We start from the raw sequence: 144179 nt of genomic DNA, 5'->3' as shown, positions 1-144179 counted from the left end.
ACACTTAGCCTGAAATCAGACTGAATTGTCAACTTGTCAACACTTCATTTCCTTCTTCAGTCTGACTGACATTGCCTCCACTATAACCGATTTCCGTGGGGGAAATCCCTGAGGAGGGTTTGATTTTCCATAACCAATCACATAGAGACCAACAACGTGTCCTAACCAATCACATAGAGACCAACAACGTGTCCTAACCAATCACATAGAGACCAACAACGCGTCCTAACCAATCACATAGAGACCAACAACGTGTCCAAACCAATCACATAGAGACCAACAACGTGTCCTAACCAATCACATAGAGACCAACAACGTGTCCTAACCAATCACATAGAGACCAACAACGTGTCCTAACCAATCACATAGAGACCAACAACGTGTCCTAACCAATCACATAGAGACCAACAACGTGTCCTAACCAATCACATAGAGACCAACAACGTGTCCTAACCAATCACATAGAGACCAACAACGTGTCCTAAGTACCAATCACATAGAGGCCAACAACATATACGCCTGAATGTAATCCAATGGGGAGAACGCAAATAAACATTCCCCCTTTGAATAAATGCCTTCATAGCAGAGTGATGCTCAGATTTCAAAGTGATTGGTACTTTTAATCGATTTAGAACACCCTCGATAGCAGCGTCTTTCTCATCTATAGCGGTCGCGATTGTTGTTAGGTCTGGCGCAATCTGGCGTACTTGACAACAGCTTGAAAACAGTGTTAGTCCCGCCCGTTGCGCTGCTTATTGGCCCTGATTGGCCAATCGAACATTTTTACAACACGAGAAGCCGCTGTTGCATGTCACAATGCCAGACCAGAACCAACTCGGTGGAGTGGGCAGATTCGAAGCTCTTGATCTGGGCAATCATACGTTCTCAGAACCCTCCAGTCTAACATTTCCTCCTCACGTTAACGGCATTTCTCCCTGCTGTGTTCCCCCCCTGATAAAAACCCACATTGCTCTGAGCAGTGGTGATTCTAGAGTCTGTTGGGGCCCTAGGAAAAAAATCCAAGGGGCCCCTTCCAACCAGCGTTCTTTCACTTTCAATTCAAGAGAAAGTACATGAATCATGCAAGTTTGACAGGAATGATTCACATATGTGACCGTGAACCATTCCCGTCAAACATGCACAATTTACATAAATTCTCTTGAATGTATGTTTCACTTTCAATTCAAGAGAATGTACATGAAACATACGAGTATGACGGGAATGACATGGGGCCTCTTTAGGGAGGTTTCAATGTCATTGCAAATCGTCCATTGGTTGTTTATGGGGAGGGAGTTGTGGTCACTGCTGTGGAGTAAAGTTCCTCAGCCATCGGGGGCCCCCTAATGGCCTGGGGCCTCAAGCAATTGCCTGCATTGCCTGTTCACAAGCTGCGCCTCTGGCTCGCTCTGAGCGCCTTGTCCCTTCTCTGTCCTCAGCGCCTAAACAGTGCACGAACAGCGAGTTCCGCTGCACGAGCAGCGCGTGCGTGTCAAAATCCTTCGTGTGCGACGACGAGTCCGACTGCGATGACGGCAGCGACGAGGCGGCCTGCCCGCCCACCACCTGCGGCTCCTCCTCCTTCCAGTGCAACAACGCCGTGTGCGTGCCCTCCCTGTGGGCCTGCGACGGCGACGCCGACTGTGCCGACGGCTCCGACGAGTGGCCCCAGAACTGCGGCGCCAAGAAGCCCGCCGGGCCCCCCGCTCACCCCTGCTCAGCCCTGGAGTTCCACTGCGGCAGCGGAGAGTGCATCCACAGCAGCTGGAAGTGTGACGGAGGAGCTGACTGCCACGACCGCTCGGACGAGGCTGACTGCAGTAAGTGGTTGTCTACTACATGTGTATTATTACCTGATTACCTACAGGCCGGTGTTACACTGAAATATGCCACCGCATTGCTTCTTATGGAGAAAGACTCAATTATTTCACCTTTTCTGACAGCACCCATCAGAATATGCAATGACCACATGACTACAGTAGCATGCAACAAGCACCCTCTGCGGTCACACATTTCTGTAGTCACAGATTTTTGTGCAACTGTATTTGGTGTTCTATCAGATTCTGTGCCCTGCCCTGATATTCTTACCCTGATCCCAACCATCTCACTCCTCATGCCTAAACCTAAACCAATTAAAAAGACTGCAGGTCACAGAATCTGAGTGATGGGTCACCAAATACAGTGTAACACCTGCTTCCGCTCGCTGTCAGTGGGACTCATTTGTGTGTGTACCCTCTCTCCAGCTCAGCCCACCTGTCGCCCTGATGAGTTTGAGTGCAACGACGGCACCTGCATCCACGGCAGCCGGCAGTGCAACCAACAGTACGACTGCCGGGACATGAGTGACGAAATGGGCTGCGTCAACGGTACGGAGCTCTCCCTCCTCCTCTCTGCTCACTTAACCATCTTCCACCACTGAATCCAACATCTACTCTCTAGTCTGCGTACAAAATAAAACAGACGATCCAGATCCACTTTCTATAATTAGAATGTCCAAAGTATGAAAATACGCAAAAAAAAAAAATACTTCCCGAAATTTGGAACTGCATTCCCCAATTTGTGTTTCCTCCCTAACTCACTCAAACCTCCAGTGTTTTCACCAGGAGAAAACAAACTTGTTGTTGACTTGTTGTCAGATATCCTGCATTGTATTTTTATCTCAGGGATTTCTAATTTGTGAAATTGTATAGATAGGATGCATCGCATATGTCATATGCCATATGAGTATTGTCAATAGCATTGCATATAATCATAGAGCAATTTAAAATTAAAATAGGAATTCCTATTTTTAATTCATAATGCATAGAATTCCTATATCCATCTATATTGCTCATTATTTTATCCTGTACTATTGTAAAAATGCTTTGGCAGCACTCAATACTGTTTGAAGAACTCTTACAATCTCATACTCACTAATACGCTGGTTCTGGTCCGTCTCGTGCACAGCGACCCACTGCGAAGGCCCGACCCGGTTTAAGTGCCGCACTGGGGAGTGCATTAGCATGGAGAAGGTGTGTGACAAGCAGCGTGATTGCAGGGACTGGTCAGATGAGCCTCTTAGAGAATGTGGTGAGTACTGGTCATGACTGTTCAGCTAATTGGTAGTTTCACACATTTAATGAGGGCTTAAAATGCTACTTATGACCTGTGAAAAAAAGATTGACCGTATGCGGTACGCCTTTTCTTCTTCTCCTCCTCCTCCTCCTGCGGCACGCCTTTTCTTCTTCTCCTCCTCCTCCTCCTGCGGCGGCAGGCTCCAATGAGTGCATGTACAACAACGGCGGCTGCTCGCATACCTGCAATGACCTCAAGATTGGTTACGAGTGCCTGTGTCCTGCTGGATACTACCTTGTTGACAAAAAACACTGTGAAGGTACAACATCTCGAGCATACATGCATACTCATCATCTACATACAGTAGTTAGGCTAAGTCATACATGCATACTCATCATCTACATACAGTAGTTAGGCTAAGTCATACATGCATACTCATCATCTACATACAGTAGTTAGGCTAAGTCATACATGCATACTCATCATCTACATACAGTAGTTAGGCTAAGTCATACATGCATACTCATCATCTACATACAGTAGTTAGGCTAAGTCATACATGCATACTCATCATCTACATACAGTAGTTAGGCTAAGTCATACATGCATACTCATCATCTACATACAGTAGTTAGGCTAAGTCATACATGCACACTCATCATCTACATACAGTAGTTAGGCTAAGTCATACATGCATACTCATCATCTACATACAGTAGTTAGGCTAAGTCGGAAATAGGCAAACATCCACTCCTAATCACAAGTCAATCTGTGGCCACTCTTTAAATAAGTGATATGTTATGCAATGTCCATGCTAACATGAACTTCAGTCAGATTAAGGAAATAATGCCCAGTAATCTATTTACTTTGGCACAAAGCTTTACCCGTAGTCAGAATAGGGTAGATGGGGTGATCGCCGATGTAACGAATGACTCAGCACTGTTCCTGTTTTGTAAATATCACCCTGTTCCCTATTTACCGCGTATCCGTTTCATGTGCCTAAAACGGAGACACCGTGTCTTTTCTCTCCTCTGGGAATTTGCCTCAGATATTGATGAGTGTCGAGCTAACCCCGACACCTGCAGCCAGATCTGCGTCAACCAGATGGGCAGTTACAAATGCGAGTGTTTGGAGGGCTACCAAGTTGACCCAGCAACCAAAGCCTGCAAGGCCATCGGTAAATATTTTTGGTACAGTGTGGAAGAGTTCGATACTCCAAGACCTGCTCTGCTTTAGTGTGTGGGTAAAGAATTAATCATGTGTCCTGCTCTGATTCTGTAGGTACTATCGCCTACCTTTTCTTCACCAACCGCCATGAGGTCAGAAAGATGACTTTGGACAGGAGTGAGTACACGCGTGTGATGACCCGTCTGAAGAACGTCGTGGCTCTAGACATGAACATGGCCACCAAGGAGATCTACTGGTCAGACCTCTCTCAAAAGAAGATCCTCAGGTGAGCAAGTTTTCACTGGCCAGAATGGACAGAAACAATTTATTATCCCATTTATGGAGATGTAATTATACTCTAATACTAATTTCCTTTGGTCCTACTTGATGCCCCCTTCCCTGTCAACCCAGAGCCCCCATGGACGCGGCTGACGACTCCACCCAACACACCGTAGTGATTGATAGTGGCACTGACGCTCCGGAGGGAATTGCCTTCGATTGGGTCCATGGAAACCTGTACTGGACCGACAGCATCCGCAGCACTATCAGCGTGGTGACCGCTGACGGGAGCCGCCGCAAAACTCTCTTCCACCAAGACCTGGCTAAACCCCGCGCTATTGTGGTCGACCCCCACAGCAAGTGAGCCCAACACTGGTGTTACTGCGAAATATAATGCCTTACACCTCCTTGGTGTCTTTTCATGTGCACGATCCACAACAATTCACTGATTTCACTATTTCCATTTACGTTTAGTCCCAAAATGTGTTTTGAGTTGCATTTTGTCAGAACACATCATATCATCTTTATATGGTCTTTTCCTGAACAGCTTCATTTACTGGACTGACTGGGGCACTCCAGCCAAGATTGAGAAGGCAGGACTCAATGGAGGAGACCGCAGCGCTCTGGTCACCGACAATATCGAGTGGCCTAATGGAATCACACTCGGTGAGCTCTCTGCCATTCACATTTGTGTCATCAAGTGACTCTGCTCTCATCGAGCCCACTTGTGTGAGTGGTCACTCTGGACTGACCTGTTGGTTCCCCTTCCCTTGCCCCCCCCCCCCCCCCCCCCCATCCCCTCCCCAGACCTGTTGAACCAGCGGCTCTACTGGGTGGACTCCAAGCTGCACACCCTCTCCAGTATCGACGTGCAGGGCGGCGGTCGACGCACTCTCATCATTGACGAGCACAAGCTGGCTCACCCACTGGGACTAGCTGTGTTTGAGGTAGATATTCGCCTGATAAACTCTGTTACACGTAAACCCAGTATTTACCACATGCAACACGCTATAAACTTCTCGGTGTAGTTGCAAACAGTAATCTACCAATAATACCCCTTTTGAAAACATACAATCATAATTATGAATCATATAAAATACACTGTTTCTGTTTGGTTCGATTTGATTCTGTACTTCTATCTACAATGTGAAACCATGTTGTGTTGTGTGCTTCTAGGAAAGAGTGTTCTGGACAGATGTCAGCAACAATGCCATCCTGAGTGCCAACAGGCTGACGGGCAGTGACATCAGGCCCCTAGCGGAGCACCTGTCATCTCCAGAGGACATTGTTCTCTACCACAACCTCAAGCAGCCTGCAGGTGAGCAGGCTCTCAGACAATTGTTTCATAATTATTCACAATAAATTATTTCTACACGTAAACACAGTCATGTATGCTAGAGTTTCCATTAGCATTAGATAGCTGGTGTGGCTTATCATGCTGTTTCAGAGTCTTTCCACCCTGCCTAGTATAAAAGTATCCATCTAAGCCCAGTACTGACCTTCACCCCTGCATTGCAGGCATGGACTGGTGCAAGATGGCCAACGGCGGCTGTGAGTTCTTGTGCCTGGCAGCTCCCCAAGTGGGCAGACATCCCCCCAAATTCACCTGTGCTTGCCCTGATAACATGATGCTCGCCAGGGACATGAGGAGATGTGTTCCAGGTATGTATATTATTGAATAGAAAGGCTTCAAATGTACTAGAATTTGAAGGACAAAATAACAATTCACTACCAGTCAAAAGTTTGCACTATGATGTGCATCTTAGTGTTATCTTCAAGTATAAGTGATTCTAGAGGAAGGATTGAGTCAACACGGTTCTCATTCCCAAGTAGTTACTGAAAATTACGGTTGATCCGGTCCAGAACACCAACCCAAAGCGTCAGTTTTTTACTCCGAGGGCAGCTACTTTAAATAATCCTTTGTTTACCACTTTGTTTTTGGTCACTGCATAACTCTGTATAAAAAAAGAATAAAAAAATAAAAAGAAAGAAAGAAAAAAATATGTAATAAACACGCACACAAACTTTTTCTGACTTCGTCCTCTTCGTTTCCTGTGCAAACAGCTGTGCCGACGCCTGCAGCTCCCGTTCGGCCTCAAACTCCGGCTACCACCACCCCTCCTCCTCCTCCTCCTCCAGCAGCTCCAGACAGTACCACTGCCGCTCCCGTCGTCATCACCAGCGCCACAGCCAGGCCAGCGCCGCGCACCACCAAGCCTCTGGTTAGGACCACCACACCTGTACCGAGGACTGCCTCGACCCAGCCGCAGAAGACCGAGGTCCCCCCGACCACGAAGGAGACCCAGAGCACCGGAGAGACTCCAGTCACCTCTAAAGGTAAGAGAAGACTTCAGTTTTGTTACTCTCAAAACGGCATCTTTGGCACAGACATAGCACCGTTGCAATTTAGTTACTGATACATAGTGTTCATGTCTTTGCCTTTCTTCCAGACATCATATATGCTATACCCAAGACGGCTCCCACCACCCCCACAGTTCTGTATATTGTCTTACCTCTGGGTGAGTTCCATTGGCAGCAGATAGAAAATCATCATCCATGGAGAAACTACATACAGTATTTGTTGAAATAGTAACAGTGCCGACTATAAAGTTTAATTCCACTCTCTGTATTCCTTTTTCTCTCTTTGCTTCCTCTGTCTCTGTCCCTCTCTCCACCTCATGCAGTGATTGTATGTATTACGGCCTTTGGCGCCGTCCTGCTATGGAGGAACTACAGGCTGAAGAACACCAACACCATTCACTTTGACAACCCCGTCTACCAGAAAACCACCGAGGACCAAGTGCATATATGCAGGAGCCACAGCCCCGACGGCTACTCCTACCCTCCGGTGAGTCTAAGGACTTTAATTGGTTAATTTCTTCTGAGATCATGTAGAATAGAACAATATTAATGTACAAGTGCCAGTTTTTGCCTGCCAGCCATCCTAGTACTGTTTCATCCTAGCATTTTACATGACACAGCATGGTTATTCCATCTTCCTCACTTTCTGTTTTTCTGACTTGGAAGTTTCAAGTTTCACCCATGAAGTCAGCTGATTATTAATGTAACTTCTTCTTCTTCTTCTTCTTCTTTTACTATTTGTCCCATCAGAGACAAATTGTGAGCTTGGACGAGGAGGCAGACAACCCAGCCTTCACAGAAAACTGAAAAAAAAGACATGGCAGAGAAGTCAGAAGAGCCTTGACAATACGTTTCCTTGGAAGTCGTCTTTTCTTTTCTTTACCTCGCACAGCACAGAGATAAGGAAGAAGAAGCGAGCAACAGTATCATACAAGCTTGAACCACTATTTCCTCACAGACAGATCAGCGCTGTACCAGGGAAAACCAGGGTGAGAAGAAGAGGGTTTTACGTCTTCACTGCACATTTGTTTTCCATCCGTGTCCAGATGAGCGTCCGTCATCCCCGCACCAAATCATCAAACTGGGGGTTCCTCAGTAGTGTCTATTTTTCCTCACAGACTTTTTGTGATGCCTTACAAATTAGGGACTATCTTAGCGTTAAAGCCACATCACGTCTTGTTTTTCATACATCCATTCATCTACGCTCATCCAACACTAAACTTACAGTATTATCTCTCTCACACTCAGAATTCAGTGTTGTACATATTGTCGTCGGGTTTTTTTTGTCCTCCTATAGAAAGTGGCAAGTTGTTGATGGGAAGTGATCATATCTTGCACTATTTCCAGATTGTCTTTTTGTTCTGTGGAAACAAGGAAACGTTAACCTGAGGATTCGTCCCAAGACGAACACGAACAGTGGAGCCGTTTGTTGTTGAGAATAGGTGAATGTAATTGCTAAATGCTAATTAGAATTCTGTATGTGCCAATTTAAAAAACTGTGACCTCAGTATCTTCATCCACCTCATAAGGATGTAGGATGTAAAGGTGTGAACTGTAGATGCTAACCACACAGGAAACACACCACCACTGTGTATGTGCCTTGGTTGTACTGTGGCTACTCTGAGATAGCCTTTAGACTTGACATATCAGCAAATGGCACTGGCTAATCGGTCACAATGTCCGTCAGCAGCCCAGCCCTGTACTCCTTCTCAGTTGATCAGGAGGTATTTTCAGCTTATCTCTCGATAAAACCCCTGGGTTGCCACGGTCATGGAAAACCTGTGAAAGTCAGTGACTTTCAAAATCTCGTTTTTGAGGCCTGGAAAAGTCATGGAATTAGTAAGATCCTTGAAAGTTATGGTCATGGAATTTTCTTCTGTGTAATGAAATTAATTGTTACAGTAATCTTCCGTGGATAACCTTCCACGCAATGTAACATAACAGCAAATTTATTTTCTGTAGCTCTAATATGTGTCAAGGCGTGACAGTGTTTTGTTTACTATCACGTACATTTCTTCAATTCATGTTTGTGCAGGGCGGCGAACATGAATTTGGATTTCACTGCTTTTTTATGAATATTATTATGGAAAATTCATGATTTTCTTTCAGTAGCTTCTATGTAATGTGACCCACTGACTCCAAATCACTACCATAAATTATCACTACACTAGACACATAGGACACACCTCTTTATATTGGATTTGAGTGTTTCTTGTATTTTGTATTTATATTCATATTCTTTATGGAAAATTCCTGTTTTATTTCAATAGCTTCCATGTAATGTTGATGGGATGTGTCCTATTTGTCTAGTGTAGTGATAATTTATGGTATTGATTCAGAGTCACCACCTCACATTACATAGAAATTCTATTAAGATTCTTGAAAAGTGGAAAAGTTTTTAAAATTTTTCCATGAAAATGCGTGAGAACCCTGGAAACCGTCCCTCAGTTTTTCCCCTCCTGTGCCCCACTGCGGAGAACTGTATATAATCGAAAAAATTCCTCCACAAGAGAAGAGAACAAGGTGAAGCCATGTGACCAATGGAGTCAGTGTCTAGCCAGTGCCCTGCATCGCACTGACAAGTGTCTTCCCTAAGGACTAGGAACTTAACCTGCCTCTTTGCCGGATTCCTGATCCTGACTGACGAGAGCTATGTGGCCTTTTTGAGGTTTTTGAAGCAGATTCTTCGACAGTTCTCTGTTGGGTGTTGGGTGTGATTTCGTATCGATGACACGTGTGTGCCTTTTAACAATGTGTTTTGTACGCCTGTTCATGTTGGTGCTATTGAACTCCAAGGATTTGTGTGAAATCAGTGTTTACAATGAAGTGTTAAGTGGAGGTTGAGCCTTATTACATAGTTGTAATGTGTGTTAATGACTGTAAGACTGAGAAAACCTGATTCATTAGTGCTAGCGAAGCTGTACAGAAGGAGGACGTAATTTTAATTTTACATTTGTCAACTAACACTGCAGATTAAGTGTATGTAAATATGATGTTCATAAATGTAAATATTTGTTCTTTACTTTTTGGGGGGCCTTGATGTTATTGTGTAGAGTTTGTTGTATACTTTGAAACATTTGTTGTACATAAATAAATGCTTTTATTTATTCTAGAATCACCATTCAGCCGCGTTCAGTTTTTGCAGCTTCATGTGCCTGAATTTAGTTTCATTCAATTAATGAGTTGCTAACATCAATCAACATCTTTAAAATTTGTGAGTGGATTCTAAAGTTATTTTGAATACAATCCTAACTGTATTTACTCTTGGACAAAAGCTTGGGAGATAGGCTTGCTTGCAAAATTGTATAAGGAAAAAGAAAAGATTTGTAAATGTGCAAATTCACAGTGTTTTGTCTAGACTAGAGCCATGAAAATCTCAGTCATCTCTTTCCCACATCCTCTGTTTTTTCCTTCATGAGTATACATTTTTATGTTTCAGTGTATCTTAATGGGCCATATAGCAGCAGCAAATTGTAACAGGATACAGCAAAGACAAATAGAAAATAAACAGCAGTGGAGCAGAAAACATGCTCAACTGCCCACTTCAATACTACAGTATGTTGAGTAGAAAAACATTTGTGTGAGAATATATCAGAAATATGAAATATGTTACAAAAATATGAATATATACATGTAGCAGGATGGCTCAGTGTGACTTTGAGCCTGGAGGGTATGTTTTCCTCTAGTTCACATGCGTTTCCTCCCACATTCCAAAAACATGCGAGTCAGGTGCATGTGATTGATGGCCCTCTCTGTGCCGGGACAGGCTCCAGACCTGAATAGGAATCCGAATGAATGAATGCAATATACATTGTAACAAATGAAAGGAGATACTGTAAAGTATGTAGATGTAGATGTGCATTGTAAGAAATGTGTGAACCATTTCATTTGGACTGAACAAACCATACTACATGAACAATGACCCTGCTTTATTTTGATACTTTTCAGAATTATGAAGTCACTAGTTTACTATTCAGGGTGTTTTATTTTCATACATTTGGCAGTCATGTGTCTCACTGGGTGAGTCAGTCTTCCCTCTATATGGCAGGATCATAAGTCTAGATGAGGCAATTGAAGCTGTGGTTAAGGTAGCCTATGTATATGGCAGATGAAAGGCTGCAAATAATGGACAGCAGTGTATCCCACTGTTTAATAGGTTCAGTATGCAGGCATGGCTCTACCGCTGTGGAGAAATATAGGTTCAGTATGCAGGCATGGCTCTACCGCTGTGGAGAAATATAGGTTCAGTACGCAGGCATGGCTCTACTGCTGTGGAGAAATATAGGTTCAGTATGCAGGCATGGCTCTACCACTGTGGAGAAATATAGGTTCAGTATGCAGGCATGGCTCTACCACTGTGGAGAAATATAGGTTCAGTATGTAGGCATGGCTCTACCACTGTGGAGAAATATAGGTTCAGTATGCTGGCATGGCTCTACCGCTGTGGAGAAATATAGGTTCAGTATGCAGGCATGGCTCTACCACTGAGGAGAAATATAGGTTCAGTATGTAGGCATGGCTCTACCACTGTGGAGAAATATAGGTTCAGTATGTAGGCATGGCTCTACCACTGTGGAGAAATATAGGTTCAGTATGCAGGCATGGCTCTACCACTGTGGAGAAATATAGGTTCAGTATGCAGGCATGGCTCTACCACTGTGGAGAAATATAGGTTCAGTATGCAGGCATGGCTCTACCACTGTGGAGAAATATAGGTTCAGTATGCAGGCGTGGCTCTACCACTGTGGAGAAATATAGGTTCAGTATGCAGGCGTGGCTCTACCACTGTGGAGAAATATAGTTTCAGTATGCAGGCATGGCTCTACCACTGAGGAGAAAACGTGATGAGGATGTTTTCCCCCCCGCTGGAGCCTCGTGCTTTTGTAGTTTTTCTATGGAGAACAAGAGCCGATTCTTAGAAAGCCTCAAACATGGTGACGTGCCAAGTGGAGGCCGACACAGTAAATCATCATCACTCAACATGGCTCATCAGATGCTATGCACATCTGTTTTTTAGCTTTGCATTTCAGAGCAGAACAGCTTCCTTAGAAAGTAAAGAAATTCCCAAACACGATGACGTCACAACAAGGAGGAATAACCTTAATCATAATAATCATAATAATCACAATCTCATTACTAGTGACTTGTGAGGTAACATGCTCTTTATAAACCAACAACTCTCTTTATGAGAGGTTATTGAATGTTTTTGTATATATCGCCTACAAGCTCATAGTAGAGAGAAAACCTAAACTTTCACAAACATGTCTGTCAAGTTGCAATCCTACAATCACAACTTTGATCTACTATCAGCTTGTATACAACTCTTTTTGAGGGGTTATTGAACCTTTTTGTATAGCCTATGTACAAGCGCATAATAGGGGGGAAATAGGAATGTAGTCACAGCTTGACAGACATGTTTGTGTTTTGTTTTGTGTAAACTAATGTCTCTACAACATAAACTCAAATAAATGGTTAAATAAGATGTTGTTGTACCCACTAACATATTTCTCAAACATTTTAACTCAGTAACTGCTCAGGGATTTAATTGCTGATTCATTTAGTTTAATGAGGTTTTAGTTATCTCTTAAGATTTAGGAAAATTTGATTCTGTGACATCACTGAATTCCGTTGTCTGAGATTATTGAAAGAAACCTTCATAGCATTCATTCATAACATAAAAACACAAGAAAAAAATACTCTCAACCATCCCAATACAGTATGATGATGTCATACAGTAGGATTGCATTTTCCCTTGCTCTTCACTTCACTATGTGGTACTGGAAAAACGACTGGGGAAAAAAACATAAACATCTTTGAAAGGGAATCTCTCTGCAACATGTGGTTCGATCAGATGTGGTCCAAACTCACATTTCCTGGAAGCTGTGGGAGCGCACCACGTCAGCAGAGGAGCGGGGGAGCACAAACAGCTCTCTGACCCTGTGGATCTGCACCAACATCATGTCGAGGCTCTCTGACTGCAGGCAAAGTTCAAGGCTGTGGGCAGGCGGAAGTGTAAGTTGATAATAACATAGGTTTGGAAAAGATAGTGAGTGACACATCTACGTAGATAGGCTACACATGTGACATGTGTAGGTAAACATGTAGATTAGAACATGGTTGACCTTATTATGCTATATTTTTGTTTTTGGCATGAGACAGCAGAAAAGCCCTGCTTTTCAAAGAAATCTTTGATGATGTATCATTAATCATTGATATCAACAAAGGGTCACCCCCAGCTGGGCCATTCCAGTTACTTCCAGGGAGGACTGGAAGTAACTGGAATGATGGCAGCACAGTTTTGAGTGAAATATTTTCTTTTCACTTGTTTATTGATTGAAATTGACTGTGCATTTGCATGAAGACAATCGGGCACCGACACGTTTTTTCAGACAAAGGAACAGTTAACCCAAAAATGAAAATTCTGTCATCATCTACTCACCCTCATGCCATTTGAAACACAGGTGAAGGTTACCAGCACAACTCGAAAGAAAACCAGTCACCATTGACTTTGTACTGGCAACCTGTGTGTTATATGGACAAACTTCACGTGTGTTTTCAACTTGCATGAGGGTGAGTAGATGATGACAAAATTTTCATTTTTGGGTGAACTGTCCCTTTAATATGGTATTTCGTTTCGAGTGTTTGATTTTGCATAACCGGCTATAATAACAATATGGCACACAGCATACACACACAACAGGGAATCCCATTTTGTACAATCATTTGCCCCATTTATGAGCATTTCTGAGAAAGTTCCATAGATTTCAACCTGTTTATGATATACAGGTAGAGGGCCAAGATAAGAGCCTGCTGTGAGCTGTGTTACACCTGAGCCTGCATAAACAAAGACTACCAGTTGGGTCCATGGTCCATCACTGACCTCTCCCCAGAGTGATGATATTTTGTTGGAAATGTGGAGAGAGACAGGCCCCGCTGTGGGAAGCACAGTCACCACACACCAGCCAGCAGTTTGACTCATGTGTGTTTCCACTGGGAGGGCTATTAGATCAGGGTTGTTTGAGGATACAGTCAAATTTATATGGTCAAAACTTGTTCTAATGGTCTGATTTTACAAGGCTTACATTCTCAAAAAACCATTCATTTGTGCAGTTTCAGATAATCTCCTGTTAGTGCATCACAAGTTCACAACTGGGTTATGGTTTTGTTTGTTGACACTCTGCTGAAACAATTGTTTAAATCCAATTGCAATCAGTGAGTTTGAAGTAGCCTATTTGAATTGACACACCCTCTGAAAAGCCTCCACTCTGCAGCTTTGAATGATTTATATTGAAACTGTCTGCAAAGTGGGTCCGGAATATTGTCTGAAGTTACTCTGAATTCATTCAAGAAATGATTATTATATTTACAAAACATGTTACCCCTATCCTCAGGCATAATCCTTCATTTGAAAGCAAATGCATGTACAGTAAGATGGGCCCTTTAAGAGCTATAAATCCAGCAACAGTTTAAGTCAAATATTGGCCTACAGTATATTTGCACACTATTTGTTGTAGGCATCAGCTTAGAAATAAACAGCCTCATAATATGAACTGAATGTTTACAGTGTGGAGGACGTTAACACCTATGCATATATTTTCAGCTATCACTTTTACATAAGTTTCTACATTTTAAGTAATGAGCTCACCAACATTGCCTAAAAAACTGCCTATTTTTTTTAACAGAATATTAAACAATGAATGGGCCAAAAGGATGTAGAAAGAGAAAAATTGTACAAGTGCGCCCCCTAAAGGAGAAATGGTATAATATTTGAACTGAGCACAGGAAACCACGTGGTTCATGCTTGTTGCTAGCTGAGACTGGGGTACTAGGCTAGCAACAAGCTAGATAGAACTTCTCTTGGTTTGTGTGTAGTTTTCAGTTTAATTAAAGCGAACTATTTTAATGAAGCCATGTCAGGCAAATCGGAATGGAAAATCAACTCCAAGTTTGCAGAGAAATATGACAAATACCGACAAAAAGAAGAGTTACAAAGGCGTAAGTGTGTACTTGCAAGCTAACGCAGCTAGCTAATAACCTGTGTGTGCTGCCTCATATAGGAGGTGACACAACACGTGTTTTCCCACGTAGCTAACATTAGCTGTCTCATGTGAGTATAATTTGAAGAGTTTTCTCGTTGCACAAACAACAGGAAGTTAACAATGCGGTGTGCTGTTTTACTGTACAGTGAAGGATCGTTATGGAGACGAGAGTGAATCTGGCTCTTCTGATTCCAGCTCTGATGACAGTGAAGTGGTGAGCATCTTTCACATCCCACTATCTCTCGCTAACCTTACAGTTTAACTATAAAAGCCACCCCCAATATCAGCCAATAACGCTACCATTATGATGTACAGTTACGCTTGTAGTTAGTTGTCTGACTGTTCTCTTTATTTTCTCTTAGGAACTCGACCCTAAACTGGAAAAGGACTTCTACAGAACACTGTCACTGCTCAAGAAGAAAGACCCTAAAATTTATCAGACAGATGCCAAGTTCTACTCTGAAGAAGGTATGGTCAAGCATAACCATTGTTGTTGCTTTTGACAACTTATTTCTTTTGAGGTATAGCTACCTGTTTTTTCTAAATATACATCATCTCAATCTGTTGCATCCAGATGCGTCCACCAGTGACGCCAAGCCCTCCACCTCAAAGAGAGCAGTTAAGCCCATGTATCTGAAGGACTATGAGCGTAAAGTCATCTTGGAGAGGGAAGGGTGAGTGAACTGCTCTCATGCACGCTTTTACAATAGTTGACTGCACCACCACAGCAAGTAGTCTGATCATTTCTTATTAACAGTAAATATGAAGATGATGACGAGGACAGTGATGATGAAGAGGCTGCCAGGAGAAGAGAGGTATGCTTTGTTACAAAATGTAATTTCTTTAGGAATTTGTAGATGCTATATAATGACATTTTATTTATCATCATTGTTTTCTTTTAAAGAGAGCTGCATCTCCTAGTTACATTCAGGAGCAGAGGGAGCTGAAAGCAAGGTAAGGCCCAAACAATCTTTGGTGGTATACAAAATTCAAGGCTCCCATCACCCTTGAAAGTTTGTGGATGTGATAAAAATATATATATATATATATATATATATATATATATATATATATATATATATATATATATATATAATATGTATATATACATAATATATACATATATATATATATATATATATATATATATATATATATATACATAATATGTATATATATATGTGTATATTACCCTTTATGTGTTTTTGAAAAGTACTTATTTTATTCAAATATAGCTACCAAATTCATCAGTATGCCTCGGCTATCTGGATCACCACTTCCGAGGTTTAACATGAACACTATGAGGCTGTTATGAGTCTAATTCTGACCAGTGTCATCTTTTAGCCAAAAACATGACCATTTGGAGTCCTTGAATTTCACCAAACAAGTCTTTGAATTGCTGTATGAAGTGAGTGTGGGATCCCTGAATGTTATTAGCAGGCTATTTGCCACTTACAAAAACAAAACATTTCTCCAGCTTCCATAAGTTCGTCCAGGACAGTGACGAGGAAGGCAGTGAGGCAGAGGGAGAGGCCCAGCTGCTGACCAGGAGGACCAAAACACAGGAGGAGAAGGTCAGAACCAATGGACAACATGCCAGAGCTTTAACGAATGGCTCATCATCTTGAAATTGCGATTTAAATTGTGTATAGTTGCTTTACTACAGACACACTTGTCACTGTGTACGGTAATTTACATCTGTCTGTAGGATAAAGAAGATGAGGATTATGTGGAGTGGCTGAAAGGCCAGGCGGAGCTGGAGGATCCGGAGGAGGTGCAGGACATGGTGAGTGTGTTATAGTACCACAGGAATGAGTCCGGAATACCTGTAATTGCAGCTCTTAGGTATAAAAGTCAATGGGGTTTTTGTATGAAGATTTTGATTAAATGCTTGAAATAGGTTCTGTGGTTAATAGAAGTGATATGAAACTGCAAAGTTTGAGTTCAGCAAGATAATCTCCACAAATAATGATCACTTTCATGATTTTCAAATCGTTATTTTTTTATATACACACACGATTTTCAGAAAATGCTTCAAAAGCCATAAAAGTGGTCCTCATTTGTGACAATTATCTTGGTGAACACAAGCTTCACTGTTTCATAAAATTGTATTAACCACAGACCTTATTTCATGCATTTAACTTCCCATATGAAAATCCCATTGACTTTTCATGTAAGAACCAGGAAGTGCAGGGACTTCTGGGTAAGCCTACAAAAATACATCATCCCTGTGGTACTCTATTAGGTGAGAAACAAAGGGTAGAGATTTGGGAATCTATATAAAAAGAGGCTGAAAATGGAGCCTTTGTTTTGCCTAATGACATCCTGCTAATGGAAGCTGTTTGTGTTGAGGCAGAAGTACCTGAGGGACTACTGGAATGACCCACAGCTGGATGAGAAGGAGCGTTTTCTGAGGGACTTTGTCCTTAACAAGGCCTACCTGGAGGAAGATGAGGATGATGACCGGTAAGTTGCCTACCTGTCTGGATTTTCACTAGTTTTTATATTTATGTCAGTGAGAGCTGTGAAGCAATAGAATTGTCGACCGTATACAGCCATATAGAGATATGCAGCTCGGTTGTACACTAATTGTTCCTGACTGCCGATGATTCAAGGATCCCTACGTATGACGAAGTAGTCCAGGATGATGTGGAGGATTCGGAAGAGGAAGGCGAATCTTTCTTGCAGCGCCAGGAGGCCTTTGAGAGAAGCTACAACTTCCGCTTCGAAGAGCCGGATGCTCAGCAGATCAAGACCTATCCCCGCAACATCGCCACCTCTGTCCGCTCAAAAGATGAACGGAGAAAACGAAAAAGAGAGGAAGTGAAGGATAGGAAGCAAAAGGTCTGTGTGTCCCTTGACAATCTGTTTCCCTCTTGCCATGCCCTTAAAACTCCTTCAAGTTTTACTATTACACCTCTCAGGTTTTCATTGTCAAATATGCAGTTTATTCAGTAGCTAACATAACCTTCTCTCTACGCTCTCTTCTTCACCTGCTCACTTTCCGCGAACAATTTCAGGAGAAAGAGCAGAAACAAGAGCAGCTGAAGCAGCTTAAGAACCTGAAGCGGAACGAAATCATGGAGAAGCTGAAGCAGCTTCAGGAGCTGACCGGCAACGAGCAGCTGGCCTTCAGTCAGGCCGACCTGGAGGGAGACTTTGACCCACAGCAACACGAGCAGCTTATGCAGGTGCGTGGGTTTACACACACACACACACACAAATAATGAAGTACAAGTGGATCTTGGTTTTTCAGCATCTTTTCTTTAATTTGCAGAAGTTCTTTGGAGATGAGTACTATGGAGAAGAAGGAGGAGAGAAGCCTCAGTTTGATGACGACGAGGAACTTGAGGGTAAGCACCTGTTAATATCTACATGTTACTGTTTCTATCTAAATGTTACTAGGGCTGGTCGACAAATCGATTTTTGATCAATTAATTTGAATTTGTGGCGGAGGCATACATCTGCCATGCGGTATTCCTAGTTTGAACGAAGCTGTAAACATGTTTATTTACGCTGTAAAGTCAAGTCCCACCGCTTCCCTGAACGTCCGCAGTTGATGACAGCACTCATGAGTTCCCCTCAGACACAAACACAGGCTGCGTTCAAATTGTAAAAAAACAACATTGTAACTCCTATTCCTGAAAAATAAAGAGCCCTTAATTACATATACTTGATGTTTGCAAGGAATCAAAAAAACTGAAACTTAATGGACTTATTTGTACTCCAAACCCTTTGCTGTCTCAATAAAATGTGTTGCTAAAATATTAGAGGTGTTGTCTATGTCTATGTGACTCATTTTAGAAAATAGTTTTTTATTTGCCAATTTGCTCATGGCTGAAAAGCATGTAACTAGCACTACACTCAATTATTTTAATCATCATGATGTATCATGCACTTTAACAAGATATGACTACTGGCTTCTTATGTGTTCAACAGAGCATTGGAACTGGGACAAATACACAGGAGAGGGAGGAGAGGAGGATGGTGGTGGTGGTGGAGGTGGTGGTGAGGAAGAAGAATATGATGGACAAGAGTATGACAGCCAGGAGCCCAACTGTGAAGACGCAAACTTCATTGTGAGTTGAACTCAGTTTTACAAAACACATAATTTCATCCTGGTTTATTCAGAGGTGGTCAGCTCAGCTACAGTATATGTTGCTATAACAGGCTGGACAACCTCCTCTGTTGATATGTTGGTGGGGTTAACGGGAAAGTTGGTTACCAGAGTTCATCCTGTTGAAACAGATGGATGCAGACTACGACCCCAGCCAGCAGACTGCCTCCAAGAAGAAGAAGAAAAAGGAGAGGAAGAAGATGAAGAAGGAGGATATCCCACAAATGGGAAAGAAGAGAAAGAAGTCTCACTTTGCTGAGGTCATCACACAAAACAAGCCTGTGTTTGATCCTCGTAAGTGTCTAGAATCCTCTCGTCGTCCATTCGAGGTTGTCAGAGCAATATCAGAGCATTCTCTTTCACTTTCCATATAGCGTTTAAATGTAGATATTTAGCATCATTGAAGTGTTGAAGGTGACCGATTTAACATTGATTATATATTAATATAACTGAAGGCTGTTTGCATTTCAGAGGAGAAAAGCTTTGAGCAGTACTTGGACGAGTACTACAAGCTGGACTTTGAGGACATCATCGACGACCTCCCTTGCAGGTTCCGCTACAGGCAGGTCCTGGCCAACGACTTCGGCCTGACCACTGATGAGGTGGGAATGCTGGTTGTGCGTAGCATGGCACAGCCGCTGGCTTGATGTGAAAGTTAGTGCACCATAATTCAGCAGATGGTTAGAAGGAATTGACTGGACCTTTTAGGCTTAGTTGATTGTTGGTTAAAATGCTGCAGTTCCCAAGTCCTGCACTGATGAGTCTTGAAGTGTCTGAGCTGGTATTGCTGCCCTCCGGGGACGGCTCTGACCAGTGAATGATCTCTAATGAATCTTCTCTCTGAGCAGACCAGGGAGCGACGAGATAACGCAGCAGGAAATACAAAACATCTTAATGAATTGACTGTGTTCAGTATACATAGTGATTTATAGTTGCTGATTTTTGCTAAATATTCCGAAAGTCCGCTTGGTTGTTCCAGGAATGTGCTGAAACTGTTGCAGAACGACCGGTTTTATTTGGTTTGATCTAATGGTAGACATTGTTTCTCTCCTAAGATTCTAAATGCTGATGAGAACGAACTGAACCGATGGTGTTCTCTGAAGAAGACCTGCATGTTCAGGTACTGATTCTGTCCCGCATGTAAAGTAGTAAACCGTACTGATAACATGAACTCACATTCTGTTTCGTTCACGCGATCAGTACCAGACTACTGGTCTGTGGTAGGTGATTACATTTTCAGCATGCTCTCCTGTTCTTTCAGGTCCGACAAGGAAGAGATGAGTGATTTGAAGAACTATAAAATTAAGGCACAGAATCAAAAGAAGAAGCAAGAAGTTCTAAGCTCCGTATATTCTGAGTGAGTATCAGCTAAAGCACATACTGACCAATCATACCCGTCTTATTAAATCCAGCAACACTAAGGTTAATTATTCGATGCATTTTGCACTACAGGGAGGCCAAAGAGGCAATGGAGGCCAAGAACAAGGTGGGGAAGAAGAGAAGAGATCGTCTGAAGAATGCTGAGAAGCAAGGCACAGAAGCAGAAGAGGGCGAGGCGGCCTCCAGTATGGTCTCCACAGAAGATGCACCAGCCCAAGAGCTTAGAGAGGCAGGGGGCAGTGCAGAAGAGGAGGAAGCATTCCTGATGCCCAAGAAAAAGAAGATGAAACCTGAAGAGGAAACTCAGACGGTTGTGGCTGCAGAGGAGACGGCAGATAAAGCTGAGGTGGGCAAGAGCAGGACTGAAAGGCCAAAATGGCCCAAGAAGAAACACAGGCATCCAGGCGGACGCCTCTTATCAGGACCCATCAGGGTTAAAATGGGAGGTAGAGAGTTCAGCAGACAGAGACTCAAGGCCTATGGACTGAACCCCAAGAGACTGTACTTCAGACAGCTTGGCAGACAGAAGCGAAAAATGCAGGAGAAGATTGAAAAGCAGAAGGCCAAGGAGTGATGGATTGGACAACTGACGCATTACTCTATGCATATATACCTGGAAAATAATTTTTCATTTTCAATCTTTAAATTTTCTACTGTTGTATGATCCAGTGTTGGCTCGTTAAAACCACAGAGATTTCAACATAAACTAGGAAAGTGTACTCGGTAAAGTGTAGATCAGGCACTGCTATGCCTAACCATGGCCAAACCACTACCCAACTGTGAAGGGAACTGCTACGGGAAACACCAGCCAGACTGTAACACTCACGCACACGCGACCGAAAACATGATCCCCTCCACTCCAGGCATTCACCTAGCGGAGATAAGACAGTGGCATAGCTACATCCATAAAGTCTGAATGGTGCTGAAGCGCTGTAGAAATAGATCTTCTGGACTTGAACAACTTTGGGTATCAGTATCTAAGAGCCAGCACCCCAAATAATATACGCTACCGCCCTGCCCCCAAAGTGTTATGGAGGCCAAAACCAGGGCCAAGGTATATGTATTAAGCCTAGGGCTGTGCAATTAATCAAATTTTAATTTCAATTTCAATTTTGGCTTCCCACAATTATGAAAACAAGATAATCGAGATAAAACATTTTTTTTTTTATATATATTTATTGTTTATCTTTTTTTCTTTGTTTTTCAGTTAAATTGTATTTAAATTGAAAAGAAAATCACTCAGTATAAAAAAGAAGTGTTTTCAAGTTCAATGAATGCACGATTTTGCCAAAGTCAATTAGTAATCAAGTTAAATAATGATCTCTATCTAATATGAATCAACTTATTTTCACTAGTGTTCAATGCTGAAAATGGAAAATTCTCTTACCAGGTCTCCTGTGATTTTTTTTAAATCTTTGTGTTGCTGCATTCTTGCATACACTTGAATTTCACAAATTATCCACAATAAACATTCATTTGGTTGTAATTTGGTTTCATGATTCAAGTAACGTTTTCATTTTGATGATGGTCCACAAAACGGAGCAGTTAAGGAAGTGATGCTATCTACTTTGGGAGCATAGTTCCTTGGACCAATTTCCTCTGTAAGTTAAAGTACTCTCAATCAGGGCCGTAACCAGGGTTCCGAAATAGGGGAGGTCCAGCAAGGGGAGGCCCAGCAAGGGGAGGCGGATTCGGCGGCGCCCGAAAAAAATTTGAGTTTTTTCCCCCCCCTTTTTTAGCCATATTTAGAGTAATATATCATTTTAAATCAACATTAGGATTATACTGTTGTGATGTCATTATTCAGTATATTCTCTTTCATGTCACCACCTGCTCAGCTCTCCTGTCAACATAATTGTAACTAACAAACACAAACTGTTTTAGCCAAATTCATATCAAAATGACACCTACAAACACAGGTACACAACCCAAGCCGTACACAACACACAAAGTCATCATCGATAATAAAAAAAACATACAGAGGGACATTTATTTATTCCTGATAGGAACGATTGAAAAATAAAATAAAATATATTATGTTGTTTTTAACTTTACACCACCTCTTTTTGTTACTTATTGGGTCATGAAACTGAAACCATGCATATAGCCACCTGCATACCTGACTTCGGGAGCTTGGCAATTGGCATCATGCATGATTACAATGAGATGCACCCACTTTAAACCTGAATAAAGTAATAAAACCACTAGTAAACCAGTAGGCGGCGCCTGGCCTGCTGTTCAGTGAGTGGCCTGGCCTGGCCTGGCCTGCAAATTTTTTTTTTTTTTTTTTTTTTTTTTGCAGGCTGAAATATTAGGGGAGGTCCGGACCTCCCCGTCCTCAGCTAGTTACGGCCATGCTCTCAATTGATGTTTAACCTTTGAACCCACATCTGAAAGCATGTTTATTGCCATCTTTCCATGCCAGAGAGGCATGATATCAGCCAAGAAATAAACCAGTGGAGTACATCTCCTGAGGGAGTTGTGTGGGCTCACTGAAAGTAGTTGGAATGGCTTGCTTCAACATGAAAGTTGATCTGTATGCTACTTTAAAGTTGAACCTCTAGATATCTGTTCTCACTGTGCCAGCCCATTCATTTCTATGACCAAAATATTACATTATTGCATATAAAGTTTATCACTTCTGCAGGTCCTATTATGTACCTGCGCATTTCAAAGTTGACCCCCCCGCCCCCAGCTATAGTCCAAAAGGTTTAGAAAAAAATCGAATGAATGAATAATAAAATAAAATCACAATGCATGGGTTATTCTCAGAGGTCAATGCTAGAATGGATCGGCCTGAGGCACATGAGGCGTGATGATTGGTTGGGTTTAGGCTTTGGGAGTGATGATTGGTTAGGGTTCGGGTAAAATATCAGGGTGAGCCAATCCGAGGCAGAGTAGTGCGGGACTTGTCGCACCTGTTGTTACTGGCAACGACACAACCAGATAAATGTGCCTCTCGCGAATCGTCACGGACACGGATAATAATAAACAAGCGATTTAAACTTTATTAAATAAGTTTAAATAGTGGAGAGCGGACACACCGACTTAGCTAGCTAGCAATATAGCTATAGCTACGCTAAGTAAGTGCATCAACATGGACAAGGACAAGGTAAGTTCTGACCAGTTGTGTGTCTATAATATAATGGCTCTGGGTTAACCTATCTATATGATAAACCTACTGAACGTTCAGTAGTAGCCTCCTGGCATTCATGGATGCGACACTTCAAAATAACAAAAGATTCCTGAAAAGCGGGGTTCCTCTGCCTTTCCGACATGCTGCCACTCCGAACGTTAACTTCCATTATTCGGACTGGCGGTCGTTCACCTTAGAAGCCGCAATGCCGACCTTAGGTTTAGGCGTGGGGGTGGGAGAGGTTAGGTTTTGGGTTAGGGTCTGGGGGAGGTTAGGTTTAGGCATGGGGGGAGGTTAGGTTTGGCGTGGGGGCTGGGAGAGGTTAGTGAAAAACGGGGAATATAGACCCCCTTTCTGAGTGCCGATATTTCGGAGTGGCAGAACGTCGGAGTGGCAGCACGTCGGAGTGGCAGGCATCATGCATCCTCCCACAACCTCCACAGGTGTGCTAACGTTAGAAGATAAACACCATCCAGGCAGCCAAATGGTAAACTTTTGACTTTTAAAAAACATATAGCAGTCCAAATACTGAACTAACAGACTTTTGGAATTCGGCAGCCACTCGGATGAAAAAGCTTGTTTCCAGCCAGGATTAACTTTAGCTATGCCTTGGCATTTTGTAAGACCAACAAAGTTACATAAAAAACATAGCCTATACATTTGTAGATGATTGATAAGTGCTGTGTTAACATATCACAAATGTGTAAGTTAACTAAAAAACTAAATGAAGTGTTCCTAACCTGTTATAAATTATGTGTAAATCATATAAAATTCATTTACAAGCGTTTCTGCATCTTCTAATCTAAAGTATAAGCAATTCATCACACATAAATGTGTGACATAGGCTACAAGGGGGTAGCTCCGTTTGTGAAAATGTAAGCCAATGCGGAAGTGTCTTAACCTGCATTCTTTCGAACGACCTGCAGGGTGCGACCAAGCCCCCAGGAATAGCGCTGGGCTTTGAAGCCAATTGAACATGCTGGCGCAGCTCTGTATTGCAAGTCACGTGACGCCATGCAGCCCAGAAAGGAACATTCCCATCCACTTGCATGGGGACGCCGGCAGCTGTTAAACCCAGGGGAAATTTTTCCGGGTGTCACTCAAAGTATAAAACGACTCTTTTAATTATCAAATATTTTTTTATGCGGCATTTTTTCTTCAGAAGCCACTAAAAGCCGCATACGGGTGTATTTTCTGGGGCTTCATGAACGCGCATTTCATGAATGCGCATTTGGCCACGGGAACGCGGATCATCAGAGCGAAGCGTCATCACTTCCTTGTTGTGAGGTGAGCTCGAGCTCCAGTCGTCATATGGTCATATCCAGTCCGATTTTGCCTTTTATTAAGATAATAAAGTAGTTATTTTACACGAGTAGCCCGCCGGAACATGTGTACAGATAACTACTGTTAACCGAAAACGTAGGTTTGGGATTATGTGTGTTTTCTGTGCTCTTTATGACATGGACAGCAAGCTAACACTGCCTTGGTTAATGTAAGGAGGTATCGTTACGTTAGCCTACCCCGTTATAAATGAACATGTTCTGTTGTGATTGTCTATTGTCTAATAAATGATTTTTAAATGGCTTGCCCTGTGCATGATTCCAATTCAGTTCCGTTGACAGTATTGTAGCGTCCAAGGTGTCGAGCTGTATTAGTGTATAGATTATAATTTTCATTTAGACAAGACCATGACTCAGTACTCATATCAGTACTTGCCAGTGATAACTGATTGCTGTTATAACAGTGAGTATGATATGACGTCTTGACAAAGTCAAAGTGCTGTAAAATTTTTTTACTAACAAGGTCCTTGTTAGGCAGTCATTCAATTATTGCTTTTATAATATTGGTTGTGATCAAGTCAAGAGAACTGGCATCCATGTTCGGAAGTAGGCTAAATACATTTTTCCATAAACCTTGATGTACATCCTATTCACCTTTTTCATCTCAAGGACCCCTCACTTTTATGGCACCAACAACATCAAAGCAAACCAGTCAGTTGAACTATGCTGCACTGTATCTAATCAGAATCAGAAAGACTTTAATGATCCCCTGGGGGAAATTGGGACAAGTTACAGCTGCTCGCACTCAGAACACACATAGCACAACACAGTATCACACAGTATCTCCCTAAACGTAAACAGTCAATACAATAAGTAAAATGCAATAGAGTAAACTAAAATAAAGTAGAGTAAGTAGAATAAAGTATAATGTACAGTACGTGTCAAATTGCAGTTATTGCACACTGGAATTATATTAATCTGTTAGTTCTGCCTCCATTGGCTGTTAAACATATCAGTTTAATTATAGGACCGATATGGATTGATTTGATTTGATTAATTCATGCTTGCAGTGGTACCAAAAGGCTCACTGAAAAACTGCAGAATTTTCTCTTTTTTTTTAGTAAGTTATCTGGTCAAAGTTTAAACTGTCTCATTGTACAGCCTAACTGCAGTGTGTAAGTTCCTCAGCCTGTTGGTTCTGGCCTTCATTTCACCCAGCTTGCTGAGTGTCCTGGCAGTACAGGTGCCTCGTGTTGATGGTAACAGGTCATGCAGAGGATGTTGTGCTTTCTGCATGTCCCTTATCAAGTTCACAGCAGCCTCCTCCCTCCTGATCTGGAGTGAGGGTAGAGCTTGTGAGATGTTGATGTAGGAGACTCTTGAAATCACTATATTTCAGTTTAACTCAAAGATAATACTAATATTTAGTTACATTTAATTAATAAAACAATAGTCACATAATGCCATTAGCAATAAGTGGGTATAGCCTACTTGATGACTGAAAAATAAGTATTAACATCTTGGAAATGAATAACTTAAGATTGAATAAATGTATTTCCATGCCAACATAGTTGATAGGAATTTGTCTTGGTTCACTCTCAGACAAAGACAGTGCAGCAGCACACAATATACAAACAATAAACATAAAACACAAGAAAAAAACATTGAAGAATAGTACTCAGCAGCATCATATTCAGCAGAAAGTGCATAGTTTATAGGTCAAACATAATGATTCAATGCAAGTTCAGATGTCTTATGGCTTGGAGGTAGGTGCTATCTCTGAAGCATGATGTTTTGCCCTTGATGCTTCTGTATCTCCTGCCTGATGGGAGGAGGTGAAAGAGGTAGTGTGCCGGATGAAAGCAGTCTGCTCTGATTTGATTAGCCTTCATGATTCTTGTGGAATAAAGTGAAAATTACATCACAAATTCATAGATTATATTCATAGATTTGGGGGAAAAGAAATGTCAAAATGATCTTTTGAGTCACTACATGACAGATAGAAAATATTAATCAGACAGAGGCAGGTAAGGCATATAGAGTATTGTAGGGATTCCTGTCCAGCAAAGTCACGGCATGAACTCACACCAGTTATCTCACAACTTCAATACTTAGGCTAGTTAATTATATTATCACTGATTGGTGGCTGTGCAACAGTTGCATGCTACTTTCTGTGGTTAACACACACACCGTTTGTATTTTAACTGTAAGATGCTGCCAATAGGTGTTATTGTAAGTTTTGATAACACTAGCCCTCTGGTGACAGAACTAAACAAGTCAACTTGATACAGTGTGACACTGCACGTTTTTAAACTCATTTATTTAGCGAATGCAAGGTCCTTGAGCCAAGCAGTTGCCTCCTGATCTGCTGTAGGCCTATGGAGGGTGAATATTCCTCCTTCAAGTCTTTGTAGAGGGCTTGGGCTGCTGCCCCACTTGTGAAGGCTGGCCAAGCAGGGGCCATGTCCAGTCCTGAATCTATTGAGGGTTGACCACTTGTTGACCAGTGGGGTCTGACACCAGGTGTTTGTTTGGGACGTCCTTGGACTATCATTGACATTGCATCAATCTCAATCACAATAAAACTGGCATCTAACGATTAAAAAGCACTGGGTAAAAACAATTAGCACATTATCAAGTTTTAGTCAGCTCACTATATTAATGTGATGTCAACAACTCAATCAATCTATATTTATATAGCACCAAATCATAATGACCACTCAACAGGTAGACGCTACTATGGACTCAAATAATATATCGGCTGTTTTACCACACAGGTCATGTGTCAATTAAACAATTTTGAGATTAGAGAAAAGACAACATGAGAGCGATGGTGATGAGACACAGATTTGAAAGCTATATCTTTCAAGTTTATTTATGACAATAAACAACAAAATCCTCCGATCAATCCTGACCCATAGGCTGTGGCCGTCTACTCACATTAACGTAAACGAGCTCATTGTAGCCTATTATGCTAACGTTAAATTTCCATGCAGACCTGTTAGCCGTTTGACATACAATTCCAACAGCAATAAAGATGTGTTCATTATGCATATAAACCCCTAATACTGTCAAATTAAAATCTGCAACCGCACGGCTAAACCACCTCTAAGCTGCTCTAAAGTTGTCCGAAGTGAATTTCAACAATGGCTGCTCTTTCAACTTGGCTGTCTCTCTGGCTGTCACATGAACGCGCATCTTCGGTGGGAGACGTCATGGAAAACGTCATGGCACACATGCGCACTTCGCCTTGGGCTGCACGGTCAGGAAGTAAATCCCGGAAGAAAAACCCCCCATGTTGGCATCATGCGCCAATGAGTAACCTCCGTCCGAATGCATGGGTGGGCGTGGCACGTCCCTTATCCAGTTATTATAATACATCCATGGGTGCGACCCATTGGTTTGTGGACTTTTGTTTTGAAGCCTCGAGTATGTCATTTTGGTTGTTGCCATCTTGGTTCTCACGTGGCTTGAGACCAGGGGTTTCGAACACAGCTGCAATTGAAGCCCCACCAAACTAGATCATCTAATGACAGACAGACAGACAGACACACGCATGCACTCGCTTGCGCACGCACGCACACGCACACACACACACACACACACACACACACACACACACACACACACACACACACACACACACACACACACACACACACAATGATTGTGATCTCCCCCCCCCCTTTTTTTTGATGGGTCCAAAATGAATGTTTTGTTTATGGGAGGGAGGGCGAGTCAACGACATCTAGAATGTTATCAATGTTGAATGTTATCAGTAGCACCTTTAATGAAAACAGTGCCTTACAAAACTAATGGTGACATTTGAATCTCAAGGAACACAGCAAAAAGCCTCCGTGGCTGGACACACAATCTACATTTAGGCTGCATTCCCACATCAAATGGAGGCCAAAGGGATTTGGAGCAGCAGTGAAAAGTGAGTTTAATGTTCCATGTTGTCATCATGCATATTTGACACATATACATACCATAAAAACAATGGTTTCCTCTTTGAACTTAATCCCTGTGTGCACTGCAGGAGAATTGCTGTGTGGAGGGTCAGGTGGTAGACCAGTAAGTGACAGTCAGGGCAGATGTCTGGAGGCGTCCCAGAGCAGAGAGGCAGGGCAGTCCAAGCTCCGCAGCAGCACCCACACAAAGCCCAAGAAAGACCGCCAGGAGTTCCGCAGGGCGCTGGTCAGCATCATCCTGTGAGTTACCGTGTTTCATACATTACCCGGTCTATCTGCAAAAAGAAATTCATCCATCTGCCTGCAATTTCCATCCATCGATCATGCGTACATTAGTGTTTCTACTTTATTTATTAAACAGTGGTTTGGCAACTCAGCAAGAAAATTACCACCAGACGCAAGAGATTATGTGAAATAACAATATAATTTTGCCTGATTTCCTTCTTAAACATAACATAGTCCTAATTTTTTGAATCATGTTATTGTGATAAAGTATCCAGAGAAACATGTTTCACTCTAACCATAACTGGGACCAAAACTAAAAACATCCTCACCACACTGCTACATTAAACTCCTAAGTAAACATTGCACATACATATATCTTTCCAGTCACAAATACTATTCCTTGGGACTCTCGTTTGGCTAACTTTTCTGAACTTTTTAGGCAGCAGAAGCAGAATGCTGACAACGGCATTGTTGAGGACAGTGACTCTCCTACATATTGTACCCCTGAAGCTACAGAAAAGGATATCCTGGTGAAATGCAATATACAATTCTATTATGTTATATGTATATTCTATATTATATGTATATTATATTATTTCCCAGACCCTCTCTTGTTAGTTTTATGTTCTAATGACAATTATTATATTCTATCCAGTGAAGGTTATCTACAAATCATTCCTTGACATATTGTGTTAAAGACACTTGATATGCCAGTCTTTTTTAAACATTGTTTTGTTTTGTTGGTCTCCAGTAGTTGCAGTTGCTAAGTATGTTTCTAGTACAACGCAATAAGTTTCTTCCATAATCAGCGATTTAAAAGTCTTGTCTCTGTACTATGGCCTAACAAGAAAACGGCTACATGTATATGCAGTTGAACAATTGACACACAGAACAGACTCCCCAAATATAACTTTATCTCAAGTACAGGATAGAAACCGAAGCCAACAATGAACAAAGGAAAAGAGTATCTGTACACTGAATTCAGCTCAGGCATTATAGGCCAATGTCTGTGTAAAATGGTGTTATCACTCAGTGCTGAGAGTAATGTTGTACTATTCTGTCCTGTCAGAAATATTCCTACTACATCCGTAATGGCGTTGACACGGAGCATGTGGCCCCTATGGAGGACTCGTGTGTGGAGAATGTTCTGAAACTGGTTGCCTCCCACCTGAAGAAGAACCAGGCCAGGACAATCGAGCTGCTGACTGATGAGATGAAGGAGGACTACATGTTCAGTGTCAAGAAGTCTATTGGTGTTTATTTATTCACTTTGGCTTACAGACCGCTTTCATCACATGTAGGTGTATGACCTACATGCATGTGTATGGCCTAGTCAGTGGCTACATTTTTAACTTATCAAACACCTAAAGTGACAGGTGAACACAAACACACACCTTCACACACATCCCCCCCCCCCCCCGATTTTTTATCCCCCCGATTTTTTATCCCATTTTATCCCCCATTAGTGCTCACTTGATTTCTCAATCCTGGTTGCTACTCCATCCTCTGCCGATCTGGGGAGGGCCGAGACTGGCTCCATGCTTCCTCCGAGACATGGGCAGTCAGCCAGCCGCTTCTTTTTCACCTGACAACGGAAGCTTCACCGGTAGGACATAGCACGTGGGAGGTTCACGAGGCACGGGGAGAACATGCAAACTCCACACAGAAAGGCCCTTTTTTGCCGACCCCACCCGGGTGGTGGGCACTCGAGGACATGCGGACGGGCACGCATTCCTTCAGCGTTCACCTCGTCCCCAGGTGGGAATCGAACCCACGACCTTCGAGCTGTGAGGCGATAGTGCTTACCACTACACCACCGTACCTCCCTCACACACACACACACACACACTTGACCTCCATGCCAAATTTCAGCCTTCTAGGGCGAAAACTGCCCGCTAAAGGGCGGTGAACTTTTTGTGGACCAAACGACAGAACTGCTGGTCGCAGCTAAAGTGCTTGCTCTGAAATCTAATAACAGTGTAACAGTAAAAAGTATTTCTACTGGCTGTTTCTGTGCAAATAGCTAATTGAGACTCAGGTCATATTAATCTAATCCGAAGACTATTAAACTTAAAAGATCTCCTCCAAACATGTTTTAAGATGTATAAAGGCTATAATTTGGTTAATAATTTGTGTGATATGGTTTTTCCACAAAAAAGGTGCACATAATACGTGAACGCTGAGAGAGTACGAGACAAGAGAGACAAACAACGTTACATGGTTTTGTCTTTCGTGCATTAAAACTAAAGTAACTAACCTGTTTTGAAAATGTAAGGAGTAGGTAGAACGTATAGATATTTGTGTTAAAATGTAGAGTAAAAGTAAAAAGTTGTCGGAAAAATAAATACTTGTTGAAGTACAGATACCTGAAAATCCTAGTATTTGTACTTAGTTACTTCCCATCTTTGGTATTTTTTTATGGAATTCACAACAAACCATTCTTGACCTAGATAATTGGTAATAATAGGAAGAAGCAATCAAGTGACACACACCTTTCTGTGTTTGCAGTGGATTTTGTGTTCAGAGACCCCAGAGAAAGTGACAAAGGCAAGGTGAAAGATCTGCCGCCTCATAGAACTGAGTAAGTCGATGGGATATGAATTTAGAGAATTTAGAAATTAGAACTGAGAGACAGAGAGCATTTGTTTCTTTATACATTTAAAATAGCATTTTTGTTATTATTTTACGACTTTTTTTTGCCTTAGTTCAAAGTGGAGAGAGACAGGAAGAATTGAGAGAAAAAGCTTTATACCTTTATCATTATGGACCAATATCTTTCACTGTCAGAATGGAGGTGGTACCAAAACCATGGCACAAGTCCTTTGTCCATGCCCGGAGGAGGATGAGCGAGAACCTTCACGCTATCAATCCCACTATGCTGCAGGTTCTGGACCTCTGGCATCATGAAAGAGATATGCCGCATGTCTCCTTCAAGTAAGTAGTATGCCACAATATATTGATGCTTTTGGTAGAGAAAACAACATGTAACTACAACTTTGGTATGATGACAATTATTGTAGACCCAGATCTGCATGTCATCTCACCCTACTGGATGATCTCTCTGCAGGAAGCTACGTCTGATAAATGTGGAGGAGTTCCACAGCAGAGAGGAATCCATGGAGCTCTCTGTTTTCCAGGAAATTGTCACCAGACATATCAATAGTGCCAAAGACATCCTCCTCAAAGAGTAAGTCCAGGATATCAGGTAAAGGGTGATTCCGATTATTTTCAACCTGCACCACATCTTCCTCATTTTTGCCTTTGTGATGTTTGATTGTATTCAAAGTTTTGACACTTACGTTATTGTAGCTTTATCATTTAATTTCACCTTGAGTGCTGCTCTCCAATACACACTGAAGGGCCAAAGCAAGCTCCAACACTGGCAGGTAGTGTCACCTCATGGAAGTTTGTGGTATCTCAGTGCCATTGGCTAGTCAGTGACAGTGACTAGTGACTAGCCAGTGGCTAGTCAATGACGAGTCAGTGGCTATCCACTGACTTTAGCTCCTCTCTTCCCCAGATGGTTTCCTGAGGTGCAAAACATTTACTATGAGGGTAACAGGCGTAAGCTGGTGCCCAGCAACAGCCACATGACCAAGCTGCAGTCCTTCTTCAACTGTGTGGCCGTCCTGATGACCTCACAGCTGCAGAGCCTGGCACTGGACTCCATGAGGGACTACACACACCTCATCTCCCAAGATCCTGTAGGAAAAGCACATTTGAGATACTTAATACTTGTTTTTTTACGCTGTCTGTGCACCAGCTCACCTTTGCAACCTTGAAACATACATGAAAACATACATACATGAAACAAAAACAAACAAAATAATTGGATTAATACATTTTGGATTTTGATGGGCTGGTGGACCTGGATTTGAAGTTGCACTCTTCTCACCGCCTTGTTTTGGCTTGTACCTCACCACCCTAGCTGTCTGTACGAGCCTATGAGCACCCAGGCTTTGTGTTGCATCTGATCCTGGAAGGCAGGGAGATCAAGTTTGAGCCTGACTTCAAGTCGGTCGAGAACACCCTCCTTAACGCCTACGACTTCATGCTCAGGCCTATCAGCGTCGTCCCTCGTGTGGAAACCAAACTCTACTCTGAATGGGTAAGAACAGAAACGTGTGTGTGTGTGTGCGTGTGTGTGTGTGTGTGTGTGTGTATGTGTGTGTGTGCATGCGTGCGTGCGTGCGTGCGTCATGTGTGTACTTATGTCACAATTGGTTAAACTAGGTAAACGCTACTCATCTGAGCGCAGATCCATTGCTTTTTATAGATGGTATCACTGGAATTCTGTTGCTAGGGAACAGTTTGGAAACACTGCAACAGGAAATAAACTTCGGCCCATTTAGGAAATATTTATGTTGTTTGAAACTGTCTACAGAAGACTTAGGCTACAATTACTTTGAGGTCATACTACTACAAGGGTTGAAATATAATTCTTAATTTTCACTGCAAGGATGTTATCTCTTCATATGTGTGAGAATGGAGAAAATCAGATTGCTTTGTTTTTATTTCTGACATGTTTGTATCAGTTTTTATCTGATACTTAAACTGTCTTTTAGCGTGGTATTATCCCTATATCTGATACTGTACCATTATTGGTTTGTGTTGCTATTTGTTAAACGCATTCTCTTCCATCTAAATGTTGGCTGATGTGGTTGGTTTCTCTACCAGTAATGTTGTTTGAAGGTCCTATTCTATTTAAAAATCCTACTCGTAAATCATGGAATCCAGCAAACACAAAATGTCGTATCCTGCACATCTCTACCCTATTTCACACCTCCCCAGCTGGGCACCCAGTTTGGGGCCACCCTGAAGCCCATGATCATGCCAGAGATCCTGCAGACCCAGCAGGAGGAGGTGCGCAGGGTGGTCTGGGCCGAGAGTGTCAGGCCCACGGAGCATGTGCGCGTGTACGATAAGTACGCCACACTGGTGTCCAAGCAAGCGGAGGAAGATGTGGATCAGTTTCTCCATGAGCAACACTCCTTCCAGGAGATCATGGTCGAGGTGATTCGCTACCAGCAGCTGGCTGACCAGATCCAGCACACCTCATGCAAGGTACTTGATCAGTATGGTGGAACTATTGATTGTATAGGTCAGTGGGTGGAACTCACTGGTTCATTTTTTTTTATAATGTTTTAATAATAATTCAAGTTATTTTCTCTGTTTCTGCAACTGTCCACTGTTACAAATAAAGTGTTGATCATAAAAATAAAATAATAATGGATGTAACTGGATGTTAATGGTCAAGCGAAACAATATTCTGGGCTTCAGGTGGTGCGTCTTGGCATGTTTGAGGTCCACTCCCATGAGCTGATCTGCTCTCTCGCCAAGCGTGCCGAGGGCCTACGTCAAAGGCTGGTCACACGAATGCTGCAGGACCATCAGGAAATCAACAAGAAGTGAGTCGGTTTACTATTTTTCCAATATCCAGTATATCCACCATCCAACCACCCCCCTCCAGTTGCGTGCAACTTAATTTCAAAGTTTATCTTCTTCAGAAATTCAGGGATAAACACCTTCTTCTTCATACATTCCCCTCAGCTGTGCATGGGAAGCTTCTTCACTTTCGACCCATATCAAATTGCACTTACAGTAGGCCTTAGTTGACCTCACTCTGTAGTCTGAAAAGAAACATTCTGCAGGCCACAGGAAATGCAACACTGCCTTTTCTGTTTTAAATCCAACATTAGCTGCAGTACTGACTTAGATCCCAAAACTGTTTCTTAGTTCCCTGTTGTGCAATAATAAGAACATGAGTCCAAGTCCTTCTCAAGCCGTCACACCCTTTGACCATGACGCTGAATTCTGATGTTCTCTCCCTCGCAGGCTCTCGGCTGAATTTGAATGTATTGCTGAGAAGGCACTGCGCATGCCGCCCGACACGCAGAAACTGATGGAGCTGAAGGTACCAACTCAACTTCTCGTCATGCTGGCCGGCTTGGTGTGACGTGCTCTGTATAACCCTCAAAACATAAGCAACGAACAGTTTAGAATCCATGACATCATTTGTTTTCCTTTATCAATGGTGGCACTTTTCTCACTGCCGTGGTGCTACAACTGCTGAATGATTCAAAAGGAAGCACTACATCTGTCTATCTTTCCCCCCTCCACGCCCATCCAGACCTATGTGAACAAGGTTGAGACAACGGAGATACCTCTGCTGGAGCAGAGATTGGCCGAGTCCATCAGACTTCTGTGTTTCCTGATCGAGTACGTCACCCTGTCACCCACGCACATGGAGCTCAACAGGCAGACCTACCAGTGGCAACCGCGTATGCCCTCCATCTTTGAGGAACACAGACAGATCATCAAGGACAAGACAGAGCAGTACCAGGATGGCCTCAAGGTCTGTCTCTCTGTCTGTCTGTCTGTCTGTCTGTCTGTCTGTCTGTCTGTCTGTCTGTCTGTCTGTCTATCTATCTATCTATGGATATTTTATATTAAACGGAAAACAAAACAAAACAAAATAGCTATGTCAGGTTGAAGTGAAGGGAGATACTAACACAGTTTGTTAAAAAACAATGTGTGTGCGTGTGTGTGTGTGTGTGTGTGTGTGTGTGTGTGTGTGTGCTGTGCGTGCGTGCGTGCGTGCGTGCGTGTGTGTGTGTCCATTTCAGTTGCGCTGCGCACGCTTTGTGGAGGAGCTGGAGAGCTGCAGCGTACAGGTGGAGGAGTTTAACACCTTTGGAGAGCTGACAGATCTCAACAAGTACCGGAAGAAAGCCCAGGCCCTCAGCGCCAGGCTGGATTTAGCCATGGAGAAGGTACAGCAGAACTTAACTTCTAGGGTTAGCTGTGTGTGTGTGTGTGTGTGTGTGTGTGTGTGTGTGTGTGTGTGTGTGTGTGTGTGTGTGTGTGTGTGTGTGTGTGTGTGTGTGTGTGTGTGTGTGTGTGTGTGTGTGTGTGTGTGTGTGTGTGTGTGTGTGTGTGTGTGTGTGTGTGTGTGTGTGTGTGTGTGTGTGTGTGTGTGTGTGTGTGTGTTGGGGTTTCTAGCATTTTGGAGCCTAGTTAGTCAAATTCTCAGGATTCAACCAACCAACCAACCAACTCTGATCATTCATTGGTTCATTCATTCAAATGCATTCTCTGTTAATTATGTCAAATGTCTGGGCGGCTGTGGCTCAGGAGGTAGAGCAATGAATCAAACGGTTGGTGGTTCGATCCCCGGCTCCTCCAGTCCGCATGTCGAAGTGTCCTTGAGCAATACACTGAACCCCAAATTGCTCCCGATGGCTGTGCCAGCACCCTGCGGGGCAGCTGGCCGCCTTCGGTGTGTGAATGGGTGAATGTAGGCACATTGTAAAGTGCTTTGGATAAAAGCGCTATATAAATGCAGTCCATTTACCATTTACCATTCAAATATGTAACCTTTAGAGGTCAGTATAGGCTGTAACTCAATTGGCTACTAGTGTAATAATAGACACTAATGTGGCATTGGTAGGTTATCCTTGTCTATTCTTGGTGTTCTGTTTGCCTCAGATATGTTCACTCTTTCTCTCTTTCTTCTTCTCTTTCATTCTCTCCTTTGTTCTTCCATTGAATCTTTTCTTTATTTCTTGTTTCCCTTCACCCCTTTCCTCCATCTGGAAAGATTGATGGCTTTAACCAAGAGGAGGACTCCTTCGGCTGGCCCGTGTCCCAGTACCCGCAGCGCAAGAAGGTCCAGGATAAGCTCACGCCCTTCCTACGCCTCTACGAGACAGCGTCTGACTTCCACAACCAGCACCAGCAGTGGCTCCATGGGCCGCTGTCTGATGTCAACCCAGACACGGTACCAGTAGCAAGCCATAACTTTGTTACATGCTGATACAGGAGGGTAGACAGAGATAACACAAACACCAAACAGTATATGAATATCTAGCATCTCATAATGAGGACAAGGATAGATTCAGTCCTCCTTGGAATCTTGTAATTTAAGACCTGAACTGTGAGTAGTGGGATGTTGTTTGGATGTGGATGTTGATTCTTTGGACTCTGTGCTATTTTAAGAGTACCTGGGCACAGACAAAAACCTCAGCACGAGTGATACCCCGAAAAAGTGATACCCATTCAATTAAAACCACTGAGTTTTACAGCTGCTGCTTTCCCAATGTAAGTGCATGGAGAAAACGGTTTCTGGACTGCAGGGCGTCACGTGAATTGCAATTTTTCTCTTTTCTTTTTTTCCGCCTCCCTGCTGCTTCTGATGCATACTGTATGTATGGCAAATTGAGTCTGAGAACTTCACATTTTGCCTAAATGAAAGCATAAGTTTTAGAACATTATTTCTGGCCTCTCTGTAATGCATCTCTGTAGGTAGAGGGGGATGTTGGGAACTACTGGCGCACTCTCTACAAGCTGGAGAAAGGCTTCGCAGACATGCCGCACGCCCTGAACATAGCCACCAGCGTGAAGGCTGAGGTGGAGGCCTTCAAAGAGAACATCCCTCTAGTGCAGGTAAGACTCGCAAGCTGATCAGCCAAACTGGATAGGCAGAACATTCACATTTTATTCACAGTTTGGATATCATTGTGTTATTGTCTTCAATAATTTGGATCAGGTCAAACATTTTTGGGAACCAATTTGAAAAGTCAAAATCACTAGTCAGTCACTTTGTTATTTTGCGCTACTAAACCATCATTATTTCAGTCAGGCGAGAGCCTGGAGGGCATTATGTGTTCATGGTGAGTGTATCTATCTGTCTGTCTTGTCTGTCTGTCTGTCTCTCTGTCTGTCTGTCTGTCGGTCTCTGCCCTTCTGTTCGCAGCTGATCTTGAACTTGGATCAGACCTGTGCATAAAGGCGCACAGTGTTCCGCCATATAAACAAACCACATATCTATCAGCTGTGCACTCGAGTTCAGACAGGAGACGTAATCACCGTTAATATTTTGTGTGGTTAGGCGTAGCGGAGCCTGCCGGAGATCTACACTCTACTGACTGCACTTTTCTAGTTTAAATTGAAATGCCTTTCACCAACTTAATTTTAGAATCTTATTATCTCTTATAGGTGCTGTGTAACCCGGGCCTGCGCGACAGACACTGGGAGTCCATGTCGACAGTAGCCGGCTTCTCCCTGCAGCCGGCTGATGAGCGGGCCTGCGTGGCTCACTTCCTGCCCCTGCAGCTGGAACAGCACCTGGGCAGCTTTGAGGGCATCAGTGAGGCAGCCAGCAAGGAGTACTCCCTGGAGAAGGCCATAGGGAAAATGGCCGGCGAATGGGGCGACATGGAGTTTATCCTGTTGCCCTACCGCGAGACGGGAACCTCCATCCTGTCGTCTGTGGATGAGGTGCAGATGCTGCTGGATGATCACATCATCAAGACGCAAACCATGAGGGGCTCACCTTTCATTAAGCCTTTTGAGGTGGAAATACGGTAAGAGATCTAGACAAACAACAACAAAATAAATAACTGCTTGAGCATAGTTGTAGCTTGTTTCTATGTGCCATGTTTGCTGCTTGTAAGTACACTTTTTACAGCTACTTTTAGCTGTTTGAGTTTGACATGGATGCTTTTATTCAAGATAATTTGAACTACGCAGCATATATTTGTCAGAGAAAGAAGAAACAAATTCCATGTGTTGTCATCTTCTCCTCCAGGGAGTGGGAGGGCAAGTTGCTGCTCCTCCAAGACATCCTGGATGAGTGGCTGAAGGTGCAGTCCACCTGGCTGTACTTAGAGCCCATCTTCAGCTCTCCAGACATTATGAATCAGATGCCCGAGGAGGGACGCCGATTCACCACTGTCGACAAGACCTGGAGGGACACCATGAAGCAAGTCACCCTGGTAAGTTTATTTTCTTTTATTAAATTTAAGCTAAGTTCACACTATATGATACGAGCCCTGATTTTCCACTCCATGACAGTTTGTGGAGCCCGCCGACAAAAGTCCCCATATCAGAGCCAAATCGGTGTTGGCTCGGTGCTCGATCGCTATGTGTGAACTGTTCAAACAAATATTTCAGAAGCGAAACTTTTAATTCTGTTTCCACTGGAGTTTCCCCTGTCCTGTTTATAATTACAGTTTTTAGTTTTGCTGTTTTCCCTGATAATTATTATAACCCTTTGAATTGTGTTATTTAGACTGGATTCTATGCCCTCGCACCGGGCAAGATGTCTGAGGAGCAAAGACTGAGAAAGTATTTATGTTGTGCCTCCTCTGGTCAGTCTGTCAGCCTGTTCGGGGGGGAGGGGAACTGGGGGTAATAGCGTGATCTTCCCGTGCGCTACGTCCTGCTGGTGAAACCCCTCGCTGTCAGGTGAAAAGAAGCGGATGGCGACTGCGCATGTATTGGAGGAAGCATGTGCTAGTCTATGCCTCTCCCCATGTGGGAACAGGGGGTGGAGGCGCAATGACTGGGACAGCAGGGGGAATTGGCCAAGTACAACTGGGGAGAAAAAAGGGAGAAAAACAGGGGGGGGAAGCATAATGTATTTCAGCAATGTGAAGTTTAACTCTAAACACCATTCTCTCCTGTCTGTGGCAGGACAAGCATGTGTTGGCAGTGGTAGCCATCGACAAGATGCTGGAGAAGCTAAAAAAGGCCAATGAGTTTCTGGAGATGATCCTCAAAGGTCTCAATAACTACCTAGAAAAGAAGCGCCTCTACTTTCCGCGGTTCTTCTTCCTGTCGAATGATGAGCTGCTGGAAATCCTCTCTGAGACCAAAGACCCCACCAGGTAAACGGCTAAATAACCAAATAGGGATGCACTGTCGGGGCTGGTAAATAGGATTGGCAAGAAACGCAAATACATAGTATATATGGGGGTGTTGGGGATGTTGGGGGCACGGTGGCACAGTGGTAGCGCGGTCATCTCACAGCTAGAAGGTCCTGGGTTCGATTCCCGCCTGGGATGCTGTGGGCGCTGAGGGTGTGTCCCCGACATGTCTTCAGTGTCTACGGCCTTTCTGTGGAGTTTGCATGTTCTCCCCGTGCTCCCCTGAGGTTCCTCCATACAACATCGGTATGGAGCCCCATTAAAACGTGCAGAAGATCGTCATCTGACCAGTGATGACAACATTTGAAGATGGTCCCCAGGCGCTGTAGACAAGAAAGCTTCCCACTGCTCCTGGCCTGGGGAAGGAGGAAGTTTAACCCCTGGATTGATTAAAAAGCAGAGACAATATCTCACCGTCAACATGTGTGTGGTTGGCAGCATGTGTGTGTTGGGTTGTTGTGTGATAATAAAGACGGGTTTGTCCGTCCGACTTTGACTTTATATATAGGCGTAGACCAATAGAGCACCCTCTCTCACCCACACAAAAAACAATAAATGTACAGACATACTGACAACTTTCAGTTTCATCAGACACATGCCAGATGATACAGTACAGAGGGTCACTGGAACACATGGACACTAGACTAACACTCTATGGACATTTGTTTGATAGACATATACATTTTACACTCAGTGTGCTTTGTCTTTCTTGCCTCTCTGTCCTCCAGGGTGCAGCCCCATCTGAAGAAGTGCTTTGAAGGTATTGCTAGCGTGGTTTTCACTGACGTGCTGGACATCACCCACATGAAGAGCAGTGAGAGCGAGGAGGTGCAGTTGCTGAACATCATCTCCACCTCCAAAGCCAGAGGCCAGGTGGAGAAGTGGCTTCTGGAGCTGGAGAACGGCATGACCACTTCCCTGCATAAGGTGCTGCTTTCTTTTCTTTAACTATTTGTTTCCAAAAATCTTACTTTTATATCCATCTTTGTCACTGGTGCATTGCAAGAATTAAAAAAAAGTTCAGAGCCCACACAGCATTACTGCTTCCCAAAATTTGTAATTTTACTTGTCCACAAAAAAAGATTTTGGCACAGACAAAGAAGGTTTTGACAACTATAGGTTGAGGCGATGTCTTGTCATAGACGCTGGGTTAGCTGGCTCAGCCTCGCTGGGGGCGTGGTCAGGGTGGGGTAAATCCCCCGTTCTATCCATTCAGCAAAGTTAGAATTCAGCTGATAGCCCAGCCCAGGCAGACACGATCGGGGATTTGACCACCGCAGCAAACGCACATCTGAACAGACGTCTTGTGTTCTGCTCTAGAACCCCCAAACCTGTAGTTTAGAGTCGCAGCACCGTCCTTTGGTGAGTCAGCCCATTGAGATATATCGGCGGTTTTACCCCACTCGCGCGCCAGCCGTATAACATTTTGTGGGCCCACATTTTGTGGGCGCCTAAAAGTAATTTGCTTGTGTTGCTCCCTTCAAAGTTGAGATGCAGACCTATTTGAAGTAGAGAGTATATAGGCCCATTTTCTTGATGTTTTGGTTCTTTGGTGTTGAATTAAAACCACCATGTGTCAGCATATTTTCAGCCAAACTTTATCTGTCCAAATACATGGATGAAGGGAACATGTAGAAAAATGTATGTTTCTGTAAGCCATACTACTGGTAGTCTATACTACTCTATATACTACTACAGTATGATAGTATAATAGTGTGTCTATATATATATATTTATTAATATGGTAATTTCTATATAATTGTATATGCTTTTGTTTATTTTGAGTGTTGAGTTGCAGGGTTTAAAATGGTTGGAAGTGAGCTCTGATGTTAGCGTTGCGCTTGTAGCTGATTGAGGTTAAAGCAAAGCCCTTGTCCCTCATATGGTCCATTTCAGGTCATTGGGGAGGCAATCGAGGCATACCCCAAGGAGCAGAGGATCAACTGGGTGCGTGCCTGGCCAGGCCAGACCGTGCTGTGTGTCTCACAGGTCTACTGGACCAAGAACATTCACAAAGCCATCACCTCAGGAAAAAAGGTGTGTAAAGCCAAACCATGCGCGTGGAGTGCTTCGCTTCACCAGCCAATCAAGTTGGCATATGTGAGATATGAGTTCTGGTCAGGGTAACATGAGATGTGACCCACAAGTGAAAATGCATTGCTACATATTACTCATTGAACCGGGGTTATACTGTATTCATAACCATACTTTTTGGCTGTTTTGGAAGAGGGAAATGGAGTTGACAGTTCAGTCTGATATCAGGCTACTTTGGCCTTGCTCTCTTACATTTTAAATTAATTTTTTAACTTTATTGTTGCTCATAATGATACTGCTTTGCACTGTATTGTAGCACCTACTGTATTCACTGTTAGTGTATAGTAACCCATTAAATAATGTTTTACTTAGTTTACAAAAGATATTAAATCTGTCAGATCAAATGAAGAGCTCAACTCTGTGGTTGTGAGCTGACAGGTCTGCTAATTAGTCACTGAATCTAAATACAGTTTTATGAAGCAGGATCAAGCATCTTCATATTACATATTTTTTGCATATCCTTCTGAGACACACAAATGTATGTGATTCACCACATAGGGAAGAACTCATAGATTCATGGACATGTTAGCAGTGATGGACTTATTTTTAGTTTGTTTTAGTTGTAGGGATCAAACCTGTTACCTTCCAGTTATAGGAGGAGGGGTCTTGATACCTGTAGCTACGCTGCCTACTGCTTAATCACATGACTCTGCCTCTTCCTCTCCTCCAGGCCCTAGATGCATACCTGCAGCAGAACAACAGGCAGATTGACGACATTGTGACGCTTGTGCGCGGCAAGCTGTCCAAACAGAACCGGGTCACCCTGGGCGCTCTGGTCGTGCTGGACGTCCACGCCAGGGATGTGCTGGCCTCGCTGGTCCAAAAGGGCATTAGTGATGAGAATGACTTTGAGTGGCTCAGTCAGCTGCGCTACTATTGGGTGGTATGTGAGATGGGTTACTTGTGTGTGGCGGGGCAATAGGTGTATAGTGGGACTTGACTGTTGTTTAAGTAAGTAAGTAAGTAAATAATTTATTTCGGTCAGTTTGTCAATTTCACATGAATGCATTACAGTAATAATGTGCGTTTACATATAGGAGACCGAAAAGGTGTAGGCTGAAGCCGCAGCTTATGAATGCCTACCCTTTTTTACATTTTATTACATCAAAAATCAAAAACAAAAAATAAGATAGTTGCAAGAATCAGTTGACAGCGAAAAGGAAAGTTTTCAATAGATCTAACAAAAGGTGATCTAGACTTGAGCTCGCACGGGAAAATCAGATTGAATGTGCATGGGTATATAGGATATAGGATTAATAACCCTCTGAAATACTTCTCATCAGTAAGGATTTTTAACTTCCTTAAAAAAGATAATGAAGATTTTCATCTTATTGGTATTTGGCCTCTCTCTAATTTGCAAGATCAATTTTCTGTTTAGATACTTTTGAAATAGAAATACCTTTCCAACACAATGCCCTCTCCTCTGGGTAGATACGAATGGCGTGGCATTTCAGACAGGCCACGCCCACAACGTGTGGCACAAGTGGTATCCAGAAAGTAGTTTTTTGTTTTGCCCATAATATTGACCTCTGACCCCTGTCTTACCTGTGCAGGAGAACCACCTCCAGACAAAGATGATCAATGCTGGTTTGGCCTATGGTTATGAGTACTTGGGGAACACCCCACGGCTGGTTATCACCCCACTCACTGACCGCTGCTACCGGTAAAACAACTACACAGACATGCTTCACAAACCTAGCAACAGTAGTTCAGTCTTTCTTTTTCAGAGGTTTATTATTTATATTTATATCTAAAATTAAAACTATGCTCAACTAAAAGGGATAGAAACAGTTACAATATAATTATAAGTAGCTGCTTATATTAATGGTGAGTTTAGGGACTGGGGACAGCTTGATGTAAAAAATATCAGAAAGTAAAATGTCTAGCAGAGTACAGATTTGGGGCTAATTAATCACAGACTCACTTCAGTTATGTCTTCAAAAAGGTGTGGGATAGGGGAGTTTTTATATCATTAAGAACAAAACTGTACCAGCAGTCAATTATCCACTGGACAGAGTTATCAATTCACTACACCACTAAAGGTACTGTATGCCACATTGACTGCCTTGTTAGATTCAATTTGATCCTTCTCCCCCAGCACTCTGTTTGGAGCTCTCGCCCTGCATTTGGGAGGGGCTCCCGAGGGCCCGGCAGGCACAGGGAAGACAGAGACAACCAAGGATTTGGCCAAGGCCGTGGCAAAGCAGTGTGTGGTCTTCAACTGCTCTGACGGGCTGGACTACATCGCTCTGGGCAAGTTCTTTAAGGTGAGCACAGCATATATACTCTCTGAACTCATTCATCAGGGGGGAAATCATTTCATTTATGCAATATGCTCTGTGCTAATAAGCTCCTGAAGTGTCATCAACAGTGATTGGCTGAAAAAGAGACATGATGGTTGTAACTTTGAAGCAGGATAATGTTATTGAAAATTAATTCTACAGCCAAGTTCGGGGTCTATGGCCAAGTTCTTCTCACAATGGGAGTCTTCATTCTCATATTTTGACATGATCTCACCTTATGAGATAGCCCTGTAGAGATGCAACACCTCCCAGGTTAAGTGATGACTTTTCAGTGAGAATTAATGATAATTTATATTATGAAATCTGCATTGTGCTATCAATTAAACATACTGTACATGAGCTACAGTATCACCAAGGACATAAAAAAATGTTCTGTGACCAACTCTGACCGTGTGTGTGTTTGCGCGTGCGTGCATGTGTGCGTGTGTGACCGTGTGTGACCAGGGTCTTTTGTCCTGTGGAGCCTGGGCCTGCTTTGATGAGTTCAACCGCATTGACCTGGAGGTGCTCTCTGTGGTGGCTCAACAGATTCTCACCATACAGAGAGGTGTGTGCGTGCGTGCGTGCGTGCGTGTGCCAGAGCTTCACTGCAGTCTGGACCTCAATCTGGAATATTCCTTAACAAACCCAATCTGAGCCAGAGGGTAGCTCTAGATAGCTCTAGATTTTTGCTAGCTCAAACTAAGCCTTGACATTGATAATCCTTTCTGATGATGAATTGCTGATAGTACCAGCCTGACCCAAACCCCAGTAATAAAGGTTTCTCTGCAGCGACAGTATTAAGGGATTATGAAAATGGATCTGTATTTCCAGGTATCGCTGCCCATGTTGAGATGCTGATGTTTGAAGGCACAGAGCTAAAGCTGGACCCCTCCTGTGCTGTCTTCATCACCATGAATCCTGGCTATGCTGGACGCTCAGAGCTACCCGACAATCTCAAGGCAACAATCCGTCTGCCTGTCTGTCTGTCTGTCTGTCTGTCTGTCTGTCTCTCTTTCTCTCTCACTCACTCACACTTTTTTGGTCTACCTCTCTCTCTCTCTCCACCAGAGAAAATCAGAATTGTCTTCTTTCATGTCCTGCTGTAGAGCTAGTCTGTTTTTGCACATGCAGGCACAGCTACTGTACATGTGCACACACATCAACAAGCATACACATACACATACACGTACATGTACATACATACACCCAAAATCGCCATGTCGGCACCATATTTCCATCTGAGCACAAGCACAGCCTAAATTCTAGAGGCCTTGAAATGAACTGCCTGCATCCATTCAGCAGAACTGTCTCTCCACACCAGGCTCTATTCAGGACTGTGGCTATGATGGTTCCGGACTACGCTATGATCGCAGAGATCGTGCTCTACTCGTGTGGCTTTGTGACGGCACGCCCCCTGTCTGTGAAGATCGTGGCTACCTACCGACTGTGTTCCGAGCAGCTGTCCTCGCAGCCTCACTACGACTATGGCATGCGGGCCGTCAAGTCTGTGCTGACCGCCGCCGGAAACCTCAAGGTAGCTTAGTAACCTTACAATAGACTAGCTGTCATAGGATGGGATCCTTTGTCATTTATCAGGAATTCCCTTACCCCCCCGCACCACGAAATACCTAATAGACCCTTTTCACGGGGGCCATTTTGTGTTGAAAAGGCAGGATAAACACAGGTGCAAGCAAAACACTAATGAGGGTTTTCCAAATTCCAATCATGGAAGTTTGAAACCCTCATTAGTGTGTGTTGTGTGTGTGTGTGTGTGTGTGTGTGTGTGTGTGTGTGTGTGTGTGTGTTCATACCAATTGGCTAAAAGCAAAATGCAGGGTTGCAGAGGCAGAGTAGGGTGGGCTGCCCCTGCCACCCTGCATTAAAGTAATCCACATTATGTTGTTGCAGCTATTGCGAATTTGCGCTTGTTCTTCACATTTCTCTCTTTTTTCCTTTTCTCTTCTCTCCCCGCCTCCGCCTCGTCCTCCTCCTCCTCCTCTCCCTGCCTGGGTGGTTTGTTGTGGTTCAGCTGAGTTTTCCAGAGGAGAATGAAGACGTCCTGTTGCTGAGGTCCATTATCGATGTCAATCTGCCCAAGTTCCTGGCACACGATCTGCCGCTCTTTGAGGTGAGATGGCTTGGAGCGCTTCCTCTCATCACATCAAATGAACCAATGTCAGCCCCTGTTCAATCCAGTCAATTCATGTGGGATCACGACACACAAGGACAATTCAAGTCTGTTTGAATCAGATCAGTTGATTGGTCTCTGTGTGTGTGTGTGTGTGTGTGTGTGTGTGTGTGTGTGTGTGTGTGTGTGTGTGTGTGTGTGTGTGTGTAAATCTAAAAGTAAATGTGAGTGTTTGCATGTTTGTGTCTGGTCTGTGTGTGTGTGTGTGTGTGTGTGTGTGTATGTGTGTGTGTGTGTGTGTGTGTGTGTGTGTGTGTGTGTGTGTGTGTGCGCGCGTGTGCGTGCGTGCCTGCAGAAGATTCCTCTCTCACTCTCTTCCACCTCCCCCTCCATCCCAGGGCATCACCTCTGACCTCTTCCCGGGGGTGAAGCTGCCCAAACCAGATTACCGCATCCTGCTGGATGCCATCAAGGAGAACAGCCAGCGCATGAACCTGCAGGTGACGGACTTCTTCGCAGAGAAGATCCTGCAGATCTTTGAGATGATGACTGTGAGGCATGGCTTCATGCTGGTGGGTGAGCCCTTTGGAGGCAAGACCTGTGCCTACCGTGTGCTGGCAGCGGCCCTGCACGACATCTATAAAAAGGTACGGTACCAGATCAAGTCTACCCATTGGGCTGTAGAGAATGATGGAGACTGCACTTAAAAGCTGTCGACAATTGGTAATACCAAGTAAATGTTACAGAACGTGACAGTGATGGATTTAGAAGTTGAGAAAGAATTTTGATAGAAGTTAAGTGATCTGTGAACAAGACTAAGCACTCCATCAGTTGGTAATGGAAGTAGTGGAGAAATTACAAAAGAATAACCCTTACATAAAAAGGCATGTTAGGCCAAATGTTTGAGTCATCACACTTTATTCCTTGCTTCCTGAAGTGGCACATGGTCCTGCTCTGTAGGCACATTGTCCTGCTCTGTAGGCACATTGTCCTGCTCTGTAGGCACATTGTCCTGCTCTGTATGCACATTGTCCTGCTCTGTAGGCACATTGTCCTGCTCTGTATGCACATTGTCCTGCTCTGTAGGCACATTGTCCTGCTCTGTAGGCACATTGTCCTGCTCTGTAGGCATTGCAAACCAATTTGTGTTCTTGGTTGCATTCCATTAGTTGTCCTTTACGTCCAGCTGTTGCTCTCACATACATTTATTTACCTGGTCACTCTTTCTCAAGAATTTAGAACAGCCTGATTTCAGTTTGATTACCCTGCATTTATGAAAATGTATATTTTTATAAGTTTCGAACTGGCTTTCTATTCTTTTCGGACATGAAACTTGCTCAATGTATAAAGAACCATAAGCCTTCATTCACATCAAGTAAAAAAATATAGTTTCATTGATGATCCAAAGCTTATCTGAGCTACATGCTTGGCCCAGGGAAACGCATCCATCCAGCTGGTCAGAACTGTATTCTTTGTTTAGCGGTCATCAATCTCCCACTGAGGAGCAGGACTGGCTTGTTGTATTTACAGTACATGGCTGAGAGGGCTGCGAGGCAAAACCACCAAGGAGACAGATGAAGAACGCACGCTAACGCCACATTCATCATCGTCATCCTCGTCGTCGCTGCACGTCTGCCCATCATGTCCGCCCTCCCTCCTCTCTCTCTATTTCCCCCCTGCAGCCCTCCTTCCAATCCCTTTTAACTTGAGGTGACGCCTCGTCTCTGAAATGCCGTTTGTTGCGGTTTTGGCTTTTCCTGCTCAGTTAGCAGAGGCTCTTTATCACAGCGACAGTGATCTGTCTGCCAGGCCATTTATGAGACTTGGTAGTGGAAATATGGTCAAATGAGTGGCTCCTCACACTATGATCCAGATGCTAATTACCCTTTGTTTTCACCGTCTTTTCAAGATGGCTCCCTTATCGAATATAGGAGTGTGTAGCCATGTGCGTGTGTGTGTGTGTGTGTGTGTGTGTGTGTGTGTGTGTGTGTGTGTGTGTGTGTGTTGTGTGTGAAAATGTGTGAGAATTTGGGCTCTATTTTCATGGCAGCGGATGGTGGGGGCTTTGCATTTTGGTGTTTTGGTGACTCAATGTGAACTTCACTGGACCAAAGTGGGAGGAGAGATGCTGTGTGTGTGTGTGTGTGTGTGTGTGTGTGTGTGTGTGTGTGTGTGTGTGTGTGTGTGTGTGTGTGTGTGTGTGTGTGTGTGTGTGTGTGTGTGTGTGTGTGTGTGTGTGTGCGTGCGTGCGTGCGTGCGTGCGTGCGTGCGTGCGTGCGTGCGGGTGGGTGGGGGGTGGGTGTGTGTGTGCAGGGGGGGTGTCAGTAACAATCAAGCAGCACAGAGCAATTTTGGTCTCAAAGATGAGACCAAAATTGCACCCCCTGCCCCCCAGGCAGTTGTGGATGTTACTGTATGTTGGCCAGTTTGACTTGACTAAATGTAAATTCTTCAAGGCAAGCAGAAAAAAACCAAGTGCATTTTTTTATAACTATACATGTGGCTGTGGTGTGAATGATGTCATCCAACAAAGAATTGTCAGTATGTGCCATGATGATGCATGGAGAGGAGATTGTGGGGGCCGCAAGCTCCCCACCATCTACTACTGTACAAGTCTTCGTCCAATCATCATTGAACAGTTTCCTACATAACATTTGGAAACACAGTAACCAAATGTGTTATCTCCTCCCAAGCTAATCCTACTACTATAATAGGGCAGCGATTCCACAACGCACTCCCACAATCCATCAACTGAGCATGCTCAGAAGTAAACACATCACTGGTGACATCATCACAAATGACATCACAATTGCTAGAGTGACATAACTGATGATCATCGAGTGACATCACTGGGGACAAATCAGTGATTTATGATACACACTGATGGTGTCCTTCCCAGAGGCTATAAGCAGGACTGGTGCAACTCGAGACCCCATTCAACCTGCTCCACCTGTAGGCTTCAACATGGGCTCCCAGAGTCACCCTCAGCAAGGACAACCTGTCATCCACCAGCCACGCCCGGGGGGCTATGGCCCACCTTCGGCCCAGAGTCCCATGCGTGGGCCAAAGTACGGAGGGTCTCCGGAGGAGATCTGCCCGGCTTCAGCTCCAGCTGTGGTTGCTGTTGGCATCCCAACTGGCCTGGAGTACCTCACAGAGGTTGACCAAATTCTGATCCACCAAAAAGTGGAACTTCTAGAAGCGTTCGGGTTCGCGTTCGGGTTTGAGACCAACAACGAGTACGAGATCAAGAACAGCCTGGGCCAGAAGATCTACAATGCCAATGAGAAGAATGACTGCATCACCAGGAACTGCTGCGGCGCCCTGCGCAGCTTCGACATGCGGATCAAGGACACCATGGACAGAGAGGTCATCCACCTCATACGACCCTTCCGCTGTGGCTTCTCCTGGTTCCCTTGCTGCCAGCAGGAGCTGGAGGTCCAGGCGCCGCCCGGCACCACCATTGGCTATGTGAAGCAGGACTGGCACCCCTGTCTGCCGCGCTTCTCCATCCAGGATGCCAACAAGGAGACACTTATGAAGCTGGAGGGGCCCTGCTTCGCCTGCATCTTCTGCCGGGACGTCAGCTTTGAGCTGAAGGAGGCCAAATGTGACAAGCACATTGGACGCATCAGCAAGCAGTGGGGTGGACTCCTGAAGGAGGTCTTCACAGACACGGACAACTTTGGCATTCAGTTTCCGCTGGACATGGACGTGAAGATGAAGGCCGTGCTCATGGGAGCCTGCTTCCTCATTGACTTCATGTTCTTTGAGAATGATGGATGAAGCAGTGCAGCAGCGTGTTTTCATCACAGAAGAGACGGGAGAGGGAAATGAGAGCGATGACTTTCCCCAAATCCTCCATTGCTCATTCTCTGTCATGCACTCTGTTTTTCCTTCCCATTTTAAGATCCTTCCACTTTCATATTCCACATTCTGTAGCTGCTTCCTGAATCCAAAGCCTGCGGGAAGTTGCCGCACTGCCGATCCCAGAACCCTTCTTTGTGTTACACCTGAACTAGTATGAGTACTAATTGATTGGATGGGAGACCACCTGGTGTTGGAAGTGGGAGGTGCTCTTCCCTCTGATCTTTTGAATAATACCCCCAATACCCCAGGGCAGAGACAGGGACTCTGTCCTGTGAGTGAACACTGTCCTTCAGATGAGATGTTAAACTGAGGTCCTGACACTGCCGGAGCCCTGGCAAAATTCCCAAACAGGCCTTCCTTCTGTTGACGCCACCTGATCATCCCTCCATATCTAATTGGCACTTTCACTCCTCTACTCTCCACTGAGACTCCACTGTTAATACATGTGTGTGTGTGTGTGTGTGTGTGTGTGTGTGTGTGTGTGTGTGTGTGTGTGTGTGTGTGTGTGTGTGTGTGTGTGTGTGTGTGTGTTTTCTCTGCGTGCATCTTTGTGCGTGTGTGGAACCAGGGTCTGATGGATGAGAACCAGGTGCAGATCACAGTCATCAACCCCAAGTCGATCACCATGGGCCAGCTGTATGGACAGTTTGACCCCGTCTCTCACGAGTGGTCTGATGGCGTCCTCGCCGTCAGCTACAGATCCTTCGCCAGCTCACAGGTAAAACACAGTAGCTGCTCATGAGCATCCCGGTGACCTCCAGTGACCTCGGCTCAAACAGGTTTAGGTTCAGACACGGAAAGACCAATTGGTCAATCAGTCAAATGACAGACAGACATTCAGTCAATCTTCGCTGAACCACGGCAGGTTTACTGAGCATGCTTTGATTCAGCAGCAGTTTTACATACAGTACAGGTGAAGATGCACACATTCTCGCCTGAGCTGTGCAGTAAATCCACACACCGAATCTTCTGCTGTTGGTCACTGAGCAGTCGGAGGATTAATAGGAGGTGTGGTGTGTGTGGTGAAACCATTTTTGTTTGAGTTTATGATAATCTTGCTCTGAAATCTGCTCAGTTATTGTTGTGTCCTTTCATGTGGCATGGAGCTATTTACAGCCTTGAAAAATCATCTGTGACTGATGCAAGACAGCGGACCGACCCTTGCTCAAAATAGGCATTCAGGCTACTGTGATGGTGGTGATGTCTGTGAAAACTATTCTACTGTACCGCCCTACAGCTACAATATGTCTTCTTAAAATGAGATTGAGATGTAGGCGCACAGATCAACATTTCCCATGGCGACGTTCCAATTAGGTGAAAGCTAGTAGAGAGAGAGGCTGGGAGATGTGGGTGGAGGGATGACAGAATTAACAAAATAAACTTTTCTCTGTCTAAATTTGAAAGCTCCACAAATACTTTGCAAATTCCTCTTGAATGTTTTAGTACTGCAGGGGGCAACCTCCTGGAAAGTTTAGCTTGACTCTTCCTTGAATTCCCAAGGTTTAAAGCAAAAAAAGAAAAGAAAAAAATCCTATCATCTGAAGGTAAAGAGGTGATGAGTTAATTTAACTGTCGTAAGTCTGTCTGTCTGTCTGTCTGACTGTATGTATGTATGTATGTATGTATGTATGATTAAGATTTAGAAAATAAAATTCAAAAGTGAAAATGTACCTTCGCGGTTCAAGCAAACCGGTTTCTTTTCCTTCCCAGAGCCCAGATAGGAAATGGCTGATCTTTGACGGCCCAGTTGACGCGGTGTGGATCGAGAATATGAACACTGTGCTGGATGACAACAAGAAGCTGTGTCTGATGAGCGGAGAGATCATCCAGATGTCCCCGCAAATGAGTCTCATCTTCGAGCCCATGGACCTGGAGGTGGCCTCGCCCGCCACGGTGAGAAGCAGCTGAAGGCTGAAGGCGCTGACTTGCCGGATTTGAGTGCTTATCGATTACTTCCCATCGGAGATGCTGGTCAGAACCCTGATTCTTCAGATGTGTGTGAATTAAGTTCCATGTATGCGTGTGCTTGTGTGGCAGGTGTCTCGCTGTGGCATGATCTACATGGAGCCCCACATGCTGGGCTGGCGGCCTCTTATGCTGTCCTGGCTCAATACCCTGCCCGCCACAGTCAGCAGCATGCACAAGGACCTGATCACCAGCCTCTTTGACCGCATACTGGCTTCATGCCTACAGCTCATTAGGAAGGCCACCAAGGTATTGAAGTGTTGGAAAATCATACTTAAATGATGTACTCTACATCATGTCTTGTATGTTTTGGAAGCAGATATAATTTAGTTTTTACTTTTTATTTTTAACTGATATAAACTGTAATATCTTTTCGCTGTCCAAATCCAAGATTCAGTAAATGTATTGCCATGTCAACATAGTTGATAGGAATTTGTCTCGGTTCACTCTCAGACAAAGACAGTGCAGCAACACACAAGCACATTCCAATTCTATTTTTTAGAGCGCATTTGGTTGTCTTGTGATTGCTTTCAGGAGCTGTCCCCAACCTCTGACACCAACTTAGTCAAGTCCCTGATGAACCTGATGGACTGCATGATGGATGAGTTCCACGACGAAGCCAAGATGAAGAGCATGAATGAGAGGGATATTTGCTCCTGGTTGGAGGTGAGACGGTGGTTTGCTTCTGTTTGGAGCTGTGTCTGATACGTATGGAAAAGTATGGAAGATGGTCATAACCGCTTCTGGCCCACGATCAAATTCGGCCAGATCCTTCTTCCCTGTGTCTCTGCTAATCTGTCTCCTACTATCTAAGACACATGCACGCACGCACACGCACACACGCACGCACACACACACACACACACACACACACACCACACACACACACACACACACACACACACACACACACACACACACACACACACACAAGACACGCACTCACACACAAAACACCCACTCCGGCATTCATTTAGTTTGACAGTTATCGAGAGTTGATTTGAGTTAAGTTGTGGACCAGTGATGTCATGAATTGTGCATGAATTGGCAGTTTGACATGCCCTGTGTTGAACTGGCCATTGTGCCCTTAAAATAAACTTGTGGATTTCCTTTGCAGTCTGAGCCATCTTACATAATGTGCTGTATCACACTGCAGCACTTAATTCTTCTATTGGGATATTTATTTATTTTTTATGGAAAATTACTGGGGGGGAAAAAGCATTTTAATAACCATTGGTTTTTATTTATCAAAGGCCAAGGTGGCCTTGCCCTAAAAATGACTTAATCCCAGGCAGCCTGCAGTATAGCAATAATATAGTGCATTACACAAGCAAGCAAAAAGGGATTAATAGAATGTCATGCATTCATTTTACAATATAACATGACACATTTCTCTGTGCCTTTTCCGAGTAGTGAAATTTACCTTTGCAGCCAAAACGTACCGAAGGTTGGACTTTCCCTTTCCACAGGGCATCTTTGTCTTCTGCCTGGTGTGGTCAGTGGGTGCCAGCTGTGATGAGTCGGGCCGGGTCAAGTTCGACGCCTTGGTCCGGGAGGTACTTGATGGCCCCCTGAGTGAAGAGACCAGGGTCTGCCATGGCATCCTGGCTAGTGTAGAGCCTCCACCCAAACAGCTGACCGTGCCCCTGCCCACTGTGGGAACAGTCTACCAGTATCGCTTCATTAAAGAGGTGGGCATCTTCCTAGGATTCTCCAATTCCCCTGATAATTATGAAGTTATGAAGAGCAGAGTGCTGCCCATTGGTAAAAAAAACAACAAAACAAAAAACATTGGGCAAACCCACCTTTTGGAATATTATAAAAGGTTGGGCCCCAGAAATTATATCTAGGACCTTCTAGGATCACAACCTGGTCAACTAGCTACTGGAAAGCTACAGGCAGTGGGAAACTGTAAATCGCCACCACATCAAAATATTTGCATTCAGGTGAATAGGGTAAAAGATTTTTTGAAATAGTATTTTTAAATATGCAAATGAGGCATTCATACTTAAATAAGTGCACATTTGCATACACTTCCAGAACAGAAATCTGAACATTGGCTAAAGCCAGGTTCAGAATTATAGTTTCATTTTGTTGACATATTAGAAATGTCAACAGTCTTAACAAAATCCATTTTTGCCACATTTTTACAACAAAAAAACTTTTACTAAAAACTTTTTAGGAATAAAATGTTATACAAATCAGGCTCTGAATGATACAGTACGAACAAACCCAGAATATAGTTAGGAATAAAACTGGAAAGTTTGGTGAATGTAAGTGCTACTGAAGTGGAGATCGCTGGCTAGTATGAGACTAGAAAGGGAAAACGGCCTATTCACCTCCCAAGTCTTGCCTTAATTGAAGGTATTCTCTGTTCTATGTCAAATCAAACTGAGTTAAACTTATCCGGGAGCATCATTCAAAAAATATTCAGTGTTGTGTTTTATTTCTGCTTGGACAGGTGCACTACAACCTGTTTCCTTTCAGATCTTTGGAGTCCCCCCCCATGTCATGTTTATGAAAACTGAATCTTTTCTTCCTTTTTTCACTGCAGGGCACGGGCAGGTGGGAGCTGTGGACAGACGAGCTGAAGACTGCACCCCCGATATGTAAGGATGTGGAATTCAACGAGATCATTGTGCCCACGGAGAACACGGTACGCTACACAGCACTGATGGAGCTGCTCATCACTCACCAGAAGCCCACCATCTTCGTTGGTCCCACCGGTACTGGCAAGAGCGTCTACATCAAAGTGAGTGGTCTACAATGTGTGCTCCTGGATGTTTGCAAAGCCGCTAAGGTTTTATGTGCTAATCAGAAGGGAGATTCCGATCTAAAAACCACAGACAGTTTGTATGCCAAAAATCAAGAAGGAACTGGAGCACAGACATTTGATGCTTGCGCGAGTGTGTGTGCGTGTGTGTTTGTGTCTGTCCGTCTGGAGTTGCAAGATGCACCGTTGCTCCAATCGCCTCCAAAATCTGCTGAAACACTTTATTAGGGGTCTGGCATGAATCTGGTGCAGGTAAAATTTTTACAAAATGCACCCATGGGGGGCGCTACAGCGGACCAATCACAGCTCACGCTGCTATGGCATCGTCTTAGATCAATCACAGCTCACGCTGCTATGACATCACTGATGAGGTCATAAATCACAATGATACCGGGTAATGGACATTGTGACATGACATCACTGATGACATCACAATTGAGGTCATAGACATTGTGCCATCACTAATGACTCGAGTGACATCACTGATGCCATCACAATTGTGGTCATAGACATTGTGACATCATCAGTGGCGTAATCAGTGATATCACTGATGGCTCGAGGGACAACACTGATGACATCACAAGTGATGTCATTGTGACAAGAGTCGTCCAATTTAAGAATATGACAATGTCTATGACATCATCAGTGGGTATGACATCAACAGTGATTTATGACATCATTGATGATGTCACAATGTCTATGCATAAGTGGAAGGTTTGAGCGCCCATACAAAATGTGTTACGTCTACGTTAGTAATTACCGGTATCGTGACCAAACATGGCTGACGAGGGACATATCATACGCATCAGGGGTCTCCCCTGGTCCTGCTCAGTGGATGAAATACAGAGGTTCTTCTCTGATTGCAAAATTGCCAGCAATGGAACTGGCATCCACTTTACCTACACACGAGACGGACGTCCCAGTGGAGAGGCGTTTGTCAAGTTGGAGACGGAGGACGACCTGAAGATTGCTCTGAAGAAGGACAGAGAAACCATGCGTCATAGATACGTAGAGGTTTTCAAATCCAACGATGTTGAAATGGACTGGGTCATGAAGCACACTGGTCCAAACTCTCCAGAAACAGCAGGAGATAGGCTGGTCCGGCTCCGAGGCCTTCCCTTTGACTGCAGCAAGGAGGAGATAGTACAGTTCTTCTCAGGGTTGGAAATCATGCCAAATGGGATAACATTGCCAGTGGACAACAAGGGGAGGAATACGGGGGAGGCCTTCGTGCACTTTGCTTCACAGGATATAGCTGAAAAGGCTCTAAGGAAACACAAGGAAAGAATAGGGCACAGGTACATTGAGATCTTCAGGAGTAGTATTAGTCACACTGAGGTGCAGACCCACTACAAACCCCAGAGGAAGCCCATGGGCATGCAGAGACCCCGCCCCTATGACCGACCCTCGGGTGGTCGTGGCTACATAATGATGCCCCGAGGGGGATCCTGTGACAGCATGCGTCGTGGAGGTAATGGAGGAGGTGTATCGAATGGGTGCTATAGCGACGGTGGTTCTTCCTTCCAGAGCACAACAGGCCACTGTGTTCTCCCATACAGAGCCACAGAGACGGACATCCACAATTCCTTTTCTCCATTCAATCCAGTGCAGGGCCACATTGAGATCAGGCCAGATGTCAGGGTGACTGGGTTGGCAGGTGTAGAGGATACTGTGGCAGCCATGTCCAAGGACAAAGCCAACATGCAGCAGCGCTATGTGGAACTGTTCCTGAACTCAACGGCAGGAGGCAGTAATGGCGCCTACGGCAATCAGATGATGGGTGACATGGGCAACCAGTCCTACAGTGGTGACCAGCTGAGTTCCGGTTACTCCGGTGGATACAGCAGCCAAGGCAGTATGGGAGCCTACAGTGACTATTAGTAACCAGGGCGGAATGGGCAGCAGTTACTGCGGCGGCGGTGGTGGACGAGGAAGCAGAGGCTCCATGAATGGACTGTGTTCTTGTTTTTAACTCAGCATTTTGCCGATCAGACTGGAAATGTACATCTCGCCTAGTAAGGGTGAGGTTGTTCTGGAAAAAGAGTAGGATTTTTTTTAAAGTGAGTGATCTTTATGGAGAAAGGAGTGCATTCCATTCCTCACAGATTTGACAGATAACAGAAACTGTTCTGCTTTAAATTTTCATTACCAGGAAGTGTGCTGTTTTTATGGTGTCATTCTACAAATACCTGGCAGTCCCTTAATAACTCATCTTGTGTTGATAGCTTTTCCAAAATGTCTGAGTGCATGTACCAGCAAAAAATATGTTTGTAATATGTCCATAAATAAATTGTTCCTAGAAAAAAAAATTGTCCCCCTTTTCTTTTTTTTAACATTTGAAATGTCTGAATCTGAATCTGAATTTGCGACTTCACATGATCAGAGCATGTTTTATTTTTATTTTTTCAAGGCGTGGTGATCATGGATAGTGCAATTTCTGCTTGAGGATTACATTGAGGGCTTGCAAACAAATCTTGCCAACATGGTTTCTACTGCTTCAAATGCTATTCTTTGTATTTCCTTGCACAAAGTGAATAAGTGTGGAATATATATATAAATAAATAAATAAATATAGTCGGGAGGGAAACAAGCACGAATTCGCAATAGCTGCGACCATATATGCAATGTGGCCAAGGCTTTATTTATCTCACTGTTCTAATAATGCAGAGAGGTGTGGTTCCGCGGTAGCCTAGGTAAACCCAGCCCCCACGTGACCTGCTCTCAGAGAGCAGGTCACGTGGGGGATGGGTTTACCCAGGCTAGTTCCGCGGTGCACAATTGCTTGAGTGACATCACTGATTATATCACAATTGCTTGCGTGACATCACTTATGACATCACAATTGCCATGTGACATCACAGGTGACATCACTTCTTCTTACAATAGGGCAAATTCTGACCCAACCATTGATCAATTTGATTGACTAGTGTAACCGAGGTGAATCAGCGTTGATTCCTCGTGAGTCCAGTGTGGTAGCGAGTGGATTGGTTAAACTCACTCCCCAGTATAAAGGCATGTTAATCACCTCCACCAAGGGAGCTAGCTCTCTTGGTGTTGCGGTTAACATGTTGGACTCCCAAGCCGAAGGTCGGCGGTTCGTACCCACCCCTGGACAAGCCCTTAACATGGGTTGCTGCAAGTACCACCTACACAATGCTGTTACATTGGTGCTGTGACCCGGATGCCCAGTGGGTGTGGAGTGAGTTTAAGGGGGTGAGTGTAACCGAGGTGAATCAGCGTTGATTCCTCGTGAGTCCAGTGTGGTATAGAGTGGATTGGTTAAACTCACTCCCCAGTATAAAGGCATGTTAATCAGCTCCGCCAAGGGAGCTAGCTCTCTTGGCGTTGCGGTTAACATGTCGGACTCCCAAGCCGAAGGTCGGCGGCTGTTCTTGCATGCCCAGAACAATCACAGCCTTGAGGTGACCGGAGAGGAGACTGTCGCAGACATTAAGGCTCATCTCCAAGCTCTTGAAGGTCTCCTGCTTGAGGACCAGGTGCTGTTACTTGCTGGATGCCCACTGGAGGATGAGTCCTGCCTGGCATCCTGCGGTGTCTCTGAGCACTGCACCCTGGAGGTGGCTGGAAGGCTGCTGGGAGGCAAGGTCCATGGTCATCTAGCTTGTGCGGGAAAAGTGAAAGGGAATACACCCAAGGTTGACAAGCAGGAGAAGAAGAAGACTGGCCGTGCTAAACGCCGCATCCAGTACAACAGGCGTTTTGTGGATGTTGTGCCCACCTTCGGAAAGAAGAAGGGACCCAACACCAACTCCTAAGTGCTTTAATGGTCAAGAGGAGAAACGATACCATCACAACTAGGAATGGGTGGGTAGTATCTTTAGGATTTTATCGATACCGATACTTATCAATACTCTTAATCATACTACTCTCCATAAGGTGCAAAAAATAGACATTACATGAAAAAGACCCACACACCAATGATGTGTCTTGACTGTTTCCACAGTCGGGCTCTGGGAGGAGGTCAGGGGAGGCCTGTCCTGTACAGTCGGGGTTCCAGGGGTCGGTAGGGGGAGTGGCTAAGGGGATGTGAGTGGGGAGGGCGTCAAAGCAGGGGGCAGGGCTGGGCAAAAGGGGCCGTAGCTAGGGATAGGAAGGTCATAGAGACTCAGGATTCAAGGGGTGGGTAGGGGGAGTTTATATTTGTTGTATAGTGTGTATTTACAGTAGTGACTACTGTAGTGAATTTTGTATTTGTGTACTGCAGGATTTGACGATGGGCACTGCCCATATTTCCAATTCTACCTTCCAATGTCTTTTGTCCAGGACTTCCTGTTGAATAAGCTGCAGAAGGATGTGTACAGCCCATTATTCATCAACTTCTCAGCCCAGACTACAGCTGCCCAGACCCAAAACATCATTACGTCCAAGCTCGATAAGAGACGCAAAGGCGTGTTCGGTCCTCCATTGGGGAAGAAAATGGTACAGCTTCCTTATTGTTACTCACATGGTATTGTAAACAAGTTTGATTTTTCTTCCATGTTAGTAGAAGTTGTTTATTACTCGATGCTCACACCTATACACTGTACATTATGAAGAGTGACTCACTAAAGTTGTCTATAGTCATTTTATTACCAGTACCATTTTATTTTGAGATGCAGCTCTCGATCGACAAACAAAAACACATTCAGCTAATTCTTTTGAGAAATGTCGAGTATAGTTTTAAATACCAAATTAGGAATTATATTATATTATAGCCATATTCTATAATATATAATTATATGATCTTATCTAATTAGCTAATTATATTATCGCTGTTATCCAAAGCGATGTACATAATATCAGTATATTAAATGAGCTATATGTGATTTTGGAGAATGTGCACTTTGGGTTGGTGGATGGTCTGGACGACCTGGGAATGAGAACTGCGTTGACTCAATCTTTCTCCAAAATCACATGTAGTACCTTAAAACCTCATACCAAGTACACGAATGGTACACTAATGGTCTATTTTGTCAGGTGGTGTTTGTGGATGATGTGAACATGCCGGCCAGGGAGGTTTATGGCGCCCAGCCCCCTGTGGAGCTCCTGCGCCAGTGGCTCGACCACAGGAACTGGTATGACATGAAGGACTGCTCCATGATCAACCTGGTGGACATCCAGATCATATGTGCTATGGGACCACCTGGTAAGTAGATTCGGTGGTATCCTAAAGGTTAGGAAAAGTGACCTTGTTACCGGAAGCCTTGCTAGTTCAAAGTTCTCCATAGGTTACGTTGCTCATGTGAGCAGTATTTACCATTTGTATGTGACATACTGTATCCAATAGGAAGAAGAGCAACAACATCTCTGACAAAAGCCTTTCAGCACAGTTATTTGTTCATCTCTTGATACATTTATGCCCTCAAATTCTGAGGGTATGGCTGTGGTGTATGGTCAATGTTGCATTTTGCTCCCATTTCCCCCCCTGGATCCCCCCCCCATTTTCTCCCTAATTGTGATGCAATCAGTGAGTGATGTCATCAGTGATGTGAAATTGGGCAACTGTGCATGCCAATATAGCAGTCGAGGCCACGCAGCAGCCGAGCTGCAGGCAAGGCCGCGCATGTGCGCAAACCTAGGAATCGAGCGCACGATATGCCTAGTAATTTCAAAATGCCAAATACATTTTGGGAAAACACTTGTTCCATGTTTCAGGTGACCTGTCAGGAGGCTACATTTGCGTAACATTGATGTAACTGTTGAGTGCCAAAAATATTATCAAGTACGAATACATTTTCAAAGGTTTTGGAACCTATTTATGAAGCAGTAACTCAGCACTCAGTTGAAGCATAGCATTGTTATCTGTGTTCCAAGATTCAATTTTCTTTCTCTGCCTGTTGTGTAGGTGGGGGCAGGAACCCTATCACACCTCGATACCTGCGCCACTTCAACACAATGACCATTAATGATTTTGATGAGAAGACCATGTACACCATCTTCTCCAGGATCATGGACTGGCATCTCACCATACGGTAACATACACATACATACTGTACATGGAGACAGTCAGAGACTCGCGAATGATGCTGCTCAAAACAGTCACAGATGTTTAACCAATAATTAAGTGTAGCACTGCCACTTGCCCCTCCCTCATTACCACCACTGAGGTGCCCTTGAGCAAGGCCCCCCCAACCACTCCAGTGGAGCTGCTCCGTGGCCAGCAGATCAGATTGTGGTTGTACAGTACTGGGCAGTTTCGAGGTATGAATGTGTGTGTGTAAATGTGAACAGGGCGCTCCTGAAAAAGAGAGCATTGCTCTCAGTGAGACTCCCCTGGATAAAATAAAAGGTATTGTACATTTTCATGATTAAATCAGTCATTCAAACAATTTATCCTTTCTTCTGCAGGTTTGCTTTCCCGAAGCTATTTGCAACCTTGACCTCTCAGATCATCAATGGTACCATGTCAGTTTACCAAGAGGCCACCAAGAACCTGCTGCCGACCCCCACAAAGTCCCACTACCTCTTCAATCTGCGCGACTTCTCCCGCGTCATCCAAGGCATCTGCCTGTCGCGGCCAGAGACTGCTGATGAGCCGTCAGTCATCAAACGGCTCTGGGTGCACGAGGTAATGTTTTACGCCAAGATACACTGAACTGAAACTAGCAAAAGATGCGTGACAACTAGTCTCTCCCCAGACTCAAATATTACATTGAAACGCTGCGCTCCGCATACTACATAAATGAGTCTGTGCCACTTCACAGCCACTGCAGGTTTTTTAAGGCAGGTTGAAATTGAATGAGCACCGATGAGAGAGCGGTTCGAAAAATGGGCTGCGCCTCCCATGTTGTCTGATCGCAAAGTCGTTACTGATTGGGGAGGACTAAATCCATCACTGGCATATGACTGGCTAAGTGAACGGTTCCCTCCCATAACCAGCCGGCTGAGGGAAAGTGTCCCAGACGCAGAGAGAGCTCTGCAGCATGCAGTAACGTAGTGTATCAGCGTAAGAACTCTCATGGGTCTGCCGTTGAGACTACCTGACAACTAACCGAAACTAATGGAAATACAATGGAAATGTAATACAAACAAATTTCCACGACACTCTGTCTTTGCCTATCTTCCCCTCTATCTCTCTCATTCTCCCTTTGTCTTGTTGCTCCTCAGGTGTTGAGGGTATACTACGACCGCCTGGTCCATGACACAGACCGGGCCTGGCTGGTGAGCCATTTGCAGGTGGTGTCCCAGAGTCACCTGAAGGAAGATTTCCATCAGCTCTTCCAGCATCTGGACCGGGACCAGGATGGAAAGGTCACTGAGGACGACCTGCGCAGCCTCATGTTCTGCGACTTCCACGACCCTAAAGGTGAGGACCGCAGTTACCGCGAGGTGCACGATCAGGAGCAGCTCCGACAGGTGGTGGAGTCACACCTGGAGGAGTTCAACAACATCAGCAAAGCGCCCATGAACCTGGTGTTGTTCCGCTTCGCCATTGAACACGTCTGCCGCATTTCCCGCATCCTCAAACAGCCGCGGGGACACGCCCTCCTAGTGGGGGTGGGCGGGAGCGGCCGACAGTCCCTCACCCGGTTGGCTGCCCACATGGCAGACGCAGAGCTTTTCCACGTGGAGATCTCCAAGAGCTACGGGACCAACGAGTGGCGTGACGACCTGAAGCTGATCATGAGGAAGTCCACGCAGGGGGACACACACGGCGTCTTCCTTTTCACAGACACGCAGATCAAGATGGAGTCGTTCCTAGAGGACGTCAGCAACCTGCTCAACACTGGCGAGGTAAGAGGGAGGGGTTGCAGAGAAAGGCCTGATGGATGGAAAGATGTGTATGAAAGGATAGATGGACATATGGACAGATGGACAGATGGATGGGTAGACAGATCAATGGATGAATGACTGGATAGAGGGGTAGAAGGAAGAATGATGGATGGATGGATGCAAGGAAGGGTGGAAAGATGGTTCGGGCCAGGAGCGGTGGGCAGCTGCAATGAAGCGCCTGGGGACCAACTTCTTCCAACCGCCGCTGGTCAGATGACAATCTTCTGCATGTTTGTAGTGGGGGTTAAATATGGAGGAACTGAAGACATGGGGGGAACACACCCTCAGCGCCCACAGCGTCCCAGGCGGGAATCGAACACAGGACCTTCTAGCTGTGAGGCAACAGTGCCAGCGTGATGTCACCCATTGGTTTTTGGACTCCTGTTTTGAAGCCTAGTGTGGCCATCGCCATCTTGGGGTTCTTGCCTCTGTAAAAGCCTGAGCTTGCCACCAGATGATAGAGAGAAAAGGCACAAACATTTGTATTCCTTTCACATGAGACCATTTATGCTGTTTAAGATATCAAATTCCCAAATACGTAGACCATTCTCTCATCTTTTAGGGGGGAGAAAAACCTTGGTGTCCGTGGTTTATGTTTCCAGGTGCCTAATCTGTTTGCAGTGGATGAGAAGCAGGAGATCTGTGAGCGAATGCGCCTGTTGGACCGACAGCGAGACCGCGACAAGCAGACGGATGGCAGCCCCTTGGCCCTCTTCAACATGTTCCTTGAGCGCTGCCGCACCCAGCTACACGTAGTGCTGGCCATGAGCCCCATCGGAGACACATTTAGGAGCCGCTTGAGACGGTTCCCTGCCCTCATTAACTGCTGCACCATCGATTGGTTCCAGGTGTGTGTTTTTGTTTTCCAGTGTGCCTTTAGTCACACATAAGGCTTCTTCTAGTGGTGCCTGACCGGGAAGATATACAGCGCATTTCATGATGATAGAGGTTTTTCTATCATGGGTCCAAAGCGGTTGCACATGCTAATTGTAAGGCAATACTATTTGTCCATTTGAAAGTGTTTCAGTGGGATCTTTTATTTGACTCTTAACCCAGCCATAGCCCAAATCCTTCCTTGGGCGTTCCGTTGGGTAATTCATTTCCGGTGGCATCTCCAGTAAAGCATAGCAGAGAGTTGCACACAGTGTATGTATGGCAGTACAGTGTATGTATGGCAGCACAGTGTATGTACAGTATGGCAGCACAGTGGCAGTACAGCATGTTTCCTGCCCTGTCAGAGCTGGCCTGAGGACGCCCTGCAGGCAGTGGCCTCTCGCTTCCTGGACGACATTGAGATGACAGACGAGTCGCGCGCGGGCTGCATCAGCATGTGCAAGAGCTTCCACACCTCCACCATCCAGCTGTCACTGCGCTTCTTGGACGAGCTGCAGCGCCACAACTATGTCACCCCCACCTCCTACCTGGAACTCATCTCCACCTTCAAGGCCCTGCTGAAGAAAAAGAGAGCGTAAGATCAAGATTGAAGATACATGTACACATAGCCCAACTAACGTATGTATTCCTGCTGAGGGCTCAGAGTCACTGCTGTGCTGCAAGAGTAATTTAAGTTTCATTACTTTTCTCAAAAACACTTGGTATTGGTCGGCACAGCAGATATTATTATAGCACCTAAACTCGAGTTTGCATATACTGATAGATCCTGATATACTGTATCTGTGCTTGTCTGGGAGGGGTTTGCAAAAAGCCAATTTCCTAGCGCAATCTCTCCAAGACCTCTCCTCCCATCTCTCTCTCTCTCTATCTCCCCCTCTCCCTCTATATCTCTCCGTCTCTCTCTCCCCCCTTTCCCCAGTGAGGTGATGAAGCTGAAGCGTCGCTACGAGGTGGGCCTGGAGCAGCTGGAGTCGGCCGCTGCCCAGGTGGCCACCATGCAGGTGAAGCTGGAAGCCTTGCAGCCCCAGCTGCTTGAGGCCAGCAAGGAGGTGGACGAGATGATGGCGGAGATCGAGCACGAGTCTGTGGAGGTGGCTGAGACGGAGAAGGTGGTGAAGGTGGACGAGGCCGTGGCCAACGAGCAGGCCATGGCCGCCAAGGCCATCAAGGACGAGTGCGATGCTGACCTGGCCATAGCCATGCCCATCCTGGAGTCGGCTCTGTCTGCATTGGATACACTCACCACTAAGGTAGGGAGAGCAATGCATTCGCCACTCATGGAATAGAATCTTAACGGTATCATAACCTTACACCGAAAGATGTTTCTGATTTAAGTTCCTGTGGGATTTCTTAGCACAATGTGTATGATGAATTATGATTAATGACTAACGACTAATAAGGAATGTAATAATGTTCCTCAGTCTTCTTTTTCCTAAATGTCCCTTTGTTCTTTGATTTTCACAGTTCAAATAGTATTAATTTTGTAACTCATTGTGGTTTCATATTATTTCACTGTTAAGGCTTACCAACATTTTGAAGATATATGGCTTTGATTTGACAGCAACAATGTATATTACCCACAGGACATCACAGTGGTCAAGTCCATGAAAAGCCCACCACCAGCTGTCAAGCTGGTGATGGAGGCAATCTGCATTCTCAAAGGCATGAAACCCGACCGTGTGCCAGACCCCTTGGGCACCGGGAAGATGGTGGAGGACTTCTGGGGCCCAGCGAAGAAACTCTTGGGAGATATGAAGTTCCTCCAGAGCCTCCATGAGTACGACAAGGACAACATCCCAACAAATTTAATTTCCATTATTCGCAACAAGTACATCACCAACCCAGACTTTATACCAGAGAAGATTCGAACTGCATCCACTGCTGCTGAAGGCCTGTGCAAGTGGGTTCGTTCCATGGAGTCCTATGACAAGTAAGTTATGTTCTTCTGATTCAGATGGCTCAGTTAGGGAAACAGATGCATGTCCAAAAGGTTTTGGAAGACTTTTTCCTCAAACCTCTAAGTTATAAACTAAGCTTGGATGTTGGTAACCTTTGATAGAATAATAATGCTTTGTTATTGGCATAATAAGAAAACAAAACAGCATAACATAACAAATACAGGTAATCAAAATTATACTACTATCATGGACAAGTCATGGAGAAGTTATGGAACTTGATTAACAAAAATACCTGGCCGTATAACACAGTGTAGTAGCACTAACTTCATGTAACAGACTGATCAAATGAATACTGTAGATAAGGGCATATATTTTGAGTATAATCATTATCACAGTCTTCATCTCATGTGGTCCAAACTCCAGGCATACCTGCTGACTGGAATAAGCATCGTTAGATATGTGTCTCAAAAACCTTGGTTAGTTAGAGGTAGGGGTGTAACGATTCATAAAATTCACGGTTCGGTTCAATACGACACAGTGGTGTCACTGTGTCCAGTGGTGTCCATGGTGTCCATTTTCGATACACCAAAAAAGTAGAAATGCCAGAGAGATTTCCTTGATTTAAAATGTTTTACTTTATTTTTATGTATTTTACTTATTTATGTTATTATTTTCACAGTCTAGTGAAATTTTTTCCCGTCTTTTCCGTCTCAGTTTTAGTTTACTATGATAATATCCTAGTAGAAGATTTATACTGATCAGCAGTGAAAGATTAATTTGGTTTGCATATGTGTATTGAACCTAAAGCCTTGTACTGTACCTAACAGTTCAATACGAATACACGTATCGTTACACCCCCAGTTAGAGGAATGCATAACGTTTGAGTGAAACTCCTGAATGAACTGCTCCATGTGTCCTTCAGAGTGGCCAAGGTGGTGGCTCCTAAGAAGGAGAAGCTTGCTCAGGCTGAGGGGGAACTGAAGATTGCCATGGAGAGCCTCAACAAAAAGCAGGCTGCCCTCAAAGAGGTCCAGGACAAACTGGCAAAGCTCCAGGAGACCTTGGATGCTAACAAAAACAAGAAGGCCGACCTGGAGAATGAGGTGTGTGTTGACCCAATCCAAAGATCAAACATCTAAATCTAATCTAATAAAAATGCTTGTGATGCAACTAAAACAAATGGCTCAAAAATATAATGTCTGATTCCTCCTATGACATGTTTTCTCCCTTTATGAAAGAAAAAAAAAGACTCCAGACCAGCAAATATGGTTCTTTACGGTTATGTAGGTCGGCTATCATTAACTCAAATGATGCGTTCTCTGTCATTAACTTAACCATATATTCAGGCCTAACTTGGCTTTTCCAATGATGGAGGCTGATCCTAGCAACTGAGCTAAAGCCTGATAGGGCTAAAGCAAATGTTGGTTTGGAAATCTCATGGAGACACGGCCTGTCTCCTAAGAGGCAGAGTTGAACCGATTCAGGCACAGGAAGGCCCAATCACTCCTGCACTGTCTTGATCACCTCTCTCCAGAAAGGCAGAACCAGAGGGCAGGCACATACAGTATTATATGGAGAAAAGTGACTTTGTGTCTTTTACATTTCCAGCACAAATTATTATCTAGTAAACCCATTTTATGAGGACTGACAGGTACCCTTCCTCGTTGGCACTTCGGCAGCATTTGGCACCATCAGGGATCATATCATAAACCCTTTAATAAGTAGACCACTTAGCCAACCTTCCACTCTAGTTCCATCTTGATTTCTTGGCAGTTTCCTTTCATTAGTGCCCTGAACAAAAGGTAACATGTAGTTATCCATGGTAAACAATTAAATAATAATAATAAAAAACATCCTCAAACTTCCTTCATCCTGAAAGAACCACAAAGCTGCAACAGATTTTTGCTTCTCTCTTCTGATGGCGCCCTCTCCAGGTGGATCTGTGCAGTAAGAAGCTGGAGCGAGCAGAGCAGCTTATCGGAGGCCTGGGCGGAGAGAAGACACGCTGGAGTGACATGGCCTTCAACCTCGGAGAGCTCTACAACAACCTGACTGGAGACATCCTCATCTCAGCAGGCATAGTGGCTTACCTGGGGGCCTTCACCTCCAGCTACAGACAGGTATGGTGAGATACAGTCGTACTGTACATACTCAGAGGTGGAGAGTAAGTTAATGAATGTACTTAAACACTGCGCCTACACAGATTTTTAAGGTACTACTCATGCTTTATTTGAGTGACGCTGGAATTTGAATCATGCATTTTAGAAGATAAATTCAGCATATTTATTATTCACACTACATATCTTATGATTTTAACTTTTCAGTGCACTTTACGAGAGTACTGTCTTTGTAGGTATTTCTACTTTTGTGTGTGTATGCTTGTGATTCATGTCTGAAAGCACTCTCTGTATAAATAAAGGTGTGAACCGGAACCATTTTGGGTTCCACAAAGAACCTTTCAGCACTCCTTTTCTTAGACACCTGCATTGTGTTTTGTTTATATGCCCTTATATAGCCTTATTTGAAGTTGCACAATATATGCTATTAAACACATTATTTTCCACATCCATCCAATAACTAAGAATTAATAATAAGAACTTTTTAATTAGGGACCTGAAATTATTCTTCTATGGCTTCCATTTTCAGTTCAAGTTCGCACCTTTATTTTTCTGTGTGTATGTGCTAGTATTGTGATTGCCAAAGTGTGTGTGTGTGTGTGTGTGTGTGTGTGTGTGTGTGTGTGCGTGCATGTGCGTGCACGCCCGTGTGTGCATGTTCCTCTCCAGTGTCAGACAGAGGAGTGGATGGAGCTTTGTAAGAGCAGAGAGATCCCCTGCTCCGCCAACATGTCTCTGATGAACACTCTCGGTGAGCCAGTAAAGATCCGTACATGGACCATCGCTGGCCTTCCTTCAGACAGCTTCTCCATAGACAACGGTATCATCATCTCGTAAGTAAAGACATGGGGCGGCTGTAGCTCAGGAGGTAGAGCGGGTAGAACTTACTACCTGAGTTTCAGGTAGTAATGCTAAGTCATGGAAAAGCCATGGAAGTTAGAGATTGTTTGAATGTACCGAGTTTGGTATGTGGGTGTGCGCATGTGTTTTCTACATTTATATAAATTATATATATTACACTAAATGTGTGTGTGTGTGTGTGTGTGTGTGTGTGTGTGTGTGTGTGTGTGTGTGTGTGTGCAGTAACGCCAGGCGGTGGCCCCTGATGATTGATCCCCAGGGCCAGGCCAACAAGTGGGTGAAGAACATGGAGAAGGCCAACAGCCTACACATCATCAAGCTGAGTGACGCCGACTTTGTACGAACGCTGGAGAACTGCATCCAGTTTGGCACGCCAGGTAAAGCTGCACATGTGTTAGTCTATCAGTGTCCATCTGCTCTTTGTGTGTGTGTGTGTGTGGGGGGGGGGGGTTCTGTTACTCCTACGCCTACGCCACTCACTGTATAGTTGAGCTGTACATCTCCCAGTTGAGATTGTATATACATGTGTGAAGATAATGTAGGGCTCTCCTGAAAGATAGAAGGGTTGCTCAAAGTCAACTATCCATGGCTAGAAAACATTGGTAAAACGGGGAATGTTGTCTTGCAGTGCTCCTGGAGAACATCGGCGAGGAGCTGGACCCCATCCTGGAGCCTCTGCTGCTGAAACAGACCTTTAAACAGGGTGGTGCCATGTGCATCCGCCTGGGCGACTCCACCATTGAATATGCCCCCGACTTCCGCTTCTACATCACTACTAAGCTACGCAACCCCCACTACCTGCCTGAGACGTCTGTCAAGGTAAGCTACACAACCCCACTACCTGCCTGAGACGTCTGTCAAGGTAAGCTACGCAACCCCCACTACCTGCCTGAGACGTCTGTCAAGGTAAGCTACACAACCCCCACTACCTGCCTGAGACGTCTGTCAAGGTAAGCTACACAACCCCCACTACCTGCCTGAGACGTCTGTCAAGGTAAGCTACACAACCCCCACTACCTGCCTGAGACGTCTGTCAAGGTAAGCTACGCAACCCCCACTACCTGCCTGAGACGTCTGTCAAGGTAAGCTACACAACCCCCACTACCTGCCTGAGACGTCTGTCAAGGTAAGCTACACAACCCCCACTACCTGCCTGAGACGTCTGTCAAGGTAAGCTATGCAACCCCCACTACCTGCCTGAGACGTCTGTCAAAGTAAGCTACACAACCCCCACTACCTGCCTGAGACGTCTGTCAAGGTAAGCTATGCAACCCCCACTACCTGCCTGAGACGTCTGTCAAGGTAAGCTACACAACCCCCACTACCTGCCTGAGACGTCTGTCAAAGTAAGCTACACAACCCCACTACCTGCCTGAGACGTCTGTCAAAGTAAGCTACACAACCCCCACTACCTGCCTGAGACGTCTGTCAAGGTAAGCTACACAACCCCACTACCTGCCTGAGACGTCTGTCAAGGTAAGCTACACAACCCCACTACCTGCCTGAGACGTCTGTCAAGGTAAGCTACACAACCCCCACTACCTGCCTGAGACGTCTGTCAAGGTAAGCTATGCAACCCCCACTACCTGCCTGAGACGTCTGTCAAGGTAAGCTACACAACCCCACTACCTGCCTGAGACGTCTGTCAAGGTAAGCTACACAACCCCACTACCTGCCTGAGACGTCTGTCAAGGTAAGCTACACAACCCCCACTACCTGCCTGAGACGTATGTCAAGGTAAGCTATGCAACCCCACTACCTGCCTGAGACGTATGTCAAGGTAAGCTACACAACCCCACTACCTGCCTGAGACGTCTGTCAAGGTAAGCTACACAACCCCCACTACCTGCCTGAGACGTATGTCAAGGTAAGCTACACAACCCCACTACCTGCCTGAGACGTATGTCAAGGTAAGCTACACAACCCCACTACCTGCCTGAGTCATCTGTCAAGGTAAGCTACACAACCCCACTACCTGCCTGAGACGTATGTCAAGGTAAGCTATGCAACCCCACTACCTGCCTGAGACGTCTGTCAAGGTAAGCTACGCAACCCCACTACCTGCCTGAGTCATCTGTCAAGGTAAGCTACACAACCCCACTACCTGCCTGAGTCATCTGTCAAGGTAAGCTACACAACTCCACTACCTGCCTGAGTCATCTGTCAAGGTAAGCTACACAACCCCACTACCTGCCTGAGACGTCTGTCAAGGTAAGCTACGCAACCCCACTACCTGCCTGAGACGTCTGTCAAGGTACGCTACACAACCCCCACTACCTGCCTGAGACGTCTGTCAAGGTAAGCTACACAACCCCACTACCTGCCTGAGACGTCTGTCAAGGTACGCTACACAACCCCCACTACCTGCCTGAGACGTCTGTCAAGGTAAGTGGGAAACTACCCCAGAAACCACCAATCAACCAACCACCATCAAAGTATCTGGCCGTGAGTTTGACTTTGAGGGTCTACATTGGCTATTATTTCAAATGTGAATGTCCTTGGTTTAACTACATCCATTAACTTTTGATGCGTTTTCTGATGATCGCGTTAAAAAAAGAACACATTTACGCTTTGAAAATCATCGAAGTGGTCTTCATTTGTGTAAATTATCTTGCTGAACACAAACCTTGCTGTTTCATAAACTTCTGTTAACCACAGACCTTATTTCAAGCATTTAAACAAAATCCCCATAGAAAAATCCCATTGACTTTTACACTTAAGAGCCGGAATTATCAACGTTGTACAATAAAGTGGACACACACACACACAGACACACACACACACACACACACACACACACACACACACACACACACACACACACACACGCAATGGAATGACATTATTTTATCATGATATCATGTGTGTGTGTGTGTGTGTGTTTGTCCTATCCCTTCCCCTGTGTTGTAGGTGACCCTGTTGAACTTCATGATCACCCCAGAGGGCATGCAGGACCAGCTGCTAGGCATTGCGGTGGCGAGGGAGAGGCCCGACCTGGAGGAGGAGAAACAGGCTCTCATCCTGCAGGGAGCAGAGAACAAACGGTGATTACAGAGGAAAATCAACACTATATTAGGGACTCAGAGAAAGCAGTGAAACAATTGTTCTCCTCCCTCATGCCTCAGTGATCATTTCTTTAAAACGGGGTGACAACAGATTCCATTCTGTCGCTGCTGAGTACAGAAAGGTGTTTCCGCTTTTACTTGAGTGAGAATTTGTGTACTTCTACCACCTCAAACTGTAGACATGCTAAATCCTCCTTGTGTTTTGGACAGACAATTGAAAGAGATCGAGGACAAGATCCTGGAGGTGCTGTCCTCCTCTGAGGGCAACATTCTGGAGGATGAGACGGCCGTCAAGATCCTCTCCTCCTCCAAGGTGCTCGCCAATGAGATCTCTGAAAAGCAGGCCGTCGCAGAGGAAACGGAGCTGAAGATTGACAAGACCCGCATGGGCTACACCCCCATCGCCGTGCACTCAGCCATCCTGTTCTTCTCCATTGCCGACCTGGCTAACATTGAGCCCATGTACCAGTACTCCCTCACCTGGTTCATCAACCTCTTCATCAGCTCCATCGACAACTCTGACAAGAGCGATGTGCTGGAGCAGAGGTAAGCAGGCAGGGAAATTAACCAGCTATCAGCCAAGTACTATTTCAGAGTTTCTACCTCTACCAGCTGCAAGCAGGTAATCAGCCATTGCCTGGGGTTTCTTTTCCACTCTAAAAGTCATGTTTGGCAGGTAAACTAGTGAAAGAATTTTGGAATCCATGAGCAATATATTGTGTGAATGTTATGTTAAATGTGAATAAATACAGGACTTCTGTTTATGGGTCGATTTTTCACTCCAGGGAATGTTCTATGTTTCTCGTAATGGAAATTATTATAATTTATAATTAGCATCCTGCAACTACTGTAGTGGCTTAGTGGTTATTTAAGAAAGCTCATGCTCCGAGCAGAGACATTAATAATGTGTGTGTATCTGTGCGTGCATGTGTGTGTGTGTGTGTGTGTGTGTGTGTGTGTGTGTGCGTGTGTGTGTGTGTATGTGTATCTTCCTCAGACTACAGATCCTGAGAGACCACTTCACCTACTCGCTCTATGTCAACGTGTGCCGCTCCCTGTTTGAGAAGGATAAGCTGCTCTTCTCCTTCTGCCTCAATGTCAATCTGCTCATGCACAACAATCTGGTAGGAACACACACACACACACACACACACACACACACACACACACACACACACACACACACACACACACACACACAGTCAACATAAACACAGCTCTAAGATTGCAACCAAATTGGTCCAATATTGGCTCATATACAGTATTTACTGTAGTTAGTCATGCACACCATTAACATTGACAATGTATCTCAAATCTACCCCAATGTATCTCTGTCATGCAAACTTAAGATAGTTCAGTAACAAAATGTCTAGTCGATGAAGAGATGAAGCGGCCTAGCTGAGTACTATAAAAAAATAAAGATGAGGAGCAGGGAGGAGGCGACAGAGAAGAGTGGTGCTGATGATGCAGAGGAGGAAGGCAGGGAGCAGGTGCTGTCACCAAGATGACAGCAAAAGATCGATATCTACATTTCAAAGATAGTGTAACCAAATCTGTTGGTGTCACCAACTGACAAAGTTTGGGATGCACCGATCGGGTCCGATACTGTGCTCATTTACTGTACTCATACTCGCATGAGTACTGATAAGACCGCACACGATACCACTTTACGGCCATGTGACGGTGACGTTACCCTGAAAGCAGAAACAGGCTCACAGCTGATAATGCATTGCAGAGAGGCTTGGCTGTTCACACATAGCAGCGTGTTTTGTGTGGAAAAGAAATAAAAAGCTATCAGAGGACAGAAATCAGCTGCAGCCACACCGCTGCCCTCCCACTCACTCACTGCGCTAGCTTGCGGTTAGCTGTTTGCCTGCACAGTGCAGCTAGTCCTATATATCTCCAGACTTTGTTTTACATTGTAGCTAAAACATGGGGGGCAACGTTACTTGAAACTGTCAAGACTGCCCAAATGGCTCAGTCCTTGCTTTTCAGCACAACTGCTAACAAAACTTTCTGTCCAACGTACTGGTTAGCTCTTCTAGCAGACAATACAGTGTTGCGGAACAAGCAAAGGCTTAACGTTACCAGATATTTGCAATACATGTCCGGTATAATCCATACTGCCTTTTGCTGTTACAGTAACATAAGTTCAGTGATTACAACATCTCATTTCCCCACCAGATGTTAGGTTGTATTGTATTGATGATGTGCTCAAGCTCCATTCAGTAATGATGATGTAAAAATATGATGATGTAAAAATGTAATCTTGTAAAATATAAATAAACTAAAGAAAATGACAACCCCATAATGTTGAAAAGTTATCTTTTAATTAAACGTGCTTAAAGGCATAAACAAACACACACACCATCCGTTGACCCCTAATTAAGTACTCGTATCGGTACTCTGTATCGGTAAGTACCCAAATGTAAGTACTCGTACTCGATCTGCAAAAAAGTGGTATCGGTACATCCCAAGACAAAGTTGGTAGCGCTAGTGCCACCAATGGAAACGTTTTCAGAATGTTTCCTCTATATCAGTGCTTTACATCTTATTTTCTTTACATCTCATATCTTTAACTCGTCCAAAAATGATCTTTAAAATGTAAACACTTTAATCATCAAATTCTGATGATTTCTCAACAACCCCAAAGACCCACAATTTGAATTTTTTGACCTTTGTCTTTTGCTCCCCGGTCAGGTGGATGAGGGGGAGTGGCGTTTCCTGCTGACAGGCGGTGTGGGTCTGGACAACCCCCACTCCAATCCCTGCACCTGGCTCCCCAAGAAGTCCTGGGACGAGATCTGCCGCCTGGATGAGCTGGAGCATTTCAAAGGTCTGCGTCGTGACATGGCCCGCCTCAAAGATGAGTGGAAGAATGTCTACGACAGTCCAGTGAGTGTCCACCGGCGGACTGCCTAGTCTGGGAGGGGCTCCAACATGGGTGGGTGTGTCTATGGGTGATGTATCTGTTTCTGTGGTAGTGAAGACAAGGGAGAGTGGAATGCCTGGAATACTGTGTTTTGGTTGTTGTCTGCCCATCTTCTCTTTCAAAAGGATGGGGAGGTTGGGTGTTTGGTACCACGTACCAGAGGGTAGAGCAGAGGGGTTAAGGCTCACATACCTATATAATCATATTGTATAGGAAATATGCCATTACCTCAAAATACAGAAGAATTACTGAAGGGAGAAACAACCTGTTAATCCAACAAATAATGATAATAAAAAATGCAAGATTAGTAATTATGCAGAATGACGTGAGGATTTTGATTTTTTTTTAATGAAATGATTTATACATGAAATTAAATACAATTGTTATTATAAATTAGCTTATTAATCAGGAATAAAACATTCATACCGGTAACTGTTTATGAATTACTTACTGATGTATGAATGTATGAATTAAGTATTTACTAATACCTAACTAACGCTTAATAGTGTGCAGTTATTATAAAGTGTTAGAAGAATATTAATGTGCATGTAAACATACTCACTGTTGAGAGATACTATGAGAGGAACATCTCTACAGTCTGGAGTTTGTTGTACTTCATCTGGATACATATAATCATTTGATTTGATGGGTCGTCTGCTATGCGTGCATCGTGTCTCCAGAGCCCCCACCAGACTCCCTTCCCTGATGGGTGGCAGGAGAAGCTGGGCCAGTTTCAGAAGATGCTGGCCATTCGTTGTCTCAGACCAGACAAGGTCAGTTCACATCACTGTTCGTACAAATGTTAGCATATATTAGTCCATGTCTCAGTTGTCTCAAGGGTGAAACATTCATCAAGAGAGACACATCAGGGCTACTCTTCCATACACTCTGAACATATCCCACTCATCCACTCTCCCTTTGGCCCACCAGGTCATTCCCATGGTGCAGGAGTTCGTGTCGGACAGCTTGGGCCGCCGTTTCATCGAGGCTCCACCCTTCAACCTGGGCAAGGCCTTTGAGGATAGCCACTGCTGTGCCCCGCTCATCTTCATCCTCTCCCCTGGCTCAGACCCCATGGCTGCCTTGCTCAAGTTCGGAGATGAAAAGGTATGGAAACATCTGAGAAGTTTTAACAGCTTTGAATCCCTTAACTTTACTTTACTTTACTTTATTGTCATTTAGCAGACGCTTTTATCCAAAGCGACGTACAACAGATTAAAATACATCACACAATTAAACATAGCAGAATAATGGAAATAGATTAAAACAGACAATATGTGATCATGATAAAAATATGCATAGATAAAAATGATCAAGAGTGCAGATTATTACAGTGTATGAACAGCAGAGGGAGAGATAGGAAAATGGATGGTGAATAGATGAGTTTTTAGTTTTCTTTTAAATATGGGCAAAGATGTGGCCATTCTAGCTGCAGGCGGGAGCTCATTCCACCATGTCGGGGCGAGAACTGAAAAAAGTCTCGTTCGAGCGCCACCTGTAGGGCCGCGCAGGGAGGGAGGGGCGAGACGTCCTGCACTAGTGGAGGGGCGGAGGGAGCGGTAGGAGGTTTGGAAACTGACCAGTGGCTGTAAATATGGAGGGGCTGTTTGATAGACTGCTTTGTAGGCTAAAACCAGGGTCTTGAATTTAATGCGAGCCAGGATGGGAAGCCAATGTAGATGACGGAAGAGGGGGGTGACATGGGAAAATTTGTTTTGATTGAAAATCAGACGGGCTGCAGCATTTTGAATGAGTTGAAGTGGTTGGATAGTGGAGGCAGGGAGACCGGCAAGCAGAACGTTACAGTAGTCAAGGCGGGGAATGACAAGGGATTGAACCAGGAGTTGTGATGCTTCTATGGTGAGAAATGGACGGATTTTTCTGATATTATAGAGGGCAAAGCGGCAGGAACGTGCGGTGGCAGCAATGAAAGGGGAGAAGGATAATTGATTGTCAAGTATGACTCCGAGGTTCTTGGCTGTTATGGAGGGTGATACTATGGAGTTGTTGATGGTGATAGAGAGGTCGGTCAGAGGGGAGTCTTTGGCAGGGAGAAAGAGAAGTTCTGTTTTTTCTAAGTTCAGTTTGAGGTGGTGAGCAACCATCCAATCCCACTGTGTCTACAAACTGAACATGAAAGAAGAAATTGAAAACTCAAGATTTTTAACGCAAAAAAAAAGATAAAAATATTTCCAAAAGACTCCCACCCAGGTCTTGAAAGAACTGAATTTATTTTATTTTAACCCTTTTCTGGTCAACATACATAAATGTGTATGTGCATCTATGTTTTTATCCCTCAGGGCTTTAGTGGTAACAAGCTGACCTCCCTCTCTCTGGGCCAAGGTCAGGGGCCCATCGCCATGAGCATGATTGAGACAGGCATTAAGGAGGGGACATGGGTGGTGCTACAGAACTGCCACTTGGCCACTTCCTGGATGTCCACGCTGGAGAGGGTCTGTGAGGTCAGAGCACGAGAAGAAGAAAAATACACACATGTACACTAGAATAATGTTTGTTGCTGTACTGTTCCAACAATCAGTCTTCCAGGCACTTACATGAAGGAAGTGGGGCAGGATGAAAATAACAAAAGACAAGGAATATTTGTATTGTTTTGAATGGGGGACAAGTCACTAGGCCGTCCCTGGGAATCTTGATGAAACAGGAGCATCAATCATCATTTGCAGGATGGTTCTTCTGACATTTCATCTCAAAATATCAAGGCGGGATAACATCTAACTGACATGTGATCACTTCACACATGAAGCCATGTGTTGTTGTGATTCTGTCCACAATTACAGCAATGGGACATCAGTTGTTTGAAAGTGATATTGAGATAATTGTTTCAGCCTTGTTGTTGTGATGTCAGTGTCAGAACTCAGAATTACCCTGATGTAGTGTTTCTGCCACTTAGTAAGGTGTCGATTAACACTCTAGATTAAGGTTGATAAAATTACACTTAATAAATATATCTTCATCAGTCATCATAACCATTGATGAAACCACCATGACACCTTGTTTGTTTTGCACCAGTGTACTGTAAGCAAACTAGATAAACTTGTGACCTCCACCATCAGTTCAAACTCCCATCCATCTCTTTGCCCCTAACTTGCTCCTCACAGTTCCCCAGCCTTTTCTCTCATCAGATGAGAACCGTCCTACATTACCTCCAATAAATTACTTTCAGGAGATGTAAACCAATTACTTGATTCAAGATATTTTAATAGCCATAGTGAGTAATCAGATTACAAATGAGGAATTTGGCTTAGTGCAGTGTGTCAAATGAGAAATTACAAAGTGCAAAGTAAAAGTCCTTTAATTGGGGGGGGGGGGGGGGGGGGTAGTGTCTGTGTGGATAATGTCCATGTAAAATGTCCAGTAAAAGTCCTTACTTGCTCCTTGTGGCTCTGAACAGGAGCTGAACCCTGATACTACCCACCCAGACTTCAGGCTGTGGCTGACCAGCTACCCGTCTCCCACCTTCCCCGTGGCTGTGCTCCAGAACGGGGTCAAGATGACCAACGAGGCCCCGAAGGGCCTCCGAGCCAACATCGCACGTTCCTTCCAAATGGACCCCATCTCTGACCCGGAGTTTTTTGGCAGCTGCAGCAACTCGGTCAGTGTGTGTGTCTGTGTGTATGTGTAGGTGTATGTGTCTGTGTGTATGTGTAGGTGGGTAGGTGTATGTGTGTGTGTGTCTGTGTGTATGTGTAGGTGGGTAGGTGTGTGTGTGTCTGTGTGTATGTGTAGGTGGGTAGGTCAGTGTGTGTGTCTGTGTGTATGTGTAGGTGGGTAGGTGTATGTGTATGTGTCTGTGTGTATGTGTAGGTGGGTAGGTGTATGTGTGTGTGTCTGTGTGTATGTGTAGGTGTATGTGTGTGTATGTGTAGGTGGGTAGGTGTATGTGTGTGTGTCTGTGTGTATGTGTAGGTGGGTAGGTGTATGCGGGTTGCGCTCATATGTGGACTGAGGGGTGCCTGCCTACTGTACAGCCTCATACTCTTTAGGAGTGGAATGCATGTGTGTTTGTACTTATTTGACATGCCTTTCATGCCTACACCACTGGGCGACCGTCTTCTGTTTCCTCCTGTGTATTCTCACCCCCACTGTGGATTTCCAAGTGTATGGTTTTGCCCGTGGAAGGAAGATTGTCCAACACTATTTCTCCTACACTGCACCTTCCACCTGTGCTTCGATTACCAGGTTGTTGTGTGTGTGTGTGTGTGTGTGTGTGTGTGTGTGTGTGTGTGTGTGTGTGTGTGTGTGTGTGTGTGTGTGTGTGTGTGTGTGTGTGTGTGTGTGTGTGTGTGTGTGTGTGTGTGTGTGTGTGTGTGTGTGTGTGTGTGTGTGTGTTATCTATTCACTCCTCAGGTTGTGTTCAAGAAGCTGCTATATGGCCTGTGTTTCTTCCATGCTCTGACCCAAGAGAGGAGGAAGTTTGGACCTTTGGGCTGGAACATCCCCTACGAGTTCAATGAGACCGACCTCCGTATCTCCGTGCAGCAGCTACACATGTTCCTCGAACAGTACCAGGTGGGGATGCTAGGGATGCACTAAATAATGTCTAAATAAAGTCTTATTGGATATCCTTTTTAATAATCACTCTTAATTTACAGATTTTTATATTGTATTAATTGAAGAAAGCACTTTGTCATTATATTGTGGCTAAAACGGGGTATTAATATATCAGAGAGTTAACCCGATACTGAAATCCAATACAGTGTGGGAAATTGACACCCAGCACAAGTCAAATTCTGTTAAATGTAGTTTCCAGCTGGTAGGTTTGTCTCATCTACAATTTGGCACATAACCAGCCAAAGCCATCATTTCTATAGGATATAGACAGCCAACAGTTTTTATTCAGTTTTAGATGTTTTATTTGGCTTGTTGACAGGGCAATGAAAAGGAAGTGATGTCAGAAGAAAGGCAGCTTCGATCAACCAATACATAATATACCTTTTTGGAGAATAAATAGATATAATAAATAGAAAAATAATAAATACATAGACTAGAATAAGGAAAGATATCATATATAATATATACATGTAATATAATATATATAATGGATAAAAAAGTAGACCGCCACAGACAGACAACAAATAGAATAATAAATAACTTTTTTGGGGGGAGGGGGGAGGACTTCTATGTAAAAAAATTTAAATAAATTAGTTTATAATCTGTCTTGGTTACAATGATACCTCCCCCCATGACTTCCTGCCCCTACAGGAAGTGCCCTTTGATGCCCTCCGCTACATGACTGGAGAATGTAACTATGGAGGGCGTGTGACAGATGACTGGGACAGGCGGACGCTGCGCACCATCCTCTCCATCTTCTACACCCCCAAGATCATCAAGGACCCTGACTACAAGTTTGACCCCAGCGGGCTCTACTACGCACCAGCCGAGGGGGATGTAAGAATGCAGGCACTCGCTTACATTTTATTTAGCTTTAACCTACATACCATCGTACCATCATTTCAAGGAATATGATTAAAAAAAGCAGATGTCTAGCAGTCATACTTTGTAAAGTGATGACGTGGATTTGGTTGTAAGCACAATCATTTGTGAATGGAATATTCAATATCAGGCCCACTGCCCTTTTCAGATGTGGAACAAGCAGCACAGACTTTGCCTGTTAGTTTTTGCTTATACAGTATTATGTATTGTTCATACCTTGGCACTCATAAGAATCGTGTCCTGAAATAAAATAAAATAAAGACTGGCAAAGGTGAGACAGCGATCAAGATTTAAAATTCTCTTGCAAAGCTGAATTTCAGCTATCACTTTTGAGATAAGTCAATTAGGATTTTATGATGTAGTGTGGCTGCTCAATTAGATTGCTCTTATTCTTGTTACTGGCGTTAAATTTGATGTTAATTGATGAAACAAGAGAAAAGAGTGAACCCTCTGTGTTAATGGCTGGGCAAGCATTAAGCCATGTTCATGTCCCCCCCCCCCCCCCCGCCCCTGGTTTTGTCTCCCCCCGCCCCTGGTTTTGTCTCCCCCTTGCAGTACCACAGCTACATAGAATACACCAAGTTGCTGCCACTCAACTCGTCACCAGAGATTTTTGGCATGAACGCCAATGCAGATATCACCAAGGATCAGGCTGAGACTCAGCTACTGGTCGACAGCATCTTGCTCACTCAGGTAAGCATCCGGCTAGCCCAGGCCTGCATTGCAACCCGGAGCTGGAACACACCAAATACCACATTGACTAGCACACATACACATGTGTATTTGTTTTATCCAGAAATGTGTTTTATCCACATGTGTATTTGCTTTCCAGAAAGCAGACATACATATACATCATCAAATACAAAACCTCTAAGATGTGGGTACATGTGATAATGTATTAATCTCTACCATTCTCTATCGATAGCGCTGACAGTAATACATTATCTTGAGAACTAGTAGGCATTTTGAATAGTTGAGTGTCATTACTTCCCTTATCAACACTGTACACCAGCTGTTCCATCGGTGCCATTCCACCGACATGGTACCAAAAATAAAATGTGTATAAAAATAGTTTTATTTGGTCCAATTAAGCGATTTGCTAGAATAAGGAGAGACCCTAGAACGATTCACTTGTAACAAAACACACACACACACACACACACGCGTACGTACGTGTGTGTATATACTGTATATATGTGTGTGTGTGTGTATATATATAATATATATATATATATATATGTAAGAAAATTATAGATCACCTGACAAGTCAAGGTCAGCAAAAAATAATTTAAAAAACTATGAATTGTCAAACCAATCTGAACTACAATCCATAATTGCTGCCACCCCTTCTCATCCATCTTCTCTCTGTCTCTGATCAGTCTCGTTCTTCAGGCGGAGACGCCAAATCCTCTGATGACCTGGTCTCTGATGTGGCCGCTGATGTCCTGAGCAAGCTGCCTGCAGACTTTGACCTGGAGGCGGCGATGCTGCTCTATCCCACCAGCTACAATCAGAGCATGAACACGGTGCTGGTGCAGGAGATGGGCCGCTTCAACAACCTGCTGCGGACCATCCGAGATTCCTGTGTCAACATTCAGAAGGCCATAAAGGTACACAAGAGGAGTTTGCACACACACACAAAATGCTGCATGTAAAAGTAAGAGGTGACAGGAAAGATAGTAGAGACATTGGATAACATACAACAAAGGAGCTGGACTTAATCCCAGTGTGTTTCAAGACAGTACACAGTACTTTGTACAGAGTGTTGTGCTAGACACAGATTGGACTGTGCAGAATGACAATATGTGAACTGAACATTCCATGACTTAACATGCTTTCCTCTGCAGCCTGAAACCTCTACATTCCTGAGGTCAGCCAAATGATAATTTTATGACTGTCCCCAAGGACTGTCAACTCCCTGAACACAGCAGGAGACAACACCTATGGCAGCCTCAAAGCAAACCTGTCTTTGTTGTACGATTTCTCTACTAATCTACTCGAGCTGGGACTCCAGAGCCAGATGGTAAACAAACCAGAGACAATGCCTTTGTGACTGAAGGTCGAGAGTAGGCGTCCCCATCTCAACTCCAAACACCTGATTGGCTAAGAAGCCAACCAGCACATGACATGATTGACATGATAACCCTTTGATGTTTTTCACAGGCAGTGACAAAACTGTTTACCAGTCTTAACAGCATTCTGGCCATATCCACACTGGTGCCCCTAATCGTACAGAGAATACAATATTTTCTGACAGATTTCATAAATGTATGGACATCAATAATTCATAATTATTGATGACCATATTTCATAACCAAACCAGCTCCTACGAGCACAGCAAGAGTCAGCATTTGCAAACTTTCGTGTGACGAGAGTAGAACACCCAAATCCAGAAAAAATGACATTCTAAGTGGCCGTAAAATAATAATATTTATAAATAAAATTAATATTGATTTATTTATTGAACTGATTAATTTAATTTAATTGATTTTAATGTTAGGGTATTTCTGTAGCGCCATTTTAACCCTTGGCTAAATATTTCACTCCAGGAAAGGTATGTATTTCTTTTCAGACTGCGAAAGTGCCAAAATGGTAGAAATAAGGGGTTTTGCCTAGCTATTAGCATTAAATATACTGTACATCAAGAAAGTAAAAAAAAATCTCCTCCCAAACAGCTCGACAACTGTCAAACAAAAGCAATGTGAATTAAATGAGTGTAAATGTATTGCTTCAGTAGCTGGAACAGAGCCTGAACAACTTCACATGTTCAAGTGGTGAAGAATTACGCGCTGGTGTTATTGTAATTATACACATGCGTATTGTGTGTGTGTGCGTGCGTCAGGGGCTGGTTGTGATGTCTGCGGAGCTGGAGGAGGTGGTCAACAGCATCCTGAAGGGCCGGATCCCTGGCATGTGGATGAAGAAGAGCTACCCCAGCCTCAAACCCCTGGGAAGCTATGTCAGCGACTTCCTGGAACGACTCAAGTTCTTACAGGTACATTAACCTGTCCCACCGCTCGACATGAGATTTTGAAAGATGAAACATGAAAGAACTAAATTAAATTCAGTCACTTGCAACTGCCGAGTTAATTAAGGTCTTCAAAAACAAAACCGCTTCAAAGACGAAAACAGAGAAAGGAGGCTAGGCTGGGATAAAGAAAGAAAGAAAGAAAGAAAGAAAGAAAGAAAGAAAGAAAGAAAGAAATAATGCACCTTACACCTTCATACTCAGAGCACTGCTCAGAGCACCGCTGTTTACATAATCCAGTGAATGGCCAATGATAAAGTCAATGAAACTCAATTAAAAGTCAATGGAATGTCATTATGTTCAGTAGACTGCGGTTTCACTCTCAAACGATTGTATCAGCACATGAATAGAATCGCCAATCTTGTTTTTATTGAATGTAAATAAGCCTATAGATCTGTCTCAACACAGCACATTACTTGAAATGCCTAAAAACGAACAGTTAGAAATCAAAGTTTACCACATGGGTCAAGAAATGTGGTCAAAACATGGCTCATTGTAGCCTACTTACCATGGACTATATAAATCGCTACTTCTTCATTTTATTTCTCTTCCTGTCTCTCCCTGCAAAGCGGTGCGGCACGCTGCTAGAAAAATCTGGCGACACGCGTTTACGGCTGTGGTGGCCTCTCCCTCACCGCAATTACATCATATTGGCCGCACGGCCCTCGCGGTTGGAAGCGCGCATGGAGTATGTCCCGCCCTTTAGGAGTAATAGCTCTACTCAAAAGAAGGGGCATAGATCATTTGGCAACTCAAAATGCACATTTATTTATTATTACAATTTATTATTTATTATTCCTTACAATTTACTGATGATTCTGACAATAATTTTAAACATAACCCCGCCAAAACAGAAGCAGTTATTGTGAGGAACTCAGCTCAACCTGTCCCAAACCCATTGGGTAAAGTGAGGTTTTGGTCAGATTCAGTTGTATATGTCTGCTGTGTGATCACCAGGATTGGTACGATGACGGTATGCCGGCTATTTTCTGGATGTCCGGGTTCTTCTTCGCCCAGGCCTTCCTGACGGGCGTCCAGCAGAACTATGCCAGGAAGTACACCATCCCCATCGACCAGCTGGGCTTCCACTTCCAGGTTCTGGATGACAAGGAGTACAAAAAGCCACCCGAGGACGGTAGGACACTGGTGTTGGTGATAGGAGGTGGAAAAGAGGGTGGGCGAAGGAAGCAAGGGTTGTTTTTGGGGAAGAGGGCAAGGTGGTAGTGTAAAAGGTTACAGATTCAGGCTTGTGACTGAAGGGTTGTCAGTTCAAATCGTCAGTCCAGGTGGGAGAATCTGGTTGGGTAAGATGAATGAGTGACTACTGTCTCCTCACTCAACAAATACCCTGAATGAGGCCTTAAAACAGGCCTTAAGTTTAAACATGTTTTCTACATTTATATAAATTATATATGTATTACACTAAATGTGTGTGTGTGTGTGTGTGTGTGTGTGTGTGTGTGTGTGTGTGTGTGTGTGTGTGTGTGTGTGTGTGTGTGTGTGCGTGCATGTGTGCATGTGTGTGTGTGTGCGTGCGCGTGCGTGCATGTCTCAGGTGTGTACATTCGAGGGCTCTTCCTTGATGGTGCCCGTTGGGACAGAAAGACCAAACGTCTTGCTGAGTCCTACCCCAAAGTGCTGCACGACACCATGCCTGTGGTAAGGACCGCAACACAGATGAGTGAACAACAGCTAACAGATTGATTGATTGATTGATAGATTTTTTTGGATGGGTTGTTTTTCACCACAGTTCACCCAGTTTTGACTGATGCGAATAGCGGCTGGGGCGAATTTTGTGTAATTTGTGCTGCGAAATTTCACTTCTCTGGCGCCGCCCGGGGTAAAACGACATCTGCTGGCATGTTTGCAGGGACTTTACATGCCTGGAGGTTCCACTCTGGAGACGTCGCTCGCACCTGCCAGTGCGGTAACGCCTTGATGTGTGAGGACCCTCACGCCGTCAGGCTCCAATTCGCCGTACTTCCTGCTCTTATTTGTCAGCATAGTACAAACCAAGGCCCGGGGGTGATTAGCTGGAATTTTACAGGAGGGAATTTTCTCACTGCTAAACATAAGAGCTATTTCTGTCGTCCCTCCCTCAGGCAGGGTTCTAGGATGTTAACCCATGCATGCCTCCTGCGTCTTGTAGCAGAGGCATTCAAAATGTGACTAGCCACTTGCATTATTTTGCCAGCCAAATAAATGCTTTGAAGGGGAAACAGTGGCTAAATGATGATGACTATCTGCCAAAGTGCCTGATAGAGTGTACAAACTATCTGCCAAAGTGCCTGATAGAGTGTACAAACTATCTGCCAAGGTGCCTGATAGAGTGTACAAACTATCTGCCAAAGTGCCTGATAGAGTGTACAAACTTGCAGCTTGTCTGTTGACCCTCTGTGAGCAGCCCTGTCTCCTCTCTGTTTCCCTGTCAGATGTGGCTGAAGCCTATGAAGCGACAGGACATCCCACAGAGGATGTGCTACTTGGCGCCCGTCTACAAGACCAGCGAGCGTCGCGGCACCCTGTCCACCACTGGTCACTCCACCAACTACGTCATCGCCATGACGCTCAACTCCGACGTGCCAGCGGAACACTGGATCAGACGAGGGGTAGCGTTACTCTGCCAGCTCAGCTCCTAGCTTCTTGTTTTGTTTGTATTCATTGTTTAAAATTTTAATTGCATTTAAAAAATATAACAAACCACGCCTCTCTCTTGCCTTTTTACACAGTAAAATGAGGTATTTGAATGACTGACGCTAGATAGAAAAGGATAGGTGGGTGACCATTCCTATGTTTTGTAATATCAATCAACTTTATTGGCAGACGCATAGTCCATAAATGACACATACACAATTAAAGAAGGACACAAGAAAACAGATGAGAGCACTAAAAACAAAAACTATAAAAGGCAATCCTACCAGAATTTCCACGTGACTGGTATCTCACAGTACTTAACCCAGGATCAGTCAGCAACTTAATGACATTCTGAGACACGTTCAATCAACAAATGTATTTGTACATCAGATTTCTCAGGAGCGCCTGAACGTTCAATCAACAAATGAATTTGTACATCAGATTTCTCAGGAGCGCCTGAAAAGTGGTCACCCCCGCCTTACAGAACAGATCTCTACCACTACTCCACCTGAGGTTTTTCAATCAAATACGCATGCAGGGCCGCTGGAAGTCACTTTAAGTAGGGGGTGCTGGGAGGAAGGGACTTTTTTACATTTTTTAGCCATATTTAGAGAAATATCTCATTTTAAATTAACTCATTGAGTGCCATGGACGAGTATGTTCGTCAATTGGTTTAGTAACGTAGAGTGCCAAGGACAAGTATGTTCGTCAATTGTGTTTTTTGACGGTGGGACGTGCATCAAAGCCAGATCCATCTCCTGTGAAAGTATGGTGGCTGTTGAATGTGTAAAAGCTATTTTAGGGACCCATTAGGTGGCGACAGTGCTCTCCAGATTAGAGAAAGGCGAGGAAAAAAGAGAGAAGAAGTCATGGGGAAACGGAAATCGCATCGATATGCATGAAGCATAACGTTAGCTGTGCCTGTGAACAGCAGTCATCTGCTGCCACAATTGAGCCCCATCCGTGTCCGCTGCGATAGCCCCTCCATATGATTTAGTTGCCGACACCAGCAGCTTTCTGAAAAGTTACATTATTCTCAGCTGGGAGCCGGCGACACGCTGTAAAAAAGCGGGGGGATGCAGCGCACTTTTCAGTGCAGAGCAAACGCGCAGAGCAAACGCACTCGCAGCAGAGCCCCAGAGACACTCCTCCCACCACGGAGGAGGAGGAGGAGGGGGGTGGGGCACGCAGGGCACTACAGCATACAACCATTGACAGTACACACAGACCCAGGCAGCAGCAGGCTCGATGCACAGAGAGCAAACAAGCTAGAATAGGCTATCTGATGCCCACCAGCAGTAAATCAAGACCAGCAAGAAGGTGTAGGGTCTGCGCACGCAGGGGCCAGCGCTGCTGGTTGCAGCTAAAAAATATTATTTGGCCAAACAAAATTCCTTTGTTTTCACTCTTTTATTGAAGGAAATTATTTTTGAGGTGTCATTACATCAGAAAATATTAGTTTCAGAGTCAATGATGTGCTTGAAATGCTTCCTTTCACAAAAGGCTGAATATCTCAGATTCTAAATTGAAACGTGTCTTTTTGCTCAACAACCTATCTTCTCCGGCTCATAACTAAAGAACGGAAAATGGTATCAATAAACTTTTTTTTGCAGATTATAGAAGAGTCTCATCGTTCTTTATGCGTGTTCGGTGTTTACATAGTAATATCACACAATATTCTGTGGGCCTCGAGAAATCACTGAAAACGCTCTGAAACTCTGGCACTGGGAGCGTCCGTTCTCCAAAAGTGGCTGGCACTCAATGAGTTAACATTTAGGATTATACTGTTGTGATGTAATTATTCAGTATTTTCCCGTTTTCTCACTCATTCAGAGCAAAGAGGGAGATATATATATAGCATGGTGATAATGCTCTATATCTCTCTATTTGCTCTGAATACACCAGTTAACATGACACAGAGTTAACATGATAGAAATATTATCAGCAAACTTGGGGGGCACGTTGTCGCAGTAGTAGCACTGTCGCCTCACAGCTAGAAGATGCTGGGTTTGATTCCTGCCTGGGACGCTATGGACGCTGAGGGTGTGTGCCTCCCATGTCCCCAGGGCCAACCGCCCAGTTGGGCTATCTCGTCGAAAGGGCTTTTCTGTGTGGAGTTTGCATGTTTCTTCCCGGGCTCCCTGGGGTTCCTCCACCCCAACTAAAAACATGCAGAAGATCGTCATCTGACCAGCGGTGGTTGGAAGTTGGTCCCCGGGCGCTTCACTGCAGCTGCCCACCACTCCTGGCCTGACCATGGAGGAGGACGAGCCAGGATGGGTCAAACACGGAGGACAAATTTCACCGCGCCTCCAAAGCATGCGTGTGTGTGTACTGGGCGCTGTGCACGACGTGTGTGCAGGCCATGGTGTTTGTGACAAAATAAAGACAGGGTTTGTCCGTCCAGTTTCATCTTAATCTCACAGATAGACAAACAGCAAAGATGATGCAATGCATTTCATATCCAGATTATTAAACAACAGAATAAAAATCAAAACAACCATGTACCTTCATTTCTGAGCCAGATTTTTTCATTTATTTTTTTGAACAGTGAAGAAATTAAGTATTATTTGGGGCACAAGTATTTTTGTGTGTGACTGTCATACACCTGATTGCACAACTTAAGGGCGAACTTCACCTGTGATGTCATTCATGCACAAATGGCATCACTGGTCCACAATTTAAATCAACTATCAACCCTTATGACAGACAAGTTGAATAAGAAAAGTGATCCACTCTCAAGCTAAATACAAAAAAAGAAAAAGAAAAAAGTTAATTCTTTGATCTGGGTGGGTGTAGCACTGTGGTCCAACCAAATGTCAGAGCGCTCTGGAAGGCCTGTTTTAGTCCAATCATATTTGAGTAAACATTCCCTGAGTTGTTCAGTGTACAAATATTCAGTGTCTCTGATAGTGATGTGCACCATGGTTGTCTGTGATATAAAGGGCTTAGCACCATAGTACATATCATACTACATCAAATAAGCCTTAACTGTCCCAGAGACAGGTTTCATTGACGTGGTTATATTTCATAATTCATACTTCTTTATTTCATTCATTCTGCCATAAATTCATGGTTGAGTTCATAGTCATTAACATTTTTACAAGATGTTAAAAAGGTAACTTTGATAAAAGTAGTCTAAAAAATATACCACCTTAAAATAGCCCAATGTTGCTTAAAAATTTAGTGCACTTCATTTAAGTAATTGGTCAACATGGGCATGGCTGCTGCAGAGGAAAGACATATATAGCCCCAAACTAACACCATTCTGCACGTGGTTCAAAAGGCACACACGGTAATTGTCTTTCATTTGTGTAAAATGTCTGTTGATGTCAACAATTGTATTTTATTAAGGCAAGGTCAAATCAGTCGAGTGAAGCACAGCAACGGGATGTAAACCAAAGTTTGCAGTGCATCAATACCACTGTCATGGAGGAGTTGGAGTTGGCACGGAAGCTGTTGCCCGGTGCTGCTGATAAACTGTGGGAGACGACACAGAGGGGAGGGTTGAAAGCAGAGGAGGGCACACCTGGGACGCCAGGTGTTGCCGACGAGCCCTCTAGAGGTGTAGTGGTTTTGTCGTCGAAACGCTGGTGAAGGGGGGTTATCACCTGATGACTCCAATGACTCTTTTAACCCTCGCCCCTCTGTGTCAAATTCCATCATTAGCCACTTCAGTGTTGCAGATACCATCAAAAGACTCTCTAGTAAGTGCTTGCACAAGGGATATTTACATCTTATTATCCTGTGTTTTTTCAATCTGATGTTCTGGATTTGTCCAGTGACTGCTGAGAAAGGTCAGCTGACGACAGGGGAAAGTCCTTGTGGCAGCATGGAGAGACAGCTGACAGGAGGGAACAGACCCCACCGGGACAGGCATGGGTTAGCTTCCCATGGCTGTAGTTTCCCAGGCTTTTCAGCACGTTGGAAACACCCGCTTTAGCTACGAAAAGTAAATATAAGAGAATACCCCCGGAGTCTGCGAGAGTGGGGGCGGAAGAGGACTCATCGGCTGATATCGCGGTAATAGACTTTGGACCGGAAACGACTATGAGCAACACGAGCACAGTGCAAGAGAGCACCACAGGAATCGCAGCGGCGGGCCACAAGCTTCGGTGTTTGAGGGAGAATGGTGTCATGGAGGAGTCTGACTCGGGCACGGAGGCTGTTGCCCACAGGCTTCCGTGTTGGAGGGAGGAGGGACAGAGGCCTCGCGTTGACTATACCCTTCTGACTGTCATACATCTGCGAAGGCAAGGTCAAATCAGTCGAGTGAAGCACAGCAACGGGATGTAAACCAAAGTTTGCAGTGCATCAATACCACTGTCATGGAGGAGTTGGAGTTGGCACGGAAGCTGTTGCCCGGTGCTGCTGATAAACTGTGGGAGACGACACAGAGGGGAGGGTTGAAAGCAGAGGAGGGCACACCTGGGACGCCAGGTGTTGCCGACGAGCCCTCTAGAGGTGTAGTGGTTTTGTCGTCCAAACGCCGGTGAAGGGGGGTTATCACCTGATGACTCCAATGACTCTTTTAACCCTCGCCCCTCTGTGTCAAATTCCATCATTAGCCACTTCAGTGTTGCAGATACCATCAAAAGACTCTCTAGTAAGTGCTTGCACATGGGATATTTACATCTTATTATCCTGTGTTTTTTTATGTTTATTTCAGGACATTTCTGTTGTGCTAGCATGTTTGAAATTGTATACCAATTGCTGGAGAGACTTTAAAATTACACTTATAATTTGAACCTTTTTCTGTTTTTTTCTTTTAGTTTTCATTGTGTCTGCTGAGATTGAGAAAGAGAAATAACTTCAAAAGACATCAGTATGAAGCGTGGTCATTATTTCATCGACATTGGACGAGTATTATAAGCATACTACCGGTATATACACACACATGATCCTATACTGTCATATACATACTTCATATTCATTAACTACATAAATATACACTATACTACCGTATACACTATATACTATATATACACATCCTACACTGTCATATACATACTTCATATTCATCTTTTTTTTTATATATATTTTTTTTATTTGGTTTTTCTGATTTTAACAAACAAAAACAAGAGCATGGCAGCTCAGACACAACATTGATCTGGACAGTGACAGAAGATGAAAAAATAAACAGAAATAAGGGAGAAGAAAAATAAAGTCATGATGCACTGCATGATTATTTGGTGCCAATTTCTCTTCTCTTAATTTTTTTTTCTGTTCCTTTATACCAGAACGAACAAACTCTGACAGAAACAAAACAAAAACAAAAAACAACAAAAACACACGCGTACACACATACACACTCCAATGCTACAACATGGTTGTGGTTGTAAAAATAGAAAATAAAAATAAATTAATTAATATTGTGAATAGGATCCTGCATAGGGGGGTCCAAGGGAGGTCAGTCAGGCGAATCACCTGCCGTCCCTGACCACGTTGAGGTAGGCTAGAAACGGGTCCCAAACAACAAAAAATGTTCCAAGTGAGTTGGTCCTCAGGAACCTGAGTCTCTCCATCCGTATAACAGAAATCATATCCGCCAGCCACCGCTGAAAGGAGGGTGGAGAGGGGGACTTCCATTCCTGCAAAATTAGTTTCTTGGCAACAATTGTCCCCTGTGCCAGAGCTTGTTGCACAGCTGTAGGGAAGTCCAAAGAGGACTCCGAGCAGCCGAGGATTGCGAGTTCTGCCTCTGGCTGAAGGGCTATCCTGTAGGCCTTAGAATACCAGTTAAATACCTTGGTCCAGAATCCAGTCAGTAAAGGACAAAACCAGAAAGCATGAGACAAAGTGCCCTCGGATACATGACACCTGTTACACAGTGGTGAGACAGATGGGTCTTCATATTCATCATAACTACATACCGGTAAATATACACTATAATATAGTGTATAGTATAGTGTATATTTACCGAAGACATACATGTATATTTACGAAGTATGTATATGACAGCATAGGATGTGTGTATATATAGTGACTATATATACACACATCCTATGCTGTCATACACATACTTCATTCATATTCATCATTAACTACATAAATATACACTATAGGTTATATAGGCTACAATGTAGCCTATATAACCTATAGTGTATATTCATGTAGCTACATCTTATACTAGACACAAACACGTGTCTTAAGTCTTGGTTTCGCGTTCATGTGACTCAACAAAGCATGTGCGTACGCACAGTACATACTTGCATACATAAACACTCAAATCCCCCCTCCACCAGATGGCAATTCAGTGTTTACTCTCCTGTGTGGATTATCATGTCTTTTCAAGCGTGTTTTAAGACCAAAACCTTTACCACAGACTGAACAATTAAACTGTTTGTCTCCTGTGTGGACTATCATGTGTTTCTTCAATTCTGCTTCATGATCAAAACCTTTACTGCAGACTGAGCAAATAAATTGTTTCTCTCCTGTGTGGATGATCATGTGTTTCTTCAACTATCCTTTATGAGCAAAACCTTTACCACAGAGTGAGCAATTAAATAGTTTCTCTCCTGTGTGGATTATCATGTGACTTCAACTGTTCTTTATGACCAAAAACCTTTACCACAGAGTGAGCAATTAAATTGTTTCTCTCCTGTGTGGATTATCATGTGTCTCTTAAAGTTTCCTTTATCAACAAAAGCTTTACCACAGACTCTGCAATTAGATTGTGTTTCTCTCCTGTGTGGACTATCATGTGTGACTTCAAGCATGATTTATAACCAAAACCTTTACCACATTGTTTCTCACGTGTGTGGACTTTCATGTGTCTTTTCAAGTCTGCTTTACGACCAGAAGCTTTACCACAGACTGAACAATTAAATGGCTTCTCACCTGTGTGGAATATCATGTGTGACTTCAAGTGTGATTTACGACCAAAACCTTTACCACAGACTGAACAATGAAATGGCTTCTCACCTGTGTGGACTATCATGTGTGTCTTTAAGTATGTATTAGCAAACTTTTTACCACAAACTGGGCAACTGAAGTGTTTCTTCACAAGAACTTTGCTGTTTTTCTGTGAGTCTAAACCTGAATGAGGTTCACTAGTTTCCATCCATTCTTCATCGTCTTTAGTCTCAGGTTCAGAAGAGTCTGAAGTCTTGTCATTACTAGTTTGTTGTAAATTACTTGCTGGATATAGGTTCTTGGCTGGTTCTGATACTCCACAGTCTACTCCATCAGCTTCTGTTTTCATCTGTTCAATTGAGCTGCTGGCTAGAGGCTCTGCCAATCTGTTCTCAGTTTGGCTTTGATTAAGCTGTGAGGACTGAGGTTTATCTTCCTCATATTCACTCTTCACAGAGACAGGAGTGAATGGGAACTTGGTGATATCAACCTCCTCCAGCCCTTGAAGCCGCTCTCTCTCCTGACTGATCCAGAGTTCCTCCTGTTCCTCTTTAATGTGTGGAGGCTCTGGGGCCTCCTGAAGCTGTTCTCCCTCCTGCCTGGTCCGGAGTTCCTCGTTAATGTGTGGGGGCTCTGCCTCTGGGTCCTCCTGGTCCAGACTGGGGCTCCACTCCTGCTGCTCAGCGGGAACCTCTTCTTTAATTACCAACAGCTGCTGGAGGTCTAGTGGCAAGGCTTCTCTGTGTAACCGCACAGCGTCCAGCAGTTTTCGTTGTCGGTCGATCACCTCCTTTGAACGAGCAGTTTCCTCCTCGTACTCTTCTATCGTTCTTTCAAACAGCCCAAATATCTCTTCAACAGCCACAGTTAGGCGCTGCTTCACCACAGCTCTCAGTTTCTGGACTTTAGACATTTTCATTTTCACAAAGTGACAATAACTTTTCCTCCTGAACTATTTACTGACAAACTTTATCTTTCAAAGCTCCAGTAAACACGACAAAAGTCACTCAATGTACAAAGGGAATTGTTGCTTCTTCCTTTAAAGCTCCAACAGCTCAGCTAACTTAACGTTAGAGAACACGCGAAGAGAATAGCTTACTCTTCCCCTTGGAGTTAAACGGAGCCCATGTTCCAGTTTATATATTCGTGATATCATCCGCACACACGAGTCTTCAGTTTATAAAATAAACTCGTGAAAGGATATAAGGATATGTTGCTGCAGCAGATAACAATGCATTGTTATCAACTGTTATTGCTAACAATGGCTAGCCTGGCTACTGGCTAGCAACTGGATGCTGGATCTGACCCATAGACTGTAAAGATCTGACCACGAGCTGACTCGTTTAAACGGATGTGACGCAATTCAACAGTCAGTCGCAGGGGTGGGCCCACCGTGGGGAAACCATGAGGGAAGGGGATCACAACGTTACGTAGTCTGGGGTCTGGGCACCCTTTACTCCGCTTTGTGTCATGGGGGCGTAAACCAAGGAAACAGGAAACAACACCGGAAATAAGTGCGCCAAAAAACGTCTTTGTTGCCGTTACCTTGACGCGGCGAGGTTACGTTAGCTAGAGCCTGAAAAGAACAACAACAACAACACAAGTTGTAATAGTAGCGTAGCACATTTCTAGTCACTGCCGAGGAAGGTTTCTGGAGAGTCAGCTCTCAGTCTTAATCCGTTTTGGTGGTTAGGTGGCGCTGTTGGCGCCGCTCACCAAACGTCTGGAAACCGAGACTACTGGAGAGCCAAAACAATGAAGTACTCGCCATGTGAAATCGTATGATCAATGTCCATGTCTTTCCCAGCACAGGCAGCAGATATGCTTCAACTGTTGTAATGTAGGCTACATTACAACAGTTATGGATAACAGCGGACAGACAACTAGCGTTATAACTATTCCATCAACTGGCCATTTGTTTAAAAAGTAAAGCTTCTGTATTGGCTTAAAATATGTGATATTGTGAATCCACGATGTTTCTACAAAAACTGCGTTCGGTACGTCCATCTTTTGTTTTGTTGTTTGCCGTTTTATTTTCTCTTTCGTTGTGTCTGATTGTCAAGTTAACGAGCTATTTCCGCTGTTGTTTCCTGTCTAGGGCGGGCTCTAGGCCGGAAACAGGCAGGGTGACAAAATCACTTGTAAAGGGAGGCCAGGCTCTTTCTCGCCGAGAAGAGCCTGGTGACGCGAGGTTAATCTCAACGGATATGGGCAGTTTCTTCCACAATCTTCCAGCGAGACAGAGAGCGAATTGCGGTTGCGGGAGCCGAGGCGTCTGTATCCTGACAAGGTTTTTCCTGTTTTCAAGTAGACAAATCTGTCAAAGATTTATTTCAGCACACTGCCTCCAACAGAGAGGATGTAGCCTGCATTGAGAAAAACGAACGTAATAGTGTCTATCAATGTAATTTTTAATTGTTGCAGGGCTACTTGTGGACAACACATCTGTAATTAAAAACGGATTGCAGATACCACTCTCTTGGAGGCTACTTGTAGATCATTTAAACAATTTTGGCGCCACACTGTGGTGGTACAGGTGTAGTACAACTCTGCTGCAGAGTGTGGAACTCTCCTGTTTCTAGTCTAGTCAACTTGCTTTGGACAGGGGCCACTTCCACTTTTGCAATATGACATGATGCCAGGAGATAGTTTATAAACAAACAATCATATTCATTTTTCTGTAGCGGATTGTAGGTTTTTGGGGTGCCAGCCGGAATTTAGCTTGACAATTTAAAATGTTTAAGATTTTTACACTCATGAATCCACATAGCATATCTGAACCACCAAGCAAAATGTACTGGATTACATGCCCAGGAAACATATTGCAGTGCTAACAGTCAACTGCAGCCTTCAAGAATGAAAACACAGTCAGATTGTCAGTTAGTAAACATGAGCTGTTGAAAACATGTCTCTGAGGTTTTTTAAACAAGGTTTTGAAGGCAAAAAACAACAACCTCAGAATGAATCACAGCTGCTTAGATCTGTTAAACTTCAAGTATCGGAGAGGAGATCGAGAAGGCGCTGAGGGATGAGTTCCCGCCGACTGAGTCGTAGAATGGACATACTATCGAATGGGAGCACTGGGTGGACCGTGGATACATGATGAACACTGTAAATAGATTCCACTATGAAGAAGACGTCAAACTCCAGTAGGTGGCGGTAATGCACAAAAAGCTGTTTGCCAACCGCCATAAAACCATAGAAGAAGAAGAAGATTGCGTCACTGGATGTGATTTTGAGGCGCGCTACATGTCAAGTTTTGAAACAACGGAAAATAATAGTTCTCCGATTTAGTTATCTGGTATGCTGTAATTTGCCTACTATTGGGACGATATTTAACGTTGGGGTATTTCTTCCATAAACAGTCGCCACTGCATGTTGGAAACATTGCATATAATGTTGAGTTGTGTGGAGGTTTTCAGGATGTAACGTTAGCGTAGCTAGCCAGGAAGCTAAACGTTGCTAGTTCAGTGCTAACGTCAATGAATTCAGACTTCGCTGGCAGTGGCTTGCTGTAATACAACATTTTGGATGCCAACCGCCGTAAAACAACAAAACAGAAGAAGAAGTGGCAGGCACAGCGACTATCACTCAGGTCCATGCTCAGTAACTGATAGAAATGCAGTATCTTGATCTTAATGTGCCATATTGTGTGTTCGGCAGGTGCGGTAGCTGCCAGTGTCACCACAATGGATCAAGCTATATTTACTGTTCAAGATCTGGAGCATTCGGAGGAGGCTTTGCTCGAATTGATCAACAGCTGCAAACCTGAGCAACACTCGGGGCGCGTGAGAGATGAGCAGCAGGCCTTCTTTGACCGACATGTAGAAACCAAGAAGATTATGACACAGATTTTACAAGGTAACGTTAAGCGATTCAGCATTTGTCTATTGTTGTCTAATATATAAAAATGAATGTATATCCCTGTCCCTCCATAACCCTCAATGCATTGTCGAAAGTAGGCTACTAACGTATTGTTAACATGAAATGTTCACTGGTCCTGAGAATGATAAAATCTAATTTAGAACCTAATATAGCTTCAACCTACTCTGAATTGTGATCTTATGGTACACACCTATACACACACACACACACACACACACCACTATATCACTGATTCCCAACCAGGGGTATGTGTACCCCTAGGGGTACTTGAGCAGCTTGCAGGGGGTAGTTGTTGGAAAGATTGGGCATTACAATGTATTGCCAACATCATAAAAACTGACGACTTTTTCCAATTGAAAACTGTTGGTGTCAGAATTGTATTAAAGAGGACTAATTCAAATGATTTTCATTTAATAATGAGATGTGTTCGAGAGGCCTGACTAAAAGTTTAATATAAGTCTAATATAACAAATGTAGGAGAATTATCAATATGCATGAGTGAGGCGTACTATTGGCATGGTAGAACAGCTCAAGGGGTACATGACCATTTACACAACACAAAAAAGGTTGGGAACCAGTGCACTATATCACACTACACTCAGTACACCCCTTAGTGCTTTTACCAACTATGCCGAATTGCCGATGCTGCTATATTGGACTTTTTGTTGGCTTTGTTGTGAATTTGTGATTGACGTTATGTCTCGTCTGTACTGTGCAAGGCCATATTGTTTATTGCACCTACCTAGTGTGTCAGTCCTGTGTGGTAGTAGCCAGGTGGCATTACTTGTGCTTGACTTGGTGAATCACGGTGATTCTGAATTGGACATGTGGCCCAGCACCTGCCTGGTCACTATAACCTTTTGCATTAACCCATTGACCTTTAAATCTTAAAGGGATACACACACAAATTAGGGATATACATGCAAATGCTGCATCAGGTATCAATAGGTTAAGGTTCTCATGGTCTCTTGGACTCTCTTCTTCCTCCACAGATGTGGCTCAGAAGGAGGAAAGTGTGAGCCAGAGGTTGCTGGACATGGAGGAGCAGAAGAAGCAAAGGAACAGTGTGCTGGAGACCCTGGAGGAGGACCTGAAGCAGCTCACAGCCAGGAGCCAGAACGGCGAGTCTGAACTACAGTATCTTTTATACATATTCCCAGATGAGGATTAATATTGGGTGGCCCTCAACAGCTGTGCAATTATTATTTTTTGTTTTAGATTAATTTCAGGTGGTAAACTGACATCCATACTTAACTTCTCCTTCATGTAGTTTAGAAAAAGGAAAGCGACTGTCCCACACTGGAAGCGCTATTACTGTACTAGAACAACCATGATTTATTGTGCCTATGACACAGTGCATGAGCTTCCTACGCTTTCTACACACACACACACACACACACACACACACACACACACACACACACACACACACACACACACACACACACACACACACAGTGAAATGAGCAGGATTATCAGAAAAACAAACATGGTATAGTTAGTAGACTAATCCTTTCTGGCCTTGATGCACAAAGCTTTTCACCTTGCATCCTACCGAAGTCGGGCCAATCGGCCGGATGCTGAACCCTCCATGCAGCTATTAAATCTGACCGTGTTGTGAGCAACCTAGATAGGCAGCTAGATGAATGGATGTGTACTATGAACCTGTCACTCAAGGTTTTATTCCCGTTTCCTAATATGGTTCTCTCTAGAGTTTTTAATTCTAAGGCTGGTGATGCCGGATAGGTAGGCTTGCTATGTCTCGATAAACCTTGCTTTTGTGTTTTTTTGTTTTGCTTCATGGTTTATGTTACATAATTCTGTTCAGTGGTTCTCTCAAACCTTTTCATGTCAAGAACCCCCAAACGGACAAAATAGACCACGGACCCCCCCATTTGATAAGATTTTTGCTTTTAGATGTTTTATATTACAGAAAGTGTATGAAACCCATGACCAAAACAGACCTACAGCACATTCTGTCATTGTGTTACTTATGGATGGAATTATAGTGAAAATGGGTTCCCCCCTTTTTGCTGGGGAACCCGCCAAATGATCCCTGGGGGTCCCTGGACCCCACTTTGAGAACCACTGCTATAGTTGACTAGGGGTGGGAATCGCTGAGTAGCTCACGATACGATATCGTCACGATACTTGGCCCTCGATAACGATATATCACGATACTGCGATACTGCGATATATTGGAAGACGATACATCACGATACCTGTGTAACAAGTGAAAAAAATACCTCTGAAGGCAAAAAATCATGTATTATGCATTTATTAGCAGAATTGACATGAACTCTCTGAGTTCACTCACTCACTCATACCATTTTCGATACCACGGAGGAAAAGTTACACATTAAGTCTTTTTATTATTACTATTAAAACAAGAAAACCTATATAACCTACCTACCTACCTATATAATTTCTAAAAGTAGATATTAATGATCAAACATTTCCATTCATGTAGCCTACAGTAGTTATGTTTTTGTTTCAACTACAAACATAAATAAAGTAAACTTGAAACTATGTTTCAACTACCACACACAGCATAATATTTTAGCCTGTTTATTTAAAAAAAAAAAAAAAAAAAAAAAAAAAAAAAAAAAAAAAAAAAAAATTAATTAATTAATAAACATATCGATACTTGGCGCCAGTGTATCGATAACGTATCGCGGGTGGAAATATCGCGATAACGTGGGTATCGATATTTTGTCCCACCCCTATAGTTGACATGTAGATCTAGGTATGCTCTTTGTCCTTTGAGACATACTTGTGATGACCTTGACCTGTGCAGTTTCAGCACCTCACATGACAATACACTGCTAGCCTCGAAAACCTCTAAATTGCCCAGATGCTATTATAAACAAACAAAACAGAAAACCTCTTCAATTTCTGCCTTCACTGCAACCCATATTCCTCCCTCATGGATTAAACGTTTATCCCAAATCAGGAGAGAGGACTTATGGCATTAAAAAAAATTCTGTATTGCTCTTGTCAATTATGTACCAATGCAAAGCTACCAAGAGGGTAGAACTCTTTGTTGGCAGCCTTAACTCAACTCCAGGTTCCTACAGAGAGAGTTGGAGAGGCTGAGAAACGGTGAGCGCGAGCTTGATGCCCTGGAGCAGGAGGTGGAGGAAGACACCACAGAGATCATCCCTTCTGCAATGTGAGTCACACAGATGTTCAGTTAGCATTACTATCTCCATCAGTTTGTACCAGGAACTAGCTATCTGGGGTTGTCTTTAAAGACACGTTGCAGTTAAACATATTTTTCGTTACCTTCTAGCTAACCATACATGCCAAAAAAATAATACCTATTGCTTTTTCCTTTCCTGGAAAATAGTATTTTAGTGAACGTGGATTTGAAAAACACTGGGCTAGACTCATATTATTGCAGTGACAGTGTTTCCCACAGGATTTTGAGTATTTGTGGTGGGGGACCGCAGACGCGCGATTTTTTAAAAACATTTTAAAGTAAAATGCATGAATTTGGTGTACTTTGAGAAAGCTTAAGAGCAAAATTAAAAGGCTAGATCTATGAAGAACATGTCATCATTACTGTGCTGTGGGTTTACAATGACAAACTAAATTTCTCCCTATAGGTCAGGGATACTCAACTTGCTTTGCCCGGGGGCCACTTTCGTGAAATGATAGAAGGCGAGGGGCCAGTTAATAAACAAACAATATACATTTTTCTGTAGCGGATTGTAGGTTTTTGGGGTGTCAGCCGGAGTTTAGGCTGACAATGTTGTGCACACCGGATAGTTAGTTAGGTTAAGTTAGTTAGGTTAAGTACATACATAAGTGCCTGGGTAGCGAGCAGATGGCGATATTTGACAATTTAGCAGCTAAATCATAGATTATTGGAAGATATTCCATATTCCAGACTGAAATGCTATAACAGAAGTATTGGCCAGAATGACATGAATATTTGGACACTTATTCAGCGGGTATCTTGCATGTTGCGTTCAGGTGCACTGTAATTTTTTTTTTTTTTTTGTCAACATCTTGTGGCGGTCAAAATCCTTTTGTGGCGGTGCGCCATAAATTCCTTTATGTATGGGAAAAACTGAGTGAGAAGTGATAATGCATGACAATATGTAGAAACGAATCATGAACACTCCAGAAATCTTTTTTTTTTTTTTTACACACGGTTTTGAGCTCTCCCAGCATTTCAGTCCTACACTGCCTTCAAATAAGCTGTCAGGTGTTGGGCAGGCACTTTCAAAAAAATACCTGGCAGGTGATTGGATGAACCATCTGTCTATCACAGGCTCACTCTCGCTGGCGTCACACTAAAGTCAGCCTGTACTGTAGCTGCCTCTGGATGCTGATTGGTGTGAACCACTGGTGGTTGGGGTTCAAACCAATAGATTGGAGCGTGGCAAGTTGATTTTGTCATGTGATCGTCATGATCTCGCACAAATCCAGTGTGGGTGGGTGGGGTGGTGGTGGTGTTGCATTCTGGATGGGCTGGGCGGTAAATACACTTGTGGCGTATTTCCTGATGAGTAATTTTTCTTTCCCAACAGTGACAAGGCTAAGCTGTACTACCAAATAACCAACATCAAGTGGGAACATGACACAGAGCCACACATTTGCAAAGGAGGTACTGGTCTTTCATTAGTATTTTGTCACTATCGTGTGTGTGTGTGTGTGTGTGTGTGTGTGTGTCAGCTGAAGTGTTTATATTGCCACTCTGGTTTTCCTCTTGCAGTGCACTATGGTGCAGAACTCGCCACTCCCATCAACATCGACTCATCTTTGAAATCTAAGACTGATGTCAGTGACCAGCTGTGGGACTTCGTCAGCACTGAGTGGTAGATGCATGTGCCGGATGTAGAGGCGGATGTAGTTTGTTTGTTTTTTCTTTATTCTATTTTTATTTTAACATTGTAAGAGATTTGTTATGATATTGTGAAGAAAGGGGCAGGACTAGATAAGCATTTGCTTCCTTCTGCTCCTTCTCAAACTCAATTGTTTTGCTTTTTTGAGGAAATTTGTTGGATTCAAATGTTTATGTTTTTTGTTTTATCCTTTTTATTGTATTTTATATGGTTGATTGTTCGAGAAAAAAATTAACTCAACTCAACATTTGTCGTGTATTTTTGTGTGTGTTGCTTTTATATGTTCTATACAGTGAATAAAGGAATAAGATAAGAAATTCCTCTCATTCCAGCTTCTATTTTCTGGTTTCGTTTTGTTCTTCTGACAGTAAACTGATTACCTTTGGTTTGGGACTGTTAGTCAGGACAATAGAAGACATTTGAGGATGTCATCTTGGGCTTTGGGGAAAAGTGATTGACATTTATCACAATTTTGTGACATTGTATATAGACCAAAGAAAATAATCAACAGTTTATTCGTTATAGATGTAATCTCACAGCATTGTGTCTGGTGGTTGTTTTGGTAATCATGCCTATTCCAGCTGCATGGATTAATCAGAACTCGCTTTGTAAATGGTTTTTGTGATAGGCTAGGCAGTGTGAGATGTCCACCACTAGATGTCGCTGCAAAACCAGATATATGCCGTGCCAATGCAAAAGAATACACAGGTTCCTTGGATATGCACAAACCCTGAGATGAGAGATGCAGAATGAGTTGTTGATGGAGTGAGCTACAATTTAGTCAACACGTGCTTGGCTCAAGAGTGGTGATATTGAACACTTCAGACTATTCATTGTCATTGATTTCCATTAAGATATTTAGAAGCCATTTTGGATACTTGGAAATGTACAATCAGGGTTCTTAGGTCTAGAGAATTATTACAATTAATTTAATCATTTCCAGGTCTTGAATAGTTTTGGAATTTGCACACAAAAAAGGTTCAGCTAGGTGTGATACATATTTCTAGCTTTTATGTTCTTGTCGACCCACTTTGAGTCCACAGTTTTTGTTGCCATGAAGAATAATGTTCAGATAGAGCCTAGAGGGATGCTCTCATTACCCAGCTGCTGTCAGCATGCATTAAAAACCCACCAAAAGCACATGCAGTCAAGAACATTGCGTCTGGGAAAAATATGGAATTTTAAAAATGGAAATCGTGTAGGAACCCTTCCATTCATCTCTATTTTATTTGTGGCTGTAAAGAGCAACCTTCTTCTACAGTGATATGACCTAGTTTATAGCAGGGGCATGTCTACCTTCCTAAGTCATATCGAACACCAGACAAAATCTTCAAAACAAATCAAGGCCTTGAATAAGTATGCTGTTTTTTAAATGGAAATCTGTAGGAAACGTGTTCAGTGAATTTCCAATGTGCATATTGTACAATGTACAATATAAGCACATTGAAAAGTCATTGAACTCATGTCACTCTTTTGCCAAAATAGAAAATAGCCTACATTGGAGGTTTTCAAAGTGGGAGGCGGGCCTCCCCAGGGGGGCTCCAAACAGTTTCAGGGGAGGCTCAGTGAATGGAAGTGAAACAATATGACATTTTTAACATTAGTTATCAAAAGGAGATCACAGAATAGCCTAAATGTGTGTGCTTTGGTTGAAGAGATTGTTCAGAGATACAGTAGTTTTAGGGAATTTTACTATTATTTCCCACTATGGGATCAAATAATATAATCATAATCCCATAGGCCCCCAGCAATTGATCGGGGGGGGGCTGCCTTTTTCAAAGCTTTGTCTGGGTCTCACAGTCTCAGACTTTGAAAACCCCTGACTTACACTAAAGGGGAATGGTGGACATGGCAGTAATGAATAAGCCCAAAAAAGATTGCAGCTGAATATCTGGGTGATGAAAAAAACAAGCCTCACCTACAGCCATGCGCCTGACAGCCCCGTGTAACTTCCTTCTTTGAAAAGCCGTCTTCCACATGATGTGACAGTGCAGTGTGTGGTTAGGCTGACACCGGGTGCTGGAAGGCTACATATATTGCTGATTCTGCTGAACCACTCATGATAATGTGGTTTGCTTATGGTAAGCGGGGATTGCTGCTCATTTCTGCAGTTTCATCTACCGTATGTCTTTCTTGGCCACAGGCACATGCCATAATTATGATCAAGTCACATTTTTGTTTCGTTTTGGAATGGAACAAATTCTTAAAAGAAAATGTTTTTTATGCTTCCCTGTAGTCTCATAATTTGATAATTAAATTGTGTAATAGCAAATTTAGCAATGAGGTCAGATTTTATTTAACAGCAATGAATAGGAGGGACGGCTTCCAATAAGAGATTTGAAAGTTTCAAATATAATGATTAAAAATAATACTGAGAAGGAAAACTACTGAGGTGATGTTTCATTCCCACCAATACAGAATATCATACAAAACAATATTGTTCACATATGTTTATTCATTGTTTGAATGCACATGTAACACTGGCATCATAACTTAAGTTTGTATCATACAAATTGCAGCTCTGATAAGTTCAGAGAGACTATAGTCATTTTATTTACATAGTGTACTATGGAGCAATATGCCAAATATAAACATTTAATTTACATTTATGTACAATAACAAACAATGTGTCCTTTTGTCCACTGTTATAATGAAATTGTTCTGCAGTACATTGAAATCCACACATTCTGCGGTCTGGGTTTTGACAGATTTCTATTGCATGTGAGAAGATTACAACTGCCACCGTTCACAGAAAAAATACATAAACATCGCACAAGAGCTGAACTTTCTCCAACGGCAAAGTTGTCCACAAGCTACAGCGAATTGTTGACATATGAATGCCGTATTCTAGCCCAGTAAACCAGGAAGGCGTCAACAAGCCTCAGCTGTCATCTTTATTGCTCTCCATCATTCATCTGCTGCTACATATGTTGAACGGACCTCCAAAGCTGTGCAAACCAACCAGCACAAGCCTGCCTATGACGTCTTCTGTGCGTCTCCAGGCCTCCGAGCCTCTGATCTGGGTCGAGGGGACTTCTACTCAGAATTCCTGCCGACCAAAGTTCATATGACAGAAATTACATGGTTTTGGCAGGAGGCTTTGGGTGTGGATGCTCCCGCGTTTGTAACAACATGTTATTATGTGCTACAGAAGGAGAGGAGATAAGGATGACTCTCGTGTTTGGTCTTGGGCCACACAGTCTATCAAATGTACAGCATAATTGGCTGCATTTATGTGAAACTTCCTCCATGGGATTTTGAGATATGTTTCTGTGTACAAAAGCCAACACCGATGAAATGTTTTCCAGAAGGGAAGTCCTCTGATAACTTACATCAAGCCTGGTGGGCCATGTTACACATTTTTTGATTGTCCAAGAAAGACAAATGTAGGGCTAATTGTTCACAGTATGAACAGTAAGCAACTTCTCTCCCGCTAATAAAGTATGGAAATGTCTTTCTTTCTTTTTTTATGATTACCATTTTATCGAAAATAGGTGCAAAAAATTGCACCTATAGGAGCAATTACAGCTGTGGATGGGCCGAAAATGCTTTCTTCCTGATTTGGATGTCTGACTCTTAGATACTCCAAGCTTAAGTGTTTCATAAGGATAATGCCAAGATCATGGGAAGAGTGCAGCACAACATCAGTGGGACATTCCTGCCGCCGTGTTCTCAGCTACAGTGCATGATTATGCCACACTATTACAGAGTCCAACTGAGCAACCGAGTCATGTCTTGGACATCCTGGGGAAGATGGCTTTGATAGTAGAGGGTGTGAAGTTTCCAGAGGAGACTGTCTGTGTCTCGAGGCCCTCCAGTCTGTGAGAGGGTGCGTCAGTCTTACTGGTGCTGCACTCTAGGAAGGGCATCCCGATCTTCTTCACCTGTCCATCTTTAGTGAGGAGGCAGTGTCGGCAGAGCAGTCTGAGGATCGCCCTCCTCATGTCTTTGCTGGTCAGGGTGTAGATGATGGGGTTGAGAAGGGAGTTGAACATGGCGATGCCCAAGAAATAGTCTGCCTTGAAGAGCACTTGACACTTTTTGGCTGGACAGCAGAAGTCCAGCAGCAGGAGGATGAAGAGGGGCAGCCAACATGCAATGAAGACGCCCAGCACTATGGTGACCGTCTTCAGCAGGGCCATGTACTTCTGGGACTTGCGGCTCGGGCTTTTGCGCTGTGGACCTAAACCGAGGTGCTTGGTGTTGCACTTGACAATACGGAAGATGCGAACATAGAGCACCACGATGGACAGCAGGATGGCACTGAAGACGGTAATGCAGAAGAGGATGTAGCTCTTGGCGTAGAGCGGGAGCACGGTGGAGCACTTGTCCAGCTGTCCCATACAGTTCCAACCCAGGACAGGCAGGACTCCCAGGAGCACAGACAGCACCCAGCTCGCTCCAATCAGAGCAAACATCCGGCCCTGCTTGGCCCCCTGGTACGGCTTCATCCTCACCATGGTCACGTGACGCTCGATGGCAATGGCCAGCAAGCTGATGACAGAGGCGGCCAGCATGATGAACACGCCCCCTTCCCTCAGGAACCACAGCACTGGGGTCATCTTGAGTGTGTTGGCCCCAGACGTCACGATATTCACCATGTAGGTGAAACCTGCAAGCAGGTCAGAGAGAGTCAAGTTGCCCAATAAATAGTACATGGGCAGATGGAATTTCTTATTCTTCCAGATGGCCAGTAAGACCACAGCGTTCTCGAGCACAATGAGCAGGCAGACCAGCAGGAAGGCGATGGCCTCTGGTTTGAGTCCGTCCCTGTATTTGTTCTCCTGCAGTTTTCCTGTGTAGTTGTAGTGGTCCCGGATGACCGCGTTGCTCTGGTATTCACGAAACATCTTTTGCCAGCCAGCAGAGGCGGTGATGGGGACCACAGATGGAGCCACGGCAGCATAGGCAGCATGCGAAGCCTCCGTCGCCATGTTTGTTCTTTGTAAGATCTGGATGCTGTCTTCTCTTCACCTTCTCTGGTGTGTTTGTGAAATTAGGTCCACTGATAGGCGGTCATATAGTCCTTGGGCACTGCATTATTTCTGTCTTCTTTGGAATCAGAGACAAAAGACAGAAGGGGTGAAGTATATTCCGTGGGGGGAAACAATGAGTTTCTTTTCCTTTTATTCTTTTGTGTAGGATTTCGTGTCTTCTGTCCTCAGATGAAAGCTGGTGAGATCCTGCTTCTTTGATGGGTTGAGAAATCACAGTTTTTCAATGCTTCAACTGTCCACTAGGAGTCTGCATAACAAGGAGAAAGGAAAGTTAGTATTTGGCTACAGAAGATACAAAATAAGACAAATATTTATTAAAATCGGGCAACAATAAATACATTTTTAGAAACCATTTAAAAAATGTATCAATAGAGAGTGACTGCTCATCAACATATGAGAATAAATTCTGTACTATGAGACAGTGAGGAATGTCAAATTCCATTTTCTAATGTGGAAATGACTGTTTGCCACCCAAGTGATGATAACTAGATCAAAGATTCTGAAAACTGTGCTTGGGCCTCTGATGGCACAAAACAAAGCATGAAAACAAAATTCAAGTCATGATCAAAGTTAATTACTTAGTTGCTTTGAATGCTTTTAAATGAAAGTTTCCTTTACTAACAGTCTGTCAGTAATAGACCAATTTCTGGATGAAACAGAAATAAACACAATAGAAATGACCTAGAGGTCTTGTAGCATTTCTCACACCCTTCATAAATGCATTTGAATGCAAATTTCTCCACATTCAGCCAAAGTCAGGCGTTGCTTGAATCTATTTCGTTGTTTCTACACTGTAAGCTGATTAATTAGCCTATGTTTTCAGTTAGTGGTACTTTAATAGCATAATAATAATAATAATAATAATAATAATAATAATATAATAGAGTTTTTGAGAAATGCACAGAGAAATATTAAACAACCATTTACGGGGAAAAAAACAAATAGACTAATTAGATCATGTAGGATAGGCACAAAACTATTAGTAGGCCTATCTATAAGAGATACAGGCATACGAGTTTAAAAAGAAAAGTATGTATGTAGGCTACATTAAACGACGCACTAGTCTACTGCGCACCACAGACGCACGGTGACGGGACTAGTGGTTTGTTTCGTTCAAAAGGGACCAGCACACGCACCTGTAAAAACGTGGAAATATCCCGTGAAAGTTTGAAGCAGCAGCAGCTATCCGTCTGTATCTGTCGATCAGCGTGCAGCAAAGTGACATGTGAATGTGATGTGGGAACAGAGCGCAGCGGAGCGGGGCAGAGGCAGGACTCAACACGCAGTGGGTTGGTCTCTTCTGTTTTGCCCTTCAACGAGTTTTCCTCCCTCCTCCCCTCTGACCTCTCCAGGCTTTTGATTTGCCCGCAGGCGGCTTGGCACGGCTCCATGACAGATTCCCTCTTTCTGTTTGTGCTGATAACAAAAAGAGTAAAAGTATTATTGGCTTCATCAGATACCCGGTAACCTCAGGTAGGACAACGTGGTGCACTTTACAGGATGTTGCACTTACTAGCGCCCTTTGTTTTCTTAGCACTTTTGTGTTTGATAGGCTGTTTGATGAGTAATAATTACAGGAGTAGATAGATCATTACCGCGAGTTGCTCTTCAGGTTTGTCAATTTTCCCTGAGAAAATCTCTCTTTCCCTCCCTCCCTCCCTCCCTCTCTCCCTCTCTCTCTCTCTCTCTCTCTCTCTCTCTCTCTCTCTCTCTCTCTCTCTCTCTCTCTCTCTCTCTCTCTTTCTAAAAAGTGTTCTAAAACACACACACACACACACACACACACAGACACTCATAAATTGAAAAAGAAAATAGTTTGAAGACCTGAAATAAAATGGTGGGAAAATTGGAAATCATTATTTTGGGAAATTGGTATTTACAAAGTTTTATTTAGGCTATGTAAGCAGCAGGGACTATGCCTGTGATCTCTAGTCTAGACTTGAGCCCTTGATTGACAGCTGCCCAACCAGTGAGCCAATACCAAAGCATGGTCTTGAATATGATTAATATGAGTCTGTCACTCATCTAGCTATATCATGACCTTTTAACCCGATATGGTTCCTCGGCCTGAACTCACACTGAACAGGTCACAGGACAACTGTTACAGTTACTTACTATGAATTTGTTCTCCCATCTTTACCTGCCACCATGAGATGAGTTAGAAAGTTAGCATTTCTAGTTCAACTACTGTCTTCAACTGTCAAATGTATCCCCAGATTGTAGCAATTCTGTAATTTTCAGAATTATTTTTTGATTGTTTTGCCTGGTGGTCCCAGAGTTGTGGGTAAGTAAGGGCAAGACACAAAAGAGTGTTGGAAAAACAAGGGCCTAGGTCCAGCGGGATAATATTCCAAGAAATCACATGTCTGAATTTCCCTTTTATTCAGTTTTCCTCATTGCTACAGGAGGAATGTCCGCTCTCAGCCCATTTCACTATTCCGTGATCATTGTCCCATTGTCACAACAACCCTCTAGATATTTGAAGATGAGGATTTTTACAAAAAGTACTGATATGACGTTTGGCCCAAACAGGGAAATTACGTAAGTAAGCCGAGGGCGGGTGAGTGAGTGCTGGACTGGGCCTTCTCTAAACAGGAAGCTGCCTCATTGTGCCTAGAGAGGAGAGGGATATCCTTCAGAAATACGATGAAGTCACTGGTCGGAATCGACACATGCGAGGGACCAGGATGACGTGGAACATAATCTACAAGTTACTCATTTCCACACACTACAATGGAACATTTTCCAAATGCTGTTTACGAATCATAATGTAGCCAGTAGCCATGTCATTGTAGCCTGATATCAGACTGAATTGTAAACTTGTTACACTCCGTTTCCTTCTTCAGAAGCAGCCTAACTCGGTGGAGAGTGGGCACATTCGAAGGTCTGGACCCAGGCGGCAAACGTCATTGTATTCCAGAGACGGCATTTCCCCAGTTGTCCCAGGCTGCCTCTGTGGCCTGTAGGCCCAAATGTGTAGACTATAAATAGTTCTCTCTCTTCCTGCATCAACAGAATCATTCTTAATTTAACTTCTTCCCCCAACCACACCTGCTTTTCTGGGATCGCGGTGTTTCTCTCTTCAACCTCATTAAGGGCTGCCTGCTGCTTCTGAAGAAGTCTATAACTATATGTCCCCTGACTCATGTCGTCCTGCCTATCTCAGTTGTCGCCCCTGAGGCCCACCCAGTGACCAGCCCCTGTTAGCCAAGTGGCAGTTAACCCCCCACAGTGACACTGTGACGAGCTGCCTCTGATTAGTTAGCACACAAAGACGTGACAGCAGGACTCCCTACTCGCTCTGTTTTGGTTCCCACAGTAAGGGATCTGCTCCGTCACCATTTCTTCCCTCCGGGACCACGAGCAGACCGTTTGGCCGTCCTGTCCCGCCCGCTCGTCACTACCTGGGGGCTTTGTGTGTAGTCAGTCCGTGCTGTCCGGCTCTCCTGTCCCGGCTCGGGGGTGATTTATCCCTGTGACGTTAATGCACTAGCAGAGAGGAAGTGAGTTGGGACTGCCCTCATGGTGATAGCCTGCTTTGGATGGGGCGCTGTTTGTGTGGACAACAGTGTCGCTTCCTTTTCTTGCTACATGTTGCCTGTCTGGCTGCTCTTTGTCAGTGACCGATGAGATGTTTGGGTAAACACTCGTAAACTGACTGACTGACATGTTGTTTTTGGTGGCAGGTTCACACAACTTTACCCCCTATTTTTGTTGCTGTTGAAAATATTGAACCTGATTAAATGTAGGTTTAGTCACGCTCTTGTAAGATTCAATGTAAATGCCTTGCATCATATTGCAAAAACCTGTTGGATTTCTCTGCTCTAGGCAGTGTTAGTCCTTTTGATGCAACATCACACCTCAAATTGACATTCTCACCTTGTGCTAACAGTTAGAAACCACACAGCCTCTCTTGGTTAATGACGTCTCACCAAGACATTGAAATGCATTCACACCTTTTTGTGTTAAACAGTCATTTGTTAGGTTTTTTCTTGACAAAACAGCATCTGAGCCTGTGGTCTGGGCATACTATGTAAGCCAAATAATATCATATAGCCTATATTGCTGGCTGCTTAGCAAACAAAATGAATTATAAAGACTGTTGGAGGTGTTAACCTCATATCTGACGAGTAATCATTTACGTTACGTTACGGTACGTTACGTTACGTTACGTTACGTTACGTTACGTTACGTTACGTTACGTTACGTTACGTTACGTTACGTTAGAAGTCTCAGAAGTCTGTTCTCATGTGGAAAGTGATGTTAGGTGTCTTGGTGATGTTGAAGGGTAAACTGAGGTCATGCATTTTCTATGCCTCCTATAGATGCAGTCGGTCTACGTGGGGGAGCGCCCACACAACGTGACTTACGTTCAGGGACATGGGGGATTCCTCCCTACGCTGACGAGACATCGCCTCAATGTATGTACAGTATGTATGTGAGAGAGAGATGTTACTGATCTGAGAGAAGCTACAGTGGAAACCCATAACAGAGGAGAAAGAAACTCTGGCAGGCAATGTGTTGGTCACTACTGTGACCACTTGGATCTGGACTGCAGTGTCCACTGTATAGTGACCAACAAGTTGCCTGCCAGAGTTTTACGGGAATCCTAGAAATAGTCTGCTTTTGTCAAAGTCCAGCTTTTCCGCCCCACCGTTTGAGCTGCAGCTGTGCTGGCAGTGACCTCAGCATACTGTGAGTTCCTAATAAGAGGAAATAGGAAGAACATGTGTCAATCTTGGATTTATTTCCTTTCCATTACGGCCGTCCTGTCCAGTACCTGACTCTCCTCCTCTCCTCTCCTCTCCTCTCCTCTCCTCTCCTCTCCTCTCCTCTCCTCTCCTCTCCTCTCCTCTCCTCTCCTCTCCTCTCCTCTCCTCTCCTCCTCTCCTCTCCTCTCCTCTCTCCTCCTCTCCTCTCCTCTCCTTCTCCTCTCCTCTCCTCTCCTCTCCTCTCCTCTCCTCTCCTCTCCTCTCCTCTCCTCCCTTCCCCTCCTCTCCTCTCCTCTCCCCTCCCCATCTCTCCTCCTCCACTCCTCTCCTCTCCTCCTCTTCTCCTCTCCTCTCCTCTCCTCTCCTCTCCTCTCCTCTCCTCTCCTCTCCTCTCCTCCCTTCCCCTCCTCTCCTCTCCTCTCCCCTCCCCTCCCCATCTCTCCTCCTCCACTCCTCTCATCTCCTCACCTCTCCTCTCACTCCTCCCCTCACCCTCTCCTCCTCCTCATCTCTTCTCCTCTCCTCTCCTCTACTCTCACTCCTCCTCTCACCCTCTCCTCCTCTCATCTCTTCTCTCCTCGATGTCTCCAGCTGCACTCTGGCTGCTATTTGGCCCGTGATGTATCTTCTTTTCTTAACCACTGTTAGAACTTTAATGTCCCCCAACCAAAGCATTTGAATTCAGATCAGATTGCATGTGCCCCTTTATACCGGCCCACCACTGCAACACACACACACACACACACACACATACACACACACACACACACACACACACACACACACACACACACACACACACACACACACACACACACACACACACACACACACACACACACACACACACACACACACACACACACACACACACACACACACACACACACACACACACACACACACACACACACACACACACACACACACTGCCAGTACTGTCATCTTAACTATTTCTTCTGCTTCTCATTGTTATGTTTTTTTCCCTCTATCATGCAAATCTATAAAGAATGGCCACCAATGGTTGTATGAATTGGTGACATTTGCATAGACTGTGCTTTATGTAGCGGCTCTTTGGAATGTGTCAATTCTTTCAGCAGAGCTCACTGTCAAACAGTGTTGTTGCTGTGATCCAGACCTCATGTTTTTACAAGAAGAAACACTCTTGAAGTTTTCCCTTTGTGTTTAAGCCAGACGTCGTCTTTATATAACGTCTTTGCACAGTAAAAATGGAAATTTGAGTAGAATGCATTCATCTATTTCACTGATTCAAACAAAGTTGTTTTCTAATCTTTACCATAGTCAATCTTTCTTTCTTTCTTTCTTTCTTTCTTTCTTTCTTTCTTTCTTTCTTTCTTTCTTTCTTTCTTTCTTTCTTTCTTTCTTTCTTTTTATTAGTTTCTTTTTTTGGGGTGGGGGGGGGGGGGGGGGTGAGCTTTGTTGGTTGAAGTTGCTGAAGTCAGTGGGGATTTTCTGGTACAAATAAACACAGGAAGAGCCTGCCAGTCGGGACAATTTGGATTATACATAAACTCTGCATATGTGAATGTCAAGTTTGTGCATATGTGAACACAAACATCCTCATTTCCTATCTAAACCTCCACAAATTCTCACTCTCAAGCTGGCAAGTCATTGTGATGCAGCTCAGCCTCCGGCCAGCGACACATAGCACATTCAGGCTTGTTTAGCTCTTTTCTGCTTATTCATCACATGGCCTGCAGCTCACAGCTGTGTTTATTAAAATCATAAATGCTGTCACTCAAGCTGAAGCCCACAATTTGTGTATACAGTAATCGCGTTTTCGGTTGACCACCATTTTCTTGGCCATTGAAGAGAGGAAATCAAGTCTATATTTTTTTATTAAAGAAAGATGTCTCAGTCAGCATGTTGACTCCAAGTGTTCTACCTCATTAGAGCAAGGATCTTGATTCTCCTGTTTGAGTTGTGCTGTCATGTATGTTACGCTTTGAGTTGTGCTGTCATGTATGTAACGGTTTGAGTTGTGTTGTCATGTATGTAACGGTTTGAGTTGTGTTGTCATGTATGTAACGGTTTGAGTTGTGCTGTCATGTATGTAACGGTTTGAGTTGTGTTGTCATGTATGTTACGCTTTGAGTTGTGCTGTCATGTATGTTACGCTTTGAGTTGTGTTGTCATGTATGTTACGCTTTGAGTTGTGCTGTCATGTATGTTACGCTTTGAGTTGTGTTGTCATGTATGTAACGGTTTGAGTTGTGTTGTCTTGTATGTTACGCTTTGAGTTGTGCTGTCATGTATGTAACGGTTTGAGTTGTGCTGTCATGTATGTAACGGTTTGAGTTGTGTTGTCATGTATGTAACGGTTTGAGTTGTGCTGTCATGTATGTAACGGTTTGAGTTGTGTTGTCATGTATGTTACGCTTTGAGTTGTGCTGTCATGTATGTTACGCTTTGAGTTGTGTTGTCATGTATGTAACGGTTTGAGTTGTGTTGTCTTGTATGTTACTCTTTGAGTTGTGCTGTCATGTATGTAACGGTTTGAGTTGTGCTGTCATGTATGTAATGGTTTGAGTTGTGTTGTCATGTATGTTACGGTTTGAGTTGTGTTGTCTTGTATGTTACGCTTTGAGTTGTGCTGTCATGTATGTTACGCTTTGAGTTGTGTTGTCATGTATGTAACGGTTTGAGTTGTGTTGTCTTGTATGTTACGCTTTGAGTTGTGCTGTCATGTATGTAACGGTTTGAGTTGTGCTGTCATGTATGTAATGGTTTGAGTTGTGTTGTCATGTATGTTACGGTTTGAGTTGTGTTGTCATGTATGTTACGCTTTGAGTTGTGTTGTCATGTATGTAACGGTTTGAGTTGTGTTGTCTTGTATGTTACGCTTTGAGTTGTGCTGTCATGTATGTAACGGTTTGAGTTGTGCTGTCATGTATGTAATGGTTTGAGTTGTGTTGTCATGTATGTTACGGTTTGAGTTGTGTTGTCTTGTATGTTACGCTTTGAGTTGTGCTGTCATGTATGTAACGGTTTGAGTTGTGCTGTCATGTATGTAATGGTTTGAGTTGTGCTGTCATGTATGTTACGCTTTGAGTTGTGCTGTCATGTATGTAACGTTTTGAGTTGTGTTGTCTTGTATGTTACGGTTTGAGTTGTGTTGTCATGTATGTAACGGTTTGAGTTGTGTTGTCTTGTATGTTACGCTTTGAGTTGTGCTGTCATGTATGTAACGGTTTGAGTTGTGTTGTCTTGTATGTAACAGTTTGAGTTGTGTTGTCATGTATGTAACGGTTTGAGTTGTGTTGTCATGTATGTAACGGTTTGAGTTGTGTTGTCATGTAGGCTATGTTGCGGTTTGAGTTGTGTTGTCATGTATGTTACGGTTTGAGTTGTGTTTTCATGTATGTAACGGTTTGAGTTGTGTTGTCATGTATGTAACGGTTTGACTTGTGTTGTCATGTATGTAACTGTTTGAGTTGTGTTTTCATGTACAGTATGTTACGGTTTGAGTTGTGTTGTCATGTATGTAACGGTAGCCAGTGTGACGATCGAATCCGTCCAGCAGAGTAAATGTCCGTTTATGAGCTTTGATATGCAGCTGATAACTTATCATACAGAGACATAAATGCTATAATGTCATTTTAGGAGCGCAATTGGCAGCTTTTTGATTGTCAATATGATAGTTTAGATTTGAGCGGTTCTCAGTGTTTGGCTGGTGTGATAGGCTAACCGTGACAGAGGGCGGGCTGCGATGTCTTTTCCCCTGGCGAAAGCACAAATAAAAAGTAAAAGTGTGTAGGGCTGTGCAATCAAATCAAATGCAATAAGTCAACTTCACTCCCCGACGCCTCAAGAGACGCTCTAGTGACAGATGCTAGAGCTCATGGGTTGTTTTAGCCTCCTCGCTAGTGCGTCCGCCTCCCATGCATTGAGCTATATGTCGATGCTCCCATGTCGGAGGTTATGATTTCAATCCACAGCTGCAAGTCACTGAATCCCCCCCCCCCCTCTATTTCACAAATTTGTCATTTTTTGATCTTGTCATTTTTTGCGCTTCTTTCCGCGTTTTATCACATATAAATCACCTACAAGTACAACTATAAACCAAAGTTCAGAACAGCACTGATGACAGATGGCAGCGTGTCGGTGACGTCTGTTATGGCTCCTATTTTTTCTACACACACCATGGAGGCCATTGTTTCAGTTCATGTAGCAGATCCTTCTTGGGGCATTTTCCTCGATGCCTCGTTCTCCACATTGTCACGTTTGAACATGCACCCTCTCCCCGTCCTCCATTCTCTGATAAACCCTGGAGGCGGGCGAGGTCAGGCCTGATAGAGAGGCTTTCTTCCCTATTAGTGTCTCTGTGTGTGAGGTCAGCCTGAAACGCCTCTGATATCTGCCCTTCATCTTCGCTTTCATATTTGTCCTGTGAAAACCTCATAACTCCAATGTTGGTGATTTTCATGTTTTTGGCTTTAATTGAATGATTACATGTTCCTCTGTGGGTGGAGAATTGTCCTCCACTCCAACTGCTTGGGCTTAAAAATTCCGTTCAAAAGACACCGGATTAACTCAAAAATGCAGTGGTCAATCTGAAAACAAGTTCCTTTTTTGCTTCGTCGCTGAAAAACGGACATTTTGGGAAATGCAAGTTGTCCACCCGACAGCGACAATATGCTTCACACACAGACAGACTCTCATTTACAATTAATTTGTCCCTAGTCACTGGTTAGCTCATGCTATGATACATATGTATTTTTTTCCAGATTAGCTGTGGAGTTCTGGGTGAGATGTGAACGGGCAGTTTTATGAAAGGTTGTTTTGTTCGTAGGGCAGCGGTTTGTGGATGAGTTCATCTTGGAGGACAGGGTGGAAGAAAGAGCAAAAGAGCGTTCCCACATTGGAGAAAGGGGAGAGGAGGGTGGGTGTGGGGTCTGTGTGTGACGGGCTGGAGGGTGGGTGTGGGGTCTGTGTGTGACGGGCCAGCCGGTGGGGGTGAGTCATGAGAATTAGCAAAGGCCCTCTCGTGAGATTTATTCAAACTTTTTCAATTACCGAAACACCAGCGGCCCACAAACACTCTCTGTCGGGGGTCAGATTCTCGGAAGAGCTGCGTTCGCTTCCATAAAGGGGGGAGAAAAGGAGCGTTGTACGGGGGCGGGGGGAGTCCAGAATGAAATGATAAACTGCTTCTTTTCATGGTGACGACGGTGGGAAAATGCAACGTCGTTCTCTGGGACTGATACTCGCTCGTCCGGTCGTCCCTCTCCGGGGTTTCAGATTATTACCCCTGGGCCCTGATAAAAGTTCAGATCAAACACGGGGTTATCATGCGCAAGTTCTCCTTTGACTTCCTGCACTACCAGTGAGTTCTGGTGTTAATTAGAACCACCATTAGCTTGGTATGTTTTCACTTGGTGTTTTTCCCAGGAGAGAGTTTACGACTGCTTTGTTAGTGAATCGCGGCCGTGAATGAAATTCTTACATGGCTGTATCTCGAGGAAGCCATGCAGCCGACAGGTAGGGGCAGATTAGTAACACAATAGCCGATCTAATATGTAGGCAGGAAATGGCACAGGTATTAGCCACGGCAACACAACAGAAGGCCCATAAATCGAGGCTATCACTGGTATAGCAGGTGATGTCAAAGTGATTTCAGGGTACTTAGCGTGACAGTTATAAATACCCTCTTACAGCACTCCATTGTCTGTATTGAATAGCTGCACCTTTCAACATCCACTCCCACTGGCCAATCACCACAGACATCTCTATTCACCAGCACTGAATAAACGCTTTGCCTCCAATGAAAATAGGCCTGTGAATTAGACATGATTGCGTGTTATAGGCAGACTGGAGAGGCCGACTTCCTGACAGGAAGGCTACAAGGAGAGAAATGAGAGGAGGCTGATGATCGAATGAAAAGCGAAGCCATGTTGGGCCTGTCCTGGACTGACTGCTCACACTTTTTCTTACTCTCTGTCTGCCAAGCACACATACGGTACGTTTGGACTTTGACGGGCTCCTCCAGTAGCTCCCTCCCTTGGCAGCAGCGATGTGGTGCCAGCGTTTGATTTGTTTGTGATTTGTTCCTTTTCTTTGATTTTGGTTTGGGAAGGATGTGCTTATTGCTAGCACAGTTTTCGCGGCTTTATTTTGACATTTTATTTTTTCCCTCTGAAGTTTTGGCACTTTAGGGGTGAGCCCTCTGCGTCCGACGGCCCACTGTGTGGTTGGCCCGACTGAGGTGCTCCCCTTTCCTTTTGTTGAGTTTGGCCAACCCTTCTGACCATTTTGTTTTGTTTTAGGTTTGACTCTTTGATCGTTTAAATAAACTCTTTTTGACATTTTCTACCTCGAACCAGTTTCAGTTAGGCTATGTTATTGACCCCGTGTGAACGAGCTTGGTATGGTGGCCATAACAACTTTTCAAGCCTAACAACATGTTTAGATCATATTTTCTTCCATTTCCTCTGCCTCTATTATATCATTTGGTGTGTTTATGAATCCTAAGAAAGAATCCACCATCCTCAATCTTCACCGCTTGGACTATAGTGAGAATCAATGGAGCAGCTACCGGCTATTAGTTCAGACTACTAGCTATTCTCTATCAGAGAAAAGCAGTGTTGCTTACATTAGTTGATTTATATTTGACAGAACTATTATACTTGGCTCGGTTTGCCTGGTACTGTGGTGAAACGTATTCTTGTGGCCATTGTATAATACATAATGGGATTCCTAGGCGCTCCACGTCGAGTAAATAAACAGGATTGCCAGCCAGGATGCTGGAGTATTTGGCTTTTCCATTGCTGTACATCTTAGTTGACTTGCCTGCCTTGCCTCTTGCCTGGGGCTGTGGTGAAAGCTGTTCAAATAATCATTCATCATTTATGATGGGATTAGTAGGAGCCTCGTTCCAAACAATAAACAAAATAGATATCACTATGTGGTGATCCGCTTATACCAAAAACATCAGAGTAATGAATCAAACGCGGCAAATACATTTAATTTGCTCAACAAGAACATGATCTCCCGTGGAAGCTATATGTAAAATGACGACGGTAAACAGCGATACTAGTTCGAATTAACGCAGGAAACGGCAGAAACACAGATCTCTCTTTAAGTCTGACATCATGTCCGTTCCCCTCCTATACGTGAAGTATATTTTGAAATAAATATAATCTGTATATTGTTCCACGGCGGTTCCCGAAAAAGCGGAGCAGAACCCCTTAATTAGGAGCGAGCTCTGTGAGTGTGGTGTGGGCCCGTTGCAGGGGAACGCAGCGGGCTGTTTGGCTCAGACAGACCATCACAGAGGCCAGGCTGGCCATGTTTGACTGATCCTGTACTTAACTCAAACCAAAAGTATTGTTATTCCCTCTCTGCTTTCATGAATGTCTCTTTGAAAAAAAAGAGAGAGGAAAGAAAGGGGGAACATTGCCCCTTTGGGAAGCACTTGGAGTTACAGTGTAACATTTCAATGCGCTTCAACACTTCAGCCTTTGAAGCGTGCGAAGTATCAGCTCATTGATCTCTAATAAAGATTCTGGATGGTTTTATTTGCCGTAGTTGTTGAACAAACTCTCCCCTTCCTCTGTCTTTTCCTGTGTCTGGAGCAAGAAAGTAGGTGTGAAACTGTTATTGTGCTACAGTAACCTGGAGCATGCAGCCAACAGAGCAGGTCATCTGTCTCTGGCACTCGCAGCGTTGATAAACCCATTGCTACAGGAAGTGAATTGCCCAACATTTTGTAGGTTCTTGTGTTTTTATTGGCTGACACATGTCCACCCTCTGGAACCTATTACAGTCCGCTCAGTCTGGCGCACTCTCACACATACACACATAAGCATGCGTGGGTGTGTGCACAATCTCACACACACACGCACATGCACACACACACACACACACACACACACACACACACACACATACATACCGTACATACATACATACGTCCAAAAACACACACATGCCCACTCACTTGTCACAATGTGTGAAAGCTGAATTATTATACTTGTCTGTACGCTTGATTCATACTCCAGTGTGAATTAGCTGCACTAACAGGCCTACATCTGTACTCTTGGCTTAGCTCCCCATGCCCCCCCCCCCCCCCCCCCACACACACACACACACAGTCAGACCTGTCCCTCCTCTACACTAACCAGGTCCGCTTACATCCTCACACTGTCATGTTGTGGAGATCTGAGTGCTCTGTCTTCCATCGCGGATCTTGTCAAGCGTATACGTGTTGGAAGAAGACCTGCACCAACGATGTGAAACAGTTGCGCGGCCCCAGTTGCTGTCAGTGGCGGCACGTTTTGTGACTCGGGGTCGTTTTAATGGTGACGGGGCCCGACACATGGCGGCCAGGGGGACCCCGGCGCCCCGCTGACTGAGTGCTAGCTGTGTTACAGTGGGGCTGTGTGAAGTTATGTGAGCTATTCCACTGTAAAACTTAACAAGGAGTATATTCTTTCCTAGTCTAAAAGTCTGGCCCTCCAGGGCTGGGTAACTGTGGCCTCGCATGAGAAACCTTTCAGCTACCTACCTCGGCACCAGGAAGGGCTCAAAAACCCAAGTGTTCCCAGAGACCAGAAACCCTCCAAATCCGACCTCATCTTGGCCACGTTAACACGAATTCGGGCTACAGCTCCGAGCAATCATATTGTCTTACGCTCTGTGTTGATGTTACGGTGGAAATGAAGTCTCTGTACGGTCGCATCCAAAATAGATCGCAAATTGGGTAGAGAGCTGTGTCATTGTTGGAGACGGTTATTTATTTGAACACATGGTTGCTGTTACTATTATCATGATTACCCACTGAGATTCCGTGTTCTTTGGTCGGATCTCTTTTGGAAACCATTCCGCTATGCCGGTCTTGTATCAATTCAAGCCAATTATTCACAATCCCCCTTACCACTGTCCTCTCCCCCTCTCTGTAGTCATGAGGCACATGTTGATCCATGATTCTCTCGGCAGCGCTAGACATACGCCGGGCGTAATCACTATAAACAGATCATCGCGGTGTTCGACTTGAATGATGTTTAAAGATTAGCTGGGATGGGTTTGTTTAAATACAAGGTTTTATTGGAAAGCTTGCGAAGGAGATGATTGAGCCGTGGAGGAAGGACGGGGAGTTGGGGTTCGTTCTGTTTAGATACCAGCTTTCTTTTTTTATGAGATGCCCCCGCTTCCAAACCACCGCAGTATCCCTGCTGACATGTGCAGGTTGTTAGAGGATTGAAGTTTTTGCTCTGCAGGAGAAAGAGGAATGGCTGGAGACCATGCAGCTTCTTCTGGAGAACATTCATAGAGTTGTGTTCTTCAGGCAGTGCTTTCTCTTTATTGTATGGTAGGAAGCTATTTGTGAATTATTTTCTTCGTTGTACACTTACTTATCGAGGAGGACAATGGCTGGTTTTGTCTCAATGGACTTCTCAGAGAAAGCCTCTGAAAATTGTCTGTGAACAAAAGCAAAGAAAAATACATAAAACTCAGGTCATTGTTGGTCATGGTTCTCCCAAAGATCTTTGTCCTGCTCAGTTCCCCAGTGAACTCTTCTTCTCTATCCAACTCTATAAATATCTGACCCACTTAACTACACCCCATGTTGCACAAGGAACTATTAGATAGGCTGTTTTATGTGTAGTCCAAAATCCTTATGGAAAATAATATGAATGGGCTTTTTCAAAAGATGCCAAAAGTAAGGGCTGTTTTGAACATATCCATGAGATACAGTAGTATGTTTCGTTCCAGAGGTTAATCCACCAGCGTCACCTTTGTTCATTTAGATTATTTTTAACCTTTCTTGCAAAAATCCATATTTCCACAGAGTGGCGGAGATGCTAACTTACAAGCAGCCTACAATATTAGGCTACAGACTTCGTCTCAGTTCCCTATAATATAAAGTGTATATTATATGGTAAGAAAACAGCAGTTTGAAGCTTCGTAATTAATATTGTACACTACGGCTTGTGAACGGAGTCAGTGAAAGTGTGTGATATGGATGTTGATGCATGTTTCACACACACACACACACACACACACACACACACACACACACACACACACACACACACACACACACACACACATGTGTGCATGTGTGTGTGTGTGTGTGTGTGTATGTGTAAATATTACTTCTATAATCTCGCTCGCCACATCAGAAGGGAGATCAGTCCGAACTGCAGGCACCACAGATTCAACTTGCTTCAAGTCTCGTCAATGCTAACAAGGCCTTTGATGGGTTTCTTCCCTCAGTTGATCACTCTGGTCTGAGTCATTGAAGGAAGATAAAAATGAATAACCTTTTTTTTTTTGCTGTTTTGAGTTAGGATAGCTAAAGAAAGTGATTATTTGAGGTTAGCGTTGTCCTTACTTGCTGCTCCAGGCAGGGCATGGATATGTGATGAGTGTATAGGGAGCTGTGGCAGTGCCCCAGTAGGAACATTTTAAAGTCTCTCCTGGAGCCAAACCAATACAAACCCATGAAGCCCTTTTGAGAAGGATGCTACAAAGAAGCAATCAACCCTCTGGTGTCAAACGTGCAATCTTGTTTTTAGAAAAAGTGGGGGGCAGGGGGGCACGCTGTGAGCAGGGTATTTCCTCAGGAAGCTGGGGCAGAGAGCGTGAGGGGGGCCGGCTTTGGTTATTTGTGGCTCAGTCTGTGTGTGTGTGTATGGCAGTTAGCTGGGAGGAAACACAAACAACAGAGAAGCACACGACACAAAGACTTGTCACAATGAAAACATTTTTGGACTCCTTGTCACATTTCAGACTTTTCTCGCTTTTTTCCCAGTCTTTTGAAAGCCCCAGTGACAATGAAACTAACACAGTAACACCAACGTTCTGAGAAAATACAAAAAACAGTCAATATTGCCTTTTTGTATTGCAGGAATTTGCAGCATGTTTATTGTCAATATGTCATTTCTCCCTCTCTATTGAATCTTTTTTTAGACAGCTATTCATTTTCAGTTCACTAATCATTTTTCGGTTATATTCATTCCTTTGTAGTCTAGTGGGAGATGATTGGTGCGCTCGTTAGACAGCGAGAGATGATTGGTTTGCTCTCATTAGACAGCCAGAGAGGGACAACAAAGAGAGGGAAGAAGGACAAAGTGTCTGACTCACTCTGTGGAACTTTAATGAACATCCCCCAGCACATGCACACACACACACACACACACACACACACACACACACACACACACACACACACACACACACACACACACACACACACACACACACACACACACACACACACACACACACACACAGACTTGCATGCATACACATACAATTCAGTCCCAGACAGAGTCCATTAGTTGCCACACTGACTCACAAACGGGTGTCATTGCCGGCGCAGTGAGCACAGACAATGGCACAGTGACAGTTTTGTACGTAAATGGCGAATGGCGGGCACAGTGCACACACCTGTGGACTGAAAGGGCTGACGCAGGGCGATGCACAGCCAGGCCACTGACAGAAGACAAAGGCGGGATTTGTTTCTGCAGACTCTTTGTGTGGCAGTAAAAGAGAGAGAGTATTTGGATGAAGGGTGAAATATTGACACTAAGCAGCAGCCCGTGGCTTTATGTGGCCGGCTGGCTGAGCTGTGTGTGTGCAGGCCGGGCTGCTGAAGATGACCCTGCTTTGCTATGGTGGAGCTCTGGTTTCCCACAGACCACAGATCTCCTTCGCCTTGTATCCTCTCGCTGCCTGTGGTCACGGTTAAGGTGCCCTTGAAGCACAATAGACAGTGCTTTCACCCTCTGGCCACCACATGTAGGGCAGCAGATCAACACACAGAACAGGCAGGACAGCCCGGTCGGTCGCCTGAAGGAAACATTGGCAGTTTAAATTTCTGCAAATCACACGATGTTGAATGTCAACATTTGTGATCCAAAATATGTTGGAAGATGCTGGGCAGCAGTAACCCAGATACAGAGATGCAGGTAGGCAGGCAGAACATTGGGAGAACCCAGGATACACTACCAACACGACGGTCGCATGGTTCGTGCGGTGCCGCGTCTATGTGCCGACAGGCCGCAGTGCCGACAGGCCGCAATGCCGATAGCCCACAAGCAGAACCAGCTCATGAGCGAGGTGGCGTGCAACGTGTCGGTGGACCGGCTGGAGCTAACCTCTCCCAGCCCCCACGCCAAACCTAACCTCCCCCCATGCCTAAACCTAACCTCCCCCAGACCCTAACCCAAAACCTAACCCCTCCCACCCCCCACGCCTAAACCTAACCTCCCCCAGACCCTAACCCAAAACCTAACCTCTCCCACCCCCCATGCCTAAACCTAAGGTCGGCATTGCGGGTGGTCGGCACAGCGGGTGGACACCGGTTCGCGCGCCCGTATTACCTCCGGCGTGGTCGGGCGTCCATACAGGCACGATTGGCTGTGTCTGCGGGTGGGAAGCCGGATTGAAGGGTATGTGTCCTGGTCGCTGCACTAGTGCCTCCTCTGGTCGGGGCGGAAGGGAACTGGTGGGAATAGCGTGATCCTCCCACACGTGCTACGTCCTGCCGGTGAAGCTGGCAAGTGTGCATGTGGTGGAGGAGGAATGGTGCTAGTCTACGACTCTCCCCAGATCGACAGGGAGGGTGGAGGAGCAGCGACCGGGGCAGCAGGGGGAAATTGGCCAAGTACAATTAGGGAGAAAAATGGGGGGGAAATCAGGAAAAAATAAGAAGAAGAAAAGAAAAAAGAACTGAAGCGGAATCATTGCCTGCAGTATCTCACTCACACACCCAAAAAACTGCCAACAGTCTCTCCCAATTTGATTTGACAGTTCAATGATAATTAGATTTAGATTGCAGTCCAAATGGCCACGTGTCATCTGTCAGCTTTGGTGAAACGATGAAGATTAAAGAATAGCATGGATCTACAAGACTAAGTAAGAAATTAATTACATCGCAGATTACTTGATTAATACATTCTGTATCACTTCCCAATTCCATTTGAAATACAGCCTGTGAATCCCTGCTTGTTGCTGTTGCACCACCATTTGTTGCTTTTCTATTCTTGTCTGCCCAGTTACAGTAAGCTCACAGTAGAGCCACTCATACTAAATCATATACAGTATGTACTCATGTAAATAATAATATACAGTATGTACTCATGTAAATAATAATATACAGTATGTACTCATGTAAATAATAATATACAGTATGTACTCATGTATATAATAATATACAGTATGTACTCATGTAAATAATAATATACAGTATGTACTCATGTAAATAATAATATACAGTATGTACTCATGTAAATAATAATATACAGTATGTACTCATGTATATAATAATATACAGTATGTACTCATGTAAATAATACAGTATGTACTCATGTAAATAATAATATACAGTATGTACTCATGTAAATAATAATATACAGTATGTACTCATGTAAATAATAATATACAGTATGTACTCATGTATATAATAATATACAGTATGTACTCATGTCAATAATAATATACAGTATGTACTCATGTAAATAATAATATACAGTATGTACTCATGTAAATAATAATATACAGTATGTACTCATGTAAATAATAATATACAATATGTACTCATGTCAATAATAATATACAGTATGTACTCATGTCAATAATAATATACAGTATGTACTCATGTCAATAATAATATACAGTATGTACTCATGTAAATAATGTGTCACCCAAAAGTGTAAGAATCAGTATGAGTGCTTGTTTCAAATTGAGGCTCAATAACGACTCAACCACATTGGTGTGACTGAGCCTAGGCCGGGGTTTTCCCTGGGTGCTTTACTTTGCACATGGTACAAGAAACAAGACGCGTTTAAAGCGCACTGCAGACTGAGCTCACTTGTGCTTAAAAATGTGTGAATACCCATAGCTCTGTTTGCAACCATTTAGCACATCTGAAAAGGAAATCGAAAGTAACACTTTCAGACAATGCAGTTTACATTCTGGTAAAATACTATGATGTGAAGAAAGAACACGCACAACCACTGACCAAAAGTGGGCAGGTGCTGAGCTGGAGGTGAAATACCAGTGACAAATGAATAAAAACAGCTCGCACACTGCATCTATCTTCTGCAATTTGACCAATCAGAACACGGGTATAAAAGGAGTGAGCAAGCGGGCAGGTGAGCGAGTGAGTGGGCAGGCGGGCGAGCGAGTGAGTGAACGGGAACTGCACTAGTATTTATATGGAAACATGTTTTCTTGTGAAACAGGAAAATAATTCTGATCTTTTCTATGCAGGGAAGGTCAAATGATCGTTTTCATTTCTGTAAAACATGGTGGTCTTCAACAACACATTGATCTGCAGTCTTTGTATTCAGATCTCTACTCACCATTTGCTCATGGTAATAGCCTTGATAGCTCAACCTAACACATGCTCTCTCTAATACCTCTGTTTGCTAACTAATCAGTGTGTGCCACTTCTTTCAGATGAACCCATATGAAGTGCAACTCGATGTTGAGAGTGTATGGAAATCCCTCTGTCAAACAAACACCTTTCCCACACAGGCTCCCTGTATTGCTGTCTGAGATTAGCCAAAATCAGCACATAATATGACTTTAGTGTGTAAGGATGCATACTGTATCTCTCTAAATCTAAATGTTTTGGGGATAACAAACACTCACAGTTATCAGGTCAAAATTTCCTGTTATTTCTCCCATGTGATGTGTTTCCTTTTCGCTCATAATGTTTGGCCTTCTTCACATGGAAGGCCATTTCCCACAGATGGCAGAAAATGTGCTGCCTGTTCTTAATTGAGCTGCTTTGTCTCTGAAACCTCCTCTCCACGGCTGATTGGATGTTGTGTGAAATCTAATTATATCTGAAATAGAATGTGTAGATTCTGGGACTATAGTGGAGCGGCTAAGTGCTTATTTTCATCAGAATCTTTCAGTTGACGATACAAGCGTGAAAATTGGCATGAGCAGTCTCCATGGGTCACTTGACAAGAAAATTGCCCGAGCCAATTGAAATTTCAAGATGGCGGGCATTTTTCAAGATGGCCAACACCTTAGTGGAGCAGTTAAGTGATATAATGGTTTATTTGGTGGTAGAAGCATGAAAATTGGCATGAGCAGTCTCCATGGGTCACTTGACAAGAAAATTGCCCGAGCCAATTGAAATTTCAAGATGGCGGGCATTTTTCAAGATGGCCAACACCTTAGTGGAGCAGTTAAGTGATATAATGGTTTATTTGGTGGCAGAAGCATGAAAATTGGCATGAGCAGTCTCCATGGGTCACTTGACAAGAAAATTGCCCAAGCCAATTGAAATTTCAAGATGGCGGGCATTTTTCAAGATGGCCAACACCTTAGTGGAGCAGTTAAGTGATATAATGGTTTATTTGGTGGTAGAAGCATGAAAATTGGCATGAGCAGTCTCTGTGGGTCACTTGACAAGAAGCCACCCACAACCACTTGAAATTTCAAGATGACAGCCATTTTCCAAGATGGCCGCCACCTTAATGGAGCAGTTAGGCCTAAGTAATCATTTAGTTAGTGATACAAACATGAAAATTGCCATGAGCCATCTCAAAGTCACTTCACAAGAAAATTCTCCCAGACATTTGAAATTTCAAGATAGAGGCCATTTTCCGGGATGCTACCACCCGCCATGTGGATCTTTAAATGATACATTTTCTCATAGAAATGTATTGGGTTCCTCAAAAGGCTCTGTCAAGAGAGGTTGTTTGACTGTGTTTTGTCTGACTCCTCACCCACGACATGTCCAGTTTGGTAAAACCTGTCAGGAGTTGTCTCCCACTGGCATAGCTCTCAGGGTTCACTGAGGTACACAAGCTCCCTTACCATGACAAGGTAACAGTCACAAGGGAGTTTTTTTGTTGTTGTTGTTGTTGTTGTTGTTGTTGGGTTTTTTTTTTTTTTAAACTAACAGCCATTAAATTTGTCAAATAAATACTAAGGGGTGGGGGAACAAAAATATATAACTGGATTTGTGCCGTCACTTGTGGCCTTCATGTCCGTGATGTAGATGACAAGTTCTGAAAAAATAGAGGGATGCCAGTTATGGCTAGCTGAGCTTTTAAGGCTCTGCTCATGCTTGAGGGCATTGAGATGGTCTGTTGTACAGTCCAACGAGACAGGCAGGATGGTATTTAAATTCCTGTGCAACAACATCACCAGCAATAAGCTTTGCAAGGAGCTTCATGTCACTTAGATTCCTGGCATTGTCATTGCTTCTCTTAAGGGGGGCATTGCACTCTCATCTTCACAGATAAAGCACAAAGCTTTCGAGGGCTGGGGTCTTCTTCGCCTCTTGACATTGATATCTTTGGTATCGTCGGTGTCTTCAGCAGCAGTAGAAGATGCTCTCTTTTGGGCCCTTTCGAGCTTTGTGTTGTTGAACATAAGTTTACAGCTTAAATTATATTTTGCTCTGTTTCTTGTCAATGTACTTTCTATACCATCACCTTCATCTAATCGGATTGGACTAAGATAGCCAGAGCATTGATCTTGTGAAATAATGGAACATTTCTTGCAATGGTACCATAACCAGTTTGATCATGCTCTATATTGACGAAACTGGGCTGAATGAGCTTTTCCTTGGTTTCCTGCTGACAAATGAAACATCTGTCCCAGTTGGTTTTCTCAACTGATATGATGGCTTCTGCCATGTCTGCAGCAATTGCATAGAGGCCGAGGGTGTATCCTTTTACCACCTTTAAGCACTTTGATGTATGGGATACAACTAAGTTCATGCCTTAGCCCTACAGTTAGTCTGATCGTTCATCCAATGTCATTTATATCCCGTGCGATCTGTACACCATCCGGTTAACTAAAACCCCAGTAACCTTGGCTCGGCTCTCCCGCGCTGGCACAACCTGTCAATTCAGGTGCGGCTATCTAACTGTTTTGGGGTAAATTAGACAGCATTTGGGATACTAACTTTCAATTAGCTGACATTGAACCCCATTCTGAATTTAACAGCAGTGATATATCACCAGTGTGCCCTGGTAGTGCAGATATTCACTCTTGTCTAATCTATCTATCTATCTAGACTATGATCAACACAACTGTATTTTGATGCGTTAAAAATTGTATTTAGCATAATCTAAATCATATAAAATAAAATTACACCAAATCGTCCTTGAAAAAATCCCAATACATTTCTATGAGATAATTGATCTTTTGAGGATCCAGGGGGTGGCCATCTTGAAAATTGAAATTTCAAGTGGCTGAGAGTGTTTTCTTGTCAAGCAACCCTTAGAGACTGCTCATACCAATTTGCATGCTTGTGTCACTAACTAAACAATCATATTGCTTAACTGCTCCATTTAGATGGTGGCAATCTTGAAAAATGGCCGCCATCTTGAAATTTCAAGTGGCTGTGGGCGGTTTCTTGTAAATTGACCCTTTGAGATGGCTCATGGCAATTTTCATGCTTGTATCAACTAAATGATTACTTAGGCCTAACTGCTCCACTAAGGTGGTGGCCCTCTTGAAAAATAGCCGCCATCTTGAAATTTCAAGTGGCTGTGGGTGGCTTCTTGTCAAGTGACCCACAGAGACTGCTCATGCCAATTTTCATGCTTGTATCACCAAATAAACCATTATATCACTTAACTGCTCCAATAAGGTGTCGGCCATCTTGAAAAATGCCAGCCATCTTGAAATTTCAATTGGCTCGGGCAATTTTCTTGTCAAGTGACCCATGGAGACTGCTCATGCCAATTTTCACGCTTGTATCACAAATTGAAAGATTATAGCACTTAGCCGCTCCACTACTAGTACAATTATGGGATTTCACCCAAACAAGGAAGAATATAGTTGTGATGTAACGTATGTGTGACAGAACAATGTAATTTGATTGATTTGTAATCTACATTACAGATTTGCTATTTAGGACAGAAGTGGGTCATCATTCACAGACACTGATGAGGACCAGAGGGCCAACTCTGGCCATTATAAAAAATGAATTGGACTCTATATCAACACTATATTTTACTACTTTTATTACTGGTTTCATCTGGCAGTTGTAAGGACTGACACAATGACACAAGGCAGAGGGGTCCAAGTCTAGAACATTGTTATTACAGACAGAAACAGGTTGAGAGGACTGAACCCTCCTCCAGGTTATTTCAGGTTGTCATAAAAAGCCTATTTAAGGCATAGCCACTTAGCATTAGCAGGTGCTAGATTATATCAATGCCCAGGAGATACTGGATAGAGATCTCCATAAATGTCCTCTAATTTATACAGTAAGCACATATGACAACAAGTTGTAACCACTTATTATCAGTGATATAATAAGTAAAAAATTGGGTAACAGCATGAGTTTGTACTTTTAGTTTGTTAATCTCAAGATGTCATATCCCCATATAATATTTTGCATTATTTTAATACTAATTCCTACTGTATGTAGAATTTAACTGGGTTCTCTCAGTCTCCACTACATCCTTGCATATTCCCATGTGTTTTTCCCTTTTTCTCCGCTGCGCTCCAGCATGTTTTCATTGTGTGGGAGAATTCCAGTGTGGAGTGAAGAGAGACTTTCCTGGCCCTGCCCGCCTGCCTGCCCCCGCTCCTGTGGGGATGGAGACATTAAAATAGCATCACTCTGCCATCACTTGTACTGCTCTCCTCTGAGGTGGGTGTGTCTGTTTTTTCCCATGACTTCACAAACTGTTTGTACAGTTTTTTGTGAAGGACTACCAACATCTGGACAACACGTTGCATCACAGGGGGGAATTTGGCTGTACTCCAAGAGTGACAGCTATTTTTAGCACGCGGATTACTAATGAGCACCTGAGTGTGTCGGTTACTTTTCGAGGATACTTTGTAGACAAGATCAACACGTAACTAATGTCAGGGATAACATTATATTTGAGCGGTGTTGCTGCAATCGCTTACTAGTAGCTTGCATTGTTTTCACCCTGCATGCAAACGCTCTTCTTGCAAGTGCACCCTCTGTGGTTTTTCTATTCTTGCACTTGAAGAGTATGCTTCAAATTAGCATAGTCATACTGACATGGTGGTGATGATGATGATGCTTTTGCACATCACAACCATTGGTATTTCATTTGTTCCCCATTTTTATTGATACTTTTGAGGAGTGTATTATACAAAGATCAGACTCAAATTAACACATTTTAAACATAAAGATACAACGTTTCTCTTTTTTGATTGTGTCAAGGGCAGGATCAGATGATAAACGTTGGTTAACCACATGGAGGTTCTCACCTTGCAAAAGATTACAGCAAAAGGGTGGACCCTAGAATTACCGCAGCACACACGCGCGAAAAAATATAACCGCCTGCACCGCGAGGGCCCCGACTTTACCCTTCTCCACCCTTTCCTGCTTCCTTCTCTTGTGCTTCACACATCTCTGCTGGCTAGGAAGTCCAAAGTGTGCAACCAATTATTACCCCCCAAAAACTGCTCAACTGGGGGATTTTTAGATCGATTGAAGACTTTTGTTCAGAGGGATTCTTACAAGGCCGCGTGAAAGGTAAGAAAGAAAATGAAAGGAAATGGTCATACCACTTGCATTGCATTTTTCACAGGAAGTTGTTATTTACCAATTTGGTCGTGTCTGTGAAGTGCTGGAATGGAGTGGGTGGGCTGGGAGTCTGTGAGTCTCTTAACCATGTAGATTTCACTGCTGATAGTCACATTGACCCCTAAAAAGCCCCTGAACCAGGATGGACGCTGGCACTCACAGTTGTATGGGGGTTCACTCTCTCTCTCTCTCTCTCTCTCTCTCTCTCTCTCTCTCTTATGTTCTTACTCGTGTTCTTACAACACATACATAGTTTACATTCTACTAAGTATTTCTTCCAGATCTCATGCATCTAAGCGAGCAAACGCTGCCAATCAGAGTTTTAACCTCAAAATCTCCCTGAACAATGTTAAAATTCCAAATGTTTGTTGTTGCACTCCAATAGCAATTAACACTGCATTGTTTCAACAAGTGATAGCATTGACTTGGCGTGTGTGTCTAGACAGTGAGATACAGCTATCTAAATGACTACCTGATTTCTTGCGAAACAGAGAGCAGGATTCCTGGGCCTATTGTTTTGGGAGGACAGGCCGAGGCCTTGATGTGCCTCTGGGAGCAGATAAAATACCCACAGAAGGATGTGTGTTTGCTCACACATGGCCCCACTGATCACTGATGAGCTGACTCTATTTCCTCTGATTGTGCAATGGAGCAGGTAGATAGCTGCTCTGGGGCAATTGACATTGTATTAAGGTTGTGGTAGCAATGCACAGAATTTCCAGGCCGTGAGAACATTCAATACTGTGACCCAATGAAAGAGTTTGAGTATACATGAAGAAGCAAGCCGCATAGCCAGTCAATGTAAACAGTTTGTAAATCTGCGGCCTGAGGTTGGCCCAGGAGTAAGGAGAGTCCTTAAATCGCTCATAAACAATCGGTATGCAAGTTTATTTTCAGTTTATGGTGAAGCAACACAAGACATGTGCGAGGTTTGACTAGTTATTCGTCATGTTTATGGCGCTGTCCAGCTCGGAGACCTACCATTTACTAAGTCACATTTCAAATAGACTGGCAGGCTTGCGCCTAATAGTCACCACATGCTTATCAGCAGGAACAGGGAAAGTATTCTGAATGTATGTGAGAGAGAGGAACAAAAAATGTGACCTTGACTGAAGACCAAATAATTTATTACTTCTCTTTCAGCTATGTGCATTGTGTCCTGTAGTTGTGTGACCACTTGATGATGACAGTCTCTGACCAAACAACCCATCTACAGTACTAAAACCTTCAAAATACTGTTCTCCTGTTTTGGGAATCTTTATCAAATTCATTGAATTAGATCATCAGCAATGTTAATACCCAATCATCACATGGCCATGGCTATACTATTGAGGTAATACATTATTTTTAATATAATATAGGAACCATATAAATAATTGTAAATAGATGCATTAGTAAATTGAGCATGCAAACTGGCTGGATGCTATAAACACACTCACTGGAACAGTGGAGCGCAAGAACTCCTGATAGGTTGGAGATTAGATTTTTGCTAGTACTGTATGTACAATTGAGTAAAAACCTCAATACTAATATTAATAAAACAAGTTGAAGTAGATCCATAAAATAGCTGTTATAAATATCAGCTTCCTCTTATATTTGATGGATAGTGTAGTTTTATGTGGCAGTTTCCCTCTTATACCCAGTACGACCTAATATTGCCCCTTGCCTTGCCAAGGATCTACAGTAGGCTACTACTACAGACTAGATTCCGAGGAAGATGCAGCTCTGAAAATAGATTTAATTCTAGCGTTTTATCAAAATTACTGCCTCTTCTCCTATGGCATGTCCTCAGATGTATTGTTTTGGATAATAAATAATAACGTTTGATGCTATTATTGATGCATCACCATCGATAACTCCATTGATCTGTGCACCAATCACTGTGGCTTACTAACCAGCTTCAGAGATCAGGCTGACCATCTTTTGGCATTTTCATTTGTTCCAAAGCCGTATCCTTACATCTCACCCCCTGTTCCAGTGTTTATATCCATCTGGAAGTATACTTGACTGTGACACACCTATATTAAACCACTGAGGTACCGTAAGGCCTGCTGCAGCACAGCCTGGCTGGCCTTGGGTGGTTGATGTGTAGTCATGGCTACTCTGGGGGTCAATGCATTATCCTATCTCCCACTGTTGATGGTAATGGCCATATCTCTGCAGATTGATTTGCAGCTCAGTCCACCTAGTTCTCTACCAGCAAAGGGCTGCCAAGCTTCCCTCTACATCCAAAATAATCTTTGATTGTTTCCTTGCTTGTTAGCCTATCATGATGCATTTACTTTGTGTGTCTGTATAGATTCACAGTGTGAATCAAATAATCAAGTTTTACAGTGTGTGAATTTCACACACTATAAAACTTGATTATTTGCAATCGTATTGATTGATTGGTTATTTGGTTAAGCACAAAGTTGAAAAATAATGGCATGAGAGAGAATTACTTCCATGTGGATCCTTGGCGTCAGCATACGATATCACATAACAAACGCCAGACATAAATACAACAAAAAGTTAAACATGATTACTATAGATAATAGATGCATTATTACATGACTATCTGTTTATTTTTGTTTTATAGTTTAGTTCATAGTGGCAGAGGTAGTGTAAAATAATAGGATGTGAACATGGCTCTATCTCCTTTGTCTTTTCCTGGCATACACCAGACGATACGGGCACATGGAGTTAAAATAAAGTGTGTTGCCTTGCACCCCCCACACACACACACACACACACACACACACACACACACACACACACACACACACACACACACACACACACACACACACACACACACACACACACACACACACACACACACACACACAGAGTCCCTTGGCTTATCGTGTCTTGTCATCAAACACTCATATCCTCACATTGTCCCAGAGGAAAGCCGACCTCCCAGCTGTAGATATAAACTCGATCCAACCCTCATGTCCCCCCTCCTCCCTCCCTGACGTACAGAGGCCGTAGGGTGAGCAGGCAGCAACATTTCACTGGGAGGCAGCTCTTGAAAGTCTTTTCTTGGCCTGTTATACAAGTGGACTTGAAGGTCCTTCCAAGTGTCTAAAAGGGGAATATGTGCCCTTGTCACCTTCCCTCCTCAACTTCTGCCCTTTACGCGCTCCTTTCCCTTGCCTTTGGGATGCAGCTGTGGCCTTGTGTGACGTCTGGGGGGGGGGGCAGAGGAAGGGTTGCGGGGTCAGGGGAAGGCATGGACGGGACAGGGGTGTTTGGATAGGCGCAGGGCCAGGTCTGGGGATAATACTCTTGGGCACTGTGGAGACGAGACCAGAGACCACCACTTTCTCTTTCACTCCATACTATCTCTGTTTCTCCCTCTTCTCATCAGCAGTGAGCAGTCAGTCTGTTATGGCTGCTATGTTGAGCTGTGTTACTGGAGGAGGGGGGGGGGGGGGACGCATGTCCTTGTTCACCTCCAGAGACTGAGCCCTGAGGAATCCCTCATCACTGCTCTTATTGACCAGCCACTATTGTCCACCATCAATCACCAGACTTAATTTTTTATTGACATAATGAACTTTGTCTGGAGACACTGATTAAAAACACGTTAGGTAACTTCAAATGATGTCAATCTCTCTGTAACATAATCTGATAGGAACAAGAGTTTGTGTTTTTCCCCATCATAGCATACATGTGCAAACATGTGGGTTTGCTTATCAACCTGATTGCACGTGTTTTGTTGCATGATTTTTATTGCTGTGGTTTGTGTGCCCGGCACTCACATTCCTGATGGTTGAGTCTAAAGGAAGGAGTCAATAACCCCGCCTCCCACCCCACCACCACCTCCGTCATTATTACACACACATACACAGGCACGCACAAACATTTGTATTACTATTAGGGGTGTCACGATACACTAATTTCACGATACGATACGATACACGATATTGGGTTCACGATAACGATACGATACGATATTTTAACAATATTCTTTTTAACAAAAGTAAATCATTTTTATGTATTTATTTATCATTTATTTAACCATGCGAGTCCCGTTGAAATCGAAACCTCTTTTCAAGGGAGCCCTGGGAAAATACTGGAAAAATAGTCTTTCATTTGAAATACACAAAATACAAAACAAATGCTGTTTTTGGAAATTGTTATTATAATAACTATAAAACAACATGGAAGATAATTCTTATCTTGCAATAGAATGTGTCACACTGTCACAAACTAAATGTTTGTTGCATGGTGAAAGAAAAATAAAGTATACAATCTATTTCTTAAATAACTCATGCTCAATGGTCCCTAAACTTATGTAATCTTATGTACCCCTTGAGCTGTTTTGCCATGCCAGTAGTAGTCTACCCCCTCACTCATGCGTGTTGATTCTGCTAAATTTGTTCTATTATTATTCAGGAGCAATTTTTTTTTTTTTTTTTTTACGATATAATTTTTTTCTGACGATACGCATATCGTGACGTTTCGATATCGCGATATATCGTGCGACGAAATATCGTGACACCCCTAATTACTATAGTTTCCTTCATTATTGCCCATACTGTTGCCCGTATCAACTACTTGTGAAGATGTACACTGTTTGTTAACTCTGTGAAGTACGCAGGTACAAATTACTTCTTATTCAATTTATTTATCTTTAAACTCTAAGCAGCTAATTTTTTCGCTTTGTTATTATAGTTGCCTGCTGAGTTGCTTTGGTCCACACCTTTTTGTGCGTTCCTTCATTATTGCCTAACACCTAACCTTAACCGAATCTAATCTAACTCTAATTCTAATTTAACCGTAAAGTCTAATCCTAAACTAGGCCGGCCAATAAATGAGGACTGGCAAGGTGTCCTGATGTTGGAGGATTTCCCAAACATTTGATCCCCGTGACGACATGTGATCATAAGAAAAGCAACACCCACGCACCCACGCAGACAGACACACCATGCCCTGTAGCTGCTGTGACAAGCAACCACAGCCATCTCCGCCCCAGTCTCACATAGTCAGACCCACCGTCGACGTCAGCAAGCTTCCAGCGAAGGAGGGCGATGCCCGTAGATACCATCTACAGGTGGCACTGCGGGTTTCTTCACCCAGCTGGCCCTGACACCAAGAGCTCACCACAGGCAGCGGTGTGTCAGCACGCAGCACACGCCAACCGGCTTCGCGGTCACTGGTCACAGCCACAACTACACCGCTGTTCTTGGTGGTATACGTATCATTGACAATGATATGAAAACCTGATAACTGAAACACCATTGGTTAAACTTTCAAATGCATGGTGGCCATTTGACTTCATTCCAGAGAAGTTGACATTTTGGAGATACAAAAGTTCCACATGACATGGATGGTGTGCAAATGTGGCAACATGCACATAGCCGACTTACACAGTAGCATGCCAACAAAAATATGTCCAACTCCCAAGAACAAAGCGTTTTCTTTTTGCGCTTCATTTTGTTTTCCCCTGCAGTCGCGCGTAGTACAGATTAGGACACAACGACCACATGGACGGTAGCCAGCTGGTTTTGTCTGTTTGATGTTGTTCACTGTCAACATGAAAGCCAGATTATTGCCAATTCTTGCAGCAGCAGAGGTTGACGATCCCTCTGGGAGGAGAAAAGGTAGGAGGAGCGGAAAAGACGAGCAGCGTGCTTTTCCTCCAAATGTTCAACTTTTTCAGCTTAAAACGCCCCGAGCGCTCCGCCAAAAAAACTAGACAACACCAGCATTTAAACACCAGGTGTGTTCCATGAAAGAGGAGCATGTTTAGTGCGTCCTTACATAGAGAATGAATTGCAGAAAGGTGCTGGCAGCTCCAAAAACGCATTTGGTGTGAATGTCCCCTAACAAGCTACTTTTTCCGGTCTCTGCTAGCATTACGGGTGGTTACTATGGCCGAACAAACTGAGTAATGTCACATAATAACAGTTTGGATCTCACCTGCAATTACCACTAATCGCAAATAGGTGTCACCCAAGAGAACAAAACTGAAATCTTCTGTATTATCACTTTAATATTGTACACTCTTATTTTTTTTTAATTAGGTTTTGACAGAAGTCTGAAAATGTGACGGACAGACAGGCACATGTACTACGTGTGTGAAGACAATTACACATTCACATGCACACACCCTCGAACACACACACACACACTCGCACGCGCACACACACGCACGCACACACACACACACACACACACACGCACGCACACACGCAGGGCATTAATCTCCGAGATAATAATCCTGAGATAATCCTGGTATCTAAATTACCTACAGGGGATACTAAACAGGCCGTGTGATTCCTGATAAGATTATTTAGCCAACCCCAAACAAGGCATGTTCTCTTTAGGCCAGGGCCTCTCCCTCCTCACTATCACTTTCTGTGTTATGTCATAGTTAATCACAGGGTGTAGAACATGACAGTTTAAACTCTCACTCTCGGTAAATACAAGGATCACATTCTTAAATAAACTTCACTAGATTAATGATGCCTCTCAGTCAAAGCCTTAGAGAACAGCAGGGCCTCGGTCTGTCTGTGGGGAAAACAATGATGTATCTGCACATTGGAAGACCAGGTTCAAAGGTCATGCAACCTTTGAGAAAAGCACCATATGAGTGGCATGTAGCTATGGTGGTCTATGTAGGCTCGAGTGGAGAAACACTTTCCTCACTTTGCTCCTAGATTCCCATCAGCTCTTAATTAACAAGCACCATATGTGTCTCATATTAAATACCTCCAGCATCCCAACAAACCACATCCAGACAGTGTTGGAGAAATTAAAACTGTAATTTACCAAACTATAATAGCTACATCACAATGAAAAGTTGTTAAACTACAGCTCAACTACTCAAAAAATAAATAGCTTGTCAAACTAAAAGTATTTTCAACAATTAGTTCAACTATACATCCAAACAGGGGGCATGGTGGCTCAGTGGTAGAGTTGTCACCTCACAGCTAAAAGGTCCTGGGTTCGATTCTCACCTGGGACGCTGTGAGCGCTGAAGGAATGCGTGCCCGTCCGCATGTCCTCGAGTGCCCACCGCCCGGGTGGGGTCGTCAAAAGGGCCTTTCTGTCTGGAGTTTGCATGTTCTCCCCATGCCCCCTGGGGGTTTCCTTCATATAGGAACCCCTCACCAAAAACATGTAATATCATGGTTGCTAATGTGGTGCCTCCTCTGGTCGTTAGGGGCGCCTGTTCGGAGGGAGGGGAACTGGTTGGAATAGCATGAACCTCCCACGTGCTATGTCCTACCGGTGAAGCTTCCCCTGTCAGGTGAAAAGAAGCGGCTGGCTAACTGCCCATGTCTCGGAGGAAGCATGGAGCCAGTTTTGGCTCTCCCCAGATCGGCAGAGGGTTGAGCAGCAACCAGGATAAATAAATAAAATTAGCACTAATGGGGGATAAAAATGGGATAAAAAAATCGGGGGGGGGGACTATACATCCAAACTACATCACAGGAAATTATCACAATCTGAGTCTGGAATATCATATTGTTACACGGAGGTACAACTGAACTGACACTGAGTAAAGTGTGTGTAGGGTGTGTTTGATTTAGACACTAGCGCAGGCCAGTCAGCCCGAGGATGTGTTTTAAGGAGATGCTATTATTTAGGTGAAATCAGGAAAATGCTAAATTCTGAGGGAAATTTGTTTATTTGATTCGAGTTAATTTTAATCAAATAGCAGGTACGGCTAATTCAACAATGACAACCATGGCCATTGAGCTGTGGCATTGTGCCATAGGCCTACAGTACAGTATATTGTATAGCAAAGATATGTCATGAGAATACTATGAATATGTAGTTTGTAATTGATTACCTAAGCTACATGGCTCAAAGTAGTTCACTATAAAAGCTACTGAGATTTGAATGTTGTTAAACTACCACTCAACTACTGCAAATTGTAGTTATTAAACTAGTAATTGAACTACATGCAGTTAACTACTCCCCAACACCGCGTTCAGACCTGAAGCCTGCCTGGGGGATGTTTTCACAGCATACTGTAGTAGGAGGCTGTGTGCGTCAGGACATAAGACATCCCTCCTCGTGGCATCGTTCTAATCTCAGCCCATGTGCCTGCAGGGGTCAGCGGAGTGGAGCTGACCGGAGCCTGACTGATAAGTGATAAGTCTGATCAGACAGGCAGACAGGCAGCAGTCTGGCTTCCTGGGTCCTGGCGAGTGTCGGAAGAACAACGCGTACCCGGATCTGGTTCATAAAAAAAACAGGGTGAAAAACACTGTAAGGCATTTGAAAGTAGCATCAGACACAAGAACAAATCAGCAAAGACTTGTGTGATGTTAGAATAGTTTAATTGGGCTGTTTGAGCTGTCTAATAACATTTTTATTCCAGGATAGTTTGCAGCTTGAACAGCTGTGGTAAGAGCAGCTTGAGATGTTTGACCCAGATGACAGAATGTGGGCAGAGGAGCGTGTGGCACTGGTATACCGGATGCTCTGTGGTTTGATCTGATGGTTGCATGTAATTACCCCCTTTTTTCTTTTTATTCCGCTTATGTGCAGGCGTGAGAACCTGCTTGTGTGGTGCTATATAGAGATGCACCGATACTGATAACGGATATCAGTCTGATACTGACTCACATAACTGGATCGGGTATCAGTGACAATGGGCTGATCTGGTGGTATCGGATATACCATTATCTTAATAAATAACAATTCAGTACATTTATATCTATGTATTTATTTGTTACATTTTGTTAGACAATGTTAGGAAAGTAATGTTTAAGTCAAGCCTGATGTTACCTTATAAACGAATGATCCCAGTCTCTTCCACACAGTGATGCATACAGTCTATTAATTATTAAACACTGGTATCGTGTCGAATCGGTACTCGGTATGGGGGCGATACCCAAAGCCCAGGTATCGCTATCGGTATCGCATCGCAACTGGACCAGTTGAGTTAAGTTGGACCAGGCCATCCCTAATGTGTGTGTGTGAGAGAGAGATAGAGAGATAGACAGACAGACAGACAGAGGGCGAACAGGGTCTAACCTACTGAACTAACAGTTTCACCTCTTTTTTCTTTTACCCCCATATTTATTTATTTATTACATTTTGCTACCTCCCTGCCATTGCTTCCTCTCTATAAGGCCACGTTTAGACGACAACGGTCTCTGAATAGAAGGGCAAACTGCTGTCCAGTAGTCTTGTGTCATGGAAGGGTCTGCAGGTTTTCCTTTCACCAAACATGACAGCAGCTGATTGCTATCCTGGGTAAACCCAGCCTCCAAATGACCTCCATGTACTATCAGTCACACAGAAACAGTGTGTGACGTCACGTTGAAGGCTGGGTTCACTCAGGCTAGCTGATTGCACTGATAAGCATGCTCTCAACAACCAGGGATGAGGAACTAATCAGTGCAATCACCTTCTGCATTGTTGGTTGAAATGAAAACCATGACATGACACTGAAGAATGAAGACTGGACACTCGAGAGAACATTGGCAACAGGGTTAGCCTGATATCAGACTGAATTGTCAATGTCAACAGTGCAGTGGAGTGGGTGAATTCGAAGGTCTGGACCTAGGCAACAACATTGTAGCAAATCTTTAAAAAAAAATCCATATCTAGCGTTTTAGAAACAAAAATAAAAGCGAAATCACAAAATAACGCAAATATAAAGTTCTGCTATATGCTACTCTAACATCAATATTTAAAAAATAACACACATGATTCTGCCCTCATAAACAAAAACAGTCTGTAAGCAAAGCTCTTAAGATGACTCATAAGTAGAAGAACAGAAGGCTAGAACAACAACCAGTCAAGCACAGTCAAGAATCTTTCTCTGTGCTGTAAGTGACCTCAATTAGGATCATGGTGCAGTTAAGACCAGTTATTGGGTCCTGTGGCGATGCTATCATGCCTAAAGGTAAAAACACCTAGGCTACATTATGCTAATGTGCCTCTCTGCAGGGGCCACGCCCTCTGGGCAAAATGGGACCCCTGGGACCCTGACCTGGATCTTTGAAGTGCAGGCCGGCTAGAGATAAACACTCTGCTTCACTGAGGACAATGCAAAGTTACTCACTATGGTGATGCAGCTCTTTTTGTATTATATCTGTTTATCTACGCGTCCCAGTGCATGCTGTAGCATGTATTTTAAACCTACAATCCTGGCTCCCCTGGCCAGTGACACTTAGGAATAGACTAGGTGACAACCAAGTATAGTTTGGTGACAAGCAGGAGAGACAATTGACGGTCGGAGAGACGGCATCCGGTACGGGATGGGTTTTAGCACCCCAGCCTGGCTCTCTCGTGAGGGAGAAATCCACAAACGCTACGGATCAGACTCCTGAAAATCTGTGCAAAGATCGGCGCGGCCTGGGGTCCTTCAGGCTAGAGCGAGGTGCTCGGCGCAGGCGAATGACGTACAGCGCACAGGCCTTCTTGAGGCGTCCTCTCTGCCCATGATAGGATTGCCTTTTCCCAGGGAGGGTCTGGTGAGACGAAGGAGGAGCCCAGCCTGGAGTCACCCACAGGGCCTAGACCCTCCATGCACCGAAGGCATTACAATACTGCGGTGTAGCACTAACTCTATTGCAGCGGATTGGGCGTGATCAACCCTTCCGCGCGCAACGTTGCAGACAGAGTAGGAAGGCTGATCCGTGAGCGGCTGCTTCTGGGACGCGAGTCGGGGTCTTACTTGGCCTCGGCTGGGTCTACTGGGCGAGGGTGTATGATGTTGAGAGACCCGAAACACCTTACGACCCCAGTTAACATCACTGATGACGCGTCCCAGCGCATGCTGTAGCATGTATTTTAAACCTTTAGCGTGTCACTCTAAATAGATTTCTTTCTTAATTGATCTGCCATGTCAAGTAAAGATAAAGTAGTTTATCTGTGAGATAGGGATGATAATCTACAGTAATGGAGTTTAACTAAATGTGCTGCTGTCTTGATTCTCATTGGGCTTAATTTGATAAATTAGAATAAAAATAAAATGGCTAAAATTAGCAAGCTGCCTGATATAAAACGATGAGCATGCAGGTTTACTTTAGTAAAAGAAAAGGAAATCCGCACACTGTTTTTTAAGCTCCCACGGTGAGTTTTTGAATTACAAAATAGCAACGTTTCGACCCTCACGGATCTTCATCAGGCAGTCTTACTTTTATATAGTCCTACTATCAGTGGGAAATACTCCATCATCCAAAGCACAGGCAGGACTGTCCTAGTCAGCACATTCAGTTCCCCCCGCATTCACTGCCAGATGCATTGTTTTGTTTTGTCCCGATCTGGTATTTCCACAGTCCCAACTCTATGGGTGTCTTGAACTGAGAACGACTTGGAAACCCGGGAACCTCGTAGTCAGAACCATCCGTTCTGCTGGAAGCATCAGACCGCCTGCCAGCGGACTGCAGGACCACAGAGCTGTTTGCCAGTCATTGTGCTGCTATGGAGCGCAGGCTCTCCTCCACATCCATTATTGTTTTAACTCTCCTAAAACGTAATGATCCCGAACCTCAAACTTTCAGCGCAACGGAATCCTCTGTGTGTGTGTGTGTGTGTGTGTGTGTGTGAATAGTTATTTTATTTTTTATTTTTTATTCTTCTCCCTCTTTCAGAGGCACCGTTTCCCACCCCTCACAGGGTGTCCCAGCTAAACAGGCCCCCAGGCTGTTGTTTTGCGGCGGTGCCTTCAGGCCCCCAGGCTGTTGTTTTGCGGCGGTGCCTTCAGGCCCCCATGCTGTTTGTTTTGCGGCGGTGCCTTCAGGCCCCCATGCTGTTTGTTTTGTGGCGGTGCCTTCAGGCCCACAGGCTGTTTGTTTTGCAGCGGTGCCTTCAGGCCCACAGGCTGTTTGTTTTGCGGCGGTGCCTTCAGGCCCCCAGGCTGTTTGTTTTGCGGCGGTGCCTTCAGGCCCACAGGCTGTTTGTTTTGCAGCGGTGCCTTCAGGCCCACAGGCTGTTTGTTTTGCGGCCGTACCTTCAGGCCCACAGGCTGTTTGTTGTGCGGCGGTGCCTTCAGGCCCACAGGCTGTTTGTTTTGCGGCGGTGCCTTCAGGCCCCCATGCTGTTTGTTTTGCGGCGGTGCCTTCAGGCCCACAGGCTGTTTGTTTTGCAGCGGTGCCTTCAGGCCCACAGGCTGTTTGTTTTGCGGCGGTGCCTTCAGGCCCCCAGGCTGTTTGTTTTGCGGCGGTGCCTTCGGGCCCACAGGCTGTTTGTTTTGCGGCGGTGCCTTCAGGCCCCCAGGCTGTTTGTTTTGCGGCGGTGCCTTCAGGCCCACAGGCTGTTTGTTTTGCAGCGGTGCCTTCAGGCCCACAGGCTGTTTGTTTTGCGGCGGTACCTTCAGGCCCACAGGCTGTTTGTTGTGCGGCGGTGCCTTCAGGCCCACAGGCTGTTTGTTTTGCGGCGGTGCCTTCAGGCCCCCATGCTGTTTGTTTTGCGGCGGTGCCTTCAGGCCCACAGGCTGTTTGTTTTGCAGCGGTGCCTTCAGGCCCACAGGCTGTTTGTTTTGCGGCGGTGCCTTCAGGCCCCCAGGCTGTTTGTTTTGCGGCGGTGCCTTCGGGCCCACAGGCTGTTTGTTTTGCGGCGGTGCCTTCAGGCCCACAGGCTGTTTGTTTTGCGGCGGTGCCTTCAGGCCCACAGGCTGTTTGTTTTGCGGCAGTGCCTTCAGGCCCACAGGCTGTTTGTTTTGCGGCGGTGCCTTCAGGCCCACAGGCTGTTTGTTTTGCGGCGGTGCCTTCAGGCCCCCAGGCTGTTTGTTGTGCGGCGGTGCCTTCAGGCCCACAGGCTGTTTGTTTTGCGGCGGTGCCTTCAGACCCCAGGCTGTTTGTTGTGCGGCGGTGCCTTCAGGCCCACAGGCTGTTCCTTATCGCGCATACCGCTCTTCTGACTGGCTCGAAACTGGTGAAATGTCCGCGACGACGGGGTCGCGCTTATACCGGAACAACAACTTTCACACATGAAGGCATTAGACCGCGTTCCGGTCATTTAGCTGTAAAAGGCGCATGTGGGAAAACAGCTAGAGAGAGAGAAAGAAAGAGAGAACAACAGAGGGTATGGAAAGGTGGGAGTCAGAGGAAGAGAGGACGTACAAAGAAAGCCCTCAACTGGACATGTTGCTTGTTTCAACATGGGCCTTTCTTCAGGCTGTTGGTTCTTCTCCTCCAGTTTTGAAAGCTTATGGGAAGCTAGCCTAAATCCACAGATGACCCTGCATCAGTGTCATCGGTTCATTGCTGTTGACGACTCCCATGAGTCCAGATGGAGGACAGTGAGGAGAGCGTGTTAACTGTCTGACATCACAGCCAGGAGGGATGTCAGCTGTGTTTCCCAGCCAGGAGAGAGTGGAAGATAAGGACTTTGATAAGCTGTGTTTTCTGAGAAATGTAGATTTCTGCAGGGGGAGGGGATGGGGGGGTTGGGGTCGCCGAGGCCTGAGGGGGCCTGCGAACTCAGTGGCCCCCTCCACGGACACTTGCATGGGTGTGTGTGTGTGTGTGTGTGTGTGTGTGTGTGTGTGTGTGTGTGTGTGTGTGTGTGAGAATGGGGCGCCTCCCTCTCCTGTGGTCTGTGCGTGGGAGGGAGGTCACGCTCCCGCCCTCCTCATTGTGAGCACGGGCCGACGGGGGGAAAATAACAGGGCCAACTGAACTGGCCCAGGGGAACAGTACAGTGCCACCCTCTAATCACACATGCAGGCAAGGACACATGCACACACATGTGGTCACACACACACACACACACACACACACACACACACACACACACACACACACACACAGACACACACACACACACACACACACAGGCACACATGCACACACACACACACACATGCACACACATGCGCACACACACACACACACACACACACACACACACACACACACACACACACACACACACACATGTACACACACATGTGCATAGGCACACTCACAT

The 144179-nt window shown here is 44.1% G+C and overlaps 5 protein-coding genes and 2 pseudogenes across 7 annotated transcripts in view; 6 read left to right on the top strand and 1 right to left on the bottom strand.

Moving 5' to 3' along the window:
- The window catches only part of ldlra (low density lipoprotein receptor a), a 13528-nt gene extending 3640 nt beyond the window's left edge, over positions 1-9888 (top strand). Inside the window, exons 4-18 of the mRNA XM_083648657.1 lie at positions 1437-1817; positions 2241-2363; positions 2944-3066; positions 3251-3370; positions 4100-4228; positions 4333-4504; positions 4630-4857; positions 5045-5163; positions 5305-5444; positions 5674-5815; positions 6016-6159; positions 6562-6834; positions 6948-7016; positions 7182-7345; positions 7609-9888. Of these exons, the coding sequence (XP_083504783.1) occupies positions 1437-1817; positions 2241-2363; positions 2944-3066; positions 3251-3370; positions 4100-4228; positions 4333-4504; positions 4630-4857; positions 5045-5163; positions 5305-5444; positions 5674-5815; positions 6016-6159; positions 6562-6834; positions 6948-7016; positions 7182-7345; positions 7609-7665 (2384 nt within the window). The 3' untranslated portion in view covers positions 7666-9888. The remainder of the gene's footprint in view (positions 1-1436; positions 1818-2240; positions 2364-2943; positions 3067-3250; positions 3371-4099; positions 4229-4332; positions 4505-4629; positions 4858-5044; positions 5164-5304; positions 5445-5673; positions 5816-6015; positions 6160-6561; positions 6835-6947; positions 7017-7181; positions 7346-7608) is intronic.
- Positions 9889-14732: 4844 nt separating this feature from the next.
- kri1 (KRI1 homolog) lies at positions 14733-21778 on the top strand. The gene is made up of 18 exons (XM_083648800.1): positions 14733-14853; positions 15044-15111; positions 15260-15365; positions 15472-15571; positions 15655-15712; positions 15802-15851; positions 16375-16471; positions 16606-16683; positions 17254-17363; positions 17513-17741; positions 17918-18088; positions 18175-18250; positions 18837-18976; positions 19146-19308; positions 19486-19616; positions 20070-20134; positions 20276-20371; positions 20467-21778. Exons 1-18 carry the CDS (start codon positions 14769-14771, stop codon positions 20966-20968), a joined length of 2325 nt encoding a protein of 774 aa, XP_083504926.1. The 5' UTR covers positions 14733-14768; the 3' UTR covers positions 20969-21778.
- A 10016-nt stretch (positions 21779-31794) lies between these two features.
- On the top strand, positions 31795-85491 carry dnah7 (dynein, axonemal, heavy chain 7; the record flags this gene model as incomplete). Its single annotated transcript, XM_083649852.1, has 60 exons — positions 31795-31940; positions 32074-32193; positions 32527-32710; positions 32935-33114; positions 33798-34070; positions 34287-34414; positions 34842-34920; positions 35137-35361; positions 35633-35779; positions 36607-36786; positions 37311-37451; positions 38004-38371; positions 38596-38782; positions 39483-39676; positions 40444-40642; positions 41612-41752; positions 42480-42692; positions 43363-43472; positions 43908-44076; positions 44557-44659; positions 44926-45053; positions 45416-45628; positions 46124-46222; positions 46621-46869; positions 50661-50810; positions 51803-51985; positions 52130-52306; positions 52592-52723; positions 53527-53748; positions 54612-54809; positions 59115-59270; positions 59808-59976; positions 60676-60802; positions 61179-61398; positions 61938-62564; positions 63206-63451; positions 63842-64071; positions 64417-64747; positions 65081-65427; positions 66318-66498; positions 67330-67515; positions 68182-68345; positions 68596-68750; positions 69002-69192; positions 71284-71417; positions 71649-71984; positions 72436-72562; positions 74139-74333; positions 75051-75143; positions 75301-75477; positions 76671-76832; positions 77783-77983; positions 78739-78900; positions 79594-79779; positions 80380-80517; positions 81204-81434; positions 82667-82819; positions 83810-83987; positions 84408-84511; positions 85285-85491. The coding sequence occupies 60 exons, from the start codon at positions 31795-31797 to the stop codon at positions 85489-85491; spliced, it is 11352 nt and encodes a 3783-aa protein (XP_083505978.1).
- Positions 49106-50175, top strand: LOC310787823 (phospholipid scramblase 2 pseudogene; annotated as a pseudogene). The gene has a single exon. The product of its transcript is annotated as a phospholipid scramblase 2 pseudogene (transcript).
- Positions 55608-56711, top strand: LOC310788299 (heterogeneous nuclear ribonucleoprotein H pseudogene; annotated as a pseudogene). The gene has a single exon. The product of its transcript is annotated as a heterogeneous nuclear ribonucleoprotein H pseudogene (transcript).
- A 10073-nt stretch (positions 85492-95564) lies between the features above and the next one.
- spc24 (SPC24 component of NDC80 kinetochore complex) lies at positions 95565-101369 on the top strand. Its single transcript, XM_083648774.1, has 6 exons — positions 95565-95642; positions 96005-96202; positions 97219-97363; positions 99294-99398; positions 100765-100841; positions 100950-101369. Exons 2-6 carry the CDS (start codon positions 96031-96033, stop codon positions 101054-101056), a joined length of 606 nt encoding a protein of 201 aa, XP_083504900.1. The 5' UTR covers positions 95565-95642; positions 96005-96030; the 3' UTR covers positions 101057-101369.
- Positions 101370-103565: 2196 nt separating this feature from the next.
- Positions 103566-107295, bottom strand: s1pr5a (sphingosine-1-phosphate receptor 5a). The gene is made up of 2 exons (XM_083648889.1): positions 107213-107295; positions 103566-106323 (listed from the first exon to the last, which is right to left on the bottom strand). The coding sequence occupies exon 2, from the start codon at positions 106011-106013 to the stop codon at positions 104808-104810; it is 1206 nt and encodes a 401-aa protein (XP_083505015.1). The 5' UTR covers positions 106014-106323; positions 107213-107295; the 3' UTR covers positions 103566-104807.
- Positions 107296-144179: the final 36884 nt, after the last annotated feature.

Source organism: Poromitra crassiceps (assembly GCF_964638095.1).
Source record: "Poromitra crassiceps genome assembly, chromosome: 13".
NCBI lineage: Eukaryota > Metazoa > Chordata > Actinopteri > Beryciformes > Melamphaidae > Poromitra > Poromitra crassiceps.
The sequence above is the reverse complement of the archived record's forward strand: the minus strand, read 5'-3'. Positions and strand labels throughout refer to the sequence as shown.

Coding starts and splice junctions, on each gene's coding strand:
- spc24 (XM_083648774.1), top strand. CDS start 96,031: ATGGATCAAGCTATATTTACTGTTCAAGATCTGGAGCATTCGGAGGAG. Junction 96,203..97,218: donor TATGACACAGATTTTACAAG/GTAACGTTAAGC, acceptor CTTCCTCCACAG/ATGTGGCTCAGAAGGAGGAA. Junction 99,399..100,764: donor GAGATCATCCCTTCTGCAAT/GTGAGTCACACA, acceptor CTTTCCCAACAG/TGACAAGGCTAAGCTGTACT.
- kri1 (XM_083648800.1), top strand. CDS start 14,769: ATGTCAGGCAAATCGGAATGGAAAATCAACTCCAAGTTTGCAGAGAAA. Junction 14,854..15,043: donor AAAAGAAGAGTTACAAAGGC/GTAAGTGTGTAC, acceptor TTTACTGTACAG/TGAAGGATCGTTATGGAGAC. Junction 18,251..18,836: donor TGACGACGAGGAACTTGAGG/GTAAGCACCTGT, acceptor TGTGTTCAACAG/AGCATTGGAACTGGGACAAA.
- s1pr5a (XM_083648889.1), bottom strand. CDS start 106,013: ATGGCGACGGAGGCTTCGCATGCTGCCTATGCTGCCGTGGCTCCATCT.